The sequence below is a fragment of the Rhipicephalus microplus genome, chromosome 10, assembly GCF_043290135.1.
Source record: "Rhipicephalus microplus isolate Deutch F79 chromosome 10, USDA_Rmic, whole genome shotgun sequence".
Lineage (NCBI taxonomy): Eukaryota > Metazoa > Arthropoda > Arachnida > Ixodida > Ixodidae > Rhipicephalus > Rhipicephalus microplus.
In genome coordinates, this window is record NC_134709.1 from 53,707,823 (window position 1) to 53,813,924 (window position 106,102).

Below are 106,102 nucleotides of genomic sequence, written 5' to 3' on the forward strand. Positions count from 1 at the left end.
CGACTCGATGGCTGAAGTTGTGAAATATCGAAGGGCGAAACAAAGCCGGTTATTAGAACAAAACGAACTCATTCAATGACACCAATAAAAGGGAACGTCCGCGCAGCTCAAATGGTCCGCTGGCGACTGGTCACAGATGTCCTTGGCAGTCCTCTGGGCTCTCCTCCTTGCACCACACATATGTAAGCACACACAAAAACAACCACTGCCGCCGGTGGACTTGTCCCCCGTTTTACGGCCCACTTCCGAGGCGAGAACAGTAGCCGGGGCTGTACCTTATGGGGCTATACCTTATGAATATGGTGGAAAAAACTTTCAAAGAGCACCGAATTTTCATTTTCCTTTCGGTTTCGTAACTACTACTTGCTTAAAGTGAAACCCAGCCAAGTGTCATAAGAGCTATGCATTAAACACGAAAAGCCTCGTAGGTGTCTGGCAGTGGCACTTGCAGCTTAGAGCTCGTGTGTCCTGGTGTATTCGTTGGGTTAACGGTTTGTTGCACTGCCACAGCCGACCTCCAGCGTAGAAAGAAAATAATGCATGGTGAAGATCTGCTCCACCAGGCCTCGCAACGATCCCAGTTGCTCAGAAAGTGGGCTTTTCGATCAATTCATCCAACTTCAATAATTTAGCCAGTTTACTGGCGCTTAAATAAACCCACGTTCTTTTATCATACGTATCCAACACAACAATTGAATTGCACCAAAGACAGATTTCATTTTATTTTTTTTACACAAGACTTTTGACTATTTGGAAAACTGGAAGTGCTTGAAAGAGAAAGTGTTTTCAATGTAATCTGCTTCTATTAATAGCACTATCTCAAGTGGTTTGTATGTCAATTCAAGTTTTCAAACATCTGTTCAGCAATATCTTAAGTAGTTTTCTGTGAGGTGGGAACAGCACGACACCTTGTGTCATGTTTAGGCTTCACACCAGCCTTGGTAGTGTGATAAATTAGCACACATTGCCTCTCATGGGAAATGAACAGCATGTAAGCTAACAAAAAAAAAGGTCTTTTCGCTCAGATTAAAAAAAAAATGCTTTCAATGAAAACTGTTGTTATTGAGAACTTTTGAATGGTTTTCCAAAACCAAAAAAATGTTAGTGCTTACAAGATTGCGACACTGGCATTCCTTAACACCCTTACACATACACATTCAGAGTCTAGCAGATCTGAGCCACATACAAGAATTTCAGTGCACAAAACTAAAGGAAACACAAAACTACACAAGAAAAAAAGAATAAAATGCCACGTCATAAACGTGTTTCTTAGAGCTGAAATTGGCATATAATGTCTCTGCTGATTAAGAAATTCTAACTGTTTAAAACACACAGATGCACACACACAAGTATATATAAAAAAGAAAATGTCTACGCTCAATCTGAATAATAAATATTTGAAAGTGAAAAGTACAAAAACACACACAAAACACACACCACACACAAAATGATTCATGCATGTAGTGCCAAATGGAGACGTGTGTAGAAATAGATGGATGGATAGAAAAACTTTATTGAGGACCATTACGTCGTGCCCGTTTTCTAGCCAAATGCACGATGCTGCCACACAAGGACCCTTTCCGCCGCTGCGCGGGCCAGTTGGACTGCCCATAGCTGTTCAGGATATCCCATAAGAATACTATAAGTGTCTAGCTTCCACGTAGAAGTTTTGTTCACAGTGGCAACAAAATGAACTTTACAGACAACTGAAGTTTTAAAGGGACCCCGCAACACTTTTCCAAGCGATCGTCTTATAGCTTCACCAAGAGAGCTTACTCTCTTACAAATCGACCGCCACAAATTTTTTCAGAATCCATTGAAAACAAGCAGAGTCACAAGCAGAGTCACAAGGATTTGCAGTGCACTTGAAGTGCTTTCTCTTTCATTTCACGTAAGCGAGCACAATAAAAGCTATGCAGAAAGAGGGTTGACAAGGGGGCAAGAAGACGCGTTTCTTCGTGCGCATGTCTTGACCTTGAGCACTTTTTTTTCTCTTCGTGTCGGTGGCTTATTTTCAGTGTGATCATGAGCACACATGCAAGCATGTGGCGCCACCTAGCGGCAGCCACAGTATTCATGCTGCTCACGATATTCAAATCGGCCAGCTGAGCAGTTGGGGTATATGTTGCAGTAATTCGGCTATGTGGCATCATTTGTCATGAGAAGAGGGAGGGATTCCTAGCAGCCTGAGGATTAATTGTAAATTCCAGGCGCCACGTGCTGCTGCACTATAATGTTTGGCTTGCATGTTCCCAGAAGCTTAGACCATAGACAGGCGGCTACTTGTGATCAAGCTAAAAGTGAGTTGGAGAGTCCCTTTGAAAAGAAAGGGGCCACAGGAAGTATGAAACATTCATTGTGTCATTTGGATTCAGGCAGGTGTGAAACTGGCAACATAGCAGCAACAACTAAGCAACATTCCTAGAGTGTGGAAAAAAAAAAGCAGTACACCAGAAATACTGCTATAAGTTTCTAATCTGCTGGTCGTCACATTGTCTGGGAGAACAGATGCGTCGTTGGCCCCCAAGTATAATGAAACTACATTCCATTATTAGTATCGGTTCCATATTTACACACTGCGCAGATGCTGATTCGCAATTTCTGCATCCTACTGGCTAGTTGCATTGAGAGTAAAACATGCTTTTTTGGGGATGCTCAACTCTCTCAAACAGGTCAATGTTTTGTAACACTGCTTACGCATCTCATGAATTCTCCACTTTGTTCGATAGGTAAGCTAGTAGTTTTGGTACGCAACTCGGAGTAATTTGACCAGCTGACTTACGGTATAGAAGGAACAATGATAGCACCTTTGTATGTTTGCACTGTGCATCGTTCATTCACAAAGCACTGGAGATTCTGAATTTTTAAGTTTACAGCAGGACTTCAAAACGGGAGCTCAGATGCCTCGTCTTTTCAAAACTTGTAGCGTTTTTATATGTCACTTGAGATTACAAAGTCATCACCGTTGCCAGCAGGGCTTTCATATGGGAACTTGGATGTCTCATCTTTTAAAAACTTGCAGCATTTTTATATGGCAGGTGTTTTTTTAAAACTGCACCATGATCATTCTCGAATGGTTGAGCTTTCATCAAACCCTAAATTTTGAGTACCTAAGAAAGCACTGCAGTATGAAGCTTAATGGTTCAGATTGTGCATCAAGTTTGGCATAGCTCAGCAGCATGCTCTTGCTTTGAAAATGCACACGTGCGGGTAATTTATAAGACAAAACAAAAGAGACAGTTTCTTTAGCTAAGAAGAGCACAGGGCGAAGTAATTCTATGCTTCAAAGTTTTATTAATCATTAATTCACAGCACTTGACTCAATTAGCTTAATATCTTTAATATTTGATGCGCTGCAAATTCACCTTTTATACATCTTCAACTTAATTTCACCTTTGATTTTCTCTAGTCCACCTTAATTGACATTTGATTCAGCTTACGCACCTAATGGTCACTTCTAATCACATGGTGCACATGCGAAATTTTATTCACCTTAACCTTGAAGTTCAATTCTCACCCAGGAAATGTGGGTATTCACCACACAACTATTGGTACCATTCGTGTTGACAACCCCGGAAGATGAAATTTTTTATAGTCACGAGAGAATATATGGCTTCTACCAATTATTTACATTAAAATAATAATAAACAACTCAATAAAACTAGAAAACAATGATTTATTGACTAGATGTATCACATCGCTTGGCCTAAGCGAGCTTCGTACAAGTTAAAATATAATGGTTATGTCAATATATATAAAAAGCAAGAGCTATGCTCGTGTGCAGGAGGTAGAAAAAAGAAAACCGTGCAACTGAAGCAAGAGCGTGTGGCTCTGTCACTTCTTATTTCCAAGCACCAAGTAGCTCACACCGATAGATTGCCTGAAAAAAAAAAAAAAATTCAGATGCTCAAATTTAGCAAACAAGACTACTCCGTTCACGATTGACTGTAAATACGATTATGCACCCTGCAAGGTACATGCAAAAAAGACGTTTCAGAAACAAGACAGCAATCCTAAATATGCACTATATATATAGAGGGAGAAAGAACAAGGTTGGGTGAAACGCAGGGAGGTTAACCAGAAGAAAATTTCCGCTTTGCTACCCTGTACTGGGGAAAGGGAAATTATACGCTTTTTATCTGTGAATTTTTTTATACGCTTTTAAAAATTCACACATGCTGTCTCACGACGCATTTCCTTGTACTTATGCGATGGAAAGAAATGCGAACAGCGAAAAGCGCGGTTCTCTGCCCAGTTGAATACCGAACATGCCTTGTCTGCCGTTTGCCAAAATCTGCGCTTCCAGCTGACGTCACCACAGCACTCGATTCTTTGTCTGGCTGGCACTGTGGCAACATATGTGCTTATTGAGTGATAGGCATGATGGCCACTTGCGGCTTGATAGCGCCAGCTCGAGCAAGATTCTGGTGCACTGTGGTGACACCGGCTAAAAGCACAGATTCTCAGTGACAGACAAAGCATGTCGGTGTTTGCCTGGGCCGAAAGCCATGCTTAGCGCTGTTCGCATTTCTTTCCTTATTGATAGCACATTAAAGGTGCCTTGCAAAACTCTTCACATTGAGAGTGCTGCCAATTCATAGCCTAGGCATGCGTAATGTGCAATTCAAATATATTATGTTAATGCACTACAGTCGACAGAAAATTTACAATGTTATGTCAAAAAACAGCCAATGCTAGCTTCCAATAGGCACACTATCCCAGAGCTATTGCAGTCTGGAGGGCACTGTAGCATGCACAGACATGCAAGCAAGATGCAGTGAGTCATGTCACGCAACATTCCAGAACAAAGATGCAGTTAACAGCTAGTTTAACATCGATCACAAAACAAACTGTACACGAATTCGACCAGTTACACCATAGCGCGTTGGCACTACATACCTGCACAACGAAATACTACTGCACACTGGACCCCACAATCAACCCCCAGTAGTACCCAACAACAAAACCATGAACTAAATCATGAGCGATATGACGTGGAATGATAAAACCACTATTTAAAAGTAACAGCAGCTCAATGCAGCTGGCAAGTCGTTGGAAGTTGGCATATGAGTACCTGTGATTGATGAATAAACACGAACTTGGTGTTCCAGCTCATATTGCTCATGATAGTACACTAGCGAACATAACATGTTTATGAATTATGCCCCAAGTTCATTGTGAAGTTGTCTGCAAATGCTAACAGCTGCAGGTTGGTTTCAATCCTTAAAATAAACAAGCAATTGATAACAATACCATTCACTGTGGACACTAAGTGTACACATTGAATAGTGTAAAAGTATGTTGATTATATGCTTGCAGTCAGCATATGAGAATACTAGGCTTGCGCGAATAGCAGAGTTTAGGTTCAAAGAAAATTCAAAGCGAATAGTAATTTCAATTGAATAATTTTCAACTGAAATTGAATATAAATCACATTAAAAAAATGGCCACAGTTGTCATGACCTAACTAACCTGCACAACATTATAATAAATTTAAACAAGGCCAGTAGAAATTCAATTTTTTTTTTGTGCAAGGAAAGTGAGAACAACTTCGAATAGTAGAAAGATTTGATTTTGAAAAGAATGCAAGTAATAACCTGCAAAACATGTTGCTATTTAAAATTTGCTATACGTAGAGCATACAGGCTGGTATAACAAGCTTTTAAACTTAAAAAAATTATGACTATGCGAGGGTAATGTGTTTATTCAACCTTAAAGTGGAGCCTCAGGGCAGTGCGTATTTTCCCTGGATAGGCATCGTCATGGCTTAGCACCCTTTCACTGTAGCGAAACCCCCTTGACAAAATGTTGCACGCAAATTAATATACCCATTTAAATAGGCGCTTTCACAACTTAAAGGGCCAATAAACAACCCCAAGGTCCAAACAATGTAATAAAAAGATGTGGGTGCACTTTTGCTTCGTGAACATGCTGCCGCAAGAATTTTGCGAATACGTGCTATATTAAGCAAGTTACAGGGGTCAAAACATTGCTTTCAGCTGGTTTCAAATTTTTGCGTGGCCTCGCCCCCCTCTTCCCTCACATGGAGAGGAAAGCGTAGCCCATTGTGGTGACTGTCTATGGAGCAACACTTTTTCCCTGTGTTGCACAGGCCGAGAGCGAATCACGTGCGCGCAGGCGGTAGAGCTGTAGTTGAGCGAAGAATGTATGCGCGATAACTGCGAGAACTAAACTGTATCACTGCAGTGCCAAGAAAAAAGGGGCGGTTTCGTAGCTGTAAGTGGGATGGGTGGAAAAAGGAACGGACGTTGACCACTACTGTTTGCCGAGACCTGGTTTCGACCAATTGACGAGCTGCATGCTGCGTCAAGTCGCCGACATTGCGTCACTGAGTGTGGAAGGAGGATTGGTCAGCCGTATGAAAGGAGAGCAGCAATTGCTTTTTGAGGTCAGCCGTATGAAAGGAGAGCAGCAATTGCTTTTTGAAATGAAGGTTCTGCGCATAGCGCAGCGCTGTAATAATCAGAAAACGTGATAGCTGCGGTCCACTCTACAAATTGCCAAGCTTGTTTGGGGGGGTGTAAAAAAATGTTGGAGCCTGTTGACTGGCCTTTTGACAGCCCACCCCTACAGCGAAACCACCTTTACAAGGGGTTGCACGCGGACTTATTAACACATATTCAAACATTTCAAATACTTCAAAACATTCAAAAACTTAAATTCAAATAGAAGTGAATTCAAATAACGTAATAACCGTTCGATAAATATCTGCACAAGTACATAAAATACCCATGCTAAACAAATTTAGACCATTTTATAATCAGACAAAAAGACTGCACCATACATTTGAGCAGTCTATTGTCTATGCAACCTCAAAATTTTCACACTTAAGCGAAAAGTAAGTCGTTTTACCATAACAGATTGAAATGGTAACTTTCATCACCAAAATGAAGATGCTGTTAAAAAGCTGATGAGCGTTTTCATTCATCGCCACTATTCATGTTGCACCTGTCGGCAGAACCCATTGTCACTCGCTGCATCTATCTCACCAATTCCACGCAATTCAGGAACAACTTTGATCACCTCAGCACATAAGATGATAAAGATTGTCCGTTTGATGTCCATAAACTGATCGTCCCTCGCATGACAAGAGCCCAGCTCAGCAATAAACAAGCATCGTTATCTTTGTGCGGTAAACATAAGCAAATGACAAAATGCGGCCCTACTTTAGCCTCCTCTTGACATCTTTCCATCGAGAGACGCAGCGATCTTCGGTCGCCGTACCTGGGCAGTCAAAAGAAGCACGAACGAATGAACAAAAACAAACAAATACAGTCAGCTTCTTTCAAGACCAACATAATGCAGCAATGAATGGTCGGAAAGCAAAATTCATAAACCTAACTATGCACAAACCTCATAACAACAAAGTTGCATATTAAATAAGCTCGTTTTATCCAAAAATTAGTTATAAAGGTGTATTTCTAAAACTATATCTCTTACGGAACCATTTTTTCTTTACTTTGTTATAACTGATAATTTGTTGTATCTCGATTCGTTACATAGAGGGTTCATATAATCGAGGAATGAGTGTAACGTAATTTTTAATTTGCAAGGCAGAGCGCATCTTCGTTTACTACTTTGTTTGAAAACGAGCACTAACGTGAGAAGATTGTCTTCGTACTAGTAAATAACTATTTCATAAACCGAAGTGACCATGTCTGCGGCAAGATGCTCGATAGAAAAGCAAGCGTGGAAAACAAATAAAATAAACTCGCATGGTGGCGCCACCTTGAAGTTCACACACAAATCGTCATGATGTACATTTTCATGGCGTCTGCTAGAGCCCACGTTAATCCTAACGAGTAAAAATTAAACACATTGCTCTCTGTGAAATTCAGAGACTCAACACGCTAAGTTTCAGAAAACATTATCGAGGTGATGTGGCCAAAGCACAAAAAAATTGAATTTTTTCATCCCCGTCGAAGATTCCGGCAGGAAATTTAATTATGCAACTTGCCTCCATTTTTTCTGCTATCAATAGGCCTACGGTGGTAAAATTAGCAACACTTGAGTTTCGAGACTAACATATATCAGTCTAAACTAACTTATTGTTTCACTTTACCATCTTTTCAAGCAGTTATTCCACCGCATGGTTTCTGGCCAACAATATTCTACTGCAGGCACTGTTCATACAAATCATGGCCAACAATATTCTACTGGAGGCACTGCTCATACAAATCAGACGGGACTGATGCTCCAGTTAGAAAACAAGAGTGTATCAATGATGTTTTTAATGAAATTGCCGTCTACAAGAAACTATGGCGAAGCTGGTTTCGTAAACCACATGCGACCACTGACCTGGTCTTTCCTGCTGTGGTGGTTCGTGACCCCCAGCGTCGGCATTGTCCTTCCAGTACACATCGGGCACACCGAGAAGGCAGTGCATGATCTATCCATCAACCAGAAGAATGACGCAGAAGTCACCGTCAGTGCCAACGTGTAGCCATTTGTATCATTCACTATTCAGTGTAACATATGTATAATGTAGAGTCACAGCCGAAATTTTGCAAAATATTGAAACCTCATTTGGTAGCAGACTCTGAGACAACTGACGGCACAGCACACGTCCAGGCTACGAAAGTGATTAATAAGCACATCCATATCCTATATTCAATCAATCAACAATCAGGCAGGCAAACAAGTCAACACAGGACTTGGATGTGCTTAGTCGTCATGTGTAGGTTTGACACATGCACTGCACTGCCTAGTGTCTCGAGCCAGCTTTAACACAGCACTCACAGTATATCAACAAATGTTGTCTGCGAGTGTACAAGTTCCCTCACGAAGCAATAAAATGGCATTACATTTCAAGTTGTACCAATTTTGTGCGGGCACGCCACAATATAATTATGAGAGACACCGTAGTGGAGGGCTCCGGAAAATTTGTCCAACTGGCGTTCTTTAGCGTGCAATTTAATCTAGGTATGCAGGCCTTAAGCATTTTCACCTCCGTAGAAAATGTGGCTACCACCACTTTGAATCAAGCAAAAAGCATAATGAACAGCTGAACACACGATAGTTATTTTTTTTATTGCATGTTGATCCTTCAATCAATACACTGGAAAGGTAATCTAGCACAATAAATTTAAAATAAGCTTAAACTGAACACTATATTGATATGCACGTACTGATGACCTTAGAACTTGCGACTGTACAAAAGCTATACAATTCTTGTTTACAAATAAGTCATTTAACTGGTGGTGTGGAACAATCCAAATTTTGAATACAGATCGTCATTTTTGCACTGTACATCAGATATTCAATGTTCATTCGGCACACTTTTCAAACTGCCTCCTTGAATTGATGCCTCTTTCATCAAGCCTGTAAGGTACGTTTGTGTAAGAATTTTCACCAATCCAACCCTAATAAAGTGCACCTTATCAGTATCCCATTAAAGCTACACTAAAGGCGAATATATGAAGTCAGCATGGGTAGTTGAAATAAGTGTTCCAGCGGCCTCAGAGTGCTTGCTTCATTCCGAAGAAATGCTATGTTCGAACTAAAATTCACCTTTCAGTGGTCTGTAAATCCCTAGTGCAATCGAAACTACCTGCCTTAGAGCGTGGCCTTTGAGACATAGCATTTTCCACGCTCCTTTTTGCAGAGCCCGGCATGAACTAAACTTGTGCCGTTCTCAAGGGCAATGCCCAGAAGTTCATTTTGAAATGAATCAAGCCGAAGAGCACATGTTCAGCTTTACTTTGTCCTGTGATGCGCTGCAATTAATGTTCTTTCCTACCATGACTGAGCACTCGCAGAAGGTCGTTGGATCGATCCTGGGCTGCGGCGGCTGCATTTAATTGCAGGAGAAATGCTAAAAATCGATCCTTGAAGTGTGCAATGTCCGTGCACACTAAAGAACACTAGATGGCTGAAATACCCACTCATCCCTAATAATCCTATCATGGTTTTGGGACATAAAATCCCAGATTTCACAACTATTAAATTGAGTACTATTGATCGTATTGTGTTTCATGCAATGCTGTGGAATCTATGTATGAATTTAGGGCCAAAAAATGTGTAAGCCCGCGCGTCGTGCTCTTGAATTTCGTCATTCGTCATCGTGAGCATGGCGGCCACCACTGTCTCCAGCAGTGCACTACCTTAACTGATTACAGAGGTCACGATGGAAAAACAAGAACGCTAAACTATCCAGAACGACCTGTTGACAGCCATTTGAATACACTCCCACCTCATTATAACAAAGTTGCACCTTACACGAAAATAAGTTCATTACAGTAAAAGCTCGTTAATTCGGATTTCACTGGACCGGAAAAAGTGTCCGAAATAACCGAATGCCGAATTAACGAATGAACAGGGAAAACAACATTTAAAATCAAGCTGCAAAAGCATACCTTTATTTGTTGAAGTATTTAGTAATTGTCGTCTGCATGTTCGCGCAGATTTCGGCCGACATCACAATTTTTCTTAACTGTTCCAAATGGCCAACAGCACGCAAGCTGTCGGGAGTGTTCAGGCAAGCGTCCTCTAATATTAACAGCGCCTCCGAGACTTCCCGTGAGGTGCGATGAGGTCACGGCTGTATCTTCTCGCATGATTCTTCGTCGGAATCATGGCCTTTATGGAATCATGGCCCGTGACATCATTAATAATCTCTTGATCGGTCAGGAGACCACTCGTGGCGACACCATGATCAATCACGATGTAGTCCTGAAAGGTCACATCTGTGGGAAGGACAGCATCGAAAGTCGGGCAGTCATCGTCGGTGGACTCGGCTGACACCTCCTCGATGCCATCGTCAGCTACTGCTGCATGCTCGGGCCTCACAAAACCGCCGCAGGTCATCGCCAACTGTTTTCGGCACAGCGGAGTGTTTTTCCACACGTAGGCGATGATGTGCACTGCGCCGAGTAAGTCCACTTGATACAACTTTCCAGCTTCTGAGCATAGGATCATTCGCTCTAGCAGGTGCTTGCGGTACTTCGACTTCACGTAGTGAATGATACCTTGGTCCATCGGCTGAAGAGCAGAAGTAGTGTTGGGCGGCAAAAAAACTTTGATGCTCTTCAGTTCGACTGTACAGTTATGGGCACTGCAGTTGTCAACAACCATAATTATCTTGCGGTCCTTCAACGTGAAGTGCCGGTCCAACTGCTGCAGCCAGCCGCGAAAAATGTCCGATGTCATCCATGCCTTCCTGTTGGCAGTGTACTCAACAGGAAGGCTTTTGACGTTCTTAAAACAACGTGGCTTAAGCGCCTTCCCGACGACAAGTAGTGGCAAGCGCTCCGTGCCAGTCATATTGGCGGCAAGAAGCACAGTTATCCTTTGCTTGCACTTCTTGCCACCAATGCACGCATCCCCTTTGAAAGTCATCGTCTTGTCGGGCAGAGCTCTGAAAAATAGAGCAGTTTCATCTGCATTGAACACATCACGTGGTTCATATGCGGCGATGTGCTCCAGCAGCTTTACATTTCTCCACTCGGTGGTCACGCTTTCGTCAAAACTGGCCTTTTCGCCGCACACACTCCTGAAGACAAGTTCGTGTCTCTCTCGAAACCTCTAAAACCACCCTTCTGACACTTTGAACGATTCAATGTTCATCATTGCAGCGTACTTCTCACCTTGCGCCATGATGAGAGGTCCACTCACAGGCAAATGCGCATTGCAACAGTCGGTAATCCACCGGAGCAAAGCTTCTTCGAGCTGGAGATGAGCTGCGGTTCGCAACAGCTTTCTAGAGGCATGAAACTTCTCGCTTTGAAGGCTTGTCGAATCTGTTGTTCATTTTTCACGTACGTTCCCAACGTGCTCCGCTTCACATTGTACATGGTCATAACCTGCTGTCGCGATTCGCCGTTCTTCAGTGCTTCCGAAATTTCCACTTTAGTCGCCATGTTCTTCGCGTCGTAGTTCTGCTGCTTTTTCGGCATTGCCATCACTGTAGCACACGATGGTGGTGGCATGCAAATACGGTCACAATGGAAGAAAAAGAAAACTCTGCAAGAAGAGATGGTTTCGACATGACAACACAAGGGAAAATGGCGTCGGAGGCGCTGAGTGAAGAAGAAAGAAGACGCCGACGTTCGGTGACGCTGCGATCGCCCCCACTAGTTGATGATGATGGCGATGCCACTCAGGTTTCGGTTTCACTCCAGTGGTGCCAGCGCTGCTTTATCACACTTTTGTGTAGCAGCAGCCGTCAGCATTTGTCCGAATTAAGCGGTGCGGAGCCGAATTCCGACGAAATAACGAAGGTTTGGTCCCATAGATTAACATGCTCTTTGGCCGGGACCAATATAACAGTCTGAATTATCTGAATTAACGGGTGTCGAATTAACGAGCTTTTACTGTATATCCAAAAATTTCTTATAATGATATCTTCCCAACCCTTTATCTATTGCAAAACTATGTTTCATTTACTTTGTTATAACCGATATTTGGTTATGTCTGGGTTCATTAGATCGAGATATGAGTGTAAGGACATTTTTAATTTGCAAGACAGAAGGCATGTTCATTTACTACTTCATTTGAAAACCAAAATACATGCACAAATAAAAAGGAAAAAAAAACTGCCCCCATACCGGTGGTAAAATCACTGACCTCTCTCATAATGCGAATGCATCTACTGTAAGAGCATCAGTGTACTGAAGCTATTCTACAGCATTGGGCTCATGTTCCAGAATGTCGCACAGGTGGTGCAAGTCGCGTCCTATACTCTCGATTACCAAAGCACTTCTGTGCATAATACTAACCTTTCCGAGATTCTGAAGGGTTTACTTTACACTATGGCAAAAAATGTCATTTGCCTTTAATATTTGCTAAGGCACGTTGCCGGGCTAGTTGGTTGGGGTTCATCATTTATATGGATAGAGCGCACCACGACACACACACACACACACATGCATGCACGCACACACACGCACACACAGTGCTAACTTGCAAGTAATGTTTTATTTGTGATCACACATGATATTTATACAATAACAGTAGACTGATAAAACCTTTAAAGGATCATGTTAAGATACAGAACAGCTCACGCACGCGTCACCACCGATTGCGACAAATTGCACTCGCCAACGCCAAAGTGAACATTCCAGATACTTCTTTTCTTCAGCTGACAAAGCTATAAAAGCCCGGAAAATGAAGCACCGGAAAAAATTTGTAAATTGTTGTCGTGGTGTTGTCTATTGCACTCCTTTGACTTATGATTGTGTGTACATTGGCCAATCCGGAAGGTGTGTGAATGAAAGACTTGGAGAACACAAGTACAACGTAGAAAAAGCTTAATCTGGTCATTTGGTTCTTCACTGTCAGAGGTGCGGATGCATCCCAGTGTTTCAAAACAACCGTATTCTCTATAGGGCCCATGACAGAACTACGTGTGAAATCATTGAAGCCTACGAGATTGACAAAATGAACGAAAAATGTGCGAGTCTGGCTTCCATAGCTTTGTCAGCTAAAGAAAAGAAATATCTGGAATCTTCACTTCGACGTTGGCGAGTGCTATTTGTCGCAATCTGTGATGACGCATGCATGAGCTGTGCTGTATCTGAACATGACCTTTTCCAGGTTTTATCGGTCTGCTGTTATTGTAGAAATAGCATTTGTGATTGCAAATAAAACATTAGTTGTGTCTCTCTCTTTTTGTGTCCTTGTCGCGGTGCGCTATACCCATATAAATGATGCCTTTAATGGCGTCCCTTTAAAACATGGCACACAACAACCTCACCAGATCCTGCAGGTGTCTGTCCCTCTCCTGTTCTTCGACGCTGGGACTGCTCGTGGAGCAGCCCACCAAGACGGGCGCAAACACGGCGGCCAGCTCATCGAGAGATCGGCCGTCGCCACCAAGCGACGTGTTTGACACGCCGTGCAGGTGCACCAGTAGCATCGACAGCACGGCGCGGTTGGCGGCCGGCAACTGACGCGTGGCATCCAAGAACTTCCATATGCGGTTCTCCTTGTCCTCGTCCCCTGTCACTACAAAGAAGATGCGAAAGGACACATAACAAACCGATTCACAGCCTCTCCCCGACCGTGAAGATGGAAGCCAGTGGCTGCAGTCGCACGTTCTGCAGCAGCGACTTCATGTTGTTTTCGCACCCACTCTCGCTTCCGTGCACTTTGGCGTTTCTTTTTTTTCTTTTAAGAAAATGATGTGGGTAACTTATAGCTTTGTGAAAACAGTGAATTCTAGGTTCAAGCGATATCAAAATGAAGTGATTTGGTTCAAATAATTTTAAATCCAATTCCAATAGCATATATAACATATTATGAAGAAAAAAAATGGTCATACTTATCATTACCCAACAAACCTGCACAATGTATTTTAGGATTGAAGCAAGACCTGTGCAAATGCGATTCTTTTTGGCTCAAAGGAAGTGGAAGCAACCTCGAATTGTAGCAGGACTTGACTTTCAGCAGATAGCGAGCGCTAGCCTGTAAAATATGAACGGTGCATAGAAGCGAACCAGGAAACTGCAAAAAGTAATCTATTTGTGGCATCAATTGTAACCGTATTTGCACCAATGGCGTCGATAAAGGCGGTGCAGAGTAACGCAATTCGCGACAAACCAAAAGAAGAAGTGCAGCAGCGCAGCTCCTGCTCCAGCCTAAAGTGGTAACCTTTCTTGACAAACAATTAGCAAATATGTTATGGTTTAGACAACAACGCAGTCATTTTTCTGCACAATCTGGAGAACTTCAATTGACGTAAGTGCTACAAAGTAAGGCATTGGCACACTACAAACTTAGCTTCGATTGCAAATTGCTAAGACTGCATTTTTATGGGGACAAGAACACTAGTGTAGTTTGAAAGCAGGTGCATATCCGAGAAGCTAAGGTAGGTGAGACGGTCAAAATTGACAGAGAACCCTCAGTTGCGAAATACATCCCTTCATCATCACCATCCTTCAGGGCGAAGGCCTCTCCTGATGACCTGCAACTTACCCTGTCCTGCACGGGCCTCTAATTTTTTTAAACATGATAGTCTTTCTTGGGGTACTTTAACGCAAAAATTTTGGTCTGCCTGTCTTTCTGTCTGTACATTTGTCTGTTTGTCCGCTGTAGCCATGCTCCAAACGATACTCCAACCGATACAAGAACGGATTGTTCTTTTTGATGAGCAAATTTCATTGCATTTATAGACATCTTTCATAAATAAAAACTCAATTCTAACTTTAAAACTCATTTTTCTCAAAAAACAAACTTTGCCATTTTTTTTTTTTCAATGTGCCCCTCATTTTTTGGGCACTTCTAGTGCTCGGATCTGCATGAAATTTTGCCCACGTTTTTTCCCAATGTATGAGAAATACGATTATCTAGTTTAAATTTCAATATTTTAATTTTTACTAAAAAATGTATGTAAACCCTTTACTAGGGTAAGTGAAGTATGAAGTTTTTAGTCTATTATTTTTCATGCCTATTACGTATTTTGTATGTGCTTTCTAATTAGTTATTTGTATTCTACATTTTGTTTGATACACTATGAACTATGAATGGCAAATATTATGGAAGTTTAGGGGTGAAACGAGGGGGCAAAAGGTTAAAGGTCTTCACTTTGTCATTTCGCAGAGCTAAAAGTAAGCAACTTGCGAGAAAACTAATTATATTTGAAATTAGCATAAAAAATTCCATAAACAGCTCAAGTTTTATTGCTCTAGGTTGAATATTAAAAAAATTGTCTTCGAGTAGCATCTCCCCTTGAGATAAAAAGTGTCCATCTATGTTACTAATGAAATGCTCTATAAAGCATTTAATAGACAACATTAGATATGTATTCAATGCATACGTAGCAATATCAATAGCAATAGCTACGTAGCAATATCATTCTAGTAGTTTTTTTTACACAAGTGACACTCATCTTGGAAAAAAAAAAAGAGTGGCTGCAGGGGAGGAAAAGCCTTGCTCGGTTATCAGCGCTTATTTTAGGTCTATTAAAAAAGGGAGGGGGGTGCTTGCTTGGCATTTTACGGAAAACTTTAAGAGTGCAAAGTGAAGATGATGTGAAGCAAGGTAGGCAGGAAGCACTTGTCACAAGAAGAGTCTAAACGAGTCGCAAAGGCCGTTTGAGATGTCAAAAGCGGTAGGGAGGCAAAGGCATCCAACTCACCAGCCGCCTTAGCCAGCACAGGCCAAATAGACTTGGTGATGACTGTTTCGCGCAAGGTAGCCAGGAATTTCATCAGAGACCCGCACACCACTGGCAGGCTATGTTCGCTCTGGAAAAGCAAAAAAAAAGTAAAAGGAAGCACAACATTAGTCTAACCAACCTTCGCCCATGCTTCTACGCCCAGCACATGTTGATGCAGCCTAACCCTCTCTTCTGAATAACTTGCTTGAGCAAATATTTGAGCGCTTTGGATATTTGAACTGATAATACAATATTCGAATTCACTTTGATTTGAATATAAATTAGCATAAATTTAGAAGTATTTGAAATGAATGATTAGACTGCATATTAAACTGCACCTACACCCCCTCTTGAGGTGGCTTCACAGCAGCGTAGGAGTACTATGCCGTAAAAATATTTATTAAAAAAAAGTCTGCACTATTGCAAAGCCCTTCATCTGCACTACAATGATGGCCAGCAAAAGGCACAGGTGAAGTCCCTGCTTGATTTTGTAGCTAAATCCCCTGAGAAGGTGTCTTTTGTCTACATGCGCAGCATAGCCACTCCGAAAGCTTTGCAGTCATGGTCGTTTATCATTGCAGCCGTGTACTCAACTCTGCTTCCGTAATGAAGGTGTCTGCTTCAGTAGCAGAGCAGGTAGCGATAGCTCTGGCGATGAAGGACCCTTCGCGTCCTGAAATATTTATGGACTCCAGGGCTGCCGCCCGGGTGTTCGTCTGGGAAGTGATCTCCAGGGAGGCTGCCGCTACTCTCAGGTCAAAACTTTTATTTCGTCCACAAGTGTGTGTGTTGTGGAACAGGAGGGCTCGAGAAAAAGTGGATTTATCCACTTGAGAAGCCTCGAGCCCCCGTTTTACATGGCATACAGCGAGAGCATGGAAGTGATTATGCAGTACTGATATAATACAATACTTATACTAACACAGTATTACAATATTTACAACAAACACTATACAATACAAAAAGTGCACACTATCTAATGGTAAATCATTCACATAATCATGAGATCGCAATCAGCATTTCTTCATGCAAAAAACAAAATAACTGAAAAAAGACAAAAAGAAGAGAAAACAGTTAAAACTTGAAAACTCGTTGAACAGAATCTATACTTTTTTTACAAAAAGAAAGAGGATCAATCCTTGGCGGCAAAGAATGCTTTGATTGCACTGTTCCCAGTTGTCTCTAAAATGATTTCACATTGATGGAGTTCATTTAACAACTTTGGAAGCATATGACGAAGCATTTGTTTTGTTATCATAATGCGTGAAAAAGGTATTTTCCAGATGTCATCATTTCGTGAATTATATGACCTTGTGAGTGGTGTCAACTCAGAAAATGTACGAAGTAGTCCGTCTGTATCGTGCTTGTATTTTCTGGCTAGATTTAATGGATACAAATTGTGTACGGACGTGATGTTATATTTGATAAACAGGGCTTCTGTGTGCGCAGTTTGTTCCACGCATGCAATGTGGCGAAGTGCTTTCTTTTGTAAAACAAACAGGTGGTTCAGGTTTGTTAACGTTGTTGTGCCCCAGACTAGACAACAATAATTTAAGCGAGAAAGAAATAGTGCATTATAAATATGAAGCTTGAGAGCTATTGGCAAGTGGAATTTGAATTTCGCCAGAATTCCTACTACCTTTGCTACCTGTGTAACAACATGATTTATATGAATGTCCCATGATAGATGCTTTTGAAAAAATACACCAAGTGATTTTACTGAGTCAACAATCTCGATACGTGAATTTCCTAAGGTAAGATTCAGAGTGGGTGCTACAGGTGATTGTCGGGGTGTGAAGATAATAGCTTTTGTTTTGGCTGTGTTGATTTCAAGAGAATTGATTACGCTCCACTTGTGTAAGTCGCGCAGAGCTATGTTAACGTTATTTTGAAGAGTTTCGTAAGAATTGCTGAGAAAGAAAATAATTGTATCATCTGCATAAGTTATGTACTTTGCTCCATAATTAATTTTAGAAATGTCATTTATATAGAAGTTAAATAATAGTGGTCCAAGTATGCTTCCTTGAGGTACACCTGAGGTAATTGCCTTGTGCCGAGATAAATTGCCTTGAATGCAAACACATTGCATTCTGTGTTGTAGGTAAGACGTTATAAGAGCGAGCGGTGTGCCTCTAATTCCATATAATTCAAGTTTTTTAGTGAGTGTTAAGTGGTTTAGGCGGTCAAATGCCTTAGAGAAATCAATGTATATGCCAGCTATTAGACTTTTTTCATGGAATGCTTTTAAAATGATTTCTTTTTGCATGACAAGGGCAAGTTCTGTTGATCTCCCTTTTCTGAATCCAAATTGAGTTGGGCTAATTAAATTGTACTTGTTTGCAAAACCAATTATTCTGGCATTAATTATCTTTTCTAAGCCTTTGGAGAACACGGGCAGTATGGAAATCGGTCTGTAATTTGATAAGCTATTTTTTTCACCGCCTTTGAATATTGTAATAACTTTTGCTACTTGCATTTTCTTCGGAAAGACGCCTGTAGAGAGAGCAATATTATAGATATGCGTAAGCTGTGGCAGTATGATGTCAAAAACATACTTGACTGGCCTAACTTGAATGCTGTCAATATCGCATGTTAAGCTGTTCTTAGAGATTTATAAACGTTATCTATTTCACTATTAGTGGTGGGATTCATATATATGCTTGCAGAGTTCCTGCTGATCCCCTTTATTGCCTCCGGGGAATGAGAGCTAGAAACTAGATTTACAAAAAAACTATTAAATTCTTCAGCTAATTCTGCTCCTTGTATGACTTGATTGTTCAACTTTAGTTCATGTGTTTCTGGGTTTTTAGATGCACGATTTAGTAGCTCATTAATTTTTCTCCACATTACGTCCAAGTTCTGTTTATTTCCGATGTCCAAATAATTGTACAGATAGTTTCGCTTTGCATTACGTAATAAGGCATTAGTTTTGTTTCTATGTAACCGAAATGTATCCCAGTCGGCAGCGTTACGCGTTTTGAGAAATATATTAAAAAGCCTATCTTTCTTTTTAATCATTTTAAGGCACTCCTTATTTACCCAGGGCTTACGCGCTTTTTTACTTTTTTTATGTGTGATTAATGGGAAAAGACTTTAAGTATGCTTCAAGAAATAGGCGCAAAAATTCATCATATGCATTATCCGAAGTGGTAGACATGTATACAGTATCCCATTTTATTTTTTCGAGGCTGTTGCGAAAGTTCCGCAAGGTTTTTTCATTGATGTCTTGAATTTTTTTGCTCGTTATAGAGGTACGGCCAGAATTAGGCTTTTTGGTCAACAAATACATGGGCAAATGATCACTAATGCTCGATGCTAATACACCACTGATGACTTCGGGCTCTGGTAAGTTTGTTATAAACAAGTCGATTAATGTTTCCGTTATATTTGTCACTCTAGTGCATTCTTTAATCACATTATTTGAGCAGTATGAAGATAGCATTGTGGATAACTTGTGTTGAGCATTTGAGTAATTTAACATGCCTATGTTAAAATCACCACCTATAATTAATACTAAATTGTTTTCACTTGCATAGCTCAATAAGTCTTCCAAATGTGCAATGAATGCATCAACGATTCCATCTGGAGGGCGGTACATTACAGCTATGACATAGTTCTGTGATACAATTGTGAGACACTCTGCATCATGAGTTATAAAACAAAATTCAGGAAGTAGGTCACAAGTAATGCACTTTTTGATATTTAGTAGCACTCCTCCACCACGTTTGTCCTTGCAGTTTAAGTGAAAAGTGCGATAATTATCATTCACTATGGCATCACAGTCCGAATTCAGCCACGTTTCAGTGAGCATGACTATGTCGAACTTGAAATAAAACCGATCTAGGAAAACGTTTAGCAAGTCTTGTTATGATAGGCAGATTATGATAGGCAGATCTGATGTTTAGATGGAAGCAGGTCAAAGACTGTAGTAGCCTTTCGCACAATCGCCTGGTTCCCGGCTCACGTGGGCTCAAGGGTTCATTCAACTGTCCCGAACTTGGCCAAAAACGTGCGCGAAAAATCATGAGCTGCGGCAGTGCGGGCGAGTCCGGAGGCGAGTTCGCAGAGAGCTTCACGGATCTACTTGGAACTTTTAACGAAGTTACTTCTCACTGCCAACTGTTAAAGCGGAGGTACCCCCTGCAGCATTCTAAGCTCACTAGACCGCACTCGCTGGCTTTTCGGGTGCTGCAGGAAAGTTCAGTCCCGTCTCGTAGCTTCTTAAGTCACTTTGCTGAAGATGTTACGTAGGGCAAAGTTCAGCACAGGATAGGACTGGAAGAGGGCCCTTGAACGCTCTGAGCTCTCAGTCCAGCTCTCAGCAGTTCAGGAGGCCTGCAAACGGGCGGAAGGCCATGGTCTTCTCTTCCTATACTGGCATGGGCACAGTTAGCAAGTGCGGCAGACTCCCGCTTCGCGAGGGGGGCGGGGGGTGTCTGAGTTTTGCAGAACAAAATAAAGTTTATTTCACCTCACTGCAAAGACCCATTCAAGGCTAAAGAACACATTACCCTCACATTAATTAACGATTTGTCAAGTTCCACAGCTAATTATATATGCACTTATTTGCTCCAAGTACAGTTTTTTTTTAAATGTACCTTAACTTTTTGGTTATCCAGTGCCTTCCTACTGATATCAAAATCCTGCTACAGATTAAAGCTACTTCCACATCACTTCGAACCAAACCAAACAGAATGGCGTTCGCGCATGCTTGGTTTCATTAAAAAAAAAATTTGCGCAGGCTAGTTAGGTCATGACAAATATGTTCAGCTCTTTTTGTACTATGTGATATATGCGGTGCAGTATAGCTCAAAATTATTCGATGAAATCACTATTTGGTTCGAATTCAATTCGAAACTAGAGCTGACTATTCGTACACGCCTAACAATCTTACATATGTGATAAGACATAATGAAGCCTATGCAAGTATTTTTCGTCACAAATGCAGATTTTGCCACAAAATAATGAATAGAAAGTTTCTATTGTAATTTTCTTCGTCAAGAGGCAACAATTTCCCATCCTAATTCACTTCTGATATGGGTGATTTGGCAATTTCTTCAGTATTACCTTACAAACATTGCTGCTCCGCTTAGCATTTTATCGATTTTTTCGACCATATATCGCCTAAATGTTGTTTTCCAAGTGTCCCACACGGCCCACACATATTTTAGCAATGGGTGAATCTACACTGAGTACAAAGTGCTTTTTTTCTTTCGAGTGTCAAAGTCTGCAGTACCATTGCATCACTGGGAATCATAACTTCACATTAATGAGAAGTCTCTTCAAACTCACGAGGACGGGCAAGTCACGGCCACTCAGCAACTGTTCGAGCAGCGCGTCCACTTCCTCGGGTGGCGCCGCCGAACCGTAGAGTGGGCCCCTCTCATGGATGCACCTCCGCTCCACTTCCCGAATACAGTGCACCACCAGAGGTGGCACGAAGGGTGGCTCTGAGGGCGCGTAGTCGGCCAGTACACCTGCGCCGCTGCTTGCGCCCCTGACCCCCCGAGGTGACGCTCCAAGACCACAGGGAAGTGGTACCTACACAAGAAGGAGCAGGCAGCGCAGGTTCTTTGCTCGTGAAACACTACATCGAGGGATGGGCCAACGTTTCTGCATTTGAATTCGCTTCGACACGAGTTGAAATGATACGAAATGTAAAAGTATTCAAAATAACAAATACTTCACCACATCTGACCTGCCTGATAAGATGGTTTCACTGCAGCATTGAACTGCTATGCGAAGAAACCATCTATCCAAAAAAAAAAAAGTTCTGCACTGCAGCAAAGCCAGACTTCAAGGTTTAATGTACACATCACTTGGGGCAGGTTTTAGTTTAGAACACGAGAGCGATCGAACAACAGAATGAAAGGGAGTAAACAGTTAATAGGTGATTTAAGGGCATTCAGAAATGCTGTCACCGCAAAAATAAATATCAAATTAGTACAGCTTAACATAAATATTGAAAGGCATTAGTTTTCAGAGCTTAAGATAGCAGATGACTAACAATTTGTGTTAATGTTTTGAGTGGAATCTAGGTAGTGTCGCAATTTGGTGATTCATTCGGCGGTGATTTTCGGCCCAGAATTGAGGTAAGCCAGGCACAAAACAGGCTAATTTGATTCTCCGAGCTCAAGCGCTTACGCTTTGATCCAATCCACGTCGTCTGGAGAAGGTTTTTGTATTTATTCTGTCGATAGAAAGGAGCCTGAGTCCGTTTCAATGCCTTCTTGCCCGTTCTATGCAAATTTGGTGACAATTCTCACATCTTGACATTCAGAACAGCCTCGACAAATCCAGTGTGCCTATCTCTCATCCGATCTCTCCCCTTACAAACTACCGCCCCTGCACCTCAATTATTTTTTTTTATACAAGTCTAAAAATGTTGTATGCAGGCTTATATAGGCTAGGCATACAAAATTTTAAGATGTAACATAATTCAAGACTGTTATGCTGTTGGTAAACAAACTGCAGGACGTGCTCCGAATGACCTGCCCCAGAAAACTTCAGCAGTTTGTTGCTCTATTATTTCTGGCACATTCCTTCACATGTGCTTCGAGCGATGTCTAGTGACTACATGAAAGGACTCTACAACGTTGCACAGAAGAGGCACAAATGGAAACCGCAGTGGTGAGAAGAGTTGCACGATCCGCGGGTTACAAAAGTCGTTGAATTCAGCTTTTCGACACAAGTCAAGGATCAGCCCCTCGTCACAGCCGGGCCCCTATGTAATGTGGAGAGGAAGACGCATCTTTGGCAAGCAGCATTGCCAACGCTTGGGTACTGGTTTCTTAGCTCGTCTCGCTCCCCTAGCACCGGTCATGGCCAGCATCTACTTAAAAGGCTGCTCAGTTCCGACTGCGCTTTGTTCGTAGAGCCGCCATCGCAACGCACGCCAATAAACCTTTTTTCAAGAGGCAGAGATGCGGGGTATCGATCCACGTACCTCTTTTCAGCATATTCATCTAGGCACACAACCTTACGATGATACTGCACTTGCATTACGCCAGGTACTTTTGATAGAGATCGGCGCCGATCAAAATCACTCGTGTTTCGATGTGTTTAGTGTGAATGACGTAACATAAAATTAACTCATTATGTGAATGAGTCATGCGAACAAGAACTACAGTCAACTGCCGATTTTTCGGACATCCAAATTTTCGGACATGCCCGATAATTCGGACATCTTCGCGGCACCGCCACGAGCCCCATAGAATCAATTTATAAGAAAGTCTGAAATTTCGGACACTCGAAACCCCTGGAGTCCAATTTTCCGGACTTTTTGACGCGACGGAAGGTCAGAAACCACTACTGACCTCCAGTGGAAACCACCACAACTGCATCACACGCGATTATGATCGCATAAATGAGCGCGCCGGTCTCCTGTGGCGGTATCTGTTGCTTCAACTCGTTGATCGTTAGCGGAGAAACACACACGGCCTCAGAGATTCCTATCACTGGCCGTGTTTATCGTCCAAGGGTGCTTCGCTGACAATTGGAACTATCCACCCAGAAATTTTTTGGCGCCAATAAATTTCCTTTTGCTTTAGCGCTTGTGCTCGTGCGTGCCACTTTGGCTTCCTGCGCAGTGTTTTCGCGAAGCGTCTCACCACTTCGAACTAGAACTAACCGTCACACACCGATTTGGTCTGGCCATGCTCGCTATCTTGAATGTTTACCAGCGCCACCTCCGGAGTACACGAGGCACCGTCGCCTGCCGTCGCGCCGTTTTGTTCACGCAGCCCACATGGTGTTTGGCTAGCCTAGTGCGTGGTTGTGCGATCGTGTGAAGTGTGCTCTGCAACGCTAAGCCTAGGTGCTTCGACACTCGTCAGCAAACTCCTTTGTTCACATCGTGAGGATTTCGCTTGCCTGCGATGGCCCCCACTCCGCCTTTGCCGTCCTCGCCGATGGCATCGAAGCGCGGAAAACTACCACCGATTAACGATGGAGAAGGAAGCCCCCATTATTAAGTTAGTGAAGAGTGGGCGATCGCAGGCTGACGTGAGCAAGGAGTTCGGCATTTCCAAGCAAACAGTTTCCGATTTACTGAGGAACAAAGACAAGATCTTGGAAGCCGCTGAAGAACCGTCTGGTGCCCAAAAGATGAGAATGCAAGCCAAGGTGTTCATCCAAAGCTTGAGGGCACTCGAGTCGTGTGGCTTAATTCAATGATTGCCAAACGGTTGCCAGTCTCGGGCTGCATCTTGAAACAAAACGCGGAAACTTTCAGCCTTGAATGGACATCACGGATTTTAAGTTCAGTGATGGATGGCTGAAAAACTTTAAGCATCGGAATGACCTCAAGTTCAAGCAGATGTGTGGCAAAAGCGGCCCCGCCGACAGTACAGTTATTGCGCAGTACCGCAGTGGAAAACCCCAGTCTTTGTTACAGCAGTTCTCCACAGACAACAATTTCAACTGCGACGAAACTGGCTTGTTTTACAAGGTGCTGCCGGAAAGAACACTCGCTTTTGCTGGTGACGCATGCCATGGTGGCAAGCATAGCAAAGAACGGCTGATCGTTCTTGTCTGCAGCAACATGTCTGGCAGCGAGAAATTGTCAACATGTCTGGCAGCGAGCATTGATGATACTGTCATCGGTGTACAGTGATGACATGACCCTTGCTCAGATCGAGGCGAATGTGATCACATGCAAGGAAAACGCCGTTCAAACAAGGATCAACTAGTTTTCAAGCCACTGCAGCTCTAACACCGGCTGTCCTGACGGCAGCCGCTGTCGGCTGCATGCATTTTTTTTAACGGCTCTTTTCAGAGCCACCCCACTGATGCTTTGGCAGAGTTCCGGAAGTCTGGTACTTCGACCTTGACCCTCTTTATCCGAGAAATAGCAATGAAATGTTGCGTTTTTTGCTTGCATTGAGAAATATTAGCAAAATGGTGCGTTTTTTTTTTGCTTGCATTGAAAATTATCAGTAAAATGATGCGTGTTTTTTGCTTGCATTCACTTTTTCTGACTGCCCGAATTTTCGGACGGTTTTTCGCTCCCTAGAGGGTTCGAAAAATTGGCAGTCGACTGTATTCGAGAGTCAAACTTTAAAGTTAGCCTGTCTACATTTACTCTCCCCGCTCACATAAAAAAATATTAGCTAGAGTGCCCTGATGACCATAGGCTGCAATCAGACAGGCAATCAGTCATTCGCTCGCACCGGTGCAAACCCACGCGCAGTCGTCGCTCTCATAATTTGCAAAAAAATGTCGCCATTGCGATGTGCACAGTGTCGAGCGTGGCTGCTTTGGTGTCCCGCGTGTTTCTTCGAGCAGTGCACGTCACTGGTGAGGCTAAACTACAGTAAACACCGTTGCGGTGAGTTTCTGTTGTCAGCAGTTCTGCCATCTGTTTAAGAAGTCGCCGCACTGATCTGCCACGGGTGGAAGACGACGGTGACGGTGTTCCTTGTATTGGGACATTCAACTAATGTCCGAGCTACGCTTCTGTGCCATTTACAATACACATTAGTTTTACTTGCCTCTGATAAAGTAGAAAGAACAAAAGTACGCGCTCTTTGTGGGAATCTAGCTTCCTCGCCTTATCGCTGCAAACAGGCGCTCTTTGAACTTTCACATCTAAAAAAAAAAATTAGCGTTCTGACTAGCGATAGCAAATTAGCTCCAGATGGCAGACTGCCTCCTTGCACTGCAGAGCAGTGCCCAAGTTGTGAACGCTTCGCCGGAATATTTGCAGAAAACATCGAAGCAAAAGCAGCCGGAGCCGGCAACGCAGGCTGGACAGCAAGCTGCACCAAGGTACCGTATTTACTCGCATAATCTTCGCACTTTTTTTTTTTTTTGGCGGAAAACCGATACAAAGTTGGGGGGTGCAAGAATTACGCGGGGAAAACTCTCCACGAAAACGTACAGAGCGAAAAAGAAAACGAAGTGGCTGCAAATCGGGATTCTCACACCAGCAACTAACAGCAAGCTTTGAGAAGTACTAATTAAAACTTACCTCAACAATAAAAGCACAGGTTCAACACAAGGCAAGATTTACTTGAGACACAAAGTGCAAGCAAATAGTCGAGAATTAGAATACCATACGCAAAGCTTGTGGGCATCCCTGGTGTGGGAGTAGCATTCGTTGCTCAACAGGAGCCCTCAAAAGGTAAGCATAGGACGTCAGTATTAGGCTGATAACTATTTAACAGAATCGTCAGCAGTTTCCTTCTGAAGAAATAAAGTTTACCATCAATTCCAGTTTTAGGAACAAGGCAGGCCCAACGCGTCTTGGTGGCTTTCAGATGTCACCAATAGCGAACACAAAACTCCCATGCTCCGAAAGGCCTACAGGCAGCCCTGTTGCCATTATTTAGATCATGATCTATAACTTTCAACTTGAAAGCAGCCGTGTAGCTTGAATATCGCACCATAACGTGACAAGATTACCAACACAACGTACAAAACACACCGCAAAGCGCACTTGTCACTTTGGCTTGGCTTGGATTGAGTCTTTGTGCAATAATAGTATGCTTGATGCTTGAGATGGCCTGCACTATCATCATCACCTTATAGTTCAGGACGATTGCGCAGAGTTTTTCAAAGCACTGGGGTTTAGGGACAGGGAGGGCAAAATAGACTTTAAGCGGGTAGAATTAACTAGGAACGAGGGTATCTGATTGGTGGCTATAGTCAAGGCACGAGTGAAAATTAAACCCTTCACTGCAAAGTACCAGTCCTCAACTTCACTATTTAAAGGGGAAAAAAGAAGGATAAATCTGGTTGTTGGTTCACTAAGTATTGCGGCTAGGTGGTGTTAGCCGACGCCCGATCTAAAGGGTACAGCCACATCGATTCATCCATCTATCCAGTGGCTGGAACGAACAGGCGACATTATTGCGGCAGTTTTCGGGGGTGCGATAATTACTCGAGGAAAAAAGAAATCATATTTTTGTTAGGTGGCATGGGGTGTGTGAGAATTATGCGAGTGCGAGGATTACATGAGTAAATACGGTAAAGAGGAGGCCTTCTAGGGTGCGATTCCAGTGAAGGCACAATGTTTCCAAAGAGCTTCGAGTGCTGGTGAAACTATCTATAACTTGCACCCTAATGGTATTGAAATTTTACTACTATTCAAAGTTGCTTCTAATCCGCCTCGAATAAAAAAATGTGCCACTTGCAGACAGCTAGTTCCAATAACCAAAAATGTTGCACAAGTTAGGTCATGACAAAAATGCAAATTTTTTTTTTGTAATACCATTTGAACTATGTGATTTAAAAATATTCAAAAAAAAAAAAGATCTGTGCCTTTCGAATTCGGTGTCTTGCCCAAATCAATGCCTGTGCTCTCGGAGCAAAGCAGTAGATAAAGCAGAGGACGAACACAGTACGTGGACTGAGGGGCTACTCTGCGGTTTTCAGCAAAGACCAATGTTTACAAGGCTGGCATAAACAGCTCTGCTGTTGTAAAGATAGAAAGGAAGAAAGAAGGCATATTACTGTGTACACTTAAACATCAATATAACGAACCCGAATATAATGAAATATTGGTTGCAATGAAGTAAATGAAGAATAGTCCTGCAGTATATATAGTGTTAGGAATATACCTTTGGAATAAACTTTTGGATTTAAGGCACTTTTTTAGTGCAATATGCAACTTTGTAACTCACTTAAAGCCTCGATGTAACGAATCTGGATATAATGAAATATCGGTTAAAATGAAGTATGAAGTAATTTAAAAATAGTCTTGAATAGGTATATAGTTAAGAATACACCTGTATAACGACTTCTAGATTATAACCAAGTTATTTTCCTGTAATATGCAGCTTCGTTATGATAAGGTTTGAGTGTACTTGTGTACTCGATGGGGCTGCACTCACGAGGCTCTCGCACTCCGGGTGGCAGACGACCCCACAGGCATCACACCGGTAGGAGGCCTTGTAGAAGCGAATACGTTTGTCGCACCCGGCGCAGTTCTCGGGGTTGACAGCGGGCCGGCTGACAAAGGTGTGCTGCTGCGATGCCTCGGAGACTGGCGTGCTACGGTTGAGGGGCCCCATTCGTTGCAGCCTCGAGACAAAGCCGGACTCTTCCTCCACGACACTCTTGTCCAGCGAAAAGGTCGATGAATGCACAACAGCTGCATGCAAAAAAAATATAGAAGCGCGGACCAATGAGGTGATACCAAATTCCGGAGTCTTGGGCGTCAGAACTACTATACGATTATTACTGCCCACTGCAGTGGGGGACTTCAAACTAGAAGCGTGTGGGTGTCTGCCTGTAGCATAGATCGGCATGAAAAAGAAAAAAAGTAGAACTGACTCGGATTCACTCGAGTAATACATTCTCGCACTTTGGACTCGCTCGGACTGAAACTCACCAAAATTTCCGTGGGCCGAACTCACTTGAACTCACACTCACAGAAACTTTCTTTAATTGGACTCACTCGGACTCTTACTCACTAAAATACTACTAGCACGGACTCACTCAGACTCACGGCTTCATCCGAGTGAGTCGACTTATGAGCGAGTTCGCCAACCTAGCACCTGAAAGTGATTCATGACAACTAAAGGCGTCACCCCTGCACGTGTCCCGCGTGGATTAGTGGTTAATTTTCCTAATAGTGAGTACGTATTGCATTTCACCATTGGGCTTAGAGGGACACTAAAGAGAAACAATCAATCAGTTTAGATTGATAAGTTACACTCTAAAACTACACTTTCATCAATTTCAGAATTCCAGGTTAATTCATAGGAGAAAGACATCGATGCGAAAGCTGCATTTATAAATTTTGTGCCCAAATTTCCGCATGTGACAACAAATTTCAAATGGTTTCTTCATGTCCTGGCAACACCAGCTCAAAAAAATGTTTTTGAGACTTGGCATTCATTAAACAGCCATTCGCACTGTACTTGTGCCAGTTTCAAGAAGCTGACCTGCCTATATTAGTATTACACTAAGCTTCTTGACATAACACTCCCTTCGTTTTCCACAACTCATTTGAAAAGGAACAGCTGTGTTTTTGTCACGCAGTAGTGACAATGAACAAGCGAACGCAACCGGCACTACATGAGGTGCCGTATTGGACAAACTTGTGCTCAGTGAAAGAAGAATTAGGGTAAAACCAACACTCACAGTACAATGACAATCGTGAGTGTGGAGCACATTAAAACAAAGATAATACACACATGTTACGCTATGTCCACCTTAACACGCAAATCGTTCTTGCGATTGCTGTAGCTAGAATGATTCACACCATCGCAAACAATGCCGTCTCAAGCTGACCTTTCTTCAGGATGAAAACTTCAACTGCTGATCTTTTGCAAGCTTCTCAGATCCTGCAATATCTCATGATGTCGCAAACTGCACTTAAACTATGACGCGCGTACACAAATGCACGTATGTGTCCGCACACCAACACACACAATCGCATGTAGATTTGGGCCAAGCACGCTTACATGGCCCCTTATCTGTCGCTTTCTGGGAGGAGTGCTGAACAAGCAGGGCCGGTCCGCTGTGACTGCGCGGAAATCGTTGCCGAGACGCGCTTCTGCTGCCGACGCTGCCTTCCATTTGGGACGTGATGGTCGCTACGTAGCCAGGCTCGCCCGCCACCACGGTCATTGTTGTGGCAAACACCTCGCCACGCCCGCCGGTCTCGCAGGAACGGTTGGAAACGCTCGTCTTTTGGGAATCTGAGAGCTGTGGGCACGTGAGGAAGAAAACACAGGTAATATCGCCACCTGGTGGCACTACGTGCCCTAATCATGCACGCACTTTGTTGCTTTTGTCCTTTGCACAATCATTTTGACTATTACTAATAAGTAGAGGTCCGAAATGAGTGCACATCATGCATACATCCCCATGAGAATTTTAATTATTTAAAATTTTCGGTTTTGCACATGAAATATCTATGAAGTACACCAAAGTACACCAATGCTTCGAAAACTTTCATGTACACAAAATTCAAGTGCACTGGTGTCTGCACATCTTGTGCCCGTGGAAACGGAGCCTTTGTGAGTGGCAGGGCCGGCACTCTTTTGAGGAGAGCATTTCGGCCTCCTTTTGTGTAAATTTGTACACGTATTTGTATGTGTGTGTACTTTAACGCATGCAAAATTAGAAAATTTGGGGAGAATTTAACCACCCCTAGCCCACCAACACCCTGGCAACTTTAATGGTGAGTGGCGATCAAACCTTGGCACTTGTGCTCGCTAATTCAGAGTCTTTGTAGCAAAGCCACCCTGGCAAGTCACCCTGGATCACGATGTAGGCAATAAATACACTTAACTAAGGTGAGGCAACTTGCAAGATGCAATCAACCAGATCAAGTAACCATGCCTCACGCTTTTCAGCCCAGTGACAGCAGTAGATATTTATTGGTGGGACAATGTACCTTGAGAAAAAAAAAAAGGGGGGGGGGCACTGCGGTAGCAACCAGCGCTTTAAGGAAAATATGAATTTTCTAGTAAGCAAACGTGGCTGCAGAAAACGCGATATGCGGCGAATGTCAGTGCAGTGTTGACCATGCCAGTTGGTACAGCAACGGTAGATAAAATAAGAATTTGTTAGATGAGTTGGCGATTACATAACATTAGCGTGAAAATCGCAATATTAGGTATATACAGTTGAATACGTATATATCAAACTCGAAGGGGATTGCGAATTAGTTCGATATAAAAAATTGAGGCCCCAAGAGCTTACCTGTAGCGGATCATCACCTACGATAGGCGCATTGAAGAATGACAACTAATGCCGCACACACACCGCAACAGAATGATTTATCTACGTGAAAAAAAAAAAAAAAAAAAAAAAACCGCTAATCTTGGCCTGCTTCTTCATTTTTCAAATGTTGAAGACGCTAGTCTCGGTCTTATCAAAACTGTCCAGGTTCAACAGCCCGGTTCCCTCCACGTGGCTGATACGACGGCGAATGATGTCGAACGCTGCCGCCACTTCAGTGGCGAAGTACGCGCATGTAGCCAGCAACTTGTCCAGACGATCCTCCTCGTCACATGAGCTGTCGGCCTGGACATTGCAGTCCGCTTCCACGAAGTCGTCCGCAGACAATTCGTGTGGAACTGCTGCCGGGAAGCGGAACAACTCGCAAAACGCGTCTATGTGCTCGTCGTCGTCATCGATGGTTTCCACAAGTTCCGCCGTCTCGAAGCTTGCCTTGCGGAAGCAGTTGACCACTGTGTCAGTCTTCACGTATCGCCAGGCATTAAAAATCTCCGTAGGAAAAAACTTTGCGGAGAGTTCTAGCAACTCCTTCGTCATCCACCGCCGGATGTCCTGGCAGCTGACAGTTCCGCTTTTGCCAGAATCAGTTTTGCAAACGATGTTGTAGCGCTGCTTAATAAGTAAAGCCACCCGCTGTTGTTGGCGAAGTTGTTTCACAGAGTGCATCGGCAAACCATTTGGCCTTTGCGATCAGCATCGGGCCATCCACCGGAATGTTCTTTTCGCGCGCACTTCTTAAAACCAGGCATAGAGTGCCTTTTCTACATTCCCGTGGACAGAAGCGCGCACATGGCAGGCTCCAGACGTTACTACTCCGCCACATTTGCCTTGAAATCTGCCTCGTTTTTCAACAAGCTACTCGTAGTGCTCCGAGGTATCCCGAAGTCATTAGCGATGGTCGAACATTTATCGCCCACCTCAGCACACTGAATAGCCTTCAACTTCGTCGCAAAGTCAAGAGCCTTGCGAAGTCGACAATTTAAGAAATTCGCAGTGGTTTTGAACACCACGCACGCAAAAAAGAAATGCTGTACATGCAGTAGCACGTAAGCAGAAGCAACAAAGCGCTCGCAACTTGTGAGGCGATTGCCGCCTGCGAGGGTAACAGCAAAAAGCGCGAGCTGTGATTGGCTGATCAAAACTCGCAAAGAAGCAACAAAAAATAAAAGCCGAAAGGAGGAGGACGTCGGCTCCTTCGTTCGTGCTTTCCGAGCAGGCGGGTATGCGGAGAAAGCATGAGAGAGAGAGAGAAACAAGCAAGCAAGTTAGAGATTGTGCAGTTCGAGCCCTCTCGCCCTTACCTTTTTTCAAGCGTTAGGAGTTTTTGGCCGTGGTGTCGTGCGGAGGTCGCCATGCGCTGCTGTGCTTTCCATCTAGCGCGCGGAGCCGCTCTGCAGCATAGATTGCGAGGGAGGGGGCGCGAGTGCCGAAGCGCACTTTACAGCTCGCGTGATGTTCGATATATCGGAAGGTGGGTAAAAATAGCGTTTGATAGAAATGTGCGAATTTCTACACTTTTACAGAGGAACTTCAAGGGGATAACTTGCGCGTTCGATACACCCGAAAATTCTATATATGTGATATAACCGTGTTTGCCTATAAAATGTTTTCTGCGTTGAGGTTGTGTCGTTTTATTGATAAGACATTCGCTGCCGTCAATGAACCAACAGACAGGCGCTGTTACTTTAAGTAGCCAAACACGCCTTGCAAGCAATACGTGAAGTGTCTTCACCAAAACAGCTACACCTTACACTGTGCCCTTGATCTATTCTTGTTCACAACACGTACATACGCACCTCAAAGTGAACCTTGGCAGGAGCAGGACCAAGTCTAGGAGTACTCTGTTCAGCAGCAGCAGCAGCAGCACGCTTGGAACGGGGAGTGCCAGGGGACTTCGTCGGGATAGACTTGTAATGGTCTGGCTCAGTGTCACCAGTCTCAGCAGGTCTCCATGGAAGAGGAACCGAGTCTGCAGCAGTAGTCCCAGAAGAAACGACTCGAGTGCGGACCGATTCAGTATGGATAGATCTGGCATTGACAGATCCGGCATGAAAAGCAGCCGTGGCACGAACGTGTCCTGCGGAAGGGCCAGCTTCGGAAGACACTGGTCCTGAATGTACAGAGCCAGAAACGACACGTCCAGTAGGAGTAGGAGAAGGTGGGACCAGCTTGAAGGGAGATGATGATGAAGAAACATGCACACAAGAGGAAGCTGGTGAGGAAATGCTGCTAATTGTGAATGTTTCAGATTTGGTAACACCAGAAGGTACCGGCACCACTGGTACAGAACCACGTGAGGCCAGTTCAGCAGTGACAGGTCTGGAGGGGAGGACAGCTCCAGAAGTGAATGCACCGGAAGAAACAGCTCTTAGGGGGTATGGTACAGACGGTAATGCCCCAGATGATCCGGTTGCAGCAGATCTAGAAAGGGTGGCACCGGAGCAGACAGCTCCGGAATGAACAGCTCGAGATGGACCTGGTGACAATGGTACTGATCCAGATGGGGCTGGTCTATGAGTGACAGATCCAGAGAGGACAACTCCAGAAGTGACAGCTTCGGAAGGAATAGCTCTAGAAGAGAGTTGTGCTGTTGCTACAGATTTGGGTAGGGAAGGTTTTAGAGCTTCAAAACCAGAAGAGACAGCCGAAGAAGGGGACTGTACCACCCCTGGTACGGTTCCAGAAAGAGATGGCTTAGTAGAGACAGAACGGGTAGCTCCCAAAAGAACTTGACTGGAAGTGAGCTCCCTTGTTCCTGCCACGGTAAGAGGGGACTGTATCGCGGGCATACCGAGCAGCATGCGGTGAGCCTCCCCGCCAATGTCCCTCGAAGCCATCTCCCCACTGTGATGTGCCCCGCTTGAGAGGCTGGTGCCCATTGGCGACAGCACGGACTGCGCCGAATCGTCGTCCATGGTGCTGCGGAACAAAAAAGTACGACAGACTCTACGCTACTTATTCATAGATGCACAAGCACCTATTGCTACTCTAAACGACTGAAGAAAAAAATATTGGCAAGCCACACAGAACCTCAAAACAATTCATCGTAATAATAGCTCTTGAACAGCCAGGTTTGGTTTAGCCTCTCAGCAGGTGACTGTGAGCGAGCGTTGTAGCATTTAAATATGTTTTGCTGCCGAATGACTTCAGCACCATGACGTCGCAACATGGTCACATCGTGGCAAAAAAAATTACGCCATATCTTGCTAAAGAGAAGCATGCATAGGTGCGAAGAAGCGGGCACTAACACATACACTGGTGGCGGTGTTGACGCTGGCACTCAACACGGCGTTGCAAAGTAGAGAAGCCAGAGTAACCGCAAGGTACGCAGTGATAGACTAGTGTTTCCTAATTGAACATACCAATCTGTGCTGATGGGCAACAAGAGACAGAAGACTCCGCTTGAACGGAGAGACACGCAGTCCGCATTTAGTTAACGGACACACCACATATTTTTATTGTTCAATAATGCGCAGGAGAAATCTCCCACCGGCACTACCTTGGAGGTCAAGATCTAGTGCCTATATATACTGGGTGGTCAGTGAACGGTTGGGCAGCTCGAGCAGTTGTTCTTTTACCTTTTTTTCTAAATCAAGAAACACACAAGCAGACGCTGGCTATGTCGGCGTTGCGAGACAAGAGAAGGGCAGCGTAGCAGAGGAGAGGGTGAAGGAATGTGTATGCGCAGTGGGGGGCAGACGCCACTGGATCAAGCTCGCTCATAAGATGCTTCGCATCTAATAAAACTGACACGGGACTACAAAAGGTATTATGGCAATTTATTCAGTGCGCATCTAGGCTTGCTTGTACTGCAAATTTTTGAGCAAGCACTCCTGTTCCGCAAGTGCAGATTATTAGCAATCGGAGGGGGGGGGGGGGAGGCCAACTTTCACAGAATGGCACCGATAATTAAAATGACAGCAGCAATCTTTTCCCGGGGGAAACAAAAGGTGGGCATAGACTTTCTCATTATTCTTTTAGCTTTTCTTCATAACATTGATTGATTTGTGGGGTTTAACATTCCAAAGCCACCATATGATTACGAGAGACGCTGTAGCAGAGGGCTCTGGAAATTTCGACCCCCACGAGGGGTTCTTTAACGTACACCTCCATAAAAAATGCATCCTCCACCAAATCCCTCCATCAAAAATGCAGCCACCGCACCCGAGATTCGATACCGCGACCTGCGGGTCAGCAGCCGAATACCTTAGCCACTAGGCCACCGAGGCAGGGCCTTTTCTTCATAGCATGGTACAATACGATGATGACTCACCAAATCGAAAACGAATCTGATCACAATGTAGGAAGCGAGTCATGAAAGTACTTTAAACAATGAGCCCATGCCTATGCAACTGTTAGATATAAAAGGCCCCACTTTTGCTAACCCCACCTAAAAGTTAAATAATTGAATTGAAATTACGGATTTCAAAGGCTATGCTTTTGTTTGAAGAAACCTGAAAATTGTCACGATTGTCGTGTGCTAAGTTCGGGGTGAAAAATGGGAATCGAATTTTGACAACGCACTCCAGGCCCTAGTGCTTGGAAATCTGGTTGCTAAGGCGGAGGGGATTGAATGGGATTTAAGGAGGACAGTGTTGCCCGTACGCATGCATTGTCAGAATGCAAAAACATGCGAGATAGAGGTGGCTTTCCTGGTACAGTGGGGAAATGAGAAATTGGTAGAGAAATTATAAATGGCACTAGCTTGAACCTTTACAGTAATTTGAAATTCCAGACTATAGCTTATAAACTACAGCACATAGCAAACATATTAGCAGGGGACCACCTCATACAACCTGACGGTTAATTAGGATGTAGTGCTCAAGTGCTTTTAGAAGTGTACAGGTTGAGAGACTGTGGGCAACAGCCAGGGTGCAGAGGATCCTGTACAGAGGATGACATGCCAAGAATGTGTAGGCTTGTGCGAATAGCGAGTTTTAGGTTTGAAGCAAATAGCGATATTGGTCGAATCATTTTATATTGAATTCGAGTAGTGTATATATCACATATTATAAAGAAAAATGGGCATATTTGTGATGGCCTAATTAACTTGGACAATAGTATATATATACGTATGTATATATATATTTTTTAATTGATATGGCCTCTGCCCATTCCATTTTTTTATTTAAAGAAAGAGGGAAAACTATGAATAGTAGAAGGAATTGACTTTTGGTATAATGTAAATAACCTGTAGAGTATATTAAATTTAATATTTACTATACTTGGATCACATAAGTTGGTATAACAAGCTTTTAAACGTAAAAAATGATGAGTCAATGAGAGGGTGGTATGTTCATTTAACCATGAAGTGGGGGCTTTGCGGCAATGCGGAATTCTAATAAATAGGCGTTTTCACGACATAGCACTGCTCCACTGCAGTGAAACTACCTTTCTGCGGGTTACCCGCAGACTAAAATGCACCTATTTGTTCATTTCGAATGCTTTGAAATATTCAGCGATTTAAATTCTAATCTAAGCGAATTCGAATACTGTGATATTGAATATGCGCACAAGCCTAGTTATATGTATAAAGTTTACAACATTCATCCATACAGGCTTCAGAACTGCTGCTTTTGCAAATGAAGTATTTCTTCTTTGGGGGACTATCATGGCAGCAACTGTCTTCAGTTTCGTTATACGAAGAATAAATGTCACTGAAATCAAGCCTGACCAACCAAAGTTCGCGTCTAGTTTGCAGCAACCAATAATTCATTTGCTCAAACGACCAATTCACTATATCAATGCTCGCAATGACGAGTCTAGACGGTATGAGCTTGCAATTAAGTTTAATTGCAGATATAATTTCTCTTTGTTAATAAACAAAACCTCAGCAGAAGCCTATGGTATGCAGCATTCACTTCTGCTGAGAGCCGCATCCTTTTAAACTGCCTGTTATTCCCTCCTCTCTATACTCACACAAGCAAACACCTCTTGTCACCGGCGCATTAGATCATGTTTCTGAAATGCGTAGAGAGTGCAAGCGAGTCTACTCACAAGCGATTATGCTGATCTACCAGAGTTTAACTGCGTGGAGTAGAACAGCCACGTCGTGCTCACCTCGCAAAGTTATCTTGACTCAGGACACTTTTCAAGACTGTGACCATGCGGTCTCTGTTCTGGAAGCTTTGGCCAAAGACACAGCAGCGAATCTGATGCAGTTGAGCTTGCTGTGCAATGCAAAAAAGAATAGTGATGAAGTTGTATCGGTCAATCAATCGATAAATTTGCAATCAAACCCAGATACACCAAGCACGAGAAGGAAAACAAAATAGTTTAGTGTATCAATCTAAAATACAAAATATACCTGCTGGAAACATGTATAAAATCTTCACATGCCAGCTATACGCTCTTCAGATTTTGAAAAATGGGGATTTACCTATTTGTTTCTCCATTTTTACACTGAAGGCATACATCCATGCCATAATATGGAATACATGTATGAGACCCATAGGCCTTTCACACTGTCGAAACAAGAGTGCTGATCCCCTTTCTGACAATAGATACAGGTAGCAGGCTTCACAGCGCAGCGCTTGTATTCTTCGCCGCAATACACACATATGTTGCAGAGACAGCACCTGCCAACATGCTATTATTTTGATGGCACGAATATTTTAAAGACAATAGTCTTTCTTAGGGACCTTTGACGCAAAAATTTTGGTCTGTCTGTCTACCTGTATGTCTGTACATTTGTCTGTTTGTCCGCCATTAATGGTACCCCAAGCGGCACTAGATGATACCCGGAACGGCCGACCCCATCTGCAGTGCCCACCAATATTGCTCAAAATTCAGCGTTCATACCTGTGCGATTGTGAATTAAAAAGCAATTGATGCGCATATCTGAGGCCCCATAACAACAAGTCAACATTCTGCATGTGTGTCTCTTAGTAAAAAAGGCATACATAAGTAATTCTAAAGACCGTAGCGTTTATCATGTTGTGCTGACCATGCAATGCTTGCACGAAAAGGCAAGTGTTTCCAAGGATTTGCTAAGATGACACGGTGGTGGCATCTACCAGTCGCCTTGCGTTCTACACCTTTTCACTTCCGAGACGGGCGCGCAGGGCGCTTGCTCTTCATTTCCCAAGATAACTGCCAGATAGCGCTCATGTCTCATGTGTGTCGTGACTTGATGCATTCGTTTGCCTCCGCTGCACGCTCGAGGCACTCTAACGTAGCACCTCCAGAATACCATTCAGCGATTTTCCAACGCAGAACATCAAACAAACGTTTTGTTCACTCTCCAGATGCAAGACTATCGTCTTTCGACGACATTTGCAGTGTAACATGCAGATACGGGCCAATTTTTTTACTATGCTAGTGATCATGGGTCGGTCAGGGTAAATGCACTTGCAGGGGCACAGAGCGGCGCAACAGTTTGATAATGACACGAAGAAGAGAACGGGTGTGCGATGTACGCGCAGCAGTTATGGGACTTTAAAGGTTTTGTCACTACCATTTGATATAATGAGTAATTCGATACACTTGAAACTCGATCTAATAAAACCTAAGTTTATGATAAGATGAAAGAACTTCAGTTTCTGTTCACTGGCAGCTGCCCACAGGGTTCGATCTTGTCATCAATCTAAGTTGACGAACTTGAAAACCGAATACTCTGCTAAAATAACGGAGTCAAAAAGATGAGATCTTCATCTAATTTTGGTACAGACGAGATTATTATTTTTTTTATATAGAGGATCCACTCCGATTAAATCCCTAGTTTTATTTTGGCAATGCTGCACGCAAAGCGTAGGCACAGCACATTGAACTCTGCAGTTGGCAGCAACCTTACTTACAAATGCGCGCTAAGGGCAGTGGTCAATAGTTTCCTTATTCTCCGGTTTAAGATACATACAGCACCGAAGGTCTCCTTGCAACTTCCTCACTCAGCCTGACCTTACTATAACTACCTGCATGCTGCGTTTTTACATATCTGTATCCCGTTGTAGTCTTACATCACCGTGACATGCCTTGCCAGAACATAGGGGGCTCCTTGTATGGGCTACCCTCGAGAGCTTTCTGTATGCCCAGGTGCGGTTCGGCGGCTAGAACAATGGCATGGTAGCTATTGGGGCAAAGCTGCTTGCCGGCCTAGTTTGGAACGAAATCATCTTTTAGCCACTTTGCACGAGACTAACAAGGATGAAGACAGGAGCATGAACCGTGCTCGTTTGTTTACACATTCTACTCTTTTCGTCCTTGTTTGTCTCGTGCAAAATGGTTAAAAGCTATTGTGCATTGCTACTTCACAGTTTTTGATTGAACGACTGTAAAACTCCTTTCTCGACTTCACAAACTTTTGAATTTGATGAAACAAAGTGCCCGTCGTCACCACTTCGCTGATTTGAGTTTCAACTGTATATCCCTATTCCATTGTAGTGATGGGTCTTATTATCAATTCAGTGATGCATGTCAACTCACCAGAGCTCTCAAGTGAGCTTCGCATTTCAGCCTTCTTTGAACCTCCCTTTCGAGCACATCTCTGGGAATTAAAAAAAAGGCCAAGCAATTAATGTTGAACCAAAGAAATATCTAACACTTAGAGATGTAAAGGTTGAAAAGCAAATGGGGTTAACATTGTCATCATAATACCACCACAGCACAGCACACGATTTGCCTTGTAGGGGAATAGTGACATTCAATACTGTGAACATAAAAATCCATTTTCTGCAATAAACTATTATATCAGAACCAATGTGTTTCAGCTGAAATGAGCTGTGCTGTATTGACCTACCAGTTTAGTTAAGAAAAAGTGGTCATGACTGGTTTCCTTATAGTCATTGTTACTGGCTTCAGTGCCTAATGAAACTAGTGTAGAATGTATTACTGTTTGAATGTCTCAGAATCGTTGAATCACAACGAAGCTACACCCTCATGATGCACTAGCTATTTAAGAGGAAGAACATGGACATAGCCAGAAACTTCCATCAGAGGGGGGGGCGGGACGGAAATTGGACAAGCGGTCTTTTTGTGCCCTGTATGCAACAGCGAAAAAAAAAATTCGGAGGTGGCACGGGCCCAGTGTGGCTTCCCTTGGCTAGGCCACTGATTGGAATATGCTTCTGCATTGTTCCGTTGCAAATATTTAACTGTCTTGCATTTTCTGTAAGAGCGTGCAAACAGCAAACTCCGTGACTGAATCGATTAAAAAAAAAATAAGTGACCATCATAATAAAATAATATCTAAACCACCACAAGTAGACAGTTGAAAATATTGCACATGTGTATGAGATTCGAATCTTTAGTTAGCTAACTACTGAGTTCCCACTCGGTAGATTTTGATATGCAATTTTAGGGCAAACTCTTTAAGTGTGAAATTTAAGCCAAGTAGCGAGGTGATCTTAAATGCGGGAAAAATCTCTGCCATCTTGCTAGTGCATCTCGTATTACCACTATCTTTCTAAGCATGATGGGTTAATGTAATAGGGTTTTATGAGCAAAACCACCATATCGATAAGAAGTGCATAGTAGAGGATTACGCATCAAGTAATGACTAACCGAGGCTGTTTATGCATCTAAATCTAAACCCACTAGTGTTCATTGCATTTCACATCCATTGAAATCTGCCCGCTGAGGCTGGGAGTTGAACCCACAGTGTATAGCTTATTAACATAACACCATAGATGTTACCCCACCACAACTACTAGTATGATGTATTAAGTGGCCTAGTACAGTGACAAAAGAGCCTAGATCAAAAGACTTTTACTCATATATCATTCACTTTAATCTATAAGACGTGGAACAACCTACTCTGGACAATGAGAAAATATGAAAAAGTTTGATCAAGACGCAGTCGTACTATTGACACTGAATCACTCCCGGTAAGCTCGCGAACAGAAAATGCTGTTTTTTCCCTCAGCCACAATAGCCGATCTAAGAAACTACCTCAGCAAGTGAGTGCATCCAATGCATAGACCAAAGGGTTAAAAACGACCACAGCATTTCCACACAAACAGTCCTTGATACAGGTTCCCATTTGTCTGATGTCACTGCAGCAAAAGAACGTAATCTTACACAAAACCTATACAAGACATTCAACCCGACAAACATTCTCCTAAAACCGAACTTCTAATAAACTCTCTTGCATAATCTGCTGGTCTATTAAAAGGTGCTTAAAACTAAGAACTCCTCGTAGTATATTTACTACGTAGTGCTACATGTGACATACAGCATGCATGCGTGGGAGATAAGAGAAGTACCTAATCTTGAACACCACGCTTTATTTTCATGTTGCTGTGATTCTACGTAAACCGCCTGCTGTAGGCCCATTCTAGCCAGTCAACTTGTATACTTGATGATACAAATGATTGTGCCACAAATGCCTGGAATACTTTATTATTAATTTAAAAATGGAATCAAACAGCGGTTCAGAAAGACGTTTGTGAATTTAACAGAGGACATTGTTGACTCTACTGCAACCTTTCTGAAGCACCATTTGACTCCCTTCCAACAATGTACAAAAAGCTCCTAGTACAGCACACTTTTTGTAATAAACGGTCTTTGCAGCCGTGCGTCAAAACAGCTTGCAAACGTGATAAGTTTCCTGATCGCCTGTCAAAACTTTGCCATTTCAAAATGGCAGGAAGCACCAATGGAAGCGTTTCACCGTACCTCGTGTATCGCAGCTTTGCTTCTAGCTCCGAGTTCACCAGAGCCTGGGACTCATTCGCTTCTGCCAGTCTGCTGCAGCACTGTTCCGCTGCTTCCCAACGCTGCCTGCACGCTTCCTGGTTCCTCACAAATTCCACTATGGCTGCAGAAAGAAGTGGGGCAGAAAGGCCAACGTTGTAAATGCTATGAGTCATGGGTGAGTGCCAGGATTTCTTTTACTAGGGGGAAGTGGGGGGCGACGACAACCAAGTTCCTTTAGGGGAGCAGGAGAAGGTAGCGTTCTGCTCTTTTTTTTTTTTTTTCATGTTACAGCAGTGGATAATGCGAAACTTTTTAGGGGGCTCTAAACCTCCCTGGTCGCTGCTGGCACTTCCCCCGCTGTAAATAGCGTTCTCGGTACTGGGAACCCAAACATGGCAGCCACCATGATATTTTGTATTGGCACTAGTCTGAGGCCACAGTTTCTTCCTCCCCACACTCGAGCTAGAGTTAATTCATGCAGAGTCTCAATCAGCTGATACCCGGATATGGCGGCCGCGGTGGCATCACTGTACACTATGCATCGGGCACTATGCATCCAAAAATGTGATAAAGACTGCCACTCATGAGGTTAAGGAATAAGCAATGCAACTTCAATCAACGAGCGACGCACGAGCATATATAAGCGGATCCAACAGTGACATAAGAGCACGCATGGGTGGGTTTTGGTTGGTTGGGTCCTAGAGAAGTGGCTCCATCGTGAGGCAGTGGGATTTTGGAGAAAAGAAAAAAAAAGGGGGCGTGAGGGAGAGAATAAAAACGACAAGTTTTTTTAGGTACAAGAAAACTTATTTGTTTATCGTATTTCATTTGCTAAACAAAAATAAAAAAAATAAGATTAAAAAGAGCTACAAAAAATGAATAAAATACATGAAATAAATTATTGAGAAAATAAAGTAATGAGTATATACTTGCGATATTAACAAGGTAATCACTCAGATTTTTTTATATAATTAAACAACGCCTAATTGATTGATTGATATGTGGGGTTTAACGTCCCAAAACCACCATATGATTATGAGAGACGCCGTAGTGGAGGGCTCCGGAAATTTTGACCACCTGGGGTTCTTTAACGTGCACCCAAATCTGAGCACACGGGCCTACAACATTTCCGCCTCCATTGGAAATGCAGCCGCCGCAGCCGGGATTTGAACCCGCGACCTGCGGGTCAGCAGCCGAGTACCTTAGCCACTAGACCACTGCGGCGGGGCTTAAATAACGCCTAATATATGTCCCTATTGGAGTGACCCAGTGCCGAGGCCCTTAGGGAGAATAATAGCATTCCAGGAAGCCTAAGCCCGTGTTTTCACAAAGGTGTTGCCAGAAATTTTTGCCGTAAATTTTGATAGCCGCAACATTCTGTGAAAAAGAGCTATAGGGTTTCTGCTTGATTACAATAGTAGCATTGAGGGGAAGGAAAGTAGGTCTGCACAAAAAAAAATTTAGAGGTGTAATTCTGAATCACAATTTAGTAATTGTCACTTCAATCGTCTTGTTCGACAACATGAGCTAAGTTACTGAAACTTATGGTGCTGAAAATCTGCATTATTTAGTACAGAAGAGCTGGTATCTTTCAGTCTTGAACAAAAATTTCAAAATCGCGCGACAATATCTCGATACTATCGATAGTATCTAGCAAAGTCTTGGAATCTTCAAGACCGGGCACAGAGTTGATGCTGCCACCAGTGTGTCCACCCCTTCATTTCATGTTAGATGAGTGTGACCTGGCACCCAGACCAAATGGACAAAATCTACAAGATTGATCATATATGTATTAAATTCTGATAAACAGCACGATGACTTTGGTACTGCCAGGGCAGTCTAAACGGACAAGGAATCAGCCACTATAACCACCGAAGAAATATATGTCTGGAGTTAATGTATGATCAGAATAACTGCCATCAATTCATCCTGAAATATTGGCATAAAATCGGGCAGTCGGAATGGAAAAGACCAATTTTATACTGTTGAATAGATGTGCTCTCTCACTAGTAACGGAATCGTATGTGGCTTATAACAAAAATTAGGAGACCCTATAAAGCTTCACTTTTAGGAGTTGAACACAATAGCGACATCCTGTTCCTAGTGCGTACTTCAAAGACTTAGTGCACTAAACCTTTTCGAACTAGCTATGCACCCACTACGTGGCCTTAAGGGAAGAGGCACAGCACCGCGTGTCCCTTTTCTAGTGGGGTACCGGCTTTCAACCATAGAACCATTATGATAATCACATATTTTGACGCACGTTGCCAACGGAAGCTTGTACCCCGCATTACTACTACAATACTTCATGTTGCATTGTGAAGCATATATGCAGGACGTGTTTGTTTTTGAAGCATGAAAGTTACCATTACGAAACAGAGGAAGTTGTTTTCACTGTTTTCACAAGCAGAGGAGTCACAGTACGTGTGGTAGAACATCCACTTGCCCCCGCGAACGACCCGAGTTCAGTCCCCCCTTGGACCCAAACAACCCTGGTTTGGTCCTTACTCTGCTCCAGGTTTTTTTTTTATCATTAATGAATTTTATTTGCATCATTCCAGATTTTTCGGTCACGTATATGATGGTTTTTCACTCACAACCAACGACGCCGACACCGCTGCCGCAATTTCCGCGAAACAAGCTTTTGAACGCTACCACGTTAAAACTTGTCCAAGGTTAATCCTTGAACCATTTTTCCAGGAACCTATTTAGGTACCTAATCGGCAATACTGTGTCGCTTTTTTCGTAAATATATATCAAATTCCAACTGTTCCTAGGATTAATTTAGTACCTTCGGGAAACTTAGATCACGGTGTTTTAATTCTAACGGCTCCAGTAGCTTTTGCGCGTAAACTATTTGCGGACGATGTAGTGGAGACCACTTCCAACGAAAGAGAAAAAAAAAATGATAATACGGAAGGCTCGCTTATGAATACATCGAGCAGTGTCCGAGGCACAGATGTTTAGCAATGTTTCGACAGTTAATATACTAAACCTGGTTTGCCGAAAAGGCAGATATGTTTTATGGTAAAGAACATTATTCGCTACAAACTTGGGCATACCCAAACATCTAATGCCTCAGGCGCCATAATGCACACAATGCGGCATACTCACTGCTCAGTACTTCGTCGTCGTCGTCAGCAACCCGGCGACAAAAATCATCGAACTGCGCCACCAAGGACATCCTTGGCGCGTTGTCGTTGCGAATCGCGGCACTTTCAGTGTCATGGCGGGGAGAAAAGTGCGAAGACATCGCGCTTGTTCCGGCGACCTGTTGAAGAAAGGTTCACACATGGCAGGTAGGCACGCGCCATGAAAGTTTCGTTTTGGCGACAAGTCCGGGGCATGTGACTTACCTAAAGTGAAGCGTCGTTTAATGGCAAGTGTGGTAGGCGAATGCAGCGTTTCGAAGTGCTCGGCTACCAACTTTCGCCGTAATTGAACGTTAAGAGGGCACAGAGACGGTTATGGCGCGTCGAACCAGGTCGAACCAGGACCAACGGACTTCCAGAGGCGATGCTGGCGACGCGACAATGAACACCGAACCTACCGCTGCACCATTATATTTAGAATGTTTTGTGCCAATCACAAGGCGCGGTATTACTAGCTTATATATGCATTTAAGTCATAAAGATACGATTCAAGAATCACTACGCCAACCTGCGAGTTATTTGTCGCGCCACTAGCTACAACAAATTCTGAAAACAAATGAAACCGAAACTGAAAGTACTGCGTACACGTGAGAGGACGCAGATACAAAATGGCCGCCTTCGCGGTGACCCGTCTTGTTCTGCCGGCGTCAAAAATGCGCTGTAACTTATTATCGAATACGTTTAAACCAACGCGGTGGCTATGTTCGGCGCAGATAGACGTTGCCAACGCGTCCAAAGGACGGCCAGTGCTGACGGAGGAATATGTGAGCGCTCACTTCGAAGGATCTGACGCGAACACACTCGCCGAGGTGGCCCAGAGCATGACCGTCTACGACGATTTTGTGACGTCCGAAGAAGAGAGCACGCTGTTCGCCGAAATCGAGCCGCAGTACAAGAGGCTGCGGTACGAGAGCAGCCACTGGGACGATGTTAGTAAGACTGTCGCCTAGTCGATTCATTTTATTCGTTCCCAACGGAGTGCAGCATCGATCGCGCTTACCGCGACTCAAGTGCAGTGTATTTTTTCTGGGTTGTTCCAAGCTAGCATTGTGAACATAAGCAAAGCATTATTCTTGCTAAATTGTCTTCTTCTAATTGTCGTATTGTTTTATACAACCAAGTTGCTTAGACTGTAGTGGAAGCCACCTAGGAGCCGTTGAAATGAAGGGATGGCTGTTTGTTTTCGAAGAATGCGGACTCCGCCTGCTTATGTGCCGACTGTCCTTGGTATGACACTGCAGAATGTATTGTGCCAGAAACCCTGATGAAAATTGAAGAGCTTGGGTAACTCGCGCTGTAGTTCTTGCTGTTACATTTACTTCGTATTTACCCCGTTTTCATGCATTCGCGAGTTGCATTTCGTAGCAGCAGGCTCTTTGCTGGATGTGAATGTTTGTCGTAGCATTATGTGATAGTTGGCGTGGTTCGTTCATTGCGACACTTTTTTTTTTTGCATTCGCAGGCGATTCACGGTTACCGGGAGATTGAGCGCACAACTTGGTCCCCGCCGTGTGAGGCGATATTGGGACGAATCAGGGCGCTCGCGTTCACTCCCGAAGTGAACCAGATACAGCACGTTCATTGTCTCGACCTTCTCGAAGACGGCCACATCAAACCGCACGTGGACAGCGTTCGGGTGAGGCAATTCATGGGTGCTCACATCTTTGAGCGTGGCTCACTTCTCAGCATTAAACCCAATGAGTATACGAATGAGGAGCCCTCGTTCAAGGAGCAGCGACATCAATTTCCAAAGCAGAGTTCACTCCGCCGTACAAATCCAGTGAATACAGTGATGGCTTTGGGCTACTCAGCGAATTGTGATTATATATTTTATTATGATATTGACAGTTTGAGACTGCAGTGATTGACACTAACCTATGATTGACCCTGTATGAACCAGTGTGGCCAGTGATGACGTCAAGTACCGAAACATTTAAAATGGCCGCCTGTACTTCACAATAGAGCCTCGGAGCGGAGTGATCGTGGAAACATCACAATATCTAGAGTCAGAAGCTCAGACCATGGTGCAACATCAGGGTATGAAACTAGCTTTGAAATTCTTATCGTAAATAATTTTTAGGGTGCTAGTGCATGTTCTATGTTGTTGAGGGCTTGTCCTTTCATTTGACCCAAATAAATGACAAATGAAAATTTTTTGTAACTACCCATTTTAACAAGGGGCATTTGTTTTTTGTACCTGAAGTTTATGTAACTGGAACCATTTTAAGACTTGTATTCACAGCACCCTTGTCAAAACATTTGCTCCAGTGACGTTTCTTGTTTGGTGACTTTTTGTCACTTTGAATTTCCTCTTAGCTCGATATTCTGTCCTGTCTGCGTCATGCACGTTGCACAGTTAATCAAACCTGCTCGCTGTGGTTCATGGTCTGTTGCATATACGAAAGCCTTGTATGTTTCTTTAGCGAGACATCCTCGGTAATGTTGGCACACAAGTTTTGCTTGTATTCCACCCATAAAGAGATTTCATTACGAATTATTTTTATTTCCAGTTCTGCGGTGACACAATAGCCGGGCTGTCTCTCCTGTCGTCGAGCATCATGAAGCTGGTTCACGAAAAAATGCCAGACAAGTGGGTTAAAATATTTCTTAGGAGACGATCGCTATACATAATGAGGTATGTGGAGATTTTGTCACTCCTTGATAAGGTCAGAGCCGTTATAAACATAGTTTTCCATTTGTCGACTTCCGTTGGGGGGCACCAAGAGGGCAATTTTTCACTCATATCTCGTGGGGGCTATTATTGCAAGAGATCACACGATTGGTTCGCTGTCTTCCTAGCAACATTCGGTAAAAATCCAATCCACGAAGTTATTTTTTGTGATGCATTTGATGAGGCATTGATAAAGAAAGTAGCGTCTCTCAACAGATGGAAGTCATCAGTATGGACAGTTACTGTACGCATGTGTATGTTGCATCAGTTGGCTTGCACGCTTCGTAATAAGTGAACAAGTCTCTCACTTCCTCGACATCAGCCTGTCGGAGCACACTCATGAGATATTTCTCCATTGAGATGGGAATCAAAATATGGCATCACATCTGTCTGTATGTACTAACTTATTTGTCTTACAGTTGAACGAAACCTTTTCAGGGTTGTTTGTTTATCTTTTTGTCTTTTTTTTTGTCCAACAGAGGAGTAGCAAGGTACGACTACACCCATGAGATCCTGGCCAACCAGAATTCTGTCTTCAGGTCCACTCCCGTGCACAAGTCAAGGAGGATATCTGTCATCTGTCGCAACGAGCCCAGCTGACAGTGATAAGAAGGTGTAGTGTGCAGTGATAGTGCATCCCATTTGAACGCCCACTCCCTGGCACTGCAATGCACTATCTCTTAGTGTTGCTGTGATGAGGGAACATTGATTTCCTCATAGACAAATTTGGCCGATGCGGACGTGCAACTAGGCATGCGCCATCCTGGCGTACATATTTCGTACAAAATAAAGGTATTCACATGTGTCATAATTCTTTGCGCATGCACCACTTGTGTATTAGGTTTAATCGACGGGCATTAAATTTCATGTTATTGATTTATGGCCATGAAGGGTGCATTCGATGGCCGTAAAATCTAAGAACACCCGTTTACCAAGGTGTACCTTCGTCTCGGGGTCAAAAACGAATTCAGAGTCTTTCTTGGCAGCATGTCTGCCATTTACACTGTGTTTTGGCCGTGGAAAGCCCCAGAAGTTAATACCTCAACTGTTTCTACTGTGAGAGATGCTAAAACGGTCACAGGCGCTGCTTTACCAACTCTAGCGGGCTTCAAGTCACCTATATTTGAACATAGCATCGGACTCGTCAGTATTCTTTTTTTATCTAGTCAGGAAATCGTGCCCTATTTAAACTACTATTATAGACACTAGCCAATGCTTTCCAGGTACACCCGATGCTGCCGATGCTCTTTCTTTATGTGCGGTAGGAAGGAACTTCTGATTGGGATCACCAGCCAGCCCGGACCTTCTTGGACAGTTCTAGATTTTATGAAAAAGTCTCGAATGCCTATATGATCCTTCTGGGACAAATATTTGTTATTTAGGGCTGCTTTACCAACTCTAGCGGGCTTCAAGTCACCTATATTTGAACACAGCATCGGACTCGTCAGTATTCTTTTTTTATCTAGTCAGGAAATCGTGCCCTATTTAAACTACTATTATAGACACTAGCCAATGCTTTCCAGGTACACTCGATGCTGCCGATGCTCTCTCTTTATGTGCGGTAGGAAGGAACTTCTGATTGGTATCACCAGCCAGCCCGGACCTTCTTGGACAGTTCTAGATTTTATGAAAAAGTCTCGAATGCCTATATGATCCTTCTGGGACAAATATTTGTTATTTAGGGCTATCAGAAATCTTTACCTGATTCCTTCTCACACGAGCGTGGATGTCGCCCAGCTGTGTGCTTGAAGGGCATGTTTCTCACTGTCAGGAGGAGTGCCTCATCTTTTTAGCAATAATTCTTTCTGTTTGCATTGGAGATGTTCAAGGTAAAACCTCCTGTAGAGATTTGCGAAATAAATTGGCATGAAAGATGATATGAAAGACACAGTAGAACGTGAGCAGTGCTAGTCCCGTTGTACAGTGTCCTTCGTGCTGATTTGTCTCGCAAATGTCGCACCAACTTTCCCACACAAAAGCACTCCTGTGGAGAGTCTGCCAATAGATGAGGAGATGAAGCCGTTGGGCAACGCATGCTTTTGGCGGAGCTTCAGAGAGAAGATTTGTCTCCGTTGTGACAAATTTCATGATTACCTAAATTTATGGGGATGTGCATGACGGTTGTTGACTCTCATGTCTGTCTTTGATGTGCCTTTGTGAAATGGTTCAGTCACTTCACTTCTTTCAGGCTTATCATAATGGGCACAAGCAGCCAGCCACGATGCAATGTACAATTGACGACAAAATTTTGTGCCACATAGTCTCTATGGGAAACGCGAATTTCTGTTTCGTTAAGTCATAATACTTCTACTTTAGCGGTATACTGTAGGTCTCAAAAGCTACTAGAGGCTGAAAGGTGCAATTAAAGGCTATATCCCTCGGATAAGCGAGTATTCAGCTTTTTTGCAAAGCTCATGTCTTGCAAACTGCTCAATCGAATACTGCTACGAAAAAAAAAAAAAAATTGGGTATAAGTCCTAGCAAAAGCTTGAACTCGTAGTTCTGCATAGGCACATTCAAACAACGAACAGCGAGGGCAAATACTGAGAGCCTCAAAACCTAATTCAAGTGATCACTAATTGTATTTGTTTGCATAAAGAAGGAAATACCAACTAATGTTAAAAAAAGATAAAAAAGGTGGTGTCCTGTTTTATAAAGTGTAAGCTTTACAGGCGAGTGTAACCTGTGTGAATAATACAGCACAAACAGTGCGAGACCCATCAGAGAAGAGGAATCGCAGTCCTAACTCAAAATGTGGAGCTTTTTTGTGACAACTGTGCACTTGCAAAGCTTATGACAACTGTATTTATGACAACTGTACTTGCAAAGCTTATGACAAAAAGAGGTCTACGGCCGTATACTCGCAAAGACTATGACACAGAAACAACCAACGAAGAGGAAGCATCTTTCATCGTAGTTGACTTTGTAGAGCATCCCGTGTGCAATTTGAAGGTTGTGTGGTAGAATCCAAATGATGAAAAGGGCGATTTGTTGTTTAATTTAATTAATTACAATTTACACCACAATTACTACACAAGACAACAGTTAGAGTCCCCTATGCTTTCGGTGGCCTAATTGTCTGTTGCACTGATTTCATCATCATCAGCCTGACTAAGTCCACTGCAGGACAAAGGCCTCTCTCATGTTCCGCCAGTTAACTCAGTCCTGTGCTTGCTGCTGCCAATTTATACCCACAAACTTCTTAATCTCATCTGCCCACCTAATCTTTTGTCTCCCCCTAATCCGCTTGCCTTCTCTGGAAATCCAGTTAGTTACCCTTATTGACCAGCATTTATCCTGTCTACGCGCTACATGCCCGGCCCATGTCCATTTCTTCTTGATTTCAACTATTATATCCTTAACCCCCGTTTGTTCCCTAAGCCACTCTGCTCTCTTCCTGTCTCTTAAAGTTACACCTATCATTTTTCTTTCCATTGCTCGCTGTGTCGTCCTCAATTTAAGCCGAATCCTCTCAGTAAGTCTGCAGGTTTCTGCTCCGTAGCTAAGTATCGGCAAGATACAACTGTTATATACATTCCTCTTGAGAGATAGTGGCAATCTACCTGTCGTAATTTGAGAGTGCTTTGCAAATGTGCTCCTAGCCATTCTTATTCTTCTAGTTACTTCAATCTCGTGGTTTGGCTCCACGGTTATTACCTGCCCTAAGTAGACATAGTCTTTTATAAATTGAAGTGCACTATTACCTGTCTTGAAGCGCTACTCTCTTTCGAGGTTGTTGTACATTACTTTCGTTTTCTGCAGGTTAATTGTAAGACTCACCTTCCTGCTCTCCCTGTCTAACTCCGTAATCATGAGTTGTGATTCGTCCCCTGAGTTACTCAGCAATGCAATGTCATCTGCGTAGCGCAGGTTACTAAGGTACTTTCCATTAACTCTTATCCCTAACTGTTCCCATTTTAGGCCTCTGAAAACCTCCTGTAAGCACGCGGTAAATAGCATTGGGGAGATTGTATCCCCTTGCCTTACACCCTTCTTGATTGGTATTCTGTTGCTTTCTTTATGAAGCACTATGGTAGCAGTTGATCCCCTGTAGATTTCTTCCAGGATGTTTATATATGCTTCATCGACGCCCTGATTCCGCAGTGTCTGCATGACTGCTGATATTTTTACTGAATCAAACATCTTCTCGCAATCTATGAAGGCTATGTATAGTGGTTGGCTATATTCTGAGCATTTCTCTATTACCTGATTGATAGTATGAATGTAGTCGATGGTTGAGTAACCTGTTCGAAATCCTGCTTGTTTCTTTGGTTGATTGAGCTCTAATGTTTTCTCAACTCTGTTAGCAAGTACCTTTGTAAATAGCCTGTATACTATGGAAAGCAAGCTGATCTGCCTGTAATTCTTCAAGTCCTTGTCATCTCCTTTCTTATGTATTAAGATGATGTTAGTATTCTTCCAAGACTCTGGTACTCTTCCCATCAGGAAACACCTCGTTAACAGGCTGGATAGTTCTTCTAACACAATCTGTTCTCCATCTTTCAGCAGATCTGATGTTACCCGATTCTCACCTGTAGCTTTGCCTTTTTGCATGCTTTCGAAGGCTTTTCTGACTTCTTCTATTATAACTGGTGGGGTGTCATCTGGGTTACTGCTAGTTCTTATAGTATTAAGGTCGTGGTTGTCTCGGCTACTGTACAGATCTCTGTAAAATGCCTCCGCTATTTTAACTATCCTATCCATATTGGTAATTATTTTGCCTTCTTTGTTTCTTAGTGCATACATCTGATTTTTGCATGTCCCAGGTTTCCTCTTCACTGCTTTGGCGCTTCCTCCATTTTTCAGAGCGTGTTCGATTCTTTTCATGTTATACCTTCTCACATCGGATACCTTACGCTTATTAATCAAATTCGAAACCTCTGCCTGTTCTATTTTGTCCGCTGTACTTGAGACTTTCGTGCTTTGACGCTTCTTAATGAGATTTTTTGTTTCCCGGGAAAGCTTGCCAGTGTCCTGTCTAACTACATTGCTTCCAACTTCCACTGCACACTTCGTAATGATACTCCTGAGATTATCATTCATTGCATCAACGCTAAGGCTGCTTTCCTCGATAAGAGCGGAGTACCTGTTCTGAAGCGAGACTCTGAATTCCTGTACTTGCCCTCTCAGTGCTAGCTCATTGATTGGCTTCTTGCATATCGGTTTCTGTTGTTCCTTCTTCAAGTCTAGGCGAATTCGAGACCGTACCATTCTATGGTCACTGCATCGTACCTTGCGACCACTTCCACATCCTGCATGATGCCTGGGTGTGCACTCATTATAAAGTCTATTTTATTCTTATTTTCTCTATTAGGGCTCCTCCATGTCCACTTGCGATTTCCTTGTTTTCAGTAGAAGGTATTCAAAATCCGTAAATTGTTCCGTTCTGCGAATTCTACTAGCAGCTCTCCTCTGGCATTTCTAGTACCGATGCCATAATCTCATACTGCCTGGTCTCCAGCCTGCTTCTTCCATATCTTTGCATTAAAGTCTCCCATCAGTATAGTATACTGTGTTTTTACCTTACTCATTGCTGATTCCACGTCTTCATAGAAGCTTTGAACTGAAGCGTCATCATGGCTGGATGTAGGCGCGTAAGCCTGTGCCACCTTCATCTTGTATCTCTTATTGAGTTTAATTACGATACCTACCACCCTTTCATTAATGCTATAGTATTCCTCGATGTGGCCAGCTATGTTTCTATCAATTAGGAACCCCACTTCTAGTTCTCTTCTGTCAGCCAAGCCCCGATAGCAAAAAACGTGCCAATTCTGTAGCACCATATAGGCCTCATCTATCCTCCTAACCTCAGTGAGCCCTATTATATCCCATTTAGCACCCTCTAGCTCCTCGAACAGTACAGCTAGACTTGCCTCAATAGATAAGGTTCTAGCATTAAACGTTGCCAGGTTCAGGTTCCAATGGCGGTGTATCCTGATCCAGAGATTCTTGGCACCCTCTGCTGCGTTGCAGATCTGACCGCCTCCGTGGTAAGTTGCTTCGCAGCTGCTGGGGACTGAGGGCCGTGAGTTCAATGACGTATGAATGATGGAGGATTGATTTGGTTGCTTTCAAAAAAAGGATGTGTGATATGAACAGCAATGAAATGATGTTAGGAAATGGCTGGAAAAGTGCTGCTGCTATGCTGTACTGAACATGTAAGCAATGAAGCAAAGCAATCAGTTTATGTCTTCGTTCGACTAGCTGATTGAATGCCTTTTGACACACTGTTGCCCAGCTTAGCCTAGCCATTTCTAACACACCATGAATTTATTTAGTTCTTGCGTGCTTTCATACTTACGTGCACTCACTCTTTGATTAGCTGAACTTGTACACAAGCTGTACGAGTTTAAAAGAAAGGCACTTGTAGCCCAGAAGAGGCTGGGTCAAAAAAGGTGGGAAGGGGGCACAAAGCACCCCCTTTCCCCCAAAAAGACTATTTAGCTTGCCCCTCTTTTGCCATTCCAAGGGCAAGAGCAATCAAAAGACAACGCTCACTCCTCCCTTATCCCCCCCAACCCCCATATGATGTGCATTTCTATATCTTTGATATAACAGTAGTTGGGAAATTAAGGACTGATGAGTGTACCCAATACAAGCGCTCTGTTGTGTCGTCCAATCTGTTCTCATTCAGTTTGCCTTGTGCAGAATTGTAGGCAGACACGTGGACTCTATAGAGGCTTATTCTTTGAAGTGGGGGGACGTCATATGGTAGGCGCCTGTTTACACACTAAACAGCCAAACAAACAATATTGGCTTTCTTGTTCCTTTTCCAAAGGTAATAGTTGTGAATCTAACATAAAATATGAGAACAAGGAAACAGTAATTAAAGATAGAGCCGTCTCTGAAGACAGTAGTACAATAAAAATGAAGAAATTATAAAATAAAGGACCCTTGAGCGAAATGCTTGTTTCTGACTGTTATATCTAAATTAGTAGCTTTGCGTCTTGCAGTCCTGTCAGATGAATGGCCAGGCTAGAGTCTCCAGCGCTGCATTAACATATTTATCTGTCTCCTTCAGTCAATAATATTTAAATTTGAGTATGGTACTGTATCGTACGAGTAATGAAAATGACTTTATTTCAAAATTTGGCTAGTTTCTGGTCCCGGCCAGACCGCTCAGACGTCTAACAATTAACTTTGGCGTCACTTCACCGCACATATGCTCGGACATACGGATGGGCGGAAGCACGGATAGACAGAAGCATGTGCACGGACGGACGGAAGCATGAACGGGCGCTTCGATCCACTCATATCATTCACTTCGTGGATATGCTGTGAAAACCACTAACGCCGTTTAGTTATATTATTCCCAAGGACTCGCTCGCTGGATTCCCAAGGACTCGTTTCCCAAGGACTCGATTCCCAAGGACTTGGGGACTATTCCCAAGGACTTGTTGTGCTCGCGAGAGCACAACCGACCGGTTGTGCTCTCGCGATCTCCGACGACAGTGCAGCTCTGGCCGACCGGGCTGGTCCTACGCCACCTCCTGACACCGGTCCCCGATGACGACGACAGCGTAGCTCTGGCCGACAGGATTAGCTCTACGCCATCTCCTGTTGCCGACAAGAGCTCTCGCCAGTGGTGCCCCGTCCTTGGACTCCTGTGACCGTGTTCATCTCTCCTATCTTCTCTTTACTTCCGTCGCTCCCTGCCCCTGCACCTCTCTATACCTTTTAATCCTATCCTTTTAATCCCTCTTTACCCCCATCCCTTGTGAGCTACTGTTGAGGGGTCGTACCAGATACAGACAGTTACGGGGCTCGCTTTTCTCTTTTCCCTTTTATAACCACATAATAATAATATTCCTAAGGACATATACGCACAACGCAATCTATTGAGCAACACATAAACTAGAGGTGGCTACATACTACTACAACTTCACAGGAGGGAATGACCCACGGCCTAAGGAGCTTCGCCCCTAAAATGTACAACAAATGGTGATATCATACCAGAAAGCAATGAAGTGGCATGATAAAGCAACACACTAATAATATGAACCAAAGTAGTGTATATTTAAGGTATCGTTTGTTTATGAGACACACATATAAATGAGATCTAACAGTCAGATATGCCAAGGATCCCCCTCAGTGGGTTGGTGCCAATCATTTCATCATCATAATCATCGTCGTCGTTGTAATCATCATCAAACCAACAGCAAGCGAAAGTTAGTGCCTATCGAGGAGGTTTGCCTAGTTTAGCGAATACACTTTGCGCGCACAGTGCGAAATGCCAGCACTTTAGCCGTTTAGAGATGGTACTCACTCTAATCAGTGAGTACCATCTATGAATTTGCTCGTTGCTGTATACGTCATGGGTGTTTCGACAACCCAAAGCACCCTTCATTCCTGAAGGGTGTTTTGACTAGAACATCACCCCTTAAACAATTTGTAGAAGCAAAACATCCTTACACCCTTATTTTGCAAATTTTGGTTGGGTAAAAGGGCGTTTTGCTTGCTTGAAGCCCAACTATCAGAGGTGTTCGTGTGGTAGTATATCCTTTGAATTTTGAAGCTTCGATGCCAAAAAAAAAAAGTCGCATCTTTGCCGCAAAGGCGAAGCAATGAATGCGATAGCAACAATTTGAAAGGTCACGCGCGGAATGAAAAGCAGATCGAAACGTGCCCCGCGTTTATCGCACAAATTACGCATGAAACGTACTCACAGGTACGGATGCATCCGAATAAGCGTCTCATATGTGACTTCGCTGAGTCTGAAAAGCGCGCTTCTCGCGAATGGAGACTGCAATGATTGCAGTGACCTTTGTGCGCCTGGTAACTACAGCAGAATCGTCCCACGTAAAGCCCGAGGCCAGCCAAGGCATACGATCCTCCCCTGCTCGCCACCGCGAGATAAGGGTGCGCGAGGGAGCGTCGCTCCCCTTCTCTAAGTCAAGCAAAGTACGCGTAGGAGATTAGAACGGGCGCCACGGAGTGATGTGGTGACGTGCGCTCATTGCGTCATCATTAGGGTAATGCTGAAAACATAGCAGCGGTAAGTGGTAGGTATAAATAGCTTGCCGTGTGAATGGTAAAGTTTGGCTTTGTGGTTGCTCAGTGATTAACGCCTCACTTTAACGACGCAGAGGTCCTACGTTCGATTCCGCGCGCCGGAGTGTTTTTTTTATCTTTTTCTTCATTTCTTGGGTTTTTCATATATATACAAACGTATACATATACGGTGCATGACATCGACGCCGGCGGCAGAATCCAACCAAGAGTGTCCATATAATTGCTATTGCAATAAAAAAGAGAGCCAGGGATCCACTTTTATAGCTGTGAGTGGTTGAGCCAGAACAGACCTGGGAAGTTAAATAGTACAGTGTGGCACTCCACCTTCCCGCTTCACAGCTCATATACTATTAAATTATATAATTCCAATAATACATTCTTCATGATTTATTTTTCTTCTTTCTTTTAAAGAGACGAAATTGAAGCTCTTAATAATGAATTTTATTATAAAAATTTTCCACTTCTTGGCCAATCCCCCAGCGTGGGTCTGTGCCACAGATTCAAGGATCTACTCTATTCTACATTGGTACATGCCAAGTAAAGGACGACGAAGGCCTTTCAAACATGGCTCTGCAGCTGGGCTTCAGGGCGGCAAAAAATTTCAAGCGTCTGGCTTGCGGCATAAGGTGAGAGCGCTGCACCCTGTAAGTTTGTTCACCTGTGACGTCGTTCACGCTGTTTCGCCTTAATGTCGTATGTAAACGTAGCCCAGTCGAAAATCATTGTTATACTCCTGACACGTAGTACTGTCCCGAAGCTAAGGCATATGCTTAGGGATTCGCTCGCTGGATTCCGTGCCGACCGGTTGTGCCCTCGCGATCTCCGACGACAGCGCTGCTCTGGCCTACTGGGCTGTCACGCCACCTTCTGACACCGGTCCCCGACGACAACGTAGCACTGGCCGCCCTACGCCATCTTCTGTCGCCGACATGAGCTCTCACCAGTGTTGCCCCGTCCTCGGACTCTTGGGAACGTCTCCATAACCTACCTTCTCCTCACTTCCGTCGTTCGCTGTCCCTGCGCCTCGCTCTCTCCTTCCTCCCTCTCTATCTCTTTACCTTTTAATCATATCCTCTAAATCCCTCCTTTACGCCCAACCCTCGTGAGCTACTGTTGAGATGTCCTCCCCCTGAGAGACAGTTACGGTGCTCACTTTTCTCTTTTAATTTAAAATCACTCCCCCCCCCTCCCCCATATGCTTAGAGCGTAATGTAACCTCCGATATTTGTTTAAAAAATTTCGTGTAAAAGCGCGCTCGTGTTCAGAACGCCGTCATGGTCACAGATGCCACACGTGGAAGCGTAGCGAGCTGCGGTAGCCCGGTCACATTTCGATTGAGGCAAAATGCCAGAGGTCTGTGTAATGCACGACTGCAGGATAGTTGAAACTTTAGGAGCGCTCTACTACAGCCTCGGTCAGAATCATGGTTTTGGCACGTAAAAGCCACAATAATTGGTATAATACGCCGCACACATGAATAATTGTATAGAACCTATATCACATGTGTCGCGAAAAAAAAATATTGCTACACATATCCACGAGGTCACAACAAAACAGTTTGAATGCGGGACAGAGCTTAAGAGCAAGTTTACGAACTAAGTATTATTCACCTTATCAAAAATATGGTTCACTCGATGAAATATTGTGAATAAGCTTCGCAGATGCTGACAACATTGTATTTTATGTGATCTGTAACTTTTTTAAAGGTGTTCTGCCTGAATGAAATTGCTCGAGCAGAGTCGCTATAAGAAAACGGCTTGCCATCTGTTGTTCGATGTCAAGCTTCAAGTGCTGGTAGCTCCGGAAAGTGAGCACAGGCCACTGAATGAAAAGAAAGTACCTAAGACAACGCGAACTTCGCGAACCACTTCTACACTTTCCTTGCCGCACACGACTACACGATTTGTCTGAGTTGTCTGTAGCAGTATCTGCAGGTATATCCGCAGGATGTGTTTACTCACCGAGCCCAATGATTGATTCATGAGCGCTGTACAGGCTCGTGCCATACGGACCGATAGTATGTGCTGCTGTAGTTCCATACTTACCACGGCAGAAACGTCCACATTTGGTCGGCATAGCATTCTCACCTTGCAGTGGGGGATCCACTTCTGTTAAGCTTACTGAGGGATCCTGAACAATTTTTCCAAGTGATCATTGATATCGTAGCGCATTGCCTCACGCATAGATTGCCGCAAAAACCTCCCGGTTCGGTCGGGAATGAACGGAGTAACAGGAATCGGTCGTGCAGTTCTCTCTTTTCTCATATGTCCCTCATATGTGATCCAAACATCGCTCTTGGTTTATGTCCGCTATGAGACAATTGCATATCATCTGTTCAACGTCAAGCTTCAGGTGTTGGTAGCGCCTGAACGTGAGCGCCGGCCACTGACTGAAAAGGGAGTGGCTAAGATAATGACAACTTGGTGAACCGCTTCTAAAACTTTCGTTGCCGCGCGCGACTAGAAGATTTGGCTGTGCTCTTCATAGTATATCAGCAGCTATCTGCAGGGCGTGTTTTATCACCAAGTCCGGCGTGTTAATGAGCCCGTTAAAATATAATTATTCTAGATTGATTTCTCACTCTCACTTCCCAATTTGTTTCTTTTTCAGCCATCTGCGGCTGAAGTCTAATCTTCCTGAGAACTGGGACGGTGGCGTAGGCAAGGTGTGTAGCATATATAACAACTCATTCTGGAAACCAGCCCACCAATTTAACTTCACTCACTCAATCACGCCATCCCCACCTTTTTCTTACATTGTCGTTGTGCTTTTTAAGCAACGTCGTCAGATAAGCTAACTACGTTGTCTGTCGTTGAGGCACCGCCACTTTGCCCTTCGAAGTGTTCCTCAGCCAACAGGGGAGCTGTTACACAACAAGTTTCCTTGCTTGGTACGTGACGAGCCACGGCACACGTGGTGCGCATTTTAATAACATATGTGTTTTGCGAAAATCCCCAAAGTAGTCGATTAAGAAAAAGAACAAAACTGCTTTTACCTTCACGTCGTCTTAAGTGAATGCATAAGGAGCAGTGTGTGGAGGTAACTCTAAAACAGTTGTCTTTCTTACGTCCATAGCGTTGTTACGGTGCATTGCGGTCAATCGTTGATAGTATTCTGTTGTACATATGAAGTGTCAAAAAAAGAAAAAAAAAGAGACCCCTTTGACATTTTGCAGAGTGCTGATGTTTTGAGACTCCCGACCTCAGCATATCCCATTAACAGCACCTTCATTGGGGATGGTTGCTACATTAAAAAAATTAAAAAATCACAGCATATCTACGGGCTGAATGATGATCAGTGCACCGTGAATCCTCGGTGATTTTCACCCAGTCGATAATCATGTAAAGACTTGACGAACACTGTATATACACAACGTATTGTTCTATTATTCGTAAACGACGTCATATCCTCGAAGTGAGTGATAATGAAGTAGCTTTGCTCCGTCTGTCTGTCTTCGTCAGTTTGTATGTATGTCCGTCTGTCTCCTATCGCACGCGTCTCCTAGGCATCAGAGTGGGGGAGAGTGTAGCAGCGCCATCTAGTGAGCACTCCGAGTATTATAGAGTTGCTAGAGTGGACGACGAGGGACTATTCTGCACTCTAAGGAGCTTCGCCCCTAAAAGCATGTGTGTGTGTCTTTTTTTTCGGAGAGTCCTGACGTGCCAACTAGACTCTCTCGTAGGTTACACTACTCGCTGAAGGTAGTGTATGTTTTTTTCTGAGAGTGTAGCAACCGTACCAAATGAAGACGCTGTTAATGGGAAGCTATGAGGTGTCACTGGCGATGATGATAACCGATCCAACGCGCAGGGCGGGGGCGCTGGTGGAAGCATCCGCGAGGCCGGAGGCAGCTTCGGCAAGATGGAGCGGGCTCGCGAGGAAGAGTACTTCCGCCGAACGGTGAGTGGCTTGTAAAGTACGCAGTGGTTATGTAACCACAAGAGATATCGTTCGTGTACCACTTGCAGTGACTGATTTGTGCTGCAGCCGCTGAGTCACTGCAAAAGAGCAGCGCGCCGTAGCCGTGTCTTCAGGGTATATACATTTATACAAAGAACTTACATACACAGACACAACAACAACAACAACGACAATAATAATAATAATAATAATAATAATAATAATAATAATAATAATAATAATAATAATAATAATAATAATAATAATAATAATAATAATAATAATAATAATCTAAAGAGGTTTATTGGGCGAGCCATACAAGTGGGTAATGACTGAAAAAAGTATGCAAAGCGGCCCCAGAGCACAGCGCTGAGCTCGAAGGCCGCTTTGCAGCAGCATTGTCAGTTGTCACGTGTTCAAAAAAAGGCTGTGGCGAACCTTTAGGCTTGGCTGGGCCCAAGTTACGCGATGCCGTCACAAGCACCCCAGTGTGTCGACGGTGCACGGAGGAAGGAAAAGGTAAGGAGAGGCCCTGACGTCACTCGTTGTGAAGCCGCAATGAAGCCGGAAGCCGGCCATATTGAGTAGGCAAATTCTCCTCTCTTGTTTACATATGAATGCGAAGCAGAAGGCGCGACTCCCTCTCCGGCTCGGAAAGCACGTGGGCTGCGCAGCGCGTGTGTCGTGACGATCCGAAACTAATGGAACTGGGCTCATCACTTAGAGCCAGCGGGACACCTTCAGCGAAATCGCTTCGTCCGAGTAATAACAAAGAGGAACAGCTCGCCGACAACGAAGCAACTACGAGAGAACGCGCGCTAGAAGCACTGACAACGGCGAGTGCTTTCACGTCATTAATTCAGCAACTGTACAGACAACACGATCGGTCGTGCGCCTTCTACGGTTGCATTCCGCCACGCGACTGACGCAGCGTCCTGCCACTGTGCCCGTGTTTCGCGTGAAACTCACCTGCGTCAGCATTCTGCGACCGTGGTGACTTTGAGCACGGTGCTAGTGACAGTTGAACGTGGTTGCTGTTACGTTGAGATTACATGCAATGCTGGTGGAGAGTGTACCAAGCGGAACAGAAAAGGTGTTTTAATTCGCACATGCAAGTTGTTACTGTACACACACAACACGAAACTACGTATGTGCACATGGTCCTCACGGCGTCTTGCTGGGCTCAACAGCGCCGTCCGTTGTCACAAGCAGGAGCACTACTCAACCGTCACTGACCTGCAAGGCGTTCGTCGTCATTCAGCTTCGTCATGGTGCCCAACGCAATTTCGCTGAACACTAACTGCTTCATCCGCGTCATCCGCCGCACGACACATGGATATGCACTTGTTCTACGCACTGTTGAAACCCCGTGATGGACAAAGGGATTTGTAAACGTTGCTAAGAGTAATGTAACAGCCAGGAGAACACTGCGTAACCAATAACGCGGCGCAGAGCACAGATATTGTCCGCCACGGCTCAGCACGAGACCTGGGGAGGCCCACATTCCGCCGCCAGCCGCGGCCGCTCACTGCTAGACCAGCTCCACTGCGCAACACGCAACCATAGCAACACCGCCATTGTGCCTAGTGAATATGGCCGCCATGATGTCATTTCCGCCACACTTTTTACGCCCTGCGCCGGCTGGGCATGCCCTCTCCTTACCTTTTTCCTTCCTCCGTGCGACGGTGCCTATACTGCTGTTTGCAAACATGGAATGGGTTTTATAGAGAGAGCACAGAATACCTATACCGTGAGGCTACGGCATGTACGTAGCAGGAAGAAGCGCATCTGAACTAGAGTCACAGGAAAACTTTCAGAGTATCGCATCTGTTTTCCGCATGCCGCCGCTGATGCGATTGGCTTTCTCGCATCACATGACCTTACGCCGCCATATCCCTTTCAAGCGTTTTCGGTGCACGTGCGTTTGAAGGCGCAGCGTGGCCGTCCCTCTAGCATTAGCAGAGTACTTAGGGGTATTTCGTCGCTTTTTAAACACCCCATGCAGATGCGAGGAAGGTGGCAGCAACTGAACGTGATCTGGCAATCACGTTGATTTTCTCATGCCACGCGGGAAAAACGCCGAAGAAAGACGTTCTACGTGACTGCATAGAGTTGGTCGTCAAGAATTTGCCCCCTCCCGAGAACATTCATCCCTGCAGTAACGTACGCGAAGTTCGCATGAAATGCTCTCCTGCGACAGGACATTTCACCTTATCCGTTCGCTCTGCTCAGAGATTGAAAAAAAAAAAAAACACTCTACTTCTCAATACTCTTTAATTTGCTCGGCTCTTTATTCCTGTTTCTTTTGAACAGACTGTGCAGGTAAAAAATTGAAAAATTATTAGAATAATAACTGTTTCCCGGTAGACCTTCATGGCGATTGTGGGATGATCACCTACCGCGTCGCAAAGCAGAACCATGACTGATAGATTGCACATGAAACTTGTTGACATGAAATAGTATAAGGAGGTGTTAGTAAGCGTACTTGCTGAAAAAAATTACGATGCTAACACGTGGTATTCTACCAAACTTAGACTTACTTACAATGCAGTCCAGTCGGTGAAAATTGTCACAATAAAAAGAAGTATGCATTTTTGCAGTAAATTACACTCGTTCTTCGGCCGGTTGGAACAGCTGAAAGTGCGGTATAAGAATAGAAGGTGAATTTCGCAGTCTGAGCTTTTTCTTCTTATCGTCCTAATCTTGCAAACGCTTCTGGCGTACTCCAACTCCTCAGATAAACATGAAACACTGTTCTTTATGAGAGTTTATTGATGGGGTTGTTGGTTTGCGACACTTTCAGTGCACAATGTACGTTTTCAGCTCAGATACTGCGTTCCTTTAGCATACGTTTTATAAATTTTGGGCTTTGTTTTTTCAGTGACCGAAAACATAAGAAATACGGTGCAGAAAAAGCTGTTATGAGCGCGAATGATGAAAAAAAAAAGTTGGAATTGAGCTAAACTTTTAGCAGACCAAGTTGTGCCGACGTCAACAAGAAAACGTTTATGTTGGTGCACATAAAAATCTGAAGAACACACCTCATCTCGAGTCAGTGAAGTGCTGTTGGTCAGTTTTTAACCACTTACTTTTGTGCGAATCAGTTAAGAAATACGCAAACAAGATACGGTAGGAGCTACCGCATGCCCATTGGCACGTACGTCGGACTAGCGTTCCTAACCAAAAAAAAAAAAAATATGTGATGCACAATTTCCATTGGCCGTAGACTCACCACTACTATTACACATAATGCCTGCGGGCCGACGCCGGCAGCGTCTGCTAGAAAAAAAAACAAAAAAAAAACAACTGCTCGAGCTGCACAACCGTTTACGGGGTGTATATGTAGGCACTGGATCGCGCGTTCAGAATTCAGTCAAGGGCGTCTTGACTTTTGCTTGACTTGACACCTTGCTTGACACCTTGCTCGAGTAGGTGCGATGGAAGCAGAGGTATCTTCAACCAGTAGTGAGGAACAGTCCAAAATCAGCGTCCCACCACTCGTTGAAGGCAACGCTTCTCCTTCATTCAATAAATACGATTTATAAGGACGAAATTATAGTTCGGCATTCCCAAACTATACCCAATTACGCAGCATTCACGTGATGTCGCCATCACTCTGTGACGCATTTACTCGAGTTAACCCCGTGGGGAGATGCGGGCGGCTTTTTTTTTTTAGATGCGGTAGAATCTTATACTCGCGCCTTGTAGTGCGCCGTCCGCGCCGTCCGCACCGCTTCTCGAACATTCGACAGCTGACGCGCGCGCATGCGCCGTCGCGCCGTCGCCCACTCTTCCACCATCTGTGCATCCCTTCCTCCTCTACACACCGCGCGCGCTTCACTCCTCCACCATCTGTGCACCTTTCCTCCTCTACACACCGCGTTCGACATCTACAATTCTCCTGATTCTCCAGTGGACGCGCATGTGGCGTCGCGCTTCGAGAACATTCAACAGCTGACAGTGCATGCGCCGTCGTGCTGTATATATACTCAAGGTCGGCGCTCGCTCGCTCAGTTGCCGCTCGTCGGTTGGTTTGTACGGCGCGTCGACGTCCAAGGTCGCGGTGGAATGAATTCCAACGAATCCACAAACACAATGATCGACGTCCCTTCGACCAGCGCCGCCCTTTCGCATACGTGTGTACGTGTTCACTCATTTAACACCCCCTCCTACAACCACGTTAACCAATTTAGCCATCGACCCAAGTAAGTCGCAATTTAACACCCCATTTCACAACCACGTTAACCAATTTAGCCATCGACCCAAGCAAGTCGCACTTTAACACCCCGTTAACCAATTATATGGTCCGCATCCTCCTCAGTGTTCCCCCGAGGGAAGCTGCGGGCAATTTTTTTTTCATTGTCAGCTGCGCGTGAAATCAACGCATTTGAGCGATTTTATGCTTAGCACTGAAACTGGGTGATTTGCAGCAACTACTAGTGGTGTCTGTAAACATTTATTAAAAGAAAGAGGTTGCAAGGCAAACCAGCTCCTAGTGTGCCAGCACAGGTGGAGTTCGCCGCACGAGGTGGAGTCCCCATTGCTGAAACTGTGGTAGAAGATGGCGGCATCTCTCCTTGCTGCACGTTACGCCATGCAGCCATCATGGTAAAATGGCGGTAATCAGCAGTGGGCGGGGTTTACAGCCGTCAACTTATAGTTTGTTTTTCTCTGAAATGTCTGTTTACGGCCCACTTTTTCATATCTCTATAGGCGTAGTAAAATCCCCGCTTCCAGGTTTCCCTGTAAACTACCAATTGTTGGGTGACCATGTCAAGGCTCGTTTAGCCGATCGGAAGTTCAGTGCGCACATGCAAGCCTGACAACGCGAAATCCAATTATACTTCATTCCAAGCGTTCCACCATTCCTGTAGGGTTAACACTTACTTCTCGATTGCCTCTCTGTGACGCAGCAAAAAGCACAGTTCAAGATGCTTCAGGACCACATCCATAAAGAGATCATTCAACGCGAGCAGCTCATCGAGGCGCTGCAGACACAGATCGACAGGAACAAGAAGATCGTCGAAGAGCTCAAGCAGCAGCAGCAGCGCCCCGAGTGAGCCGCTTCACAACCACCTGCGATTGGTGAACCTGAAGAGCTCCCGGATCACCGCTGAAGCGTCGCTCCATCCCGGCTCCCCACTCCCTCTCTCTCCGTCCTAATTGGTCTCTAACCTACGGCGTTAAAATTAGAGTAGAAAGACGAGCGAAACACCTTCGCGTGCAGCTGCGATGAAGTAAAATTGGCGTGCATGTCTTCAACAACGTTTCTGTAAAAACGTTTATCTTTTACGTAGCAAGTCTTGACAACAACACCTTTGTTAGGGCGAGTTGGTTTGCCTTTAGAGTGTTTACTTGAAAAGCGCAAACGACAAGCACAAAGAGAGAGAATGAAACGTTTATGTGATGTTCTGCGTGAGAAGATTGGTGAATACGAAAAGAAATGCGCCGGTCATGTTGCGTGTGTTTGTTTCTTCGTCGTTTGCGCTTATAAAGTGTTCTCTAACATTGCTTTGTCGTGCTTCACGGAATTTGTAAATGCCACGAAAGGGCCTACTTGGGAGACGCTGCAAAGGACAGAGTCTGAAGAACACTTTACACATTTTAACATAATTGATTGATATGTGGGGTTTAACGTCCCAAAACCACCATATGATTATGAGAGACGCCGTAGTAAAGGGCTCCGGAAATTTCGACCACCTGGGGTTCTTTAACGTGCACCCAAATCTAAGCACACGGGCCTATAACATTTCCGCCTCCATCGGAAATGCAGCCGCCGTAGCCAGGATTCGATCCTGCGACTTGCGGGTCAGCAGCTAGACCACCGCGGTGGGGCACATTTTAACAGAACGTGCGCTCACTCTGTCGAAATGTGTGCTGTGTTCTTTGTAGTCTGTCCTTCGTAGCGTCTTCCTACCGTAAGTGCATCGCTAAGACGAGGGATTTATAAACGTGATCGGCGAGCGGTGGTGCCCCGAGGTGCCGCACTTGTTCGCACACAAACAACATTGCGGATGTAGGAAAGTCAGTTTTGCGCACCAATGGCTCGGCGTCACGTGGTATTGAGCAATAACGTCACTTTTGACGTCACTGGTAGAGTGGCACGTCGCTTTCCTCGTTCATTCTCGCAGAGCGACGCTGGAAAAACTGAGAACCGTTCAGTGGCACGGTGTATAGGTAAGGGGCTCCTCCAGTGACCCCGGCCAGCCATGGAAGACAAAATGGTGATACTTATGACAACTCTAAGCAGAACTTTAACTTGTTCATTGAAATTGTACGGTGGTGGTTTGACGCCATGCGCGACGTTTCTGTTCATGTCATGTGAATCCGAGAGAAAGAGGCAACCATGGATGAGAAAAAGAAATGAGGGAGCATTGTGTTACACAAGTGAAGTTCACCGTGTCGACCCAATATGTGATCAAAATCTCTGAGAATGCGACACGCTTTAGTGAAGTAGTGAGTGAAGTAGTCAAGTAGTGAGTTTAACAGACCGTGAGTTTAACTATATTGATAATTCGGAGACCAGTGCTTCGAATGAACGACCCGCTTGCTGCTCACTCTATCATCTTATTCCTGTTGACATATGCGCACCCTTGTGTGCTTATATGTCCTTCGAACGTGAGAATAAACCAGTTGCTAGTTGAGCGCTCGTGCTGTGTGCCTCCTCTTTGCTTTGTGTCTGTGTTTACCTCCACGCTCCCAGTTCGCTGAACGCTGCCACCACTGGCCTCCTAGCGGAGATAAGCGGAGATAAGCCAAGCCGAGGCTGGCCAGAGCCACCACTTTGACTTGTAAGCACAAAAGCGCCAAATCTCGCACAGGATGGATCAGCCGCCTTCTCAGATTCCGCGTCCGGCGAAGCAGCGCAGCGCAAGGTTTTACTTTACGCCGGAGGTGGACATTTTTCTTTTACGGGAGGTGCTGGCCGTGGACTCTTTTGAAGATGGTTCGAGATGGGCCGCCATCGTTCGCAACATATCGGCGGTGTTGCTGAGGGATGTTGTTGCCCGGAGCCTTCGGGACCGCCTCGATTTGTTGCTCGCGCAGTTCGCCGCGCGCGACAGAGAAAATTTAAGAAGGTAAGTGTTCTGATCGCTTCCCCTCTCCAATAACTTATGTGTACTTACGTGCTACGTCATTTCCAATCTTTTCTGCTGCCGCAGCACTTGCGCTGCTGAAGGCCTAACGGCGCTGAGCTGTACTCGTGTGGATCTCCATGATATGCAATATGCAAAAGCAGAATCTGGTCAGGAAGAAAGCTAGTGCCTAGGAATAGCCCTGGCAAATCTAAAACGTTTCCTACGATAGGCAGCGCAACAAGTGAAAAATAATATAAGTCGAGTCAATCGCGAAACGGAATTCTTAGGCCATGGGTCCAAATTTTGCCTGCTCTTGAACACATTCAGTTAGGAATGACCTGTTCCTAGCAACTTTACGCGAAAAGTCGATCAGAACGAATGCCTAAGTGTTTGAGAGTCGCCCATATGCTTCACTCTACCGTTCCAACAATATGCATGTTCGAGGAGGCTATTTACTATTGACATCATACAGCGGCTTAGAGAATAAACATGTGGTGTGCATGCATTGAAACAATTGACTACTTTAAATGGGTTGCCCAGAGATGTCAAACAGTTGAGACAAATGTGGTGTGTTAAGCTTTCAAAGTGCACAATAGTAATTACCGGCAGTCAGCATTTCTTCTGTCCTTAACGTTAACGAGTGCTGTTTGGAATTGTTATGGGATATTAATATTATTGCTAATTATTCTCATGTTACCTTAGATCTGGAACAGAAGAAGAATGTAATGAAAAAGAGAGGCTGCTGGCAGAGGTATACCACTTAGCACAGAACAGTGGGTACTGCTTAAAAAGCAGTGCCGTAAGGAAAGTTGCAGCTGCAGCAAAACAGCAGCTAAAGCAGGAGCAAGCAAAATCGGAGCGCTCAGCTACAGAAAAGAAAATAGCTGCAGCAATCGGAGACCTAGGTGCCTCAGAATTCGAAGCAACTGGAAGGGAGTGGATGTCTGTGGAAGAGGACATACTGTCTTCGCATGATCAAGACAGCATGTGTAAGTATCTTGCTCCTTACTTAAAAATCAGTAGTTTGATTAAATGTTTTCTTAGTTTAGCAATTAAATGAATATCACGATAACAAATACTCAGCAAATTTACGAGGTGTCTAAAGTGAACGTGATCAACCTATTGAAAGTGTTAGGTGTCATGACTTATACTGTGACATCATTGAGTTTAGTGAAGTATTGGAATGTAGCAGGTAGAACGAAAGAACATTTATTGCTCAGTATTACTGACTTTATAACGAAACAGAAAAGGTTTGCTTCCTGGTTTTTCCGAACATCAAACAGCAAAGTTGCTCACTGCCTAGCTCAGATGTTTGATTTGGCCAGATGTACGTTTTCATATTTACCGCAAATGATCAGAATATTCTGAGGGCGTACAGTATGTTAACTTATATGAGCACCTGATTTCACTTTTTTTTTCACTCGAGGGTTTGTTTCCTGTGCACAGTTTTCCAAGCAAAGTGGCTGTCAAGGAATTTGCTTTTAATTATCTTGAAAAACCTGGGAAAAGTCAGGGAATTTGAAAAAAAATCATAATGGTAGGTACCCTGACTGCTTCTTCAAAAATATTACATAGGACCTTCAGAGTCATTCAATACCCCCGAGTTGTTTAAGTCTGTACCAACCACTAGTAAAACCAAATGAAATCGTACGTTTCCTCAAATTGCTGGTATCACCAGATTACCTTGATGTCTCTTATTAGCTAAATAAACTATGCACTACAACATTTACTCTTTCTCAGGGTCCACAAACGTCTATGCCCTGGGGGAGGCCCAAGCTTCAGCTACCTGTGATGACTGCGAGGTGCTGGCATCAGTTTCACAACTACCCGCCAGCATCTCGGTGAGTACAACAGGGCAGACGGCAGCATCCAGCAGCGTGATGGTTCAGGACCTCTCACCCAGCCCTTCACCTGGCATCCTCCATGAGCCAAGTCCACGCCCTACCCTGAACACCACCCCTGATCCCACCCTTGACCCAACCTCTACCCGCCATCCTAGCCCCATCCTTGATCCCACCCGTGGTTCTTCCCCTGGCTCTTCCTCTGGCCCCACTACTGGCCCTTCCTCTGGCTCCTCGCCAGGCTCGACCAGTGGCCTTTTGCCCACTATTCCAAAGGGGTATATGCGTACACCACCTGGCATATGCCTCAAAAATCGTACGTTTCAGTTTACTACTGTTTGAACATTGTAAGATGGCATTGCCCATCCACCAGCTTCTGGCAAAGCATGACTAATTTGTGACACAAAAATCACCAATGTCAGTTTGTATTTGACAAACAAAACGCAACTAGCCAGACGTTTCAATGTGGATAAACTAATAGCTATATTCGTTACTCTGACATTTTGAGTTGTTTCTTAAATATTCATTACTGCATGTACAAGGAGCGCATCTAAATGAAACGTATAAATTCTCTATTTTATCTGTAACCAACCCATTACAGTGACCTGTGTGATACTGCTTCTACTAACACATTGTCAATGCGTTACTTCAGCCCATCTAGGATAGTCGAGTTCTTTTTTTCCTTTTGCTCTTCATATTCTACTCTTAACCTCTTTTATCTATTCAATGCTTGTGCATTTTTTTCAGATTCCAGAAGAGAATGAACATGCATGACCCAATGTTATTGTAAAGCGTGTTAGTATTCAAAGAAAAAGAAAAAAATGTACATACTGAACGTGTGCACAGCAACAAGTACCTGCACTATGATCATTGTGATGAGCGAGATGTCGTCTAGCCTGGGCCTTGTCTAGAGCACCCAAGTTTGGTCTTAGAGAAATATACGAGAATAGGTAGTACATCCAGTGAGCTAAAGCTTTGGGGACACTCATAAATGTTTGTTACGGTACCTGTTTTCTCTAATGCAATGCAATCTACCCACTCAGTGCTCGATCACCGAATAGCAATGTAAATGCTCTCCGACATTTATAATCGGAAGTTCTAAATCTGTCTCGACTGCGAAGTCGTACGCTCAAGAAGGGCTTAGAACAGTGGGAGGTGACCACGACAGCAGTTAATGATCTGTCTTGTATTGTGCATAAACCATTGCTCATCATCTTCCAGAAGTTGCTCTGAAGGCAGTGAGGCAGTCAAGCTTAGGGCATTCTTCTTTTATTACCTGGTAAGCAGCATGGAATAGAGCGGGAATGGATTATGATATTGTGAGCATATACCTTCTTCACCTGTTCACAATCATGATCACAGGGTTTTTCTTTTCTTCATGATCATTGCTTTCGGGGACTCATCCATATATTGTTCACCCACATTTTGAAGGCGATGGAGGCAAAAATGTTGTATGCCTGTGTGGTCAGATTTGGGTGCACGTTAAAGAACCCTAGGTGGTCAAAATTTGTGGAGCCCTGCACTACGGCATATCTCATAATCATATGATGGCTTTGGGATTATAAACCCCACACATCAATAAATCATATCTTCAAAGCGTATTAAAGGCCTGACATCTCCTTTGTCACAATGTGCACACTTGAACTTTCAATACTAATTAAGGTATGCATAAAAGCATCAGATTATGTGTAAGAAACTGAATGACAGCAAAGTGAAGCATCTAGGCTTTTTTCTGACATTGGACAATATTTTAGTATTAAACTATGGAAGGCAGTTTCAGAATGTAAGCCTACTGAAATTGTGAAAAAACAACTTTATTTTCACTATAATTCATGGCCTTCACATTTTCACCAGGACCTAATCACTCATTCCAGCTACTAATCACTCATTCCAGTCCCTTTGACATTGTGCAAGGATTAAAACATGATGATTCTACTTCTCATGTTAATTTAGAGCCTTTCTGGGTGCTGAATTAGGGGTGCTGAAAAGCTTTTGGTCTGGGAATTTCTACCTCTCTATATTGACAGCTTAGATTGCCTCTACATGCATGTGATCCCAACTTATCCTGGTAAAGTCTAGAAACGAAGAGGTGCTACTTCTGTTACAACCTTTAGCAGTCTACACTTGCTCTAACCTATTTTACAAGCCAATGCAAGCATTATGTATCATGCAGGCAGTCCAAGCATGTTGACAACTCTCCATGCAGTCAAAACATTCAGTGGAGAAAAAAAAACTGGATTTCGTGCAGCTTGCATATACCTACCTAGATAGCGTATGGAAACAACAGTGAGAATGAGTGTAGTGGGAGAGCATGCATGTTCTATTTCTCATGGAAACATCCCATAATGCTTAACATTTTGCAATTACAGGAAAAAGGCGTGAGGATCCCCTCTTGCAGTTTTTTGAAAAAAGGCTAAAACATGAGCAAGGGGCCCGGAGAAGGGACAGAGAAATGGAAAAGGAGCGGTTGGCCCTAGAAAGAGAACGCCTTGCAGTCGAGGACCGCCGCATCACTTTAGAACGAGACAAGCTCACCTTAGACAGAGAGGTATTTTTGCAAAAAAAGAGGGAGTGGGAAGAAACCCAAGAGAAGAAAAAGGAAGAGCGGCTTGCCAGGCAAAGAAGGGAACAAGAAAGAGAACTCTATCTCCGACAGCAGGGTGCCCTGATTGACTTGGTAAGGTCTGTCGTTAAGAACATCCAGAAATAATTATTCAGTGGCCTAGTAAGGCCTAAACCAATATTTATATATGTGCATATATATACATGAACAAATGCTTAGTAAGTCTTATGCATTGTAATAGACACGATTGTATAAGGAAAAATTGTCCGAAAAAAAAAAATTCGGGACCCTAAAACTTTTTCTTTAGAAGTTGACCGCGAGTGCAATGTCCTGTTCCCCTAGATCGTACTTCAATAGCCAGCGGTTAATGTAAGTGACCAATTAAGGACCATGCTGGGTAAAAGGAAAAGTGATGAGTTGTTTTAACAGCATATGATAATTTTGATGCCCTGAGAAACAAAAAAGAGAATAGATTGAACTTTTCGAATGAATTAGACCTATTCATAATGCATTATTTTTTGGTAGGTTAAATAGTGCAGTGTAGTGCTGAAAATCTAAATTTAGGCTTGGTTACTCAGCATATTACTCAGCAAGACCGGCATTCCTTTTGATATCCTTCGTCATTCTTTGGAAAAGCGTGGTATCCGCTGTGTACTTGCAAAAGCTTTTGTTCAAATTTTTTATGTAGTGGCTGAAGACGAAGAATTATGCCCGACCAAAGTGGGTAGGCGCTACAGTTGATAAGAAATCAAAATTTTGTATGGGTTGGAGCATTGGACGACCAACTTGTTAAGCAATTTGCCTTATATCACAGTTTATTTTATTGCTGTTTGAAATTCCTTTCTTACTCATAATAATGTGATTCCTTTCCTGACATCAAGCCTGCCTTTGTGATTTCATAGTAGCTTTCACTGTAGTAAGTTTCTATCCTTCGAAGCTGCACTGATGTCTCGCATCACTCTCTCTTTTCCTGCTGTGGTACATTCCAAGTATATGCCGTACTAATTTGGTGAAGCATATGCAAGTTCTGGCACATGTGAGCCAAAATTGAAAAATTCTGGGCAGAAGTAGGGATAAGATAGCACAAAAAATAACAAAAAAAAGCACCCAGAGATGATGATCCCCACTTAAATCAAATACGAACTGATAGTATGGAGGATATTTACATCAGCACGAACGGCATTCAAGTGTTATTGCAAAGATTAGACAGCTCAAATCGGTGTGGTCCAGATGGCCTCACAAACGCGTTTTTTAAGCTTTGTGTGCCAACACTAGCGCAGTTTTTAAAGGTACTATTTGATAAATCACTTCTACATGCCAGCCTTCCTTCAGATTGGAAAAAAGCAATGATTGTCCCAATACATAAGTCTGGTCCTCGGAGTGACGTCTCTAATTACCGACCAATATCGCTGACTAGTGTGGCATGTAAAATTCTTGAGCACCTAATATATACCTCCATTGTTGAACACATGAATAAGTATTCACTATTTATGCCACAGCAACACGGGTTTTGAAGAGGTTTTTCTTGTACTACCCAATTGACAGAATTTACGCACGACATAGCATACGCATTAGACAAAAGAAAAACAATTGACTTCATTTTTTTAGACTTCAAGAGGGCCTTTGATACTGTTTCACACCGTTTACTTTTTGATAAAATGACTATGTATGGCAATAATTCACAGGTCGTCGTATGGGTCTCTGATTATTTGACATTACGCCAGCAGACTGTGATCGTTAATGGTGCCACTTCGTGCGCATCGCAGGTAACATCGGGCGTCCCCCAAGGGTCAGTACTGGGACCACTTTTATTTCTGATTTACGTCAACGACATAACTGAGGGCGTAGAATCCCCCATACGGTTGCTCGCGGGACAACGTTCATTCAGAGAGACTTGACCAAAATCAGTGATTGGTGTACACGATGGTACATGCAGTTGAACTTGATTAAGACAGTTTACATGGAGTTTGCTTGTAAGAAATTAGTCTCAGTCATCGTACACAATTAACAATGTCATTATAAGTAAGGTTAATGAATACAAGTACTTAGGAGTGTACCTATCGTCTAACTTGAATTGGTAGCGACATGTTGACTATGTAACAGGCAAGGCCGGGAAAGCGCTTGGGTTCCTTCGCCGTAACGCAAAGAACTTTAATATGTCGACTAAGGAATTGCTTTATAAAACATATGTGCGTTCCGTTCTTGACTAAACGTGTGTCGTCTGGGACCTCACAACAGTATGTGACACAGAAAAACTTGACAGGGTGCAGAACTTGGCCACTCGATTTGTTTGTGGACTTTACGACAGAGAGTTCAATCCTACACTCGCGAAAGACTTATTTCGATGGGATACACTAGATTGTCGAAGACGCCGACTTCGCTTGAAGTTTTTCCACATCTTTCATTCGAAAGTTGGAATTGATAGGCATCCTTACATAAAGGCACCTAATTACTATTCCCATAGGATTGACCATAAGAATAAGGTTATGGAATTTCTCTGCAGAACACATTCCTTTAGCAAGCCTTTTTTTCCTAGAATACGGGACTGGAATCAATTAGACAGGTCTGTCGGAACTATATCGTCCAATGGCATATTTTTTTCACTGCTAATATAATTCTTCTTGTATTAGAGTTGCTTTTCACTCATGTTACTGGTAGTGATGACTGCTGTATGCTTGTAATTGTATTTTTCTTTATTGTACATTCTTGTTCTTGTAACTATGCTTTTATCACTATAATACACTTCATTGTTCAATCAATAATGTATTCTTGTTTACTTGCAATCTTGTTTTTTAGTTTTGCACAATGATTCACTATAATGCACATTAGTGTACACTCGTGATCTTATTGTATATGTATTTGTTTTCCTGATGCTGCTAGCGATTGTTACCGACTGTATGCTTTGAATTTTTCTTTGCATCCCCCCCACTGTAATGCCATGTGACGCTGTGGGTATGGCATAAATAAATAAATAAATAAAGTCTGATGAAAGTAGCACCCATCCCGTATAGCTCGTTCTTGTCTTGCACTAAACATTTCTAGGAACACGATTGTGGTTGCTGTTGTGTTTGTACTAGTAAAAGAAGTGCCATGATCCAGGCAGTATTGCACATTGTAATTAAGAGCCTACATATCAAATGGAGAAATAAATATTTCGCTGAACTGTATCAAATGTGAAAACCCTCATACTCAACCTTTTCGTTCTTTTTGTCCCTCTGGCTAATGCCATCATTAACTTAAAATAGGCTATCTCAGTAGACTTAATATTGCAAGTTTTGCTCGTTCACTACACTCCTTTTTAGTTTCTCGCTTGGGGACGACATTACAGTCTCATTTGCACAACAAGCGCAAAGTAACAGCTGTATAGGGCTCCTTGCAACTAGGTCTGCTCACGCAATCGTTGCATTCAACACTTCGATCTTGCACATGGGGGGGTAGGTTAGGGGCGAATGCAATGTTGCAGTTGCTTTTAGGATGTTACTAAATAACAATTTTCAATTTTAACAGACTTAAAGGCTTTTCTGTTTTGTGAATAGCCTAATTTAAAAGAATTAAAATGTAATCACTTCGTTGGTGATGGTAGTGACCTTACTTTTTGGAGCATAATTTGAAGCAGCCATAAATGTATTCGGAGCGGGGAAAACATGCTAGTGTACAGGACATTAGGTGTAAGGCGAGAACAGAACGACGACAAAGGGACACGAAAGAGACCTTTTTTGTCCTGTTCTCGCGCTATACCTATCGTCATGTCATACCAACTAGCCTAAACGCCCACAATGCTAGTTTACAGCAGCGACAAGTGTCTTAGGAGCAGATATCAAATTTGCCATGCATTAATTGGAGTTCAGAGCATTGTCGAAGAATCTTGGAAATATTTATTATTATGAAATGTATTTACCAGACAACAATCAAAGTACATTTTATGGTGCAAACAATGGCAGTTTGTCAAAAATGTGCTGTGAAATGAGCCACAATTTAAAATACTAGTATTTGGAGTAGGAATATTTGATTAAATAATAGCCAATTCCTCGAATCCGAATAACAGTGTATAGAAAAGAATTTAAGATGACACTTTCTATGAGATAGATATAACATGCTGATGTAATGAAGGCAAACAAATACAAGCACAGCTGTGCATCTGTTGGAAATCCGGCACTCTCAGATCGCCAGGTAGCTAGGGTGAATGAAAGCGTTTTCAATATGTTGAGAAAAATTTTTGCACAAAAGAGCAAATGTACTCAAGTTCGTCGCACGTGATATACACACCATCTGTCGAACACGCACTCCGATACACACAATCTAATAGTGGCACGCATGAGCACACACTACTGAGAAAATCCCCCCACTAGTCTCACTTCTGGCCACTGTATGCTGACTGTGGCACACACGAAAAGTGCTGCTAGCTACAGCACAAAAAAAAAAGAGCTAAACAGTCTTCCACAATGAAGCAGTGTTCGCAGTGCACGGTTGCCTATCCGAACGAATTTCAGAGGCACTAGTACTGCCCAGTGTCGGTGCACATTAAGAAACCTTTGCGATCGAAATTTCTAGAGCACTCCTCTACAGAATACCGTTATCCAGGTGATTCAGGAACATAGAATACCAGGTAATATTATTTTTATTAAGAAATAATCTACACACTTATTCCGTGTCTCTCATAATTATATGGTGGTTTTGGGACGTTAAACTCTACATATCAGTCATCATTACACACTTAGTCGCACCTCAAGTATTCCTGCAGGTCAGGTGCTCGGAGGCCAAAAAACATTCCTGTCCGACTTTTACGCCAGCAAACGCTACACCGAGTTTCGCTTCAAACTGTTCTTCCAGCACCCACGTCGACGCCCGTTTCAACTAGGTCAACGCCGTTCGCACCGCTGCTGCTTTGCATCCCATCAGGTTTCCTTTCGGGGCCATGGTCCATAATTATTTTGCGTACTGCGAAGCACCTGCTGCAACAGCCACTGAGAAAAAAATGCATTGTTGACAGTAATGTCCATCCTCACTAGTCGCGAAGCTCTATGAAATTCTAAGACTACTTTTGCTTACCATTAAATGTAACCAAGGAAATTACGTGGCAATTGCATTGTAACTTTCTCAATGAACCTACTTAATGACATGGTAGAGTGGGGGTCAGCAGCGGTCAAGGGCTTCGGAGGAGATAGACAAAACAGAGGAGATGGAGTAGCGCAACACTGACAGACCAGCTAACTAACTAACTAACCAACTAGCTAACTGAGTGACTGACTTACTGAGTTACAGATTAAATAACTCCGGAACAATTTTATGATGAACACAAGATATAAAAATTGGGGGACCCTTAAGCTTCACACAATATTTGGTCCCTAGTGCGTACTTCAAGTACTTAGTGCATACATTTTATTGAATGATGTTACTCGAGACAATATTGTTCTTTGTCCTCTGTTAGAAGTTGAAATTGTGAATTATACTACAATGTAACCGATAAATAATCGATACATTTGAAAGTAGTGCGTGTATTGAAACACATGACTGCTGTTGCTGCCTGTTGCAAATGGACTGTTTTACTGCTAAACATGTAGATGATCGTCCTTTTCCTGGCTTGGGGGAAAAAATCTTAAGGAAGCATCTTTCAATGTGGAAGAAAGAAAGAAAACATATAGATAGGGAAAAATAAACAAATAAAGAAGGGAAGAAAGAAAGAGGTAAAGCAGCACACCTGACACGCGCACTTCAGACAATCCAAGGCATTTTTCTGATAGGACAAGGTTGTTCTTTCCTTTTTTCATCACAAATCAGAACTAGTTCCCCGTTATTTACAATATGCACCTCAAATAGGCCAACACGGAAGGTACTGCCTTAAAAAAAAAAGAAGAAAGAAATCGTTTAATGAATGAGAAATAATGCGCTGTTCGCTCACTCGGAACTTGACAGCAAGCTAGCATCGAGCCACGTGATGCAACCAGCCTGCCGTCACTTCAAAGGGCGAATGTGTCAGCTTTTAAAAGAAGTTGCCATTGTTAAAGTGTATTCGCTGTATCGTGTTCCTTGAATCTACCGACGTTATCACCCGCCACAAGCATATATATATAATAGTCAGCTGCGACTGCGCCGCATTGTCATCTAAGTCACTGCTTTGGAACGCACGCCACGTACTTCCTCCCTCTAAACACCTGCCCAGGGGGAGCTATAAACACTTCCCCCCAGGGAATTGTGAGGCCGTAAATATGCGCCCCCCGCTTCTAGACAGCAGCGTCGACACTTTGTTTTCTCCCTTCCCGGACCCGACATTGGGCGGAAGGAGGCGACACAGGTTAGTTAACAGCTAAAGGACAAAAAACAAGCCGAGCGTCACAGTTATTCAATCGCACCAGTTGCGCAATTCCGTTACGAAGCCCGGACACGCCCACAAAAGAATTGGCGGGGAACTGCAGACTGACGAGCCGCCTAGGGGCGATATTAAGAAACACACCCACATTATCAGAGCCAGGGCAGTCCCTGCTGGCATTGCGCAATTTGTAGCGGCAAGAATTGAGACGCGTTCTCAAGAAAGGCTTAAAAGTTCAGTAGACACAGTATATTAAAAAAAAGGTAAGCCGCATGGCTAAAAACACCGTTCGCTTCGTGAATGTACTTTCCCATGCTCGCTTGAGAATTGGTACGGGCAGAAATACAATGTATTATCTGGTTTTTTTGTCCGCAGATGGCGCCACAATCAGCGTACCTCCACAATGTCCCAAATAAATGGTTTGTTTGAATTTGGATACGTGGAGCTTACGGGGAGTTGTTTCGCAGCTGATGTGATACTGGGTGTTTGTGACCCTATGCACGTTTGACGTCCGCGTGCTGGCTTGCGTGTTGTATCTGACACGACACATAGCGGCGGAGAAAGGCCTACGCTAGAGGCGCCGTAAAAGAAAGAGACCGCGCGATTAACTTCGTCGTGACTATAGGAGAACGAAAGGGAGAAGGGGAGATATAAAGAATTGAAAGAAAAAAAAATAATGAAGTAAGGGTGTAGGAGGTTAACCGCAGCGCACGAAAAAGCCGCGGCTCACGCTGTAGCTGCTATTACGCATAAGTGGCCCTTTCTCCCTGCATTCTGCAGAGAGAAACGCGCTCTGCAGCTCACATCTGCGTTTGTGCGAGTGTTTACACTGCAGTATAAACGAGTGTTTAAGCCTAGTTACAGTGCCGCAGCCAGGCATGGTCAACACTGCCTACGCTTTTGCCCTGGCGGTGTTCGCGGTGAATGTGGTGATGCTTGTGGAACACACCCAAGCTGGACCCCGGGGTAAGTATTGCACCAATGTGCAGTGGTAGTGTTCAATGCGTTTGGCTGCTGAAATTCGCTGAGCACTTGGCTGTCCTTTGATACACGCCGTTTTTTTTTTTGACAGATATGGTGCATATATTTAGTTTCTTGAATTCAGTAACAATATTATGTGAGGTTTAAGGTACCAAAACCACCGTGTGATTATGAGAGACGCCGTAGTGAAGGTCTCCAGAAATTTTGATCACTTGGGGTTCTTTAACGTGCATCCAAATCTGAGCGCACGGGCTCACAGCATTTTCACCACGATCTAAAATGCAGCCGCCACAGCCGGGATTGAATCCCGTGACCTGGGGCTCAGCAGCCGAGTGCCTTAGCCACTATAGATGACCGTGGTGGGGCTTTCTTAAAATTATTGATAATGATGCTTCTTCAACTGTATTTCTTGTAATTTCAGAAGTATTTTTGATATTGCACAGCCGAGTGCCTTAGCCACTGGACCACCGCGGTGGGGCTTTGGTAAATTTAGTGATATTGATGCTTCAGAAGCAACTGAATTTTTGAGAATTCCAGATGCAAGTACTTTTGAAATTGCGCATGAATATATTTATCGCCAGTCTGACAGGAAAAAGAAAAGTTCTAGCGAATTTGAAGGTGGAACTGTGAAAGATCTGCTGGATATGAACAGCTAGTACAAGAGGCTTGCAAAGGTTACAGCACTACTGTTTGTTTGAGATAGAGATCGAATGTTTACGAAACGAGGCAGAGGGGTCGGCCTAAGTCACTGTTGCCATGCACGTTTGCCCCGCCGTGGTGGTCTAGTGGCTAAGGTACTCGGCTGCTGACCCGCAGGTCGCGGGATCGAATCCCGGCTGCATTTCCGATGGAGGCGGAAATGTTGTAGGCCCGTGTGCTCAGATTTGGGTGCACGTTAAAAACCCCATGTGGTCGAAATTTCCGGAGCCCTTCACCACGGCGTCTCTCAAAATCATATGGCGGTTTTGGGACGTTAAACCCCACATATCTATCAATCATGCACGTTTCTTGCATTTTTATCGAACTGATTCGTTCCAGGTATAACCACTACCTTGTGCAAACCACGCCCGACTATTCGTCTGAGAACCTTCCGTATGATTGCAGAATCTTCTGATAAGCTTGAGCGTGCAGCAAAAACAGGAGAGCAGAGCTTATTTTGGAACTAACGTGGCCCTTATGAAACTGGAATCTTATTCCAAATGTAAAATAGGAAGACACTTGAGTTTCGCCTTAAAGAGCAGATCGCGACAGTGTAATCGAAGTCTGGCGCATCGCCTTCAGAACTGCTATCCTGCTTCGGTTCTCAGTGCATGCCTCGACCATGATGTTAGAAAACGAACGACTGCATAGAAGTATCACTCAAGGCCTATTGCAAGCACAATTCTTAAATTCCTACTAAATTATAATTATTCCTTTTGTGGATAGGCGAAATGCTCACTGTGGGTGTCGAGAAACATGTGAACCTACATAGCTGTTCACGTTTTTGATGCTTTTGCTTCTGATGATGACGTTCGCCCCGCCGCGGTGGTCTAGTGGCTAAGGTACTCGGCTGCTGACCCGCAGGTCGCGGGATCGAATGCTGACTGTGGCGGCTGCATTTCCGATAGAGGCGAAGATGCTGTAGGCCTGTGTGCTCAGATTTGGGTGCACGTTAAAGAACTCCAGGTAGACGAAATTTCCGCAGCCCTTGGCGTCTTTCCCAATTTTATGGTGGTTGGGGGGTGTTAAACCCCACATATCGATCAGTCTGATGGTGATGGTCAATTGTGCATGAGCTCATTGTAATGGGCGGGCCTTTCAAACACCAACTCGATGCTCAATTTACGTCTTTTGAGGCCTGGTGCGATTCTACGCTTCTGCCGCGCAATATATGGTGCGTTAAGGAGAGTCGTTCCACTACATGGCATTGATAGAGTTTTTTTTTTTTCGGAAGCAGCTTTACTATAAAATTGGCGGATCTGAAGTTTCTCGGGTATCGGTGTTAGGCGAAGCGTACGGAGGGAAGTTGACAGCGTTGTAATTTTCATTGAGCGAAGCTGTAAAGAAGTGACGCTAAATATATGTGCAAATTTTGTACGTACAGACACGTGTACATGTTTTTATATGAGCAGTTGTTTGCAGATTCGTTACGATGCCAACAGCAACACGGATGTTAGCAACACCAGATGAGGTAAGCTCACGCGTAGGATCACGGGTTCGGAGATGGCGGGTGCGTGGCATGGTTCCGGCCGTCCCAATCGCACGCAGAGAGCGCGTTTCCAGAGGTCGGCATGACCCGCTTTTTTCGATGCACGCCCCAAGCGGAGGTCAACGAGCGCATCGAGGAACTCTAGGGTCGAAATTGAGAGATTTATGGTCAGGAACCAGAAGCGGCTTAGGTACCCATGCTCTTGCATTTTTGCGTCCCCAGCTGCGCCCATGGAGAATCGCACTGAAACCCTGTACACAGGCGGCAGCACCGATGTGTTCAGCCGCTACAATGTGGCCGGTAATCTCATAATTATGACGACTGCAAATGTGAACGTCGTTCATCATCCCAAAACCACGATACGATTATAAAGGACGCCGTAGTGGAAAGCTTCGAGAATTTTAACCATATAGGGTTTTTGAACGCGCACCTATATGATAAATATAAACGCACGAGCCTCAAGCGTTTAGAATTCAGCGAATATAAGGCGTTTGAGCTTCGAGAAAATGAAACTTGTAGCTTTGCGAGCGCTTATTCAATGCCCAATGCAGAAGTGCCGAGACAGCCAGGCTATCCCCACACGCACCTTTACTACTCTCACCACTTCTTGCAGCTTATGGGCCGCCGGTGGCCGGTTCTAGCCGGGGCTCAAGCGGACCTTAACCACATTATGTGGCAGTGTCGAGATCACTCCCCTCCCCTGATCCTTCGTAAACAAACATGTAGTCAGGAGCTGTAAGAGGCTATCAGGCGCAGCTACAACCCCGACATTCAGGAGGCCATCCTGAGCTGGCAGAAGAAGATAACCGCGAGTAGGATCCCTCACCTTCTCGCAACCCCTATCCCTTCAGGTGGGATAAATAGGTCTGGCGGTCCCATCCCACCAATTTCCCGTGGGGTGGGTGCCCTCCCAAGCGACCATATTATTTAATATATAAATAATATTTAAAATAACGAAAAGAATAAATAAATAAATAAATAAACGAGGACGAGCTTTTATTCGCGAGTATTGTAAGTAAAGAGCACATGTATTCTCTTCACCACGCAGAAAAAATGACGGGCCGCAGGTGCAGCGTCGCCGGCGAAGAGTACAGGGAGGCCAGACGTGGCTGCGCCGAGACCACCTGTGACGAACGCAAGGACAAAGCCCGGGAGCGGAGCCAGTCCAAGCGTCAACCCCTCTGCTCAGGGGCCGAGCTCGTGCAAGATTGCTTCTGCACACCGGGACTGTACAGAAACCGACAGAAGGCTTGCGTACTACCCTCCGAGTGTCCCTGAACAGGACAAGAGAGAGAGGTTCCTCGAAAGACAAGCGAGAAGAAGACAAACGGTAGAGGTGCCACCGCCATGGGCCCGACAACCACTGTGTTGGACCTTTACCTCGTTCACATGCCATGTGCAATGCTATGAAAGCTAGCGATGCTTGTTGAATTAGATGCGCTCGCACTAACAAAAATAGTTGGATAATCCTACCACCCACCCATTGTGATTTCTTTCGAACACGAAAGTGTTTCATGCAACGGTTCACGGAAACTTCAGTGACGCATTTCCGTCAATGAAGTGACATCGAAAAAATTTGCATAATCGGAAGACAAAGAAAAAAAAAAGTTCAGTCAAACGGAGTCGAATCCATGACCTATATATAGTGTCCGCGACAAGAGTTTCCGGGCACGTTATCCACTGCATCACGCTCACGTAAGCTGTAGCCTACGCAAACGAGGCTCTCATATTAAGTGTGAATACACTTTATAAGCGACCCCAAACCATCCACCGCCGTCGGCGGCGTCCGCAGTCTTCTCTCCATCTTTAAAAGAAAGAGGACTTGGCGGGCCGCAGCGCGACGCTCTACCGAATAAGCCACGGACGCGACGCTGATATCGGTGTCGCTCTTCCGCTCTCCTCGCTCGCTGCAGCTGCGCACGCACCCCTCTCTCTCGCGCGCCCGCCTTCCCTCTCAGTCTCCCGTCGAGAGCGGGTCGTGCGATGGATGTCCCGGAGGCAACGCTACCATCTGGATATAAGGCGCGTTACTGACACCGATATATATATATATATATATATATATATATATATATATATATATATATATATAGAGAGAGAGAGAGAAGACTGCGGACGCCGCCGACGGTGGTGGATGGTTTGGGGTCGCTTATAAAGTGTATTTACGCTTAATATATATATATATATATATATATATATATATATATATATATATATATATATATATATATATATATATATATATATATATATATATATACTGGTTTTTCTTTAAAAGAAAGAGGACTTGGTGGGCCGCAGCGTGACGCTCTACCGAATAAGCCACGGACGCGACGCTGATAGTCCCCCTCCCCCTTCGCTCGCTCCTCCGCTCTCCTCGCTCGCTGCAGCTGCGCGCGCACCCCCCTCTCTCGCGCGGCCGCCTTCTCTCTCAGTCTCCCGTCGAGAGCGGGTCGTGCGATGGATGTCCCGGAGGCAGCGCTACCATCTGGATATAAGGCGCGTTACTGACACCGATATCAGCGTCGCCAACAGATTTTAACTTTACTCCCCCTCACAGCATCACCACGTGCATTCGCACTTAACCATGTTCACCCTCGGGGAAATGGTTGGGAGTTTTTTTACCGCTGTCCTGTCGCAGTACTCTTGCTAAAGTGAAGTAATGTATCACAACCGTGAGATCCACGATTAGTTACTTAAAGGCGTCGTTTCTGCGCGTCCGTCCCCATTATATGCGTTTCCAGGTGGAGACTACTCCTAGCGTCAGCTTCGCTCATATAGCACCCATCAATGCCACAAGCAGCTCTGGAACGCGTGAGTGCTTCGCGTGACCGTAATTCTGCGTTCCCAACTCGCGCGTTGCGTGTTCCTTTGGTCGGGCAGTGCGTGGTATTCAATAGGGAGTTTTAGAACCGCGTTTGCAGGGGCTGCGGGCATAGCGGGTGCCATACCTGCTTTAGAATAGCGTTTGCTCTCCCTAGGAACAAGTCGAGAGACTTTCACCCTGAACGCGAACCCAAATGCGCGGAAGCTACTCACAGCACTTTGCAGGCCTTACGGGCCGCGATTGCCGCACGCTATTTCGGATTTTCTGCGTGCGGGCCGCGAACGCGTATGGCGACGCGCGTTACGACGCGTGCTCAGCGGCAGCGACCACACCGCAAGGGTTCGTGATTCGCGATTCTAAAGCTCCCTATTCATAACTCCAACACATGCCGCGGGTAGGCGGCGTTTGCCAAAGTTCGGCATCTAGTCAGTGTCGCTCTTGACGCTCTTTTGGCTGTCGCATCGCTTTCTCTGATACCGTTCTCACCGTACAGCTGCCACAAGCATCTATGACATTAAAGGTTCGTTTAATCATTGATCATCGACATTAGTCGTCGGGATACGGATGTACCACCAGGCATCAACGTGGATGCATCCAAATTTAACCATGGCACAACTGTCAAAAAAGCTCTCCTCTATCAATGTACAGCAAACATTTAACTGCTTCTGTAAGGGCAAGTTTCATTTTCGTGTTAAACCGAATCGTATGACGGAAGAATCAACCATGCATAGTTTTTTTTTTCGTTTTAGGCTGGAATAACTACGCAGCATGTAAATTGTCATTACAATGGGGTCGCCTTGAAATGCCCTCTACAGTGTAATGAAACGCACTTTCTCTTCCGTGAATATCGAAGTTTTGAAAATTCATGTCGCTTAAGTAACTTATTAATCTTGATAGAGAAATGCCCAGTCATCGCCACATGGCTGCGAACTATGCGTCGTTGGTTTCACTCCGTCCCGGTCGAGATAGAACGCCCAGATTCTTTGAAACGACGCTCGAAGGAAAACCCGTCAGTGCAAAAAATTAGAAGGAAATTGTTGCTCACTCATTTCCGGAAAAAGATTGCTTAAATGCGGCTGTCGGGCTTCGCCTGACTGTCTTAACGTAGGAGCGGCCCACTGCGCGTTGAGTCGTGCACCTCGGGAGTTACAAAATAAAGTTTCCATCCATCCATCCATCCATCCATCCATCCATCCATCCATCCATCCATCCATCCATCCATCCATCCATCCATCCATCCATCCATCCATCCATCCATCCGTCCGTCCGTCCGTCCATCCATCCATCCATCCATCCATCCATCCATCCATCCATCCATCCATCCATCCATCCATCCATCCATCCATCCATCCGTCCGTCCGTCCGTCCGTCCGTCGGGTTTTTAGGCCAAGTTCACTGGTTCATAAGAGATGATGATAATATTTAGCCCTATGGGCAACTGCTTAGGAATGAAAATTACTTAGATCGGCAAGGTCCTAAAATCATGTTTTGCTAAATCGAGCAGGAGGCGCATGCATGCTGAAAGCGGGCGGCGACGACCGACGCAGGAATCAACTCAATGGCACCAAGAGCTCGCGCATGGCTCTTCTATATAGCTGAGGTGGTTTGTTCGTTTCCTATACAATATGACTTATACTCACTCAGGGGGATTGACCATGAAAGCGTGCTTTTCCTGAGAGCATTACAAGTACGTTTAAAAATGAAGCTATAATAAGATATAAGGCAGGAAAAACCACAAAGAGAGAGATAGAGAAAGAAAGGGGGAAATAGAAAAGCTGAGGTGGTATCGCATTGTGGCACATTCTTCTTCCTTCCTACGTGACCCAGCCCGGCGACAAAGGCTAGCCATCCCAGCCGGCGAGTAGAGGTGAAGACAGCAGAGAGGGGTCATGATATAGCTTTAGACGACTGACGTGGACTTTCTAGAAGTGGGAAGATAACTGGCGACTCGTGACGCGACCCGGTGAGCCACTGAAGCCAGTGAGGTACGGGAAGAGGGGCACCACTCACCATAACCGTACAAACTAGCCTTGATATGAATAAATGTTTTCTTCTTTCTTCTCGCAACCAAGGCGACGCCAGTCTGTAGATGGCTCCACCGGCTCAATCCCATTTGCTATATGAGATCCAGGACACGGTAATGACGGCGATACCCGGAGGAAAACTTGGACGACAAGCCAGGGGAATGGAAGGGCAGTTGGAGTCAGAAGTTGTAGCCTACGGCGAAAGTCCCAACTTTCTCATCACGGCCATGGCGTTCTTCCTCGGAGGCTCGTTTGTCCGAGGTGAATGACTGGACCAACTGAGGGCACTGTTCATCAGGCTCTACAGTTTCAATTACAGGACTGAATTCAGAGGCGTCCGGACAATGCGATTCTTAGCTGTATGTGTCCTGTGGTCTATGGCACGCGAGTTTTATCGAAGTCGTATTGTTTTTTTTTACCACCATAGTGGTCTCATGGTAAGGAGTTTTTGTTCGAGAGTGTCTCTTGCACAACTTGGCCGGGCTGATACACTTCATGAAGCTTCTGTTTTTCGTTCTGGGCAGATAAGTGCTCTTGAATACCCACAGGCAAACAGACCGGACGTACTCTCTATACTTGTGGCGATCGGCTGCGGTTACGAAAGAGGCACGTAACATTTCCTTTGTTACGGGAGTGGCGTGGCGAGTTTATCTCTTGTCTACGATAAGCGACATCTCCGATACCCATGAATGTGTCTGCGCGAGCTCACACCTATAGGTTTTAGCGTAAACACCGCACCAGGGGCGGCGCCAGGCTTTTTTTTCTTTTACTGGCACTCGCTCGCTGGAAGCCGTGCCGACCGGTTGTGCCCTCTCGATCTCTGACGTCAGCGTAGCTCTGGCCGACTGGGCTTGCTCTACGCCATCTCCTGCCGCCGACAAGAGCTCTCGCAAGTGGCGCCCCGGCCTCGGACTCCTGTGACCGTGTTTTCATCTTTCCTATCTCTCCTATCCCCTCGATATGTCGTCGCTCTCACGCTTTCACGCTTACCTCATCTCTCTTTCTCTCTCTCTACACCTTTATTCCTATCCTTTTAATTCCTCCTCCCCCCCCCATCACTTGTGAGCTACTGTTGAGGTGTCGCTCACTGAAGCAGACAGTTACGGGGCTCACTTTTCTTTTCTTTTCCTTCTTACAACATAACCACTCCCCCCCCCCTTTTACTGGGAGAGGGGGGACACCCACGACCTGTGAGATCCTTCAGGGAGGGAGCGAAGGGGCAGGGAGGCTGAAAACACATGCGTAGTGTTTGGACTAAGCTTGCTCTTGTGTAGTGGAGGGCAAAGGAGGGCAGGCGAAAATTTTCGGTGGTTACCGGCCACCCCAAACTCCCCAATGGGACCGAATAATGGTACCATCAAATGAAACGCAAAACAAATCGCGGCCGTGGATTGCTTGTCAACGGCAGTGAACGGTAAAGGTCAAATTATCGTCCATAGAGCAAGGAAGTAGATCTGTCGTTAACCATAAGAAGACACGCGTACTACTTAAAACCAAGAATTTTACGTGCCCTAGCGAAGACATCAGAATGAGGCATGCCATGTAGCGGAAGAGTGACTAAAATTTTGTCTACGCGGGCCTCCTTAAAGGGACTCCAAAGAGAAAAAAATAATTTTTCTCATATTAGGAAATTACGCTTCGAAAAGTCAGAGAAAAAGAAATCACCGCGCTTGCAGCCAAAAGACGGAGAAAGAGAAAATGTGGACGGTGACACCATCTTGACATGCCAGCACCAAAAATCATGGCGTCATAAATTTTGGCGGAATCTACTAGGTGCGCAGGCGTGCACAAGGTTCATCTTCTGAGGGGGCGAAGGTAAATCGAACAGCGCTCCCCCCCTTCCGTAATGTATCATTATATGGGATGACTTTGCTCCCCCTAAAATTATTATGTCAATGTGCGGGGCTGGCTTTGAATTCCCTCTTAGGTAACTAGGGAAGGGGGGCGTTTCCCCCCTCCTTAGGCACGCCTGTGACTAGGCTCTACGTAGTTCCTAGTCAGCAGAAATGAGGTACATTTCCTGTGGTGGGGCAGTGGACTGAACAAAACTAGTTTTAGGAAATTTCGCTGAGCTTTGTTGCCAAAGTATAAAAAATGGACTAAACAAAGGACGTAACGCGAAGTGATTACGGCTCATAATTTCAAAACAAAACTTTGACCTTGACTTACACCCAGATTACTAAACCCATGACGGAAAAATTAATCGTATTATTGTTCTCAGTGTAAAATTTATCAACCTAAATCAATTCAATGTTTCATTCAATTTTTTCTTTAACCAGCACATAGCTCTAACTGTACAGTTCTTTTTTGTTTTCTTTGCGTCTAGCCGCAATTTCTCCTTTGAAGCAAAACCGCATCTTCGTGGCTGTTAGCCCAGCACCATCGACGTTCAGTCGCCAGAGCGGGTTGTCTTCACAGTACGTCGAAACATCCGCGGTGTACGAAATCAACCAAATATGTCGTCGTAATCTTTTTTTTTTGAAGAGCGTAGCACTTTGCGGGTCCACCTCGTCGACCATTCATAATGATATATATAATTGGTGTGTTCACGATCAAAATCAAGCGGTCGACAGATATCTGAAACGAGACTAACAATGCTCGAAACAGGTAAAAATAAACGTATAACGTATAAAGTAACATATTAAGCAGCAATAATGAGGAACTTGTATAACTGAATACAACATAAGGGCCCTCTTCACAACTCCTCTGCGAGTTATGGGGCCCTGCCTTAATAACAAAACTGACGTACACATCTCAGCAGAGTCACTTGTTGGGCGAGTTGATTCATTCTTAACGAGCCTTCTCTCCTTTTCTCTTGTTTTTTTTTCGCACCATAAGGTCGTTAAGAACACATCTACTTTTTAATAACTAATTGCAACAATCAACTCAACTGAAAATCATCGAAGATGCTTCGAAAACATACGATTGACACAGGCACCGCGCAAGAGACGATGCCCACCGTCTCACCAAGCACGCTATTACTCCTATAGCCACCGGCGCCTCTCCGGCGTCTTTGTCGGCACGTTTGACGGTGAAAACAACCATACAGAAATTTAGGCAGATGACACTTATCTCAAGTGCCGTAAGAACGTTGATAAAACGCCGGCAAAAAAAAAAAAGTAGCGCGCATGTTGCACTGAGTATGTGGAAACGCTAAATGCCTACCTCAAGCACTGACGTCATCGACCGTTCGGGGAGGGAGCGGCGGAAACTCTACAAACGGGAATCTCTGGTTGCCCGTGCTACGCACATCCTCAAACTTCGGAGTAGTAATTGATTGATATGTAAGGTTTAACGTCCCGAAACCACCATATGATTACGAGAGACGCCGTAGGGGAGGGTTCTGGAAATTCCGACCACTTGGGGTTCCTTAACGTGCACCCAAATCCGAGCACACGGGCATACAGCATTTTTGCCTCCATCGAAAATGCAACCGCCGCAGCCAGGATTCGATCCCACGACCTGCGGGTCAGCAGCCGAGTACCTTAGCCACTTGACCACCGCGGTGGGGCTTCGGAGTAGTAAACCTGTATTTAAATGAAAATTTAGAACTACGCCGATATCCACAGAAGAACGACATTAGCGCTGAATATTTATTAATGTTACGTTTGTGTTTCCTTCTCTTATTCATTAATGCTTCCCCAATGAGCAATGGTAATGATGAGGTGACACCGGCAACAGTCGCTTTTGACTTTCCTTCATCATTCTAAAAAGATGAAATCCATGTGACAAATACTTGCACGATGGCGTTAAATATTCCTTATAGCAAAGAAATGTGGCGTCGGGGTCGGTGTCGGCGTTGTAAGTAGATTCGAATCCAGGCATTCTGCGCAGTGGTCAAGTATCACACCACAGAGCGAAGCCAGTGTTTTGTTTGAAAATGCTTTGGAAGGGGACTCTGTAAAGGCGCTTTAGGTGGATTGGAACCAAGAAATTCTGCGCAGTGGTCAAGTATCATACTACAGAGCGAACCAGTATTTGAGAATGTTTTAGAAGGGTATCCTATGAAGGCGTTTAAGTTGAATCCGAACCCAGGCATTCTGCGCAATATCAAGTATCATACCACAGAGCGAAGCCAGTGTTTTGTTTGAAAATGCTTCGGAAGGGGACCTTGTAAAGGCGTTTTATGTGGATTAGAACCAAAAAATTCTACGCAGTAGTTAAGTATTATACCACAGAGCTAAACCAGTGCTTGAAACTGCTTTGGAAGGGCATCGTATAAAGGTGTATAGTCGGGAGAGGATTTACTGATGTAATATCGAGAGGCAGAAGAACAGAATCGCACCAGGCATCACACTATGGGAAGAGCGTAGTGGGTGGTGTACAGCTTCCCACCCGTACACAAAAGGCTAATCCATAATTCATCTTCATCAGCCGCTGCTTCAACAGAGTATGCAGCTACGCTGATGCACGCGTTGTATTACAGGCTGGTAGTGGGTAATTCGCCATTTCGCAGATAGGTGGATTATGGCGTAGTCTGTACTTATATAAGTTCATAACAATTGAGCGAATTGACCTATTCACCCATTCTTTAGGAACTATCCAGGAGCTCAAGAGAGTTCAGAAGGTGATGGAAATCTGCGACGCGATTCTTAATCGCAACACATCTACTTGCGTCAAGGTACAATAGATTCAAGGGCATGGTGTGAACCCGCACAGTATTGCTACTGACCAGCAGTCACACTGCTTTTTAAATATAGGCCTTCCAACTATTCCCCTTCCACCTCAATCCCTGAACTTACACCGTGCTCGTAAAATGTTATTCGGCAGAATACACGTGCTCTTATCACTATGTGTGCCTGATCTTTCCCCCGCCCACCTTTTACTAGGGAGGAGGAAGTCGTGCTTAGGAGGCTTCGGGCAAGGGTGTCCCTGACACCAGCTGTTATATCATTCTGGAACTGGGCGCATTTACCAGTTGATAATAAGCGTCCGTATTATATCACTCCAGTGATGGAAGCAGATGTATACCACATATAGACATGCCAAGGGTTACACCCTAAATGCTCCCGTCACCTCTTGCAAGCCGCTCTTCACGACAGCGACAGAACCACTTACGACTACTAGATACATGACAACACATTCCATAAGACACTACTTCAATTCATACACAACACCAGCCCACCGACACACATTTCAGTACATATACACGCACAAAATATTATGCTTGAGGGCAAGTATATATCACAATAAAAAAAAAACACTACTTCTCAGCTTCGCAAAAGAGTGAATTACGGCATAGCGTGTACCACTTGTCCTCGCAGTGGGCACCCTTGGAAAGTACACAAAAGTTGTCACGCGTGCAGACGTCAGTATCCTCAGGGAACGGTTGCTGTGTCAACCACCGAAAACCAATTGAAGCGTGGCAAGCAAATGAGAGGATGATGCGAAGGAGGCCCGAAACGGTGCCACGTTCCACTCCTAAATGCGAATATAGGCGTTCTTCAATCTCTTTAAGTAATTTAAACATTTATAAACATATAGATACAACCGCAATCCACAAGTAACTAACATTACGCTGCGACAAGTCTTCGCCCTCGTAATAAAGAAAAAAAAAAGTGACAGCTACGGCCTAGTGGTGTGGACAGCGAGGAAGCAGCGGAGCAGAGGTGTCTTAATTCCCTCCCCCTTTCAATCCGTTTCAGCCTCACTTTCCCCTTCCACCGAAGTTTTCCGTTTTGACGCTCTCCCCTGCTTATTTTGATCCTACACACACATACCTCCATTTCCACATACTATACTACACATGGCTATGCTAGGCTCTCTGCCTCCCTCTTTCTGTTTCTATCTCTCTATTTGTCTCTGCGTACCTCCATTTTGCTGTTTTTTTCATATCTAGCCAAGAAATTTTTTTCTTTTAATCCTTTATACTCTTATTCTCCATTTCCCTCCTCTGACCTTCTTTCCTCCGGCGCGTTGCTAGGCGACGCGAAATGCCATGACCATTCTTGATGATGACAGTCCTATTGAATGCTTCAGCGTGGAACTTTAAGTTGAAGTTCGAGTTGAAGTTCAAGTTGAAGTTCTAGATGCACACTCAGTGGAACAATATGTCTATACAAGTATTTGATTAAGAAACTATGATATATAGGGTTCCTATTTGTTGTTTGCGATTATTAATAAGAATAGCAAGCTGGGTGGGTTTGTAATTAAACATAGCATTGCCGTTGGCAGCGTGACCCGGACGTAGGACTAAAAGGATCGGACACAGACAAGCGTCTACAGGCGAAATCACTAGCGAGATTGTGGAAGAATACCACATGCACGTAAACAAGAGTTCGTGCTCCAGCCGGAGCTGCACTGCTCTGCGTGAGAAAGAAGTGCAACTTTTTAGTGATATAATCATATGACACCCTCTCAAGACATGCAGTTGCCACGTGATCATTTTTCGTACCTATTAAGCACATGTGTGAAGAAATGAACCTAGTTATCAGTCAGGGCTTGTCTGTGTCCGAGCCTTTTAATCCTCCTTCCGGGTCGCGCGGCCCACAGCAAAGTTATAGGATTGTTAACTCTGAGATCATGTGAACACTCAATGTCAGGTGCGTTTAACCAGCTGCGTGGGACGAGGGATGTCCAACTCAATGGATATAGATAAAAGTGACTGGTATAGAGAAGAGAGGCCTGTGGTTTATATCGCACTGCATATTTAATATATGATAGTTGGGGTCATATAGAAGACATGGATCCAGATGAAGGTACCCGGAAGTAGACTCATTCTTAAGTTTGCAAACACCGATGGCGGGAAGTCTTATCGGCTGTCCGCAGGACCGCTCTCCGAAGGAAGTCGTCGGGCGCCTTCCAAGAGGCTCTACATCATGTGAGTTCGCTATCTGAACCTTGTTTTGCTATCCAAGCTTGCCTTGTTCTCGTCTCATTTCGCAACCGATATTTCCCCATCCGGACGATTGTTATCACAGTATTACAGGCAGAAGGTCTCGAGGGGCAAGTGCTTCCCTATTGAGTTGTACAAGCTCTTGATTCTATTGCGTCGAGTGTTTTCGCCTTATCAATCTGGAAAAAGGCATCGCGCTTTCAATTGCTGCAGCGTTACCTAAATGCGATATAGTGGCAGAATCGAATCTCGGCCACCATGGGTGGATTTCAATGGAGAAAAAATGCTACAAGTTCATGTACTTTGATTTACAGTGTAGAATATTAAATTTCTGGAGCCATCTGCAGCACTGTTCTTTGTAATTGTATGGTGATTTCGGTACGTAAAACCTTGATATAATTCATCATCATCTGGTTTGTGGGCCAGGAAGTGAGGAGTGGCTGTGTTCATGCACACATATATATATATATATATATATATATATATATATATATATATATATATATATATATATATATATATATATATATATATATATATATATATATATATATATATATATAAGGGAAAGAAGTGTATACCTAAGGGCTCGTTTTTCCGTGCTTTTAACACAATATAAATGAGATATAACAGACAGTAATGCCAAGGAATGTACAGGGGAAGTTATTAAAACCAATAGAAAGTAAATAAGAAGAAAGAAAAGTGGATGAAAAAATTACCAACTGTGAGCAGGAATCGAACCTACGACCTTCGAATTACGCATCGAACGCGTAATTCGAAGGTCGTAGGTTCGATTCCTGCTCACAGTTGGTAATTTTTTCATCCACTTTTCTTTCTTCTTATTTACATTCTATTGGTTTTAATAACTTCCCCTGTACATTCCTTGGCATTACTGTCTGTTATATCTCATATATATATATATATATATATATATATATATATATATATATTATGAGATCTAACAGACAGTAATGCCAAGGAATGTATAGGGAAAGTTATTAGAACCAATGGAATGTAAATAAGAAGAAAGAAAAGTGGGTGAAAAAATAACCAGCCGTGAGCGTTCCTGCTCACGGCTGGTTATTATTTTTTCACCCACTTTTCTTTCTTTTTATTTACATTCCATTGGTTCTAATAACTTTCCCTATACATTCCTTGACATTACTGTCTGTTAGATCTCATAATTATTGTGTCAAAACATGGAAAAACGAGCCCTTAGGTATACCCTTCTTTCCCTTATTCATTAACGAGGGTCTCGTACTGGCAGACTTGTTGTCATTAGGTTGTATACGAGGGACTATTGATCAGCTGCCCGCTCGTAATAAGTTCAATCCTGCATGCCCGACAACCGCTCAGTCCAACGACAACACAACTCGCCTTGCCGATTATTAGAGTTCCAACGTCCTTGTTGTTTTAACGAACCACCCGCTTCTCGTGATTGCACGTATGTTTTATCTGCATTTGTCAGCTGCGACACGCTTAGACGTTAGCTAGTAAACCTTCCTGTGTGCACGTGCCAGGTTATAACTCTGTTGTCCGTGTATGTCTGATCACGAGAGGCACGATGCAGAACAATTCGCAATGTTCATAGACTGTCGCGCCACCTAGCGGAATTCAGAAGCGTCCTCTCAAGGATGATCAGTAGGCAGATGCTCCCAATGATCCCTTCCTTGTTCGGCGGTGCTAGCCGCAGTGTTAATGCGTTAAAACAAAACGAACACAAACAACTTTATGTTCCGTGCATCAGTAAATATACCGGACGATCGGTGACACGATAAATCTGATTCGTTCTTGCGAGACGCTATGCTTTCGTGAAAATACGTGGCAACCGAGAGTTTCTATTATAGCTATCAGAGTACACAGCTTCGCGACATTTTCTGCCGCCACTTTGGATAGGTAAATGTTATCATCTGACCATTACATTTAAAACCAGCCTTGGTTTACGTGCGTATATCATTCGTCAGTGCTTTTGTAGTGCATGAATTCCATAACATTCATTGTACGCGGAAAGTAGCGCAGGTTCCCGCTTTGCGTTTCTAAACGTTGGCCTACGCTGCGCCGCTTGTTTTTTTTTACGTTCATTGATAGACGGCAGCACACAGCAAGCGATTCCTTTCTTGCCGAGTGTCGGGGCGGCATGATATCCCCCCCCCCCCCCCCGATACGTGGCGGGTGGAGCCATGTGGATGTTGTGCCTGATGAATGACGCTGTGTTGGTGCTATCGAAGTTGTTTGGCGGAGAGAATTCCTCAGATTACTTCCAGCAGTGATGTTCGAAGAAACCGTCTTGACGTCGAGGATTTTTCACTGGACGTAGATGGTTGTCAAAGCGCTGAGAGTGACAGCGACGATGAACGATCAGCTGCTAGCTCACAAGCAGATAGTTGCACTTCACGTCCTGTCGTCCGTTAGTCTTTTTTCACGCTTGTAAGTCACTTTGATGGTATTTATTGTGTAATATTCTTCAGCGAGCTCAAAATAAACATACTTTTTCTTGTGCATTGAATGTATCCCAATTAGCGTGGATATCACAAAGCGCTGCAGCTCCCAGCGAAGAGAAATGGTTAGAGCAATGAAATCTGTAGTTACGGCTACAGTCCACGCTAACTTCTCCTGAACTTCACTGGTGCCGTCCAAACGACGTCGTTGTACCACATATTTTCGAAATTTTGACGTTGCGAAAAGCGTACGCATGTCGATATCCTTGTTTAGATCGTGCTGATGGAACTTACAACATCCGAGTGCAGGGAATTGCGCACTGTTAGTTTGATCATGACTGTGACAAAAGCGCTACCTAATGGGAAGTTAAATGCTCGTGTTCCGTTGAAGAAGCAGCTGTATGATGCTTACAGCGCAATTAATGACGACGGCGTACTATGTTTGCAAACTATCGCTGCGGTAAACATTCGGTCCTGTGGAGCCGCGACGGTACAGTACTCGCTAGTGGCCTCTGCGGCGAATCCGCCAGACAGGCTTGGCCCTAATGATCTCGGAGTGCCGTTCAGTTCATACGTGAATTCTAGTTGGCGCAGTTTTTTGTACCACGCACAGGATTACGCAAAGCATCGTTGATACACGGTCGATCAGCTGACACCACCACGTTTTGCACTGCCGCGAGAAATGAGGTAGCGAACATTCAGCAGTTCCTATCAGCTGGGAAAGTACCTTGTTTTGATATACATGTCATTTCAAGATCAAGAGTTCACCCGGTGAAAGTGGCACGGGGAGTACGTCCGTGCGTCCTGCCTTTTCTTATGCGAGTTCACAGGTTGATCATCCTTCGCAGCCATCTTGAATCGCACGGCGCGCCACCTATAGGCCGTGAGCATAGCAAATAGCGTGTAATTAATATCACTACTATGAGTGAAACAACAAAACAGTAAGAAAAAAATTAGTGGCACATCTGCACGCTTCGCTGCAAATGTCACGGTGATAGTCTTCTGCCGGTACATGAGTACTCATCTCATTCGCGGCCACTGTGATCCTTTTCTAGTAGCATTTGTGACCTGCCAGGTGGCAGCCCCATATAGCCGGCCGAGGGCGTTTTCGTCCATGGAATCACATTTTCAGCGTGGCCTAAGAAACACTAGGGTCTCTAGGATTACGTATTTATGCATTTCATAGCAAAGGAATACACAAATAATACTTACATGTTGATGTGGCACTCAGATTTGCTTCTTGAGGGGCAATGTTCACAAGCATGAACGCAGTCACTAGTTTAAGATGGCTGGGTGTTCGGCAGGTGCCTAAACTTTGGGCGGGTGGCTGGATTGTGTGATAGACGAACAGACAGAAAGACAGACAGACCAATATATCTGCGTTCAGGCATCGCAAGAAAGGTTATTTTTGTTTAAAAAGTGCGAAATCGAAATACTAACGAAATATGTGACCGGTGGCACATATGGTTTCAAGAAGAAGGACTGTGAAACAATAAGTTTGGCGAAGTTTACACTTTTTTTTTACACAAAAGCTTTTGCATCACTCACTTTGACGCCGCCGCCGGTCAATTTCACGTTTGATGAGACTTGTTAGGCTTTAGCCTTCTGCAGAATGCGTGGCACTAGATTCCGCGGAAGTGATTCATTGCTCTAACGCGTGCAGAATAGATGAAATTGCGGAGACAGGAGGGGTTCCCGCCGCCGATGCTTGCTTGAAAGTTGATACGCCTCCGCGCGGAGGATTGAGTAGGTGGTATACTATAGCATTCCGTCACATAGCCGCGTCAGAGTGCTTTTCTCTTCTCTTCGTGCGATTACGTCAAGACCGCTTCTGAATGCTAGCTGGCCTGGCCAGCGGCAAATTGTTCCAGCACGGACATCAAGGCAGTGCGTCAAGTTTTCTTCTGTGAAGTCACGCACATATAGATACGCGCAGAACTACGCCAGCTTTGTTCTTACAATCTTTTTCGGGCTTGTGTCCAAGACGCTCACTGTTTCCTGCTGTGTTTTACTGTACGTGTTCATGTATTCGGCCTGTGAGACAGTGAAGGAAATAGAAACGAAGTATGACAGCCCTGATGCCGGTTTGCCTGTGGTGGTGCCCGAAAATCTTCCCGCACCTGGGCACTAAAACGGTCGAGGCGAGTGTTCCGTCGTCTCTTCCACTACGGACTTCGTGACGCCTGACGACACTCGTGAATTCTTCGAGTGCACTATTCTCGCCTCCGATACGACGCCGAGACCGCGGAGACCACGTGGGCTGCAGACTCGCTATAAAGTAGGTTCTTTGGGGCTAGTACGGGCCACTTAAACTGTCAACACTTGCGTAACTCTGAGAAATGCGTATCGTGGAGTCTTTTCTGCTGTAGTTCTTTTTTGTTGTATAGACAAAACATGAATACAGGGATATTTGACTTCACGATATACAAGGCAAAATTTTCAAAGCTTTTAGGAAGCTCTATAGGATAGCGCTGCTGATATTTATTTATTTATTTATTTATTTATTTATTTATTTATTTATTTATTTATATATTTATTTATTATACCTCAAAAACCCCAGGGAGGGGTGTTACATGAGGGGTGGGCAATACAGGGTTTCTTCCATGTGCGCTTTGAAAGGAATGGGGCTGGAGTGGCGCACGACGTGGGACGGAAGGTCATTCCAATCCTTCGCTGTCTGAACGAAGAATGACCGAAGGTGAGCAGTTGTACGGGCATGCGCAGGGTAAACTGGGTTGTTGTGGTTAGTGCGGGAAGATATGCGATGCGCGGGCATGATAACAGATGCGTCGGACAGTGAGTGAAAAAATTTATGAAAAAGAGCTAATCTAGCGACTTTGCGTCGCAGTTCAAGGTTGGGAAGATGTGCTTTAATCTTTAAGTTAGTAACGCTTGTGTGGCGCGAGTAATCGGAATATATAAACCTAGATGCTCTATTTTGGACAGATTCTAATGTTTTGGATAGATTAGGTTGGTGGGGTTCCCAGACGGCGCAAGCGTATTCAAGCTTTGGACGGACTAGTGTTTGATAAGCTAAAAGTTTAACAGAAGGGGGTGCAAGTCGTAAATTTTTTCTTAGGTAACCAAGGGCTTTGTTTGCTTCGTTAGAAATGTTTGTTATGTGGGAGGACCAAGTAAGATCTGGCGTAATGTTTATACCTAAATATTTGTAGGAATTCACCAGGGATATTTCGCAACCAGAAAAAAAGTATGAAGTAGCCGGGTGAGATTTCCTGCGATGAAAAGAGATGACGGAGGTTTTCCTAATGTTCAAAGTCATGAGCCATTTTTTTGCACCAGGTTTCTATAGTTATTAGATCATTTTGAAGGACCTGGGAGTCATTAGGACGATAAATCACGCAATCGTCAGCGAATAGACGGATTTGGGACGATATATTGCTAGGTAGGTCGTTAACATAAATTAAAAATAGAAGGGGACCGAGCACCGTACCCTGAGGTACACCTGAAAGGAAAGGACGCATGGTAGATGATGTCTGGTTGGAGTAAACGAACTGTTCCCGGTTTGACAAAAAATTTCGTATCCATTCTAGAACTGTTGGGTCAATGTTTAAGCGGGAAAGTTTAAAAAAAAAAGGCGTTTATGGGGTACTTTATCGAAAGCTTTTTCAAAATCTAGGAAAAGGGCATCTACAGGAACATTCTGATCTATACTTGAGCTGATGTCGTTAATAAAGAGCGCTAGTTGTGTGTCACAGGAGAGGCCTTTCTGAAATCCGTGCTGACTGGGATGAAAAAAGTTTACAGAGATCAGGAATTTGACTGTTTGAGAGTAAATTATATGTTCCATTATTTTACAGCACACGCATGTTAGTGATATGGGCCGGTAGTTTGAAGGTGAAGATGACGGACCTTTTTTGGGAATCGGAATGACCCTGCCAACCTTCTAGTCCCGTGGCACCACTCCAGATGACAGTGATTGCTGGAAGATGTGCGACAATATGACAACACAGAGATGTTTGGTATTTTTTAAAACTTTAGAATTTATACAATCAATACCAGCTGATGACGTCACTTTTAAGGAATCAATGACTTGTATGATGCCATTTGGTTCGAAAATGACACTGGGCATAGCAGGGCAATCATGGGATGGCACACATGGAGATACATCGGGAACACATGAAAATGCATCGTCAGGTTCATCAGTAAACACTGAGCAAAACGTGGAGTTTAGTGTTTCGGCGACCTTGAACTCCGGGATGGGAATATTATCTTCATCTAGTAAAGAAATGGGTTTAGCATGGGTTGGGTTGATAGTGTTCCAGAACTTTTTGGGGTTTGTGCGTAGCATGTCTGGTAGGGTTGACGAGAAGAACGTCCGCTTAGCGTCCGAGATCATGGATGCGTAAAGTTTTTCAGTCTCACGATATTTTTCCCAAGCGTTACTGGATTTTGATTTTTTGGCTGACCGAAATTGTCTTCTATATAGCTGATGGAGCGCCTGATATTGGTGCTGTCGGTGCCTCTGCTATATACCGACGTCTAGAGAGCTGAACAAGCAACCGTATGCTCCTCTGCACACGTAGTTGCCGAAATTTAGCGTTGAATAAAGTGCTCGTGCAGTTATGGTGATGACACGTTTAAGGCGATGCAATGTTCCGCTAGGGATAACGCGTGTTGGAACGTATGCTTCAGCTGAATTTCGTACAGATTGGTTCCTAAATCAGGAATAGAAAGATCAGGTTTCTATATCAGGAATAGAAAGATGTCACAGACTTGGTAGTAAACGGCCTGATAAAACGCGGCCTGTCATCGTGAAATTACTTGACTTCCGTGAAAAACTTGCAATTCTAAAAAACTGCGCTAAGCTCAAGGGATCAAACTACTATGTCACAGAAGACTTTTCTCAGAAAGTGAGAGATATTAGATCAAAATTGTGGGACTGCACCGCAGAATATAGAAAAAATAAACAGCGAGTGAGGCTTATCTTCGACAAAGTGTCCATTAATGATGTTCTTTACATGTGGAACGAAGCCAGTGGTTCTATTGTTCGTGTTCCTAAACGCCATCATACATGACGAACAACCGGTTGCAATTCCTTAAAGCTGCTTATTGTGAACTGTCGAAGCATAGTGAATAAGGGTCTTGATATTGAACACTTGGTGGCAATTCATGAGCCTGATGTTATCGCGCTTACTGAAACCTGGCTGCACAGTGGTGTTTGTGATAACGAATTCACTCCCCCAAATTTTTATGTTTATCGTCGTGATCGCAACTCTCGTGGTAGGGGAGTTGCCCTTCTCTTCAACAAAAATTTGAACGTGGCCAGAATGTCTGATGCTGTAGACGTTGAAGCACTCTTCTGTAAGCTGTTTCATGAGGGCCAAAATATGACTGTTGGTGTTGTATACCGACCACCAGCGAGTGATTTAGAAGTACTAGAGAATCTTAGAAAGTACGTTGATTGCAATACAACTGATAACAATAAATTTATTTTGTGTGGTGATTTTAACCTCCCCAGCATTAACTGGAACACTCTTTCGGCTGACAGAAGCGACGCAAATAATAATGAAGCATTAATTGATATTGCATTTTGATTTGGTTTAACCCAACTAGTTAAAAACTTCACACGTGTTCACGGAACTAGTAAATCTGTGCTTGACCTTGTTTTTGTTAGTTCAAGTATTCGTGGTGATTCTAAATGTGAAATAGTTGAGGGAATTTCTGACCATAAATGTGTTTTAATAGAGTTCTCTTTATTACTGCAGAAACCCATCGTTAACGTATCTCATTTTCCTGACTTCTCAGCTGCTGATGATACGTCGATATTAGACAGACTGGAAATAGCCTACGATGAACTTTGCAGTAGTATGATCACTGAAGTGTATGACGTCAATTCAATATGGCTGAAATTCAAAAATACAATTCACGCCTGCATTCAGCTCTTTGTACCAGTCAAGTACCGAAAAATCAATTCTGCGAATCCTTGGATAACGCGTGATAGCATTCACATTCAAAGAAAACTAAACCTTGCCAGGAAACAAATTAAGAAGAACAGTAGTCAAAAACGTATCGCTGAAGTGGCAATGCTCTCTCGTGAACTCAAGAAAAAGATGAAGCAGGAACGTTTCAACTTCTATAACGTCCATTTAGGCACGCTGGTAAAGGAGGCACCGGCTAAGTTTTGGAGGACCATCACACCGAAGACCTCAAGTACTAATACATTTAACATAGGCAATGATTTCACATCCGATGATGCTAAGATTTCTGATGCGTTCAACACCCACTTTGAATCCGTTTTTTCCAAAGATGATGGTAGCATACCCTTATTTGACAATTTCCAGACATTGCCTCCGATTGAAGATTTGGAAATATCAGAAAGTGGAATATTTAACCTCTTGCTTAATTTAGATGTGAAAAAGTCATGTGGACCCGATAATATACCTAATGCATTCCTTAAACGATACGCTGAGTGGTCATCTAAATTTTTGTTAATTATTTACCGTACATCCCTTTTGACGGGTTCTTTGCCTGATGACTGGAGAATTTCCAAGATAAAACCACTGTTTAAAAATGGCGATAAGCAGCTTATTTCTAACTATCGACCTATAGCTTTAACATGCACGTGTTGTAATACTAACGAAATACTAACGAAAATTAGGGAGGTGTTGTAAAATTCTCGAGCATCTTATTCATAAGCATATTACGCTCTTCTTGGAAAATTACTCAATATTAACACCAATGCAACATGGGTTCCGTCACGGCTTTTCTACTGTAACTCAACTGGTTGAAATGACACATGACTTCGCCGCAGCTATTAATGAGAGAAAACAGATAGACGTAATTTTTTTAGATTTTGCTAAAGCATTTGAAAAGATTTCCCATTCTAAATTGCTCATTAAACTGAACACATTATTAAAAAACAGGAAACTGTGTAGCTGGATTAAATCGTATCTAACATCCCGGCAGCAATACGTTGTTTTTAAAGACACTCCCTCAAACATGTTACCTGTTGGCTCAGGGGTTCCCCAGGGCTCTGTGCTCGGCCCGTTGTTGTTTTTGGTGTTCATTAATGATATTGTTGATAATTGCAGGGTTAAAATACGATTATATGCAGATGATTGTGCGTTGTATTCACTTATTCACACAGTTGAAGACCAAGTTAAGCTTAACACAGAAATTGAGAAACTCATGAAGTGGTGTAATTCTTGGTAAATGTGTGTAAACTATCAAAAAAGTGTGGCCATGTCGATAACAAATAAGAAGTGTCCCCTTGTTTACAATTACACAGCTGATGAAAATATCCTAAATCGAGTAACAGAGTACAAGTATCTAGGCTTGCATATATGTAGCAACCTCCACTGGGATGGACATATCAACTACATATCTAATAATGCAATGATGAAATTACATTTTTTGAGACGTTCTCTTCGCTATTCATCATACGACACTAAAATTCTGGCGTACAAATCTCTTATCCAACCCATTTTGGATTATGGAAACATTATCTGGGATCCTTACACCAATGTCAATATCCATAAACTAGATAGAATCCAAAACAAGGCTGTCCGACTTATTTTCAAGAAATATGGCCCAACGTCAGTCTCTGATTTAGTTGCCAAAGCGGGATTCAAACGGACTTCAGAAAGAAATAGAATTTCCCGTTTGTTGTTCTTCTTTAAGATAGTTAATGGTCGAATAAATAGTACCACAGGTGAATACTTAAAGTTCTCTTCCGGTTACTCTACCAGACAACGTCACAAACACACTGTCGTTCCTTTCCAGCCCAATAATAATACTTTCAAGTATTCTTTTTTTCCGCGCTCTGCCAAAGAATGGAATGAGCTTGACAGCAGAATTATTGAAACAGCCAGTATCGAGGCATTTGAAAAGTTTATATCTGACTAGTTTTTTTTTGTTTGTTTGAAGTGCTTTGTTCTGTGTTGACTGCAGTATTGTACTGTTGATTTTGTTGTACTATGTACACCCACTCTGCTATGGCCCCATGTTGGGGCTAGCAGTATTGCTAAATAAATAAATAAATAAATACTAGACTTAATCGCAAAGAAAAAAAAACAGTGAATGTCGTTGGCATGATGTATAAGATTATGTGACAATACCAACACTAGCAGTGCTCATCATGTCATATCTTTTTCTTTTCGCTCACTTGAACGCCTGTGCTTTAATGGTATTGCTTTGATATTTCCTTATGCTCTATATTTAATATTATTACAATAATTCTTGAGCTTTTGATTTGTGGGGTTTTACGTCCCAAAACCACCATATGATTATGAGAGACGCCGTAGTGGAGGGCTCCGGAAATTTTGACCACCTGGGGTTCTTCAACGTGCACCCAAATCTGAGTACACGGGCCTACAACATTTCCGCCTCCATCGGAAATACAGCCGCCACAGCCGGGATTTGATCCCGCGACCTGCGAGTCAGTAGCCGAGTAAATTCTTGCGGTTTAACGTCCCAAAACCACCATATGATTATGAGAGACGCCGTAGTGAAGGGCTCCGGAGATTTCGACCACCTGGGGTTCTTTAACGTACAACTAAATCCATGCACACGGACCTCAAGTATTTTCGCCTCTGTCGAAAATGCGGCCGGAAATCGATCCCGCGACTTGCGGGATTGATTCCCGGCCGCTAGACCACCATAGCGGGTACTTATGCTGTATTTGTCAAGTCGAAACGGTGTTCTTGTGGTCATGCATGGTGCTGGACAGCTGGCGCAAAGGTAATCGGATTGCGAATACCAGCCGTGGTGGCCGCATTTTCGGAGCAGGCCAAGATGCTTGAGGGCCGTGTGCTGCAGATTTAGGTGCACGTTAAAGAACCCCAGGTGGTCGAAATTTCTGCATCTCTCTCCCGCAACCTTTTTTTTTTACATTCACATCGTGGTGTTGGTATGCGAACACAAACAATTATGAATTATTACTGAAGTCGCGAGAAAAACACTCTGCTATAGGAGCTTCGACGCTACGCGAAACATCATCGTTTTGGCACTTGTAGTCATAGAAATCATTACCATGACTCAGGGGGGGCCGTGATGCACTTTTTCAAGTAGCCAAGCGATTAAATTATTCGAGCAGCTTATGGACTCACGAATTCACCACCGCAAAAAATTATAACTCGTCCAGTACGAGCGGTGTACAAAGATATGTCGCAAGCTGCAACTGCGTTCTCTCTTCTCTCATCTCGCCCCGCCGTGGTGGTCTAGTGGCTAAGGTACTCGGCTGCTGACCCGCAGGTCGCGGGATCGAATCCCGGCTGCGGCGGCTGTATTTCCGATGAAGGCGGAAATGTCGTAGGCCCGTGTGCTCAGATTTGGGTGCACGTTAAAGAACCCCAGGTGGTCGAAATTTCCGAAGCCCCCCACTACGGCGTCTCCTATAATCACATGGTGGTTTTGAGACGTTCAACCCCACACATCAATCAGTCACATCTTCTCTCAACCCGATGAAAGCGCTGGAATCTAAACAGTAGGGATGACATCATGGAACGAAAATACATCACGCTATCTTCGTGAAGCTTGAGATCTTTTTTCTCAGCCAATGGCTGATACAATGACTGGGTCGAGTGATTTTGAGCTTGTAGCTTCATTTGTCGAAAGAAGAGAAATGAATTTTTAGGTGACTTTTGAGAACTTATTGTGAATTCCAGGCAGCGTGCTGTGTATATAATATTTGGCTCGCGTGTTCTCGGTAGCCTCGACTACCGATCGGCAGCATTTTCTGACTATGCTGAAAAAGCGTTGCGTGGCCCCTTTAAACGTGTTCTTGAGCAGCATGTGTGGTTCCGTGTGCTTGCAAAAATCGGAGGCATGATAGGGACGTAGACGATGAACACACAGTACAGACCAGGCGGCCGCTTTCGACTTAGCCATGCTGTACGCGCGGCCTTTTTTCGCACCTCTTTGAAATTCACGGAAATTCGACTGCTCTCGCTACTCTGCTTTAATGGGCCCACACAGCAGCACATCTTTAAAAGAAGGGACCCCTGCAAAATATTATGCCTTAATTGTATCGTGCAGTGGTTCAAAGTTTGCCTCGTATCGGAATGAGTGGCAACCGTATCCGCAACTGCGATTTTGTCTGCCGAATCTGACACGATCACGATAAAACAGGGTATATCAGTTCAATAATTAGAGCAACCGAATCCCACCTTCGACCCACTCTTAACACAATGCAAAGCGAGAAAAACTTGCTACGAGCATAAATATTTTCGCTACACACGTGCTATCGCAGAGCACTCGCGACGACCTCCTTTCGTTTGATACTTATGTCGATAAGGTTATGAATATATGTACACTCGCACAACAAACGACTGAAGGGAAAGTACACTTCGCCGGATAAGGTCATCTAGCTATCGCAGACTTCCGTTTTGGAAGGTGATCAGTGTCGGTTCTTCACGGGGAACCATTACTGATATCGATACGTCACGATTTGCCACTGCACCGAGGGTGACGTGACATGCCACTCAGGCGCTTCAAAATAAAAACGCACGCTTGCAGTGCGCCCGGAACAGGGAGACGTCACTGGGAGTTTTGGGCCATGTCATTCTTACGGGGCTCGAGAGTGTTACACGCACGAGAAGAGTGTTCTACAGTTATCAATTTTGGCTATATAGTATCTAACTGAACGAGGCGAAGTGCATCGAAGATAGTCAGAGCGGAGTGCGGATGGGCAGGGTGGTAGTACTGGAAGACGATTGCTCAAGAATAGGCAAGAAGCGCTTGCACCCGGCTTTCTAGTTTTCGAATTTGTTTTCTTGTACAACGAATTATGGCTTATGACGGCTACTCTTAAGCTGTAGTCATCGTTGTCGTAGTAGAAGTAGTAGAAGTCGTAGCAGCAGTAGTAGTAGTAATAGTAG

The 106,102-nt window shown here is 44.1% G+C and overlaps 5 protein-coding genes and 1 long non-coding RNA gene across 10 annotated transcripts; 4 read left to right on the forward strand and 2 right to left on the reverse strand.

Annotated features, from left to right (window-relative positions):
• Nucleotides 1–3,656: 3,656 nt before the first annotated feature.
• Nucleotides 3,657–45,019, reverse strand: LOC119181688 (uncharacterized). 2 transcript variants are annotated; one of them, XM_075875672.1, is made up of 15 exons: nt 44,803–45,019; nt 44,561–44,717; nt 41,426–41,567; nt 39,236–39,296; nt 36,875–36,984; nt 33,606–33,733; nt 32,611–32,924; nt 29,530–29,773; nt 27,952–28,211; nt 21,410–21,658; nt 16,097–16,205; nt 13,715–13,965; nt 8,320–8,410; nt 7,188–7,245; nt 3,657–3,880 (listed from the first exon to the last, which is right to left on the reverse strand). In XM_075875672.1, exons 2-15 carry the CDS (start codon nt 44,697–44,699, stop codon nt 3,835–3,837), a joined length of 2,202 nt encoding a protein of 733 aa, XP_075731787.1. In that variant the 5' UTR covers nt 44,700–44,717; nt 44,803–45,019; the 3' UTR covers nt 3,657–3,834. The 2 variants fall into 2 exon arrangements, with proteins under 2 accessions (XP_075731787.1, XP_075731788.1); XM_075875673.1 differs by having other exon boundaries at nt 32,611–32,783; nt 44,803–45,009.
• A 174-nt stretch (nt 45,020–45,193) lies between these two features.
• On the forward strand, nt 45,194–48,080 carry LOC119181043 (alpha-ketoglutarate-dependent dioxygenase alkB homolog 7, mitochondrial). Of its 2 annotated transcripts, XM_075875674.1 has the most exons (5): nt 45,194–45,527; nt 46,061–46,234; nt 47,109–47,233; nt 47,592–47,661; nt 47,749–47,885. In XM_075875674.1, exons 1-4 carry the CDS (start codon nt 45,207–45,209, stop codon nt 47,626–47,628), a joined length of 657 nt encoding a protein of 218 aa, XP_075731789.1. In that variant the 5' UTR covers nt 45,194–45,206; the 3' UTR covers nt 47,629–47,661; nt 47,749–47,885. The 2 variants fall into 2 exon arrangements, with proteins under 2 accessions (XP_075731789.1, XP_037288112.2); XM_037432215.2 differs by lacking the exon at nt 47,592–47,661 and having other exon boundaries at nt 47,749–48,080.
• Nucleotides 48,081–56,792: 8,712 nt separating this feature from the next.
• Nucleotides 56,793–65,634, forward strand: LOC119181687 (uncharacterized). The gene is made up of 4 exons (XM_037432929.2): nt 56,793–56,907; nt 58,892–58,946; nt 60,092–60,181; nt 65,095–65,634. The coding sequence occupies exons 1-4, from the start codon at nt 56,846–56,848 to the stop codon at nt 65,239–65,241; spliced, it is 354 nt and encodes a 117-aa protein (XP_037288826.2). The 5' UTR covers nt 56,793–56,845; the 3' UTR covers nt 65,242–65,634.
• A 1,335-nt stretch (nt 65,635–66,969) lies between these two features.
• LOC142774728 (uncharacterized) lies at nt 66,970–74,665 on the forward strand. 3 transcript variants are annotated; one of them, XM_075875677.1, is made up of 5 exons: nt 66,970–67,260; nt 67,963–68,249; nt 69,001–69,101; nt 70,323–70,380; nt 71,471–71,547. In XM_075875677.1, exons 1-4 carry the CDS (start codon nt 67,004–67,006, stop codon nt 70,332–70,334), a joined length of 657 nt encoding a protein of 218 aa, XP_075731792.1. In that variant the 5' UTR covers nt 66,970–67,003; the 3' UTR covers nt 70,335–70,380; nt 71,471–71,547. The 3 variants fall into 3 exon arrangements, with proteins under 3 accessions (XP_075731792.1, XP_075731790.1, XP_075731791.1); XM_075875675.1 differs by lacking the exon at nt 70,323–70,380 and having other exon boundaries at nt 69,001–69,417; nt 71,471–74,665; XM_075875676.1 differs by lacking the exon at nt 70,323–70,380 and having other exon boundaries at nt 71,471–71,722.
• A 1,599-nt stretch (nt 74,666–76,264) lies between these two features.
• On the reverse strand, nt 76,265–86,236 carry LOC142774730 (uncharacterized). Its single transcript, XR_012886525.1, has 2 exons — nt 85,978–86,236; nt 76,265–76,628 (listed from the first exon to the last, which is right to left on the reverse strand). It is a non-coding gene; the product is annotated as an uncharacterized LOC142774730 (long non-coding RNA).
• LOC142774729 (uncharacterized) lies at nt 77,394–82,619 on the forward strand. The gene is made up of 2 exons (XM_075875678.1): nt 77,394–78,937; nt 82,189–82,619. The coding sequence occupies exons 1-2, from the start codon at nt 78,850–78,852 to the stop codon at nt 82,416–82,418; spliced, it is 318 nt and encodes a 105-aa protein (XP_075731793.1). The 5' UTR covers nt 77,394–78,849; the 3' UTR covers nt 82,419–82,619.
• Nucleotides 86,237–106,102: the final 19,866 nt, after the last annotated feature.

Coding starts and splice junctions, on each gene's coding strand:
- LOC119181688 (XM_075875672.1), bottom strand. CDS start 44,699: ATGTCTTCGCACTTTTCTCCCCGCCATGACACTGAAAGTGCCGCGATT. Junction 39,297..41,425: donor GCAAAGCTGCGATACACGAG/GTACGGTGAAAC, acceptor TTTAATTCCCAG/AGATGTGCTCGAAAGGGAGG. Junction 29,774..32,610: donor CTGCCAAGGTTCACTTTGAG/GTGCGTATGTAC, acceptor ACGTGCCCACAG/CTCTCAGATTCCCAAAAGAC.
- LOC119181043 (XM_037432215.2), top strand. CDS start 45,207: ATGGCCGCCTTCGCGGTGACCCGTCTTGTTCTGCCGGCGTCAAAAATG. Junction 45,528..46,060: donor AGAGCAGCCACTGGGACGAT/GTTAGTAAGACT, acceptor TTGCATTCGCAG/GCGATTCACGGTTACCGGGA. Junction 46,235..47,108: donor CGCACGTGGACAGCGTTCGG/GTGAGGCAATTC, acceptor TTTTATTTCCAG/TTCTGCGGTGACACAATAGC.
- LOC119181687 (XM_037432929.2), top strand. CDS start 56,846: ATGGCTCTGCAGCTGGGCTTCAGGGCGGCAAAAAATTTCAAGCGTCTG. Junction 56,908..58,891: donor CGTCTGGCTTGCGGCATAAG/GTGAGAGCGCTG, acceptor TTTCTTTTTCAG/CCATCTGCGGCTGAAGTCTA. Junction 58,947..60,091: donor GGGACGGTGGCGTAGGCAAG/GTGTGTAGCATA, acceptor TCCAACGCGCAG/GGCGGGGGCGCTGGTGGAAG.
- LOC142774728 (XM_075875675.1), top strand. CDS start 67,004: ATGGATCAGCCGCCTTCTCAGATTCCGCGTCCGGCGAAGCAGCGCAGC. Junction 67,261..67,962: donor GACAGAGAAAATTTAAGAAG/GTAAGTGTTCTG, acceptor ATGTTACCTTAG/ATCTGGAACAGAAGAAGAAT. Junction 68,250..69,000: donor GCATGATCAAGACAGCATGT/GTAAGTATCTTG, acceptor ACTCTTTCTCAG/GGTCCACAAACGTCTATGCC.
- LOC142774729 (XM_075875678.1), top strand. CDS start 78,850: ATGGTCAACACTGCCTACGCTTTTGCCCTGGCGGTGTTCGCGGTGAAT. Junction 78,938..82,188: donor CACCCAAGCTGGACCCCGGG/GTAAGTATTGCA, acceptor TTCACCACGCAG/AAAAAATGACGGGCCGCAGG.